A 144,179-nucleotide genomic window follows, 5' to 3' on the forward strand; every position below is an offset into this window, starting at 1 on the left:
AGTTTGAAACTTAGAATGGCAAATGTTGTTATATGTTAAACACAAACAAATTTTCTGTGCAAAGACTTTTTTATTACCGGGCAATGCCAGGTAGTACAGCTATAAATATATATTTGTAGCCTTTGGTAGATTATCATTATATAACTTATAAATCTACAAATTTATAGCAAATTTATACTATTTGATAGCATCATTGAGGTAATCTGATCATACAATTGATCGGCGCTTGTAACTCCTATTCTATTGAACATAAAAAGCTAGTTTTGGCTGCAAACTATAGCAAACATTTCAATAAATGCAATGAGTTTTTATGCAACATTGTTAAATATAGATATAAAATAAAAATGTCTTCAAATTTAGAATGAATTAAAAATTGAAAGTGCCAACAAATTGCAAAGAAGGACACAGGCTATAATATCAACTCGGATCAATTGCAAGCAATAGATATCATCAACTGGTAGAGATATTTCTCGGTTTCTTGAAGCATATTTATTAAGAGATCTTTGACAAGTTGGAGGTAAGTTAGCAGATTTATTGCATTCAAAAGGTTTAATATTGCTCCGCTGGAAAAAGAGAGCAAAATATAGGCAACATTCGCTTTGCGTGTTATAGGTCTAATATTAATTTCCAAAAATTCTGACAAGCCATTTGAAAAATACACAGCCTATATTTGAACGCCACCTCCAATTGAGCACCACTATAGAGCAAGGGTTGAAAAATAGAGCGCCATGGCGTTCAATTAGAGGTTTTATGGTATATGTTGTTGAATGCATTCAATGGTTTATTAACTGTACACTGTGTAGGCAATTTCTGTAGCCTTTCATCTCTCAAAATTTTTTCGTCTGCACTGCTTCAGGATTTTAGATTTTATTCCCACGAGTTTTTACACTTTACTAACAATCATAAAATACAGAGAATTTAAACAGCCGAATGAACTTTGTAATAGTAATAAAATTAATCATAACGAGCAACAAGAAGCAATGCAGGCAGCAACCTTCCTATGTACAGGCATCAACAACAATTGATTTATAGAGACAATGGGCCAACTACGGAAGCAAGCATAAATAATTATTAAACACATCCTAAAATAAAATAAAAATTTGCAGTTATATTTGTGAACATAGACATAGTCTTAGACATAGATGCATTGCAACATAAGAGCTGTATGAGCGCAGCACGCATGGCAACCAATATGCCATAATGACGACTCAATAAGCCGTAATAAGTCTGATCTTACATGTATAACGCTTCCGTTACACAAAGATTCCACGGAAAATCACTTTTACAATATTAAAGATTATAGTGAAACATTGCAATGTGGCCGAGTAGTCAAGTGGTAGAGTGTCAGTCTAGGAGACCAAAGGTTACAAGTTGCAGTTTCGTATCTAGTGACCTTTAAGCGACCTTTCATGAAGCACTTTAATTATTACCTATATTTGTTCTTCAGTACGTTCATACCTCCATACACAAGGTTAATGTGTTCATGAACTGAGCTCGTATGTCAATGTGCTCGTAGCTACAAGCAATATTCTATATATAAAATAATTAAATACAAATTAATTAATTCCCATCGTCTGAAAAACCACCTAAAATCAGGATATTTTGAGGAAAAAATGTGTTTTAATTTTTCTAACTCGCTACCTGTCTCACAAAGTAAAAATACCTACATGTATCTAGTAGTTACGATTTGCAATAAAATCTAACATTATTATGTACAGCGCTGCATAGAGTTCTTACCTTCGAGACAGACCGAAGTGGCGACCGGCGGTGTGAGAGAAACTTCACAGCAACACATTCAGAATGCTAGTTTTGTGATGCCACGTAACGTAAACTTTGAATTTAACTCCAGTGAATTTAGCTTACTAAACACACACTTAATAATAAGTGTTAAACTGTCACTAATCCTAATTCTAATTTTGTTTTCGTTTTCACTTTGTTATTATCTTCTTCCGGCACTCTTTTTGCCTCACTTTCACTTTCACTTTCACTTTCACTATCTCTTTTTGCCTCACTTTCACTTTCACTTTCACTTTCTCTTTCTGCCTCACTTTCACTTTCACTTTCTCTTTCTGCCTCACTTTCACTATCTCTTTCTGCCTCACTTTCACTATCTCTTTCTGCCTCACTTTCACTATCTCTTTCTGCCTCACTTTCACTATCTCTTTCTGCCTCACTTTCACTATCTCTTTCTGCCTCACTTTCACTATCTCTTTCTGCCTCACTTTCACTATCTCTTTCTGCCTCACTTTCACTATCTCTTTCTGCCTCACTTTCACTATCTCTTTCTGCCTCACTTTCACTATCTCTTTCTGCCTCACTTTCACTATCTCTTTCTGCCTCACTTTCACTATCTCTTTCTGCCTCACTTTCACTATCTCTTTCTGCCTCACTTTCACTATCTCTTTCTGCCTCACTTTCACTATCTCTTTCTGCCTCACTTTCACTATCTCTTTCTGCCTCACTTTCACTATCTCTTTCTGCCTCACTTTCACTATCTCTTTCTGCCTCACTTTCACTATCTCTTTCAGCCTCACTTTCACTATCTCTTTCTGCCTCACTTTCACTATCTCTTTCAGCCTCACTTTCACTATCTCTTTCTGCCTCACTTTCACTATCTCTTTCTGCCTCACTTTCACTATCTCTTTCTGCCTCACTTTCACTATCTCTTTTTGCCTCACTTTCACTATCTCTTTCAGCCAGCCTTTTCAAACCGATTCAATGAGAACGACCGAGCAATGCTGTTCTTGAAAGCAGTTTTTCGCATTCTGATTCACCCCTGGCAGCTGTGTCGAAAACTGTTTCATATGCTCATATTTTAAATTTGTCTCATATCACAAGGCAGAAACTTGGTCTAAATTTCACTCACTACTCAAATTTCTCTATGTTAGGGCACTCATAGCTATACTTAATGTCAAGTTACAATTTTATGTTAGATTTAACAATTATGTATAAATATTTATTGCATTTGTTCATGTTTGCTCGAATTTGCAGCAAAAACGGGTTTTTTATTTTATATTCGATAGAAATTGAGTTGTGAGCTGTTATTCATTGCAAGCCCAGTTTGTTGCAAACAGTATGTTACAAATCTGCACTGAACAATAACAATCTATTAAATATTTAAAATAATGTGCAAAAGCAAGAGACATACAGTCAGTATTCATGATAGCAGAAACTAAAATAAAAACATTTTAATAAATTTATTTAGCAATTTAGCAATTTTCAGTTTTACTGTTGGTTTCACCCACTTCACCTTCTTTTGGGTTTCCTAGTTCATTCTTACTGTCTTTTAACCTAAAATCATTTTTATTGCTGAACCAGTTGGTATCAGCATAAAAATTAAATTTTTAGCAAATGTAGTATTTATTTTATTTCCCCATCTCGAATAGTTTCATGTGAGACAAGCTGCTATAAATAAGCATTGCTTGCACATGTGAGCTAAGCACAATGAATAGCTTTATAATAGTAATACAAATTATATCATATTGTAACAAGCTGAATATTGGTTTCTATAATACAAACTTGTAAAACTATTTAAAGAACTTTAATAAGGTCCATATTATCTAAAATTCTTTAGGGATTTGTCTCAAATGCATGGAAGGACAACCCTAAATTTTTACCCCAGCCTCAAACTTTCCTCCCTTAGATCACAACTCCTAGAGAAAACCCTAGTAGCAAATTAATTCTGTGTTTTTCATAGACTTTTTATGTTTTGGCCTCACCTGCTTCACATCTGCCTATAGGTTAGTTATATCTATTGTTCATGACTGATACTGTTCCTGTGTTTTTTTATTTTGGACTATCACAACAGCAACAAGAGGACTGTGCAAATATGTTAGACTCTATGCACTGCTTAACGTATAAGTAAGCAGTGCAATGAAATTAAGGTATGAATCAATGGGGAACAAATTTTCTATCAAAAGAAAACACAACTCTAAAATAAAGTTAGTGTATTTTTGTAAAACCAGTTATTGTTTATTCCCCAAGAGAATATCTGCCAAATATTTACGTATAAAACTGATGCAGTTGCAAAGGTAAGTATATCTATATTTTTGAACTATAATAAAACTACAGTATTATAGATGCATGTGTGTATGCGTACATGTACCTATACGCACATGTGTGTACACATACACATAAACATATATGCACGCATATACATACACTCATAAGTATAGGTTCAACAAGTTTTATCTACTGTGATATACGATGCTACATATTACTTGTAAATAATACTTATATTTTGTAACAGTCTAGAACAGCTTCGATTAATGGAACAGTCTTCATGTTTTCGCCAGATTAAGCTGATATCTGTCAACTACTTGAAACTAGAATGATGCACACATAAGTATTAGATGTATGGTTTGAAATAAAGTTGCACGAAATGTTATGAAATCTTCAGGTTTTACCATAGAAAAGGTTTAGGTTGTTAATAAAAACATTAATAGCCAAGAATGTTTTGTAAATTCTATACTTTAAGTTGTCTTCTCATGAACATGAGAATCCAACTCCATGTCAATATCCTTTTTATCAGAGATTGCTTTTCACTACTTTTTTGCTGAGCACAATTGATTAGTTTTATAACTACCATACTATGTATGATGCTAAGGCTATAGCCATAAATTCAGCAAACAATACTGGCACTCTTACAAAGCTAAAATTATCAATCGTGATGCAATGGGCACTCTTATGTAGGGCTATGATCAGATGGATTTTGCTATTTACTTTACATGTATATTGATAGAACTTGAAGGGGCATATACCGGTAAGTTTATGCTAATATTCGATTACTTAGAATTATTGAATACAATAATGGTGTGAGGAAGTGACAGTGTCTAGACTCTAGAGCAACAGTAAACGGATGTTGGAAAGTGGACAAACCGCATCCTCACAATCAAATCTTCGAGAATGCGCCAAGCCCGATTTTTTTATTTATAAAACATAAATGATATTTGAAAGTAATACTTGGAAAAATGTTGCGATATTTACTTTATTTTAATTTACTAACCCTTGCAATAAAAAATACTTTGAATTAAAAAAGGTATTCATTACATTCTGTGGCGGAAGCCAACAAGAGGGGGTTGAGCGACTTAGGACAAAACTACAATAGATAAATGCTCCTACAACATAAATAACCGCTTCCGAGAAAGTTTACGTTATAGTGATTTCACATTATACGACGGTAAAACATGTAAATTGCTTAATCCGTACCAAGATCATCTCAAATTCGTTTCCTTAGACCGCCTAAAAGGAAAAAGCTATGCTTAACTTTATAATTTAAAGACTGTACAGTAACGGTGGTACATGTATTGTTAGTTTTTATCAACAATTTTTCTCTCTTCCTTACATCACTTTCACTTAGTATAGGGTCCATGATTACAGTAACTTCCAGTTAACTCAAGGAGAGCGCACACATTCGATGTCAATTCAAATGAATTTATCCCTTTTTCTACACAGCATGGTCTATGCTGCTAAGAGAAAAACATTGTATGCGTATAAATGAAGGAAAACGACAATGTATCTTTGCTATAACAGCAGTGCCTTTCCGTCTGTCCACCCATTTTGCAAAGCCTGTAAAAGTGGTAGACACTCTCTAACACCTATTCCAATCGTCTGCCTTTAGGTATTTCTGAATAATTGTGTGACTACTTATTATCTGCACTTTATCAGCTCACCTGACCATCTGTCACTGCACACTTGACTACCAGGGTACAAGGATATATTATAAATACTCCGCTATGTCGTTTTCTTTTTCAAGAGCAGTGAAAGAGAAACAATATTTTCAATACTAACTGCAAGGTTCTATTACACGGCTCTATTTATTCGCATCAAATTTAAGAACTTGCACCGACTTGACGATTTACTTTATATAGAGTTTTTTATAGAATAGGAAGTAAAAATTTTACATAAATTCTGTTCGTGAAATGAAATTTAGGTGAGAAGTTTACATTATAAAAGCATTAACTGTATTGAAATATACTGCTTAACAGTATTCCTAGGTTAAAATGAAGTAAAATTTTCAATAATGTTTTTGTCATGGCACACCTTGCTTTAACGCTTTCTACTTATATTGTTATAACAACAAATATAGGATGAAAAGACTCTTACATGACCTCCTAACTAATCTCATACCTGTACAACGCTGCTGAAGTTGCAGTATCAATATTTTACCCTATTATTACAAGCTCTGGGCTTTTAATTTGAAAGATTTAAACAGAGAATAACTGTTATAATGTATGCAATAGCTTTTTTAGCATTATGTTGGTTTATGATTGCTTCATTGATAGCATGCTGTGAGCTATCTACATATGTGATGTCATGTCATTGACCAGCCTTATTACACTATGTTATCAGTTAATACAGATGCAATAATCAGTTCATACAGGTGCCATAATCAGTTCATACAGGTGCCATAATCAGTTTATACAGATGCCATAATCAGTTCATACAGATGCCATAATCAGTTTATACAGATGCCATAATCAGTTCATACAGATGCCATAATCATTGTATGTTGTCATGTGTAACAGGTTGTCAAGAGTAGGGCATTTCTACTGTGCCGAACTGGACTAGATATGGCTTTATGAAACTTTTATCATTAAATTCATCGCACATAGTTTATTGGTTCTTTCTAATTAAGTTTTTTTTAAAATACAGGCTAAAAGATGAACAATGTGAACCTCAACACCTTGCATACCTTTAGTGAGTTTTTACGGACTGTATAAACCACACCCAGTGCAAAGTTCAAGCCAAAATACTAAGGAGTAATCTGATAAATCAGCATTATCCAGTAATGGCAAAAGCTCTATATCATACATCCTCAAACTTGCTACACCACTGCTCCATATCATACATCCTCAAACTTGCTACACCACTGCTCCATATCATACATCCTCAAACTTGCTACACCACTGCTCCATATCATACATCCTCAAACTTGCTACATCACTGCTCTATATCATACATCCTCAAACATGCTACACTACTGCTCCATATCATACATCCTCAAACTTGCTACACAACTGCTCCATATCATACATCCTCAAACATGCTCCGAGAAAAAAACCGGAGAAAAAAGATTTACCGATTAAAGTAAAATTAGATGTTGCAAAAACTTTAGCACCGGTCAGTAGGGCACAGGGTCAGTAGGGCACAGGGTCAGTAGGGCACAGGGTCAGTAGGGCACAGGGTCAGTAGGGCACAGGGTCAGTAGGGCACAGGGTCAGTAGGGCACAGGGTCAGTAGGGCACAGGGTCAGTAGGGCACAGGGTCAGTAGGGCACAGGGTCAGTAGGGCACAGGGTCAGTAGGGCACAGTGGTGTTCCTTATAAGGTCAGCAATGCTGGACCTATGTTTGCTTTTAAATGCTATACACCGACTGGGGTACCACGATAATGCTTCTTTGTCCTCTCTTTTCAAGCCATATCCTAATCCCTCTTTAGCCTCCTGTGTCTGCGGTCTTCCTTCCCATCTTCCTCCCTCCATTTCCTCCCTTTTGTATTTCCTCCTTCCTTTCCCGCATCCCTTCCGGTTTTACCCATTCTTTGCCCCACCTTCGCTCTCCACCTCTTCTCTCCCCACCCTCCTTCCTACTTTTCCATTGTCGCTTATTCCTATTTCCCTTCCCCTTTCCGGAAAACTCTCAACAAAGTCTTCATACAAGGTTACGAGTCATTTAAAAATTTACGTAAATAGAGTAAGATTAACTGTAGAAGTGATAAGATTTTTTGTAGACGTAAAAATCGGGTTGAAAGGACTCAAAGAGCATAAGTAGCAGCTAGATGATAGTAGAGAGAGTAAAGAGCTCTATGGTATACTGATCAGTTTGTAACACTGATCTCTACAATAGACTGATCAGTTTGTAACACTGATCTCTACATTGGGCTAATCAGCTTGTAACACTGATCTCTACAATAGACTGATCAGTTTGTAAGACTGATCTCTACGATAGACTGATCAGCTTGTAACACTGATCTCTACATTGGACTGATCAGCTTGTAACACTGATCTCTACAAAAGTGTAACCCTGGTCTGTATACTAAATTCAATAGCTTGAAGGTTTTTACTTTCCTCAGCCTATTAAACAAGCTCTATGTTTATAACTGCCATTGACTATGAAAATTCAATTTCATAAAAGTAGCCAACGACCTTTTCAATCTTTTAAAAATTAAAACAAATAATATAATTAAATTTCAGTATGTTTCCTATGGCCAGAGTACAAGAAATAAATTCATCCTTCAGACTCGCTAGCTGCTATAGGTAGCTCTTTCATGACACACTGATTAGTACTCAATCACATTGAGGCTGATCATTTGAAAGGCAACAGAGGTGTTTGTTAGTTGTTGTATACATGCTACAACTTGTCTAAATCGCTGATCTCATGATATATAGTTGTTGTATATGTGCTGCAACTCGTCTAGACTGCTGATCTCATGATATATAGTTGTTGTATATGTGCTGCAACTTGTCTAGACTGCTGATCTCATGACATATAGTTGTTGTATATGTGCTGCAACTCGTCTGAACTGCTGATCTTATGATATATAGTTGTTGTATACGTGCTGCAACTCGTCTAGACTGCTGATCTCATGATATATAGTTGTTGTATATGTGCTGCAACTCGTTTAAACTGCTGATCTCATGATATATAGTTGTTGTATTGTGCTGCAAATTTGTCTAAACTGCTGATCTCATAATATATAGTTGCTGTATATGTGCTGCAACTAGTCTAGACTGCTGATCTCATGATATATAGTTGCTGTATATGTGCTGCAACTCGTCTGAACTGCTGATCTCATGATATATAGTTGTTGTATATGTGGTGCAACTCGTCTAGACTGCTGATCTCATGATATATAGTTGTTGTATATGTGCTGCAACTCGTCTAAACTGCTGATCTCATGATATGTAGTTGTTGTATTGTGCTGCAAACTCGTCTAAACTGCTGATCTCATGATATATAGTTGTTGTATATGTGCTGCAACTCGTCTAAACTGCTGATCTCATGATATGTAGTTGTTGTATTGTGCTGCAAACTCGTCTAAACTGCTGATCTCATGATATATAGTTGCTGTATATGCGCTGCAACTAGTCTAAACTGCTGATCTCATGATATATAGTTGTTGTATATGTGCTGCAACTCGTCTAAACTGCTGATCTCATGATATATAGTTGCTGTATATGTGCTGCAACTCGTCTGAACTGCTGATCTTATGATATATAGTTGTTGTATATGTGCTGCAACTCGTCTAGACTGCTGATCTCATGATATATAGTTGTTGTATATGTGCTGCAACTCGTCTAAACTGCTGATCTCATGATATATAGTTGTTGTATATGTGCTGCAACTTGTCTAGACTGCTGATCTCATGATATATAGTTGTTGTATATGTGCTGCAACTCGTCTAGACTGCTGATCTCATGATATATAGTTGTTGTATATGTGCTGCAACTTGTCTAGACTGCTGATCTCATGACATATAGTTGTTGTATATGTGCTGCAACTCGTCTGAACTGCTGATCTTATGATATATAGTTGTTGTATACGTGCTGCAACTCGTCTAGACTGCTGATCTCATGATATATAGTTGTTGTATATGTGCTGCAACTCGTTTAAACTGCTGATCTCATGATATATAGTTGTTGTATTGTGCTGCAAATTTGTCTAAACTGCTGATCTCATAATATATAGTTGCTGTATATGTGCTGCAACTAGTCTAGACTGCTGATCTCATGATATATAGTTGCTGTATATGTGCTGCAACTCGTCTGAACTGCTGATCTCATGATATATAGTTGTTGTATATGTGCTGCAACTCGTCTAGACTGCTGATCTCATGATATATAGTTGTTGTATATGTGCTGCAACTCGTCTAAACTGCTGATCTCATGATATGTAGTTGTTGTATTGTGCTGCAAACTCGTCTAAACTGCTGATCTCATGATATATAGTTGTTGTATATGTGCTGCAACTCGTCTAAACTGCTGATCTCATGATATGTAGTTGTTGTATTGTGCTGCAAACTCGTCTAAACTGCTGATCTCATGATATATAGTTGCTGTATATGCGCTGCAACTAGTCTAAACTGCTGATCTCATGATATATAGTTGTTGTATATGTGCTGCAACTCGTCTAAACTGCTGATCTCATGATATATAGTTGCTGTATATGTGCTGCAACTCGTCTGAACTGCTGATCTTATGATATATAGTTGTTGTATATGTGCTGCAACTCGTCTAGACTGCTGATCTCATGATATATAGTTGTTGTATATGTGCTGCAACTCGTCTAAACTGCTGATCTCATGATATATAGTTGCTGTATATGCGCTGCAACTAGTCTAGACTGCTGATCTCATGATATATAGTTGCTGTATATGTGCTGCAACTCGTCTGAACTGCTGATCTCATGATATATAGTTGTTGTATATGTGCTGCAACTCGTCTAGACTGCTGATCTCATGATATATAGTTGTTGTATATGTGCTGCAACTCGTCTAAACTGCTGATCTCATGATATGTAGTTGTTGTATTGTGCTGCAAACTCGTCTAAACTGCTGATCTCATGATATATAGTTGTTGTATATGTGCTGCAACTCGTCTAAACTGCTGATCTCATGATATGTAGTTGTTGTATTGTGCTGCAAACTCGTCTAAACTGCTGATCTCATGATATATAGTTGCTGTATATGCGCTGCAACTAGTCTAGACTGCTGATCTCATGATATATAGTTGTTGTATACGTGCTGCAACTCGTCTAAACTGCTGATCTCATGATATATAGTTGTTGTATATGTGCTGCAACTAGTCTAGACTGCTGATCTCATGATATATAGTTGTTGTATATGTGCTGCAACTCGTCTAGACTGCTGATCTCATGATATATAGTTGTTGTATATGTGCTGCAACTAGTCTAGACTGCTGATCTTATGATATATAGTTGTTGTATTGTGCTGCAAACTCGTCTAAACTGCTGATCTTATGATATATAGTTGTTGTATATGTGCTGCAACTCGTCTAAACTGCTGATCTCATGATATATAGTTGTTGTATACGTGCTGCAAACTCGTCTAAACTGCTGATCTTATGATATATAGTTGCTGTATATGCGCTGCAACTAGTCTAAACTGCTGATCTCATGATATATAGTTGTTGTATTGTGCTGCAAACTCGTCTAAACTGCTGATCTCATGATATATAGTTGTTGTATATGTGCTGCAACTCGTCTAAACTGCTGATCTCATGATATATAGTTGTTGTATACGTGCTGCAACTCGTCTAAACTGCTGATCTCATGATATATAGTTGTTGTATATGTGCTGCAACTAGTCTAGACTGCTGATCTTATGATATATAGTTGTTGTATTGTGCTGCAAACTCGTCTAAACTGCTGATCTTATGATATATAGTTGTTGTATATGTGCTGCAACTAGTCTAGACTGCTGATCTCATGATATATAGTTGTTGTATATGTGCTGCAACTCGTCTAGACTGCTGATCTCATGATATATAGTTGCTGTATATGTGCTGCAAACTCGTCTAAACTGCTGATCTCATGATATATAGTTGCTGTATATGCGCTGCAACTAGTCTAAACTGCTGATCTCATGATATATAGTTGTTGTATATGTGCTGCAACTCGTCTAAACTGCTGATCTCATGATATATAGTTGTTGTATTGTGCTGCAAACTCGTCTAAACTGCTGATCTTATGATATATAGTTGTTGTATATGTGCTGCAACTAGTCTAGACTGCTGATCTCATGATATATAGTTGTTGTATTGTGCTGCAAATTTGTCTAAACTGCTGATCTCATAATATATAGTTGCTGTATACGCGCTGCAACTCGTCTAAACTGCTGATCTCATGATACATCCTGCTAAACTCACTGAGCAAAGTAACAAAACTATGTTAATAGTTTTTCTTTCAAATCCAAAAGAGCCAGACACTGGATAGCCAACTGCTGCTGGTAAGAATGGATAGCAGTAGTGCATAGTTAGGTAGAATATAGCAATCAGTCACATTACCTTCCCCCATTGTATTCATACGATAAATTTATCTGCATAACCTATAGGCAGGGATAGAAGAAATTCTCTTTTACGAAGGACCAATCAATGAGCATTGATTGGGAAATCCATTGCCCGCTGCAGTTTCATTTGGGAAAATTGGCATAAGAGACAACACGTTATGGCTGTGGTAGGTAGTCGTACACAGGTTGCAGTGAAAGAGTTTGGACGGGATGTTGATGTACCATATGATGACACAGCACAGCTCATGTACTACCTCCACTGTAAGTAGTGCAAATAATTAGTGTACTGAGCATTACAATTCCTTGCATTTCTGTTATCTACTTTAATAGCCTGAATCGATACATTAATAAGTATCTGAAACATCAGAGAACTAATGTGGCGGGAAACTGCAAACTTGCGAACTAGATACAGTGCGCCCATGGGTTACGATGACTCTGTCTTACAATTTTTTGGCCCTACCATGTAGAACACAATGATTTTTTACCTTCTCCATATGCAATATTTTCCACAATACGATATCAACCAAATTTTCTCTTGAAATTCAAATTTGGCAGTTGGTGTGCTAATTACGGGAGAACAACAAATATACCGATGTGCTATTTACCAAAATCCCTCTAACAACGAATGAAAGTGATACAATGCTCGATGTCGATCAGTTCGGCGTTGTTCTTTATTAGTTACTGGGAAAATGAAACTGGAAACAGATATGTAGGGGATAAAATTTTAGCAATTAAAAAGTTGAATTTCAGTAAAATAGTTAAAAACACATACTAAAAGTTAGCTTCAAGTATGTGTTTAGTAAGCTAAATTCATTTAAGTTAAATGTTATACATCCGCCTCAAAGGTAAGAGCTCCCTACGGTACATACTGCACATAGCACATTGTAATGTTACATTTTATTACAGATCATAACCACTAAATACACTGAAGTTACTGTAGATAATCATAGTTACTAAGGTTAACATATTGTTCTGTTACTAATTTTAATATGTATACAGTATGTATATCAAACTTTGATGGTTTAGGGGGTGTTTGCATTAGATATTTGCTATGGGTTTCTACATGTATACGAAATTTTTGCTTTACGATGCCAACGCACACTAAAACGAATTAAAGTCGTATAGCGAGGATTCACTGTACCATACTCTGTATTTCCATAACAAAGGGAGAAATAATAAGAGAATCATCAGTATGGTGATAGAGCTGACTACGGCTAGAATGAGAAAATAGAGGCACGAGAAAATAGTAATGGGCACAGGCATGACCATCGTAACAACAAACAAATGCTAGATGGCAGAAATTGATGGGCTCAGGAAGTGGAGCACAACAGCATTTTGTTCGACTCATTTTGAGGATATCGCAGCATTTTTAGTCGACTCAACTTCTCACCACCCCATGTTATTATGTTCACTGCCTCAATTAGCAATGTTACACTTTTTATTGTAGATTTATCGAGGCTTATTCATCAAGCCAAAGTAGCGTCACTTAAACATTTACAAATGGACACAGACATGAGTAAAAAAATTAGAATTCTATTCTAATAATCAGACTCAAAAATTCGCTGAAAAATTAGCAAAGATCTGGAATGGATCACACTTTCCAATTTGACCATGGCTGCCGCAGCACATGATTTAATAGAGAGCTGCTGTCAACATGGTAAAGCAGTCTCTAATTGTCGCAAACATCTATTAGAAGCGTCCTGAATGACGATGCAGTGTTCTGTGATTCTCTCATACTCACAGTACTATATAAGTATACTAGTTTCTCTGAATAGCTTACTTTCCTCCTTGTTAGTTTGTTATCATCCACAGGCTAGTTCCTAATCATTTACTGATAAGTTTATATGATCCTTTCGCTACCAAGATAGTGATCAACACTGACTACAGTGTCACCAACATTAAAAAACTGCTACATCGCTGTTTTCTGTCAAAGAATTGATATGCATTATTCCTTAGGAAATTTCCTAGCAAGCCGGCATATTTATGTACGGTAAGCACTTCTATTCAAAAAGTTTGTCCTAATACTCTCTTTTTATTGTAGAGGTCAATGCGGTGCTGTTTTCCTTTGCGCTTTTAAACGGATTGTATGTTAGGAATTCTAAATGTGGTAGTCAATGCTTAAATATGACTGAGCCTTTGTGTAAATAAGATCGTATCTGTATGACAATCTATGCAAGTATGCCCAATTCAATGACAATAAATTTGCTGTTGACTGGACCATAGTCTAAGGTTCTAACTAGATGATATCAAGATGAGTAGAGGAACTTTTCAGTAGGGGAGCAAAGGTGACTCAACCCGACACATCTAATAAATAAATACATACATACTCGCATGAGGCCAGCCAAAGATTCAATTAACTTGGTATTGTTTGGTAACGATAGACAATATTTTTTCTCATGGTTGAGTCGATGCTCAAATAAATATATTCGCACACTTGTCTAACTTAAACAAGAGTCAAAAACTGTTTATATAAACCGAGCTATAGACACACTGAAGGATTTGCCCTCTATACATATATGCATTTGTTTAATCTAGTATTTAAAAAGTTGGGTAAATGTTTATTTAGAAATCTTTCAAGTAACTACTTATTCCTTTACTCTGTACCTTACTTTTACTGTGAATGCTTTTTAAGGTCTAAAAGCTTTAGACTTTGGCTTTGATACACTTGAATACAATTCTCGATAAAGATTGTGATATGTATCTATAAGGCTGCCTTTGTAAGCTACATGTGCCATATAGTTGCTCTCACGTGATTTCTACACTAACAGAAAATATTAGCTTTCAAGAGTTGACTTAGTAAAGCACTCCTTGACAGGCATGTGTGTAGTGCTGGATCTTAGCAGGGAGCAGGGATTAAGTAGGCTGAGAGACTACAAGAACTATCAGAGGCTTACTGAAGGAGAGAAGGGAGCCCTCTTACTTCTTTGTTTAGCCCTCAATCCAGTTGAGCTGAATGGCAAGTATACTTCATAACTACCCAGAATGTTAAGTGGTTTGCAAGTGAGAAGTTAGTGTCCTCCAATTGATTTTTGACCATGTGAAAAGCTGCCTAGGTGGTATCTTTGTTATAGAGCAGCAACGATTGGCGTTAGCAAAATAAGTGTAGTCTATGTAAGTACATGTATGTACATGTAAGTACTAGGGAAGAAAAGAAGGCGTATACAGCATGTCCAATCAGCCTGAGTCCACACTTGAAAAGGCTTATTGTAAGCAGGAATACATTATTTCATTTTATTAAACATTGTAAAATCTGTGATGCCTTTGCAAAAGGGGAAAGGTGTGACTGACGTCACAGCCTGAACAAGTGTGACATATATGTTAGATATGAAGATATGTTATGATATGTTAGACTGGACCTAACTAGTTATAGTATGACAGGTTGGGCAGGCATACCAAGCAATTATTTTACTTGATGCTCTATCACAACATACTTAAATACAACAGGAAAGTGCATCTTCCCTGTCCGAGAAATACGCAGAGGCTTTCCTAACCAATTCCTACAGTTGAATGCCACGCAGACTAGGTTTGTAGCAAGCCGAAATGTGCTGGTGGGAGGGCAGAGCCGTAAAGTGACAAGTATCATGCTCTATACCAATGAGTGGATCCATCAGTGTTACCTCAACCCCTTGGAGAATATCACAAGTAAATATGCACAGTAATGATACCGTAATATGATTTGGTAACCTCTTTAGCTGTTAGGCTTTTTAGTCCAACCATGGCTAGCACAGCGATGTAGACGCAAGCAAAGTACTGTGAGATGGAGTTACAAACACTGCTTGTGAGCGCCTAACAGAACAATTTAGTTGCTGCTTAAGAAAGTTATAAGAGTTTTACACAAAATTATTGAAGTCGTTTGCCATAAACTTTATAAAAAAACTGAAAACTTTCTAGTAAAATGCTGATCGGTTAGTAATGATAATTGTAATTATCAGTAAAATCAAAGATTCTGCTCTGAATCAAGGCACATACAATAAGTTATAACTAATGTTACAACAGCTCCTTCTTTTTAGATGTTTACAGAAGCATTACATTTGTTTACTGAAGTTGTGCTCTCTTTTACAGAGAGTTGTTTTTTAATAGTTGGGGTAGTAAATTAGCTTTTTTATGCCAGTGCATGATGCACAGGAAGAACTCAAATTTAGGCGTAATGTAATATGTTCAGATTTGAGGTAATTGACTTGAGGTGATTGATTTGAAATCCTTAGGTTTTCACCGCAATTTTTTAAGAGCCACATTCAAATGGTTATGAGATTTTTACTCATCAAGTGAATACACAAACTCCATTTGAGGTGATTTTTAAGTATATATGCTAAATATGTAAATTTTAAATATGCTATATAGCATAGTTTTTTATAAGTGAGAAAAATTCATCACCAATTTTTTTTCACTTATCAAAAAATAATAAAAATGACTAACAGCGTTAGACTAACAGCGTTTAGACCAGGCGTAACAACACACTTCAAATCTAAATAAAGGCTTTATTAAGCGAGGTCCGAGGTATTGTCGTGAAAAGATATACTGTTTTATGTTCATAGGTGCAAGAAACACTCAACGAGAAGAAGAGAGACGAGCTGCGGCAAGGCGAGCTGCAGCAGAGAGACAAGCTGCACAAAGAAGGGAAGAGGAGGAAGGCAGAAGTAGATGCACAGTTCAGTAAATTCCTGAAAAAACTTCTGGCAAAGTTTGAATGGGGTTGTTGCGGAAAAATTGATTTCATCACCTGTAATTCTATTAAGATATGTCTAGCTGGAGTTGTGAGCCCATGCTAAACCATGCACAGACAATTATTAAGTATTTACTCACTCCCCTTAATGTTTGAGTTTTGATCTATTTCTGTAGTTATTCATTGTAATATGAAGTTGTTTAGATACATTTTTAAAATGATATCTAAAATACATAAACTAAAAAACTATAGACTATTGTGTAGTATATTTGATATGCATTGAACATTCACCCTCTCGTTATGTTATGTGGGTGAATGTAGAGTTATCATTCCATGACATTTAATTTATTGTTTTATCAGCCTTTACATTGCTGGGTGCCAGCGTTAAGGATTTCTACTCAATGATAGCATTATGAAACACTGAATGGCGGAGTGACTTTTTACAGAAGAGCATAACTCCAAGTACAGCATTGCGATATATAGACACCATCTTTACTCCCCTTGTTTATTGCAAAACAATGGAGATATTTTGATTGGAGGGTTTTTTTTCCTCAAACCTCTCCCTATGGCAGGATGCGTTAATCAAAGAATAAAATAAATCATGTTCTGATTCGTCTGCTCAGAACTTCATCAAAACACAAAGTTTCATTCTACAAGCAGTCCTACAGTCATCAACTAGACAATATGGCTGTGGTAGGAAGTCGTACAGAGCTTGGAGTGGAAGAGTCTGGACAGGACGTTGATATACCATATTATGATGAAACAGCACAGCTCATGTACTACTTCCACTATAAGTAGTGCAAGTAATGATATTGCTGTTACCTTGGCATACACATGTGGTATACTCACAGTCATGTAATACCTTCATACTCACATAAACGTAAAGTATTAAAAATTGTATGCAGTGTCCGCTGTTACATCTGTAAATATCCATACAGCATATTTACTCATTTTTGATATACAGAAGATGCTACTATTATGTAATCCTTCTGTAACACAAGTTCCACTTAATGTAAATAATTTATGTAGTTTTTTCTTTGTATTACATAAGAAATTCTAAATAACGTAAAGTGTCAAGCCTGTGCAAGTTCTAAATTTCGATTTGATTAAAGATAGTCCCATAGTTAGCTTTAAAATAGCGTTTTCTCTCTTGCCACACTTGGGAAAAAATGACATATACGGGTATGGCTATTATATATACATGTACTAGCATTCTGGTAGCTTAGTATGTGGTGAGAGATTGTCATGTCTGCCTATAAAGCAAAGAGACTATGTAGCTGCATAATTATTCAGAAATCCTGGAAGGCGATTGATTGATGCAGGTGTAAGAGAATAGGCCAACCAGTATATAAATATCACAAGTTGGAGTCTCGTTAAAATCAGACATTTATCCTGACCTCTAACCCTGACCTCTAGCCCTGACCTCTAGCCCTAGTTTATCCTAACCTCTGACCTTGGCTTCGGAAAAACGGAAAGAAAGATAGACACGACTCTTATAATAGTTCATAAATCTTTTTTTTATACTTTTTTTAGATTTACATAGGTAACATTTTTTGTTTTTCTCTTTCCACCTTAGACCTTGCTGTTAAGTCTTTTAATTTAAAGGGCCAAAGTTGTGAGTTTGGGGCGATATTGGAATGGAGGCAATTTACATGTATTTTACTGCTTGTGTGATGAAAATCCCTACAATTTAAATGCTCTAGGAACGGATTATTTACATTGTTGGAGCGTCTACTGTAAAAGCATTAAGCTCATCGATGTCCTGGTTTATTTTATTCCAATGAAGTAGCCCGCAGGGGGTGTTTAAGAGCTGGTGGTAAGGAACAAGATGGAGTTTTCAAACCAAATATCTTTTGTGACCTTGCAGAAGGCAGGGAGCATGTGCATGTAAAGCTTTTTTAAAATACATACCATTCACTCAGACTAACACACACGCAGGCATGCACACACATACATGCACACACATACATGCATACATACAATGAAAAAGTGGACTATATTAATATAATGTAGATAACATATATCTTATCTGCAGCCACAATTATAATCAAGTACATCGACTGGCACAGGTGCATTATTCCCCTTCTGTCACATTCAGGCCTAATCCTATTTACTTGACAACTATGTATGCACGTTTTATATAATATTGACATCCATACATGTGTATTGTATTTACGACTATGTGTACGTAATATACCTACTCATACATAAACAGTATATAGTTAATGTCAGTTGCTCCTAGTTTTGCTGTTAGTTGTGTTCTCCTGCTCAAATTCTATCAAATACATTAAAACTTGTCAGGCATGTGTGAGCTGCTGGATCTGACGAGTGAACTAGGTTTAAATAGACTGAGAGACTATTAGAATTATCAGAGACTTACTGAAAGAGAGAAGGGAGCACTAGTACTGCTGTGTATAGCCTTAAACCCAAAAGAACTTAATGGCGAGTAGTCTATATCACTCATAGACACAATATCTAATTGGAAAAGCGAAGTGGCTGTGCCAATGTGCAAGACTTCTTAAGCACTCTCTGCAGCCCTTCACGAGTTGATGTGAAACCATAAGGTTGGGATATGCACTGTATGCATAGCAAGAGACCAAGAACAGCCTAAAAATCCTTCCCAGGCTGACATAATGTATGTGTAAAATATATAAAATTGCTATTTGTTATAATTTAAAATTAGGTTTAGCACTCCGATGCACACACTCAGGCACAGACTGTAGGCATGTCAGATGTGACAGGCTTGACAGGTAAAAAAATAGTGCTTGAGACATACTGTGCGACTGTTTACTAAATATTCCAGGAAGCCTATTTTTCCCGTACGGCAGACTCGAGGAGATATTTTTCCTAATCAATTCCTACAGTTGAAAATGCTACGGAGGCAAGATTTATAGCAAGCAGAAATGTGCTGGTGGGAGGGCAGAGCGGTAAAGTGGCAAGTATCATACTCTATACCAATGAGTGGATCTACCAGTGTTACATCAATCCCTTGGAAAACATTGCGGGTAAGACCACACAATGCTTCAGCAAGCTACATGTATTTTAGCTGATTGTCAGATGAATGGAGTCTCTTATTTCTGAAACTAGTATGTACTATGTACAGATGAACTAATAAGGATGTCCTTTGCTTGGGGAGCCAACAGACAACCTCAACAAAAATTGGTTTTTCAAGCAAATACTAAACCTGCGACACCCAAATGCATGTCAGAGTGAAACTTTTATTTTGCTTTTATCATAAAGAATGACAGTCATAAAATGTTTTCCATAATCTATTGAGTAGAGGGAACTTACAGTAGCTGGCCAAGCCTCGTATTTCTAACAGTTAATATATAAATTGCTAATTATGTTATATTATATAAAACATGCTATTTTCGTAGCATATTAGAGTAGCAGTAAAATTAAAATTAATGTATACTCTGTTTATAGAACTCTTTTGCCTTTCTCATAACTTTCCCAAATTTAGAGAAAGAAATTAGATGCCTCGAATGCAGATGCTTCCAAGGAAGTCAAAGAAACTACAAACTGGAAGGTCTTTTGAACATCTGTGTAATTTGTGTTTATGAGTATTTGTTTTGTTATTGCTCTTGTCTAGAAATAACTTACCTGAGATATCCAGAACTGTTTCTAGGTCTTCATCATCATCAGGAGGCGGACCTTTTAGTACCAGTCTTGACCTTCTACTAAGGGTTGAGTTAGCGCTCTGTAAATAGTAAGCAGGTATAAGAGTGCAACATTAGATCAGGATAAAAACTCACGGATGGTTTCGTGCAGCTTTCACAGCCAAACCTGTCGTAAAAAATTAGCAACAGTGAGTGGTCCACAGGATAAATGCTCCGATTTGTTGTGAGCCAGCCAATTTAAACACCAATCCAGATCTTTTGTGTTACATAGAAGTGTTTATTTTATTACAGAAAATATAAATAAAAATGTACCTATTGTTTTTATTTACTTGTTTATGAAAGAAAGAAATAAATATATTCAAATACTCAACAGTACTAATAAATTTAGACAAAACCGGTCAAGGCTTCCTTTAAATCATCATCAATGATTTTTAAATTTTTCCAAATTTTCCTCTTCAAACACTCTTCCATTTATGATGTAGCTATAATTATGCAAAAGTTGAAAAATTGGAATTTGGAAATATAACAAGGAAAATATAAAAGAATTATTGAATGAATAACTGGCACCAGCAAAATCTGGTTTACTAAGTGTAGGCCTACATGTTACAGTAAAAAAGCGCAATAATAATTGAATTAGTACTATCAGTAATACAGTTAGGTTTTACTGGATATTGAAAAATGAGTAAAACACACTCGTTCATATTATTTTAGCGTTTTTCAAGTAAACCTTCCAATATAGTTTACATAAAACTATTTCATATAAACTATTTTATATAAACTTTAAATTTTAATGTATAAATGTATTATTAAAAAGAAACAAATTTGCTTCGCAAAATAACCAAAAGAAAGGGAGCAAGATCCGTATTGTCATGCGAGAACCTAGCTTTATGGATCGTCTGTTCAAAGTATTTTTGTAACGCAAGTACATTAAATAGAAATACTGCACCGCATTTCTACTTTCTTGCTCATGATTGGCTGTAATAAATTTTATCGCTGCAAATGGGAAATATAATACTTATTATTTACATCCTGGCTAAAATGAGCGAATACGTCAGATATGTTGGTGTTGGTCAGGCCATGTAAATGAAATAAATAATGTGGTAGTCACCTAGTTCATTAAGTGAGTGATAAAAACATGCATTTTGTGGTTTTTATTAGAGTGCCAGACTTAAATGTTAGAAACAATTAAACAAGTAAAAATCGATTATTTTCAATAGTTGATCTGTAGGAAGTATCGGAAGTATTTGTTAAAATACTTGCAATACTTGATGTCAAAATATCAGCAACTCTATTCTACATGTTCAAGTTTTCGATTGTGTGTTCAACTACTGAACAACAACAACTACTACTGAACAACAACTAGGCCTACTACTAACAACAACTAGGCCTACTACTAACAACAACTAGGCCTACTACTAACAACAACTAGGCCTACTACTAACAACAACTAGGCCTACTACTAACAACAACTAGGCCTACTACTAACAACAACTAGGCCTACTACTAACAACAACTAGGCCTACTACTAACAACAACTAGGCCTACTACTAACAACAACTAGGCCTACTACTAACAACAACTAGGCCTACTACTAACAACAACTAGGCCTACTACTAACAACAACTAGGCCTACTACTGTTGGGTGAATGCAAAACTAAGAGTTCAAGTTGAAGTAAAATTAGGTATCTAGAGCATCACAAGTGCAAAGAGTATACAATTCTTGAAATCGTTGATTTTAAGAACGCTAGCGATTTCGGTACAAAATTACTTCATAATAAAAATATTTCACCTAATGGAAATAGTTACAGGCCTTTGCCCATGTTTGTGGACACTTGTCTTTACAACATGCCAATAAAATCCTGCAACTCTAATAATAAATAGTCGTTTGAGTTTAAAACAGTGTGTAAAATTTAACTCTCCGCAGTTGTCTACGTTCTTTCCCCGTGCAATAGGAGAAATGCAATATTGGCCAATATTAGAAGTAAAATGCACTGATATTATTAGAATAACCAATATTATTGATATAGTAATAATAGAAAACCAATGCACAATTTTGTTTACATTTCAAAACGTCATAGCTAACAATATCAAGAAGTTGTAATATTTATATAGATTTTTAGAAAATCTATTTAACAAAACTATTCAGAAAAAATAATAACAGTAACACATTGCCCATCATCGATGTTGTTAGTGTGACTATAAGACTTCAATAGTCATCCAACCTTATAATTAAATATTGTAATAATTTCATAAGAATCGGTAGAAAAAGAATATCATTGTCATTTCTGTTACTTTCACTGCTTTGGACATCAGTTAGAATACCAAAGTACTCAAAAGTTTCCAAAACGTCAGTTACTTTGAAATCGGCAAAAAAGAAACGATTTCAGTACTTCTACGTTAATTACAGAAACCTTCGGCAATTCGCAAATGCCATAGACTAGTGAAATGTGCACGTTATTCTTTTGTGAAATGCGCACGACTTAATGGTTCTATTCTCTGTCACTCGGCGGTTCATTTGCCAGTCTTAATTTTGATAAAGGCAAGGCTCGGCAAGTTTTAATAACAATTTTTGGCCAAATTAATCTGTCTATTTGTGTATAATCCGTTCAGATGGGTAAGGTTTAGGAAGATGTCGACAATTTTTAAAGACTTGGTAACATATATGAATACGCTTTTATGTGTTTTGTATTGTTATTATACTTAAATGACTCTACACAAAAATGGTTAAATTTGTTGATGAGATTTCGATAGAAGGGTTTGCGACGTTGTTGATGAATAATTTTCGTGAGTTGTGTGCACATGCATTTATCATAAAAATCTCAAACATTCGCTTCGCTCGTTTGGTCGTGGGAAAATCTAGAAGAATACCACTTAAAAACCAAAATAAAAAAATTTACTCTTTAGGAACAAATGAGTGTTCTTGTCAACTGTCTTTGAAAAATCTAAAATTTTGGTCTGTACACATCCACCTGTATCAACTTCTTTCATTATGGGCTAAGCAATGATAAGTGTTGGTTGGTACAAAACAGTCTTTTTGTAGCACTATGTTGTCACTACTATTCTGAAATCAGCCCAAATTGGCCACTGCTATTCTAATGTCAGCCCAGATTGGCCACTGTTATTCTGAAGTTAGTCCAGATTGACCACTGCTATTCTGAAGTCAGCCCAGATTGGCCACTACTATTCTAAAGTCAGCCCAGATTGGCCACTACTATTCTAAAGTCAGCCCAGATTGGCCACTACTATTCTAAAGTCAGCCCAGATTGGCCACTTCTATTCTTAAGTCATCACAGATTGGTCACTGCTATTCTTAAGTCAGCCCAGATTGGCCGCTGCTATTCTGAAGTCAGCCCAGATTGGTCACTGCTATTCTGAAGTCAACCCAAATTGGCCACTTCTATTCTTAAGTCAGCCCAGATTGGCCACTGCTATTCTGAAGTCATCCCAGATTGGTCACTGCAATTCTTAAGTCAGCCCAGATTGGCTACCGCTATTTTGAAGTCAGCCCAGATTGGTCACTGCTATTCTGCATGAAGTCAGCCCAGATTGGCCACTGCTATTCTTAAGTCAGCCCAGATTGGTCACTACTATTCTAAAGTCAACCTAGATTGGTCACTGCAATTCTTAAGTCAGCCCATATTGGCCACCGCTATTCTGAAGTCAGCCCAGATTGGCCACCGCTATTCTAAAGTCAGCCCAGATTGGCCACTACTATTTTAAAGTCAGCCCAGATTGGCCACTGCTATTCTTAAGTGAGCCCAGATTGGCCACTGCTATTCTTAAGTCAGCCCAGATTGGTCACTACTATTCAAAAGTCAGCCCAGACTGGTCACTACTGTTCTTAAGTCAGCTCAGATTGGCCACTGTTATTCTTAAGTCAGCCCAGATTGGCCACCGCTATTCTGAAGTCATCCCAGGTTGCCCACTGTTATTTAAAGACTTCATGTCATTAGATGTACCAAATTTAGCGTTCAACAACTCGTGCAAATGCTTGTTGTCTCCTTTAGCCATGTTACTAAGAGGTCAATTTTTGAGGTAAGCATGATGTAATCTTGTGCCTTTTTCTATTTTTTATCTAACATTCATACTGCTGAAGATTGAATTTTTGCGCTAATTAGTTGTACATTTGCCTCTTGTTGATTGATAATTTTTCTTGTATCTTTATTATTGAACCAATAAGGTCTCCATTTCTCCCAGGTCTGGCTGTTGGCTGTATGAATCCATTCCAAACACTGTCAATACCCTTTACATTATTAATCAAGTTTCTCATCCATTTTAGATATTCCTAATGCCCATGCAATCTCAACTATAGTATATCCGCTTTGTTATACAATTTGATGGGTTGTATTACTTTGTTGTTATCTACAGATTTGAACTGGAAATTAAGACCTATCTCAATCATGAAGCATCTTGGCTGAGAGTCGTTAGATGTTTATCATTAGGTAGCCTACAGTGCAGCTCTAGTCATACTCATATACAAATGTAATTTGTTTGTAGGCGTCTATTACATATACAACAGCGTAAGTTGAGCAGAGCTAACAGAATTACTTATATGAGGAATGAATATTAATTAACAGAAGACAGATTTGGTTACTCTCAACGATCTGCTTACCTGCCATGTGTAAACAATGTGCATGTGACTGATGTTAGTCCCTCTTTAAAAATCTAGTGTGAGATCTTTATACTTATTTTAATGCTCATAGGCTACAATAACAGGATTCTTTTTTATAACAAATGTTTTTAGGCAATACTTAGAGAATGCTACTCAACCTGTTATACTGTGAATTTTCCTACCAACTTCTATACAACAAGAACATGTTATGGTAGAGATTATTAGTCTATTTAGGTATTTGTCATGTTAAAGTATGTCAGATGTCATCAGAGTGACATGTAGGCTGCTGGTTATAGTGCAATAAGTAGAGGTGCGCTCTGCATTGTGTTTTCAATACACTTTATAAAAAGCTATGAGCTTATGTATGACTCTGCTGCCTATGCAAGCCATCTATCTCATGTTTTAGTTCGATACTGCATTGAATGCATAGCCAACCCAGCAAATGGTTGAAATAGATCGCACACCTTGACAAGCATTCTAGAGAATCTACTGGATCACTGACATTTGGAGAATGTATTAGATCTATCAAGGTCTTGCCTAGCTTATCAAAGATTGACTCAGGCGAATGTATGTATTGCTAAGTCCCTGATATATATCTCAATTTTGTACCAAGCGCAGACCAACATCTATTGTACATCCAAACAATGGTGTAAGCTAAAAAACCAACTAAAAGCAACAGCGTAATATATTTCAAAGACCTCACTGTTATTCAACTAACTCTTGCAAATATTTTGAAGCGAGTGGATGTCACGACATGCTGCTGTATTCGTGTCGTAGAGCATGAAAAACTGACAACTCATGACCTACGTGTAAGTCACTCACCAACTTAGGCGTTGTAGTTTTTCCTGTAAAAATTCTTGACCGACGTCCTTCAGTTACAGAATTAGTGTCGTCAAAAGCCATTATTTTACTTTGAGAGTGTTAACCTATGTTTTGAACAATATAAGCAAAGAACTTTGTCCAAGCTGCATCCTTGGGCATGAGCAATTGAGCAAAAAGAGTAATTCAGAGGTGACACCCTTATAACAATAGGATTATTGTTGCATTGTATTGGTGAATACAATCAATAGAAAACATTGTATCCAAGCAGACATTTGTTTACATGCTCTCAATCAGATTTGCTTTTGCAGTTAGGATTGATTTATATTTATTTTAGGTCAACTGTGGCATCATTGTAAATGTGATAATGATTTTAAAGGTCAGCGATATCAAAGGCCGCTGCAACCAATCTAATCAAAACAATTGATTCAACTTTTGTGGCGTGGTGAAGGGAGACAATTGTTTTAAGGAAAGACAACTCTGTAATGCAACCATAATCATTGTTGTTGGTAAAGACAAGGTTTTAGTTGTTGTTGCCTCCAGTTGTGACAAATGCTGTATCTCGAGACTCTCCTGTCATAATAAATTTAAAACTACACAGTACCTAACTTTTATAAACAAATAGCGAGCTGATGGCCTTATGGTATGAAGGCACTGCGCCAGGTTCTGCGTGAGCACATAGGTTTTCACCTATCACAAATTATAATATTATAATGTAGCAGACAACTCAATTGTAAGATCTTGCACTGAAGCAGAATGTAGGTCTAGTGTGACTCTCAATGTTTTTCTCCAACTCCATACCAATGTACTTACTGACCAAGAACTACTCTACGTGTCTAAACGGTTTAATGTTCATCGTAGGTTTCATCTTTATGACAAAATTCTTTTCACGCAGTCAAACAGTCTGCTACCAAAAGTTTACCCACAATAATATAAAAAGGATTTTTGTGCTTTGCCTGACTCCATGGTGCCTTCAGCCAAATAGTATGTAAGAAAATTTAAACAATTTGGTATAAGAAACAAAATTTAACCATGCAATAACCACAGTAAAGAGTAATATAATGAACAACCACAATAAATTAATATTTATACAAGGTGGCTGACTTCTTGTTTGCCGAAGCGCTTGGTATACCGAACTACCTATACTTTTAGGTGATGGTCTTCTCAAATGTACTTGCTCATAGAAATCTTTCAGATAAAGTTACAGTCTAAAATTAGTCTAACGTGTAATTTCATACAGTTCTATACTTTTTAACATTCCAAAGATATCCAAATGCTCAGGCCTCAGCAAAGGATCTGTAGAATATGAGCGTGATAAAATAAGGCCTAATAGCAGCTCCCCTAACTTAATGATCTAAATCTTGACAGAATGATAACTTACACTCAATCTGCTTGTCGCCTTTTCTCTTGCTTCATCCAATGACATCTTGCGAGACAAAACACTTCCTTCTTCATCCGCATTGCTGTCTCTCACCGATCCTGCTGTGATAGAATCGCTGTCCATATCAGATGCTAAAATTAATAGGCCTCACAACATTCAAAAACCTAAGAACAGAAAACTATTGTACAAAATAATCTCTAATTGTTTGTTTAATCCCAACTCTCAGCAAGTCATTTCTTCTACAAAAAACAGCAAATGAATAATGTGCGACAAATATGTGAAATCAATGTTTTAGTGAGTATCATCTATCCAGCAGTAGGTTTTTACTAGAATGTTTAAATTTTACTAGTTAGTATCCATAAGTAAACACAGCAGGACACAGATGAACAGATGAACAGATGAACAGATGAACAGATGAACAGATGAACAGATGAACAGATGAACAGATGAACAGATGAACAGATGAACAGATGAACAGATGAACAGATGAACAGATGAACAGATGAACAGATGAACAGATGAACAGATGAACAGATGAACAGATGAACAGATGAACAGATGAACAGACGAACTTGTGCCTATTAGACTAACCGTATTTAAGCTGCTAGTTGATTAGTACGTTTATATCCTTGTCGTCTTTTTTTTGTCGTCTTTCTCTGCGTAGAGTTAATTAACTCACACTACTTCTAGGCTGACCCGCTCCATAGTAACCTCTGTAATTGTCAATTTCGTCTCTTGAATGAACCCGCTTGTAGCCTGTGCAGTAACCTCATTCAAGTCTTTTGTGCCGCGCTGTATCAACTTAATTCATTCAGCGCAGCGAAATAATTTAGAAGGACAAAGACTCAACTGTACACATGAGGTTGTAACACTGACGAGATTTCTATTGCTTGTCGAGACGCAGAGCTGTCGCGAGATAAATACACGGGCAGGGAGCCTTTGCAAAAGAAATTAAGGAATCAGTCCTGCGAAGAGACTGGCAACTTTTGATAGTTATCCACTCTTGACTAGCCATGGGACAGACGTTCGAGTAGCTTCCCTCACTGCTCGGTTTTATGGCCTAATTAGAGTGTTTCACCCAAATTTAATAGTAAATTTTTAATATGGATTGAATCTAGAACATTGCTTCAAAAAGGATAGTTTTATTGAGTCAGGCCTAATCCGAGTGTTTTACCCAAACTGAGTTATAATTTTTGTCATTAATATATTAAGCATAATTAAGTGAAAGCTAAATTTTTTAAAGTTGTAAAATAAACAAAATAATTCTGGTAGAAAAGCGCTGTAATCACAATGGCTCCTGTCTCACAATAAAGTTTTGTTGATGTGATAGTGTTTGCTGTAGCATAGCTCCATGTTCTTTATGGAGTTTAATGGTGCTTACAGAGTAGGTGAACATAAAAGTGCCGAAGGAGTGCTTAGAGCTGCTGTAGAATGCTTACCAGTGCCTCTTCTTGCTGTGAAGGGCCTCTGGTGAGGGACGAGGTTGCGAGCCAGCGCAGAGTAGAGTGAATGAAGAGTGAGAACTGGGTTCATTGTATTTATGGCAGTACTTGGGGTCATTTAGTCTGTGTATCATTATAATAAGGCAGATGTGAGAAATGACTACTGGCTATTAGGTAACGACTATACCAAAAGTAAGAAAGTCCATTTAAAAAAGTAGCAGAGAGAATAAAAACACATCTACTGCCAAACGGACAAAACCTAACGGTTGGTAGACAGTGAATAATAATCAAACCAAATTGAAACAGACTATATTAAACACCATGACTGAAACAGAGCATAAATTAAAGGATACCCTGGTACGTGACTTGCATTAGCTTTCTTAAAGTAACATGGGTGTTGATAAGGATTCGTTTGAAAGATTGTTAACATTCTTTGTGTTAAGAGATCGTCAACATTTTAGTTTATGCTGGGCTGTGTCAACCCAGCCAACAACTCGTAAACCAGCCAAAAACTTGGGAACCAGCCAAAAATTTAGAAACTTGCCAAAAAAAATCAGGGAAGTTACGGGGAGTAAAACGACCGCTTATCTATCATAAATAAGAAGTCTTCTCTGTGCCAAAGCTGTCTGCTTTCACCTCTGAACAACATCAAATGAGCGAGTCTCTAAAGATCATTGCTAAACATTGGTTTCTTTCTAGCAAAAAATAATTTGCTATACACTAACCACGCCTTGCATATAAAGCAGGAGAAATCTCGAATATCTCAGCACTCCTCGAGCTATTACTGCATAAGCATATATCCTTGTGTTACGTTACGACCACCAAGCATATCGAATATGACACTACTGACACCTGCTCTTCCACGCTGAAACATACGTTGCTCCAGTGTAATATAACTAAGATCACACAATGTTTGCAAGAACTCTACTTGACAATATCGGGAGTTCTCTTCACCTACACTTTTCACCTACACTCTCACCAACACTTTCATCTGTATGAAGCCTGTAAGCTATCTTATATATTGGCGTACTCTTAGATTCTTCATAACTTCTCTTGCATAATAATTGTAACGAAGATCATATTCTTTTACATTGTTCCTCCGTTGTTGCTCTGTTACTCCTCGGTTGTTCCTACATGTATGTTGTTACTACGTTCGTCCTATGTTGTTACTATGTTGTTCCTCTATGGTTACTATGTTGTTTCTCTGTTGTTCCTCTGTTGTTCCTCGGTTTTCCTATGTTATTAATATGTTGTTTCTATGTTGTTTCTATGTTGTTAGCATTCAACTCAAGTCCAGTTTGTGCCTCTTGTCCGAAGAACGTCAATTTTAAAAAGCAATGATAGTTCACCTACGACAGTGTGAACGCACGCACGCACACGCGCACGTACGCACACACTGTTCTGTTACCTAATGAAACAAAGAGAGATGATCTACAGTTTTACACAGTAAGGCATGTCTATGAGCATTGACAATTTTCAAAAGGTTGGTCGAGGATATGTATTCCTATACATTTCTCTTGAATATGTACTATTATACAATTGTCACAAACATGTATCACTTCACTGCTCCACTGCTCACATGGATATGTACTGCTGTACTTCTGTACTGCTTTAGGTGTGTGAGGTAGGTTGGGTGGGTGAAGTGGTTGGCTGAGGGAGCTGGTTAGTGTGGGTGAGATAGGTTGGGTATGAGCGTGCACACAAAGTAGCCTTTAGAACTTAGTTTAAGGCCACAGGTGGTGCGCCCTACCCACCTAGCCTACTTCACCCACCCAACCTATCTTAATCACCTAATCTGCTCCCTACCTAACCCGCCATTCTTCTGTTACAGCTGCTCTATAGCCATTCCACCTAGAGAAGGTTTCCCAACCTTGACCATTATATATTGATAAATACTAGGAGAGTGTGTTCTACGCTGCCAACAGCTGCTTATGATCATGCAATGAGAATGATACAGTGCTTGCAGATGGCATACATACACAAGTGTATCCGTGAGTTCCCTTTGTGATGACAGCAATGAACGACCACTCCAATTCTTCACTTCATCACTGGCAGCATGACATCAACTCTAACCTTTTCTTCAGCAGACAAGACAAGAATACAGTACTTAGCCTACAGGTTGTCATTACTCTCACTAAACCAGATAATCTCGAATCAAAGGAGCTGTTATTCACAAACATATGGACTTTCACAGACAGCTTCTTCAGCGTTTAGGTCTAGCTATCCTAGCCTTTAGGTGGCGTGTTTGTCAGACAAGCTAGATTATCAAATGTTGTGTATATCAAAACTACGCAGTAAAATTCTGTGATTTTTCACCTTTCAATATCTACCGAGGCATAAAACTAGCAAGTTCAAAACACATGTTTCATTCGTTATTCTAAAACTATTACAAAAGTTTAATTACAATATAAATGTGTATAGCAGAGATGGATAATCTTTAACAGGGGTTCCCAACCAGGGAAGAATTCAACCCTTGGAGGGAATTTTGAATACGCACGGGGAACAGAGAGGTGTCTGATTTGTTAAATTGTTAATTTATGTCCTGCAGTGCCGTGTGAGTTTGGGTTTCATCATTTAACATTTTGGTTTCATCTATAACACTAGTTGCTAATAATGAGCTACTAGTCAGAACCCAGATATATATGAACACATTCATCCAAATTTTGATTGGATAGTAAGTTAACCTAGTCATAAACCAATTCACCGCCATGCCGAAGGCCATGTATGGTTGTGTGTTGTATGCGTGCTGTATACAAATTAATAATATGTTGCTATATGTTTAGATGTGTACAATAAAATGGGGTTACAATTTGTATCTGTTTTTTTCAGTCATGTGAGTTAAAAGTGCATTGGAATCAAATTTATGAAAAGGCACAAGGGGCGAACTGAATGAAAAAGGTTGGGAACCCTGAGTTTAGCGGATCTCAACATTGCTTTCTGAGATTGAGTGAGCTATTTGTTACCATGCAAGTAGCCTGAGGCCCACAACAGCCAGCAAAAGGAATCCAACGACTATTTATAAGGTAGCTTAGTTGTTAAAAAACCTTAATTGAAAAATGTCAATGTCTTACATGTTAACAGTGGTGGTTGATAACGTTTTTTACGTTAGACCGCTCTCACTGCTGATTGGTTCAACTAATGCAGTGATGACTAAAACAGTTTGTGATTGGTTGGTTAAAATACCGGTATTAGTAGAGGATTCTAGAATTGGTTGCACTTCTTCTCTCAGCACTTATAACTTTTTAAGGTCTTTAAACCATGCAAGTAAACAAACTTTTAGCCTATATACCAGGATTTCTGTATATATTACAAATAGAACTGTTAATTCTCAAAGGAACCTCAATTTAGACCCAACGGGCCATGCCTGAGCTACGAATCTGGTAAGAGCAGTTGAATTTGATCATCGCAGATTACTTAATATGTCAGTAATCAGCATTCCACACTTTTATTCACAAACATTGAATATTTCAATGCAAAAGAATACTTCAAGAAAGGTTAATCACTGTTGATCATGCAAGCTGTGGTTACAGCTGGCCAATTTGAGATCATTTCCTCGTTCATTCAACATGAATGAACAACTTTAAGGTACAAATGTTTAGCATTGCCTATGAATAGGCAGCTACGGATACTCTTATGTGTATCATAGTTGACCTGAGTTGAGCATCTGGGACACTACCTTGACAATATCGGTCCATGAACAGACAATCAAATCTCAACATACAAAGATAATCTATTGCAGTGTTTTAGTCGTCTGTCAAACCTGAGGCATGTTAAAACAAATGTTCATATGATAATACACTGTATACCATTTAATTGGTTTCACAACTTTAAAGATTTAACAAGGAATATTTCATGTAATTGTTTTTTTTATCTACTAACAGTTGTGTCTTGCAGCCATGTGGCCTATTATGCATTGCCAATTTGCCAGAGAATGCTGTTAAAGTCTGATATCCTTCCTGCCACCACTGCTGATCTTTATGGGAATTGATTCCCCACCCGTTGTTTAGTGGACAGCTGCTTCGTATGATCAAGCAATGGCTGCTATTTCCAGTAATCGCATATATAATATAAAACAGTATAAAACAACTAATTTATACATACAAAGTAATATGAATAAAAATAGATTTTTGGTCCAATTGCTTTTATGTTGAAGACAAAAGTGCAAGAGTAGCTTTGGACATGCAGAAGGTGATGGAGATCTGGAGCTAATCTAATTTAAACTATATTAACTCTAAATTAGCAGAAGTCATTCATAATTTTTGTTTTTATATATTATATTTGTTAAGGTTCATCATGAAGTACAGCACCCAGTTTCTCCATTTTCACTGGTTTCTCACTTTTTTTAGTTGCATTGCTTTCGCTTTTTTCTCATAATAACTACTAGACGGTTTGAGATTTTTAAAAAACTTGATGAAGATATTTGCTCCCTTTTTCTATAATTTTGAGCTTGGGTTCTAAAAAGGCATTACTTTTTTTCTTACCTTACTGCTTGCACTAATTTTCTTCAAATTCACAATTATAAAAATAATTATAAATAGATGTTATGAAGCATTGTTTACCATTAATTAAATATTGTAAAAGCAAGCTATGAAGGGAAAATTATGTGCAGAAGTACTGATTTCTAAAACAACGTTGCAAAAAGATTTCGACACCGTATAATGGAAACGCCTTTGAATGTAAAGCAAAGTATATTTGATAAACTTTACATTGTATGTCAATAATTTTACATGTATATGTTTAGATTACGTAAATTCGTCCGTATATTGTACAGTTATCTTTTCTATGATGGACAACTTATTATGCATCTGTTACGTCAGTGCGCTGTGACCAGGGCTGTAGCTATAGGCCTCTTAGTCACCACGGTCATAGGGCCGAGACTTCAAGATACCGAGAGAGGCCCGATCACTGTTAGGGCACTCGGGCTACCAAGAAGAAACCGAGAAGACCATGAAAGAGAAACTGAGTGTAGAACAAAGGAAAAGGGGCAAAGCCTAAAACAAAAGTAAAGTATAAACGGAAGAAGATTCGATCATTTTGGCAGAGCGGTATGCTCACCCTCGCTGTATGCTTTAAATGTGGTTTATTGCCTGTCATGCATGTAAACTTATACATTTATTTTGTAAACATATTTTTTATTGGCACTTGACAGTCGGTGTTGTTGTTTGACTGCCTTGTGGAGAGTAAAGGGAATTAGCAGTTTCCTTTACACATTGTAGAATTGCCTCCTCAATGATGGAATGCGGCTCAGAATTATCTACTTTCAAAAAAACTATTGCAATAGGTATATAAGTTCTGTTAAATAAGGAATACAACTCCCTATACAACTACCTCCTTTCTGGTCTGTTGAACAGGCTGTCTAAGCAATTGGTTAGCACAATTGATGAATCAAGTAAATTCATCAACAGTAAAATACTCACAGAGCAGACAACTCTAAATTACAGTGACTAATTAAAATAACTACTATTATAATTATTAGAAATTCCATTGTCATACAGCCCACGACCAAAGTGATATTGGAAAAAATAAAGGGTACTGATGGTTGAGAAATGCAATATTAGCAGTCAAATAGGATAACTGCAATGGTAGCTGTAATGTACTGGGTGTTATTATATACAACAAATAGCAATAATGAAAGGAAAAGATTATATGTTTATATCTCTCCTCCTGCAAAAAGAAATGCAATATTGGCCAATATTAGAAGTAAAATGCACTGATATTATTAGAATAACCAATATTATTTATATAGTAATAATAAAAAACCAATGCACATATTTGTTTACATTTCAAAACGGCATAGCTAACAATATCACGAAGTTGTGATATTTATATAGATTTTTAGAAAGTCTGTTCTACGTAGTCATTGTTCTGTAGTCATCCAAACTTATAATTAATTATTTTAATAATCTCATAAGAAACGTTAAAAAATATCATCGTCATTTGCTTTACTTATACTGCGTTGGACATCAGTTAGAATGGGAAAGTATTCAAAAGTGTCGGCAAATGAAAATGAAAAAATTGAAATCGGCAAAAATGAAACGATTTCTGTACTCCTATGTTAATTGCCAAAACCTTCGGCAATTCGACAATGCTATAGACTGGTGAAAAGTGCACGTTATTTTTTCGTGAAATGCGCAAGACTTCATCGTTCTATTATCTGTCCCTCGGCGTTTCAATTTTCGGTCTTAACTTTTATTAAACCAAGCTTTTCAAGTGTTTTGTGGCGATTTTCGTTGAAATTAATCTGTCTATTTGTGTATAATCCGATCAGATGGGTAAGTTTTAAGATAATACCGACGGTTTACAAAGACTTGGTAACATATTTAAATAGGTTTAAATGTGTTTTGTATCGTTATTATACTTTAACGACTTTACATAACGATGCTTAAATTTGTTGATGAAATTTCTTGACGAGGGTTCGTCTCATTGTTGATGAATAGTTTTCGTAAGTTGTGTGCACATGCATTTATCATAAAAACTCCCCCACTTCGCTCCGTTCGTTTGGTCGTGGGATTATTATACTTTAACAACTTTACATAACGATGCTTAAATTTGTTGATGAAATTTCTTGACGAGGGTTCGTCTCATTGTTGATGAATAATTTTCGTAAGTTGTGTGCACATGCATTTATCATAAAAACTCCCCCACTTCGCTCCGCTCGTTTGGTCGTGGGATAAGTTGTGTGCACATGCATTTATCATAAAAACTCCCCCACTTCGCTCCGCTCGTTTGGTCGTGGGATCAGCAGCTAGAGAGTAACTATATGAGAAATGGAAAAGGACATGAATGTTCTGTTGTAAGTTGAACCGAATAAAACTCAAGTAGTTCCGCTCTCCCTCTTTCTATATTTCCAGTCAGAGTTGGAGGTGATGCACAGTGCAAAGCATTTTCAGTTTGAGGAAACCAAGATTTCACAGACGACCACACAAGATAATAACAAAACTACAAAAGAGATCTTAACTGACTTCCCTTCAACTGAAGAACTGGGTCAAGTTGAACTAAGTTCACCTTAAACATCTTTCCAGATCATTAAGTATTCTTTTACACTACATTTGCATCAAAGATGTACCAGTCTTCATAAAACCGGATAATACTGAAAAACTATTGTTAAATCTCAGATCAACTATCCGCTTTTTGCCAAATGTAAACAGTCTCTTGGTATCTTTATCTTCTGACAATTTTGCTCTAGCCCTATCATTTACAAGTATTTGACTAACCACATAGACTTCTTTGTTTACATAGACTTCTTTGTTTACATAGACCTCTTTGTTTAGCTGCTGGAACCTTGAACTTCTTCTGTTACAAATAAGCAATCTTTGTACAACCAAATCTCTCAAACCTGATTTTCAGTATTTGCTGATCAATTGTCGTGGCCAACCCAGCTCGAGTCAATGTATTTGCTGGATGACTTGCCTGACAGGCAAACAGGTTGAAGTCAAATCATAAAGGTTGGATTTTTTTGAAATGTTAGACAGACCTCAGTGGTTGGAACAGGCACTTATGAACAAGTAAGCCAATCAAAGCATAGTCTATACGCTTGTAAATTGAAAGTTTTCCTATTATTTGAACATTCTGTTGCAAGAGTGCGTAACACTGCTCAATGTTTAGAACTATTTCAGCCAATTTAATTATTTTTATGTTAAAATGGCTGCTTGCAAAATAAAATTGACGAACTCTACAATCTATTATTCTTGATTGTACACTTTTCTAAAACTAAAACTAACAATTTTGTTTAATTAATTTTGCTTATGGCTGTAATATTGCTATTATTTTTCTATTTAGCTAGAAACATCAAAAGGCTTTTGATGCCTCTCATTCACGAGCAAAAAAATTAGACATTTACTAATATGCTAACATATTTTAGGGAATTAGTACAAAGCCATCTTGAGTCAAATTATCTCAAGTCATAAGTATCACAAAGTCTCAGGAAGTTTGTTTGGAATAGTACAAAGATTCATGACCTGTTTTACCAAGGGATTAGAATGTTGGTTCAAACAGGAACTTTTATAAGTTTGACAAACTACATGTACAATGAAATATTTCATATTGAGTTGTCTGCTCTTTTTCTGGCAAAAATCAGTGATAGAATACATTATCTATTTTTTTTTCTCTGGTAGTGTTGAATTGTTCTTTATCTTATATTCATGATCCATGGAATATCTCAGACAATTCAGAGCAATGTGAGGAAGGCTTTGGTACCACTCGCAGTAACACATATCTATGATATTACATCATGCACAAGACACTCTCTACACAAGTTTAAACAGTTGTGGCAGGATTACTACACAAGTAAGCTACTTGCAGGTTCAACAAAACAAGTCTGAGAGTAGCTTACTCTCAGGCCTGTTTTGTTGAACCTGCGAGTAGCTTACTCTCAGGCTCAAAAGTAAGCTACTCTCAGGCATAAGCTGATGTCTTTGATAAGAGTATGCTTTGCTGTAACGAAATTGTAATGTAAAATGAAAATGTAATGTAAGCTCTTACGAGTAGTTGGTATGAAGGTAATATTGGTTAAGGTCTATACACATTTTAACTGATGCTGCCCAAAGGTGATTTCTAAATATTACCGCTATATCCATGGCTAAATAAATTTAATGTAATTTGTACATTGTAATATCTAAATTGCTTGCAATATCAAAACTCGTCTCCAAACACAGCCCTTCTATCTCAAGGCACTATCTGCCTTCCTAATAAGCTATATCAATAGCTAAATGCTTATCCCTCAAAAACTTCATCAGCTATTGTAAGCATCCTAAGATGGCTAAGTAACTGAACTCAGTTTGTGCCCGACATGCAGAGCTGTTAACAGGCCTGATCATGCGCAGTTATTGTATGCACACGCACCATGACCATGCACCAAAGCTTGCCATGCACAGATACGCATCTCTGCAAGATAAAATGTAGCTAGAAGATAAAGCAACTGCAATGAATAACATGGAAACTTATAAAACCAGTTTCTCTTTAGTTATCATTTTTGTTGAAGCAGTGATCAGAGGTATATTTCACTATAGCGAGAGCAGGCGTCGAGGCAACTTTGTTGAAGCAGTGATCAGAGGTATATTTCACTACAGCGAGAGCAGGCGTCGAGGCAACTTTGTTGAAGCAGTGATCAGAGGTATATTTCACTACAGCGAGAGCAGGCGTTGAGGCAACTTTGTTGAAGCAGTGATCAGAGGTATATTTCACTACAGCGAGAGCAGGCGTTGAGGCAACTTTGTTGAAGCAGTGATCAGAGGTATATTTCACTATAGCGAGAGCAGGCGTTGAGGCAACTTTGTTGAAGCAGTGATCAGAGGTATATTTCACTACAGTGAGAGCAGGCGTCGAGGCAACTTTGTTGAAGCAGTGATTAGAGGTATATTTCACTACAGCGAGAGCAGGCGTCGAGGCAACGTATTAAAAATGGCGATGATGGGGCAAAAAACCGCGATTGGGATAAAGGCTACAGGAAGTAGAGCTAACGTTCCCAACAATGATCGAGCGAGGCTGATGTACTACGTGAGCTGTAAGTCAGTGCTTTCATACTGAGATGCTCATACTTACATACGAGTAATAACATTTGTAAAGTCACTGACTCAAACCTCGCGAATGATTAAAGCATCTCTTGCTAGGCAGTAAAACATAGACCTTGACCTAATATCAGTAAGGAGGCTTTTCCTGAGCTCCAAAAAAGCATTACTGGGGATAAAATTAAAAGGCAAAACACATTTGGTGAATAAGTATACTCCGGTATAACACCAGTCAGTATTCAAAAGTATATTAATATAATATACAAATGGTAAGCTAATGAATAGAAGAAAGGCATGTTGTTTAGGTGAGCTCATTGCTGAGTACGTGTAGTGCTTCCACACATGAGACTGCAGTTACTCTACACTGCATACCTGTCTCTCCTTTGACAGGCCTGGCTTCCGTTTTGGATTTAAGCTCTGAGGCGGGTCTCAGGAGGCTCACTAATTATGAGAGTTATTACCTCCTGGATGATGATGACGAAACTGCGCTACTCGCTTTGTGCGTAGCACTGAATCCAATTGAATTAGACGGTAAGGGGGAATGCTCACAGCGCAATAGGTATGCCACGCCATTGAAGTATAAACAATTCAGATTTTGATTTAGAAATTAATTTTCTCCTAGTAAAATGCTAGAGTATCACTGTGCAGCATAATTCTGAAACTGAATGAACGAACTTTGGTGTGTGACCAGAACTGCGTGTCTTTAGGGCAAGGTTGTAGGCATAGAAGTATGATTTATCGTCTGCAAGAATTAGCCATTCAAGGTTTATCTTCACACCCTAATATATGGGTGCAAAGTGTAGAGTTTTGACTTGTTCGTTGCATTCTAAAACTCCTACAACAGTACTTCAAGAATTCGTAGTATTTTTAGGAAACAAGTCTGTTTAATGGAGATTTTATCCATTTTCAACTTGCTACTTGTATTGCAGGAAAGTGCATTCGTCAGGTGGATGAGAACACCATAAGTGATGCGAATGAGTTTTTTGAGCTGACTACAACCAAGACTTCTTTCCTTGCTAGCGAAAGCGTTATGATTGGAGGGACTGAGAGACGGGTTGCGAAGATAATGGTTTTTAAAAGGAGATGGATTCAAAATAACTACCTTGGGCCTCTCGAGAGAATTGTAGGTAAGCTTTTATTGAACTACATCTAACTCATTAAACTCTTGGGCAGAGCAGACGAATCCAGCTTACAAAACCAAACATGATAAGCTTTTTTCTGGCACCTTCAATCTATTTGGGTGTCGGTAAAGCTTTACTGTTTTGGGTGAAAAATACAAGTGGGCAAGATGCCAATTTTAGATTGTAATAATGCTTAGTGACTGATACCCTTAGGACCCACTATTTGATGAGTGTTAGCAGGTGCTTGCATCACCAGAAACTGCAGTTGCATTTAGCTGAACCTTCAGCGCTTATACCCTTGATTACAGTGGTATCAAGCACTCTTTGCTCTTGATTACAGTGGTATCAAGCACTCTGCCCTTTGATTAAAATAGATTTATGAGCCACTGTCCATGACAACAATTTGATCAGCAAAAGATCCATACATTTGGAGATCGGTCACAACTGCCATGGACCGACAAAATGATAGAACTGGACCAATACAGCCGATGCAATACAATACCAAGGAATTACTCGGTAATGGAAATATTGCTAATAAAAATTCGGCCCTGAATGATCCGTCAATTGTTGCCAAAAAGTAAACTAAATATGACAGGCAATCTGCAGAGGGCCAAGAAAACGATAAACTATAAAACTAAAATAAAATAAATCTGTCATGTCCTCGATTTTGGAATAGTGTTTGGTCGTCAACAGTATTTAGCGCTCTAAGGCTCATAACGCCTAGGACGAGATAACATGGACTCGATTGAATAAGGGTTAACTTTCCGAATCACTTGTGCTAGAGCATGCAAATTACTAATGTCATATAATAGAGCGTACGAGTCGCATACCTATATCATGTACCAAAGCCCGCAAATCCCATATGTCATGTATCAGAGCACACAAATTGCATACTCGTATGTCATGTACCAAAAACACAAAGTGCATACCTATGTCATGTACAGGAGCACACAAATCCATGTCATGTACAGGAGCACACAAATCCATGTCATGTACTAGAGCACATGATTGCGTATGTCATACCAGAAAGCGTAAATTGAATATGTCATGTGGTGAAGAGCAGAAGCTCCTGAGTTTGCTCATTATAAGATGAGGCAGTTTTTCTGATGCTGGCTGGTCAATTTTAGTGACCAATCATGACTGAAAGCGTAAGAGATAGAAACAGATAACTTAAAATGATAGTCAAACTATGGAGTAGGTTAAGTACGGTTGTACCAAAGCCAGTCTAGCCATAGAAACATTGCAAGCTCTCACAAGCATAACTATTCTTAATTTCCATGGAGCATGATGAACTCTGTCAATTGTAGATCGCAGAGGGGAGGAGAGAAGACAAGCTGAGATGTCACGAAGAAGACGGTCAAGCAGCTGTGCGATTCTCTAAATGCCAGGAAGAAGGTACAATGGACATACCTAGACACATTTGCACACCTGGCCACTTGCCAGAACGTTTGATTTACATTACAATATTATACGGCTGCCTTATTGGGTCAAGTACTTACCATAATCCAGATTGATCTTTTTAATATAATTGGCTGCACGAAAATTATCTTAAAGGTAGTGTGACAGCGTCAGTCCCATATGATCTGTGATTTGATTACTAAACAGATAACTTTCTATTAATTTTAAGTAATACACACATTCTTTAAACATCGAGTGGCCAAGGTTGACATACATGTACATGACTGTTATTATACGTATAGGCCTGCAATACTAGTATGTGCCTGTGTAATAGCAGTCATACACATGTACAATAACAGTCATTTACATATACATCAAGTCATGTACATATACAATAACAGTCATGTACATGTATAATAACAGTCATGTACATGTATAACAACAGCCATGTACATGTATAATAACAGTCATGTAAATGTATTTTGGCTATGATCACTAATCAAGTTGTGAACACTTCACTAGAGATCTAAAATTAAATAGGTAAGAGCTCATTACACCTTTTGATTGAATGTACTGAATCTATTGAATGTGATGTAATTAGGTGACAGCATGTGCAGGTATCAGTTATTAAATGTGGTGTAGTGAGATGACAGCATGTGCAGGTACCAGTTATTAAATGTGGTGTAGTGGGATGATGGCATGTGCAGGTTTCAGTTATTCAACATGGTGTAGTGAGATGACAGCATTTGAAGGTACCAGTTATTAAATGTGGTGTAGTTAGATGACAGCATATGCAGGTACCAGTTATTAAATGTGGTGTAGTTAGATGACAGCATGTGCAGGTATCAGTTATTAAATGTGGTGTAGTTAGATGACAGCATGTGCAGGTATCAGTTATTGAATGTGGTGTAGTTAGATGACAGCAAATGGAAATTTATTTACAACATAATTCGGAAGATTCTAGAATCATGCATGCTAAAACTTGCAGCAAGCTTCTGTCGCATCTCCTTGAATAGGGCAGGAGCATTAGAGGTGAATGAAATAATCACAGCTTGTTTTTATCATATATTGTGTCATTGGCCAGGCCGTGATTATAAAATATAACAGCGAGCTTTTATCTCTTAATAAATGCAGAGTTCAATGTCATTAGAATAAATAAATAGAGGGACCTTCAACTGCAAGCAATCTGTCACCTTCTGAGTCAGTTTCCAGTTTTCGTCTGCAACAGTAACGCGTTTCATCAGCACCCACTTTGCAATTATTTAACCACACAATTCAACTAATAACTTGTTCAAAGGCCTCATCACAGCTTTAACCTTTTATAAAAGCCGCAGTATCCAGTACAGTTAAACCTCTACTTATGATCACCTCTACATACAGTCAAACCTCTACTTATGATCACCTCTACATACAGTCAAACCTCTACTTATGATCACCTCTACATACAGTCAAACCTCAACTTATGATCACCTCTACATACAGTCAAACCTCTACTTATGATCACCTCTATATACAGTCAAACCTCTACTTATGATCACCTCTACTTACAGTCAAACCTCTACTTATGATCACCTCTACATACAGTCAAACCTCTACTTATGATCACCTCTACATACAGTCAAACCTCTACTTATGATCACCTCTATATACAGTCAAACCTCTACTTATGATCACCTCAACATACAGTCAAACCTCTACTTATGATCACCTCTATATACAGTCAAACCTCTACTTATGATCACCTCAACATACAGTCAAACCTCTACTTATGATCACCTCTATATACAGTAAAACTTCTACTTATGATCACCTCTACATACAAATCTTCTAACACGGAACGTAATGTTAGAGGAAATATCTGACTCAACATTTTAAGTAATTTCCAACATACTATGCCAACAATTACTTGAAACATTGATCTTGCAAACAAAAATAAAAAAGCAGAAAGAAATGAAAAATAAAAGGTAAAAACAATTAAAAGAATATATGTAGATTGTTAAGTTAAACTAAATCAAAGCTGAGTTGAAATAAGATCTGCCACTTATTTCTATAGTTCACTCTAGCACCAAAACTATGCATCGCTAAGTCTGTACTTACATTCTTATGTTTCTATGGAAAAGTAATGATGGAAACCTTTTTAGTAATATTTAATATACTAATATACTTTAATATCTAAGTTTGGGTTTGCATTCAGAAGTTTTACATAGGTTCCTACTAGGCATTCGTTTCAAGGTTGTATGTAATGTTTTCAAGCCGTGAAATCAGTTAAACAAAAAAAACATATTCTGATTAGAATATTTGTTCTAACATATGACAGTTCTAAGATACACATGTATGACGTGTATCGAGATGGATTTACTTTGCGTGTCAAGGTTCGACTGAATGTGTATAGAATGTGTAATTTGAAGTCATGTAAGGTATTCACTATCATGCTGACTATTAATACATGGATTGCTCCGACTATCCCTTTCTCCCTACATCCCCCTCTCTCCCTACATTCCTCTCTCTCTCCGTACATCCCTCTCTCTCCCTACATCTCTTTCCCTACATCTCTCTCTTCCTACATCTCTCTCTCCCTACATCTCTCTCTCTTTCCCTACATCTCTTTCCCTGCATCTCTCTCCCTACATCTCTCTCCCCCTACATCCCTCTCTCTCCCTACATCTCTTTCCCTACATCTCTCTCTCCTTGCATCTCTCTCCCTACATCTCTCTCCCTACACCTTTTTTCCTACATCTCTCTCTCTCTCCGTACATCCCTCTCTCTCCCTACATCTCTCTCTCCCTACATCTCTCTCCCTACACCTTTTTTCCTACATCTCTCTCTCTCTCTCTCCGTACATCTCTCTCTCTCTCTCTCTCTCTCTCTCTCTCTCTCTCTCTGTACATCCCTCTCTCTCTCCCTACATCTCTCTCTCCCTACATCTCTCTCTCCGTACATCTCTCTCCCCCTACACATTTCTCTTTCTACATGTACATCTTTCTCTCCCTACATCTCTCTCTTAATACATCTCTCCTACATCTTTTGTGAATAACAAAGAGCTGGCCACAGCAAATGAATAGCAATCTATAGAATGATTATCAGCTGATATGAGTTAATAGCGATTCTAGGAAACAGTTCTCCGAGGAGCTAACTCTCCGAGGAGCTAACTGCAAAGGCTTAAAACTGCTCCACCCCTTTCGGAAACAGTTCTCCGAGGAGCTAACTCTCCGAGGAGCTAACTGCAAAGGCTTAAAACTGCTCCACCCCTTTCGGTGTAGACTAAAACCTAACTGCATGTCATGTTGTGCTGATCAGAACTTCGCATCTACTCTATAACTAGCAGATTTGATAGTTGATAAAGTTTACTGCAACATATTTTGACTGTAAACAGTGACGCTGAGATATTCTCCGATACTTATATTGAGTTTATGTGAGCCTACATACCATAATAAAGTTTATCTCGGTAAGTTGTCTAAAATGGATGCACAAACAACCCCAGGCCGCTGCAATCCAGGCTTCACAATAGCAGCCAAAATTAAGTGTTTGCTTGAAAAAGATCTTGGCTATTTGTCTATGCAAAGACTATCTATGGGAATATGAAATGCTCTGAAAGAGACTAATGCACTTGTTAGATTTCAGAATAAGTTCTGTGACCCACTTAGTTAATAGATAATAAATAGTGTACATCCAGCAACTGTACGGCAACCTGAGGGGTCATAGCTATTCATTACCTGCTATTGTATGTCCAATAATTCTAGCATCTAAATCATGATGACATTGCATACCAGCCAAATGGCTTCTAGCATTTGCATTCATTTTTCAGTGCTGGCGTTAGCATTGGTAAAAATGTGACACAAACCGTTCAAAAATTTTAGCAAGGAAATACTTCGTCTTTTGATTTGAGCTGAAATTAATTTGCAATTTATCTTTCTCAATTCGCTGATCCATACACAAGATGCTAGCTAAACATTTCATTTTCGCTTACATACCAGAGCTAACAGTAGGGTATTGCACACATGTAATAACTGATTAAAAGTTCTGCAAAGAACTGCAAAGTATTATGAAACTGCAATTAACTCGTAGGAACATTAGGTCAGTCTCTTACACAGTTTTAACAACTTAAAGACTAAACTCTTGCTTGCTCGCATTACTTATGCTCTACAAAACCCTTTTAAACCCTTTAAATCCACGCCAGACAAACAGAAATGCTTGAAGAGTTGTCTTATCCAGCCTTACTAGTCATAAGACAATGAAGAACACCTCGCAGCAGTAGTTAGCAAGAGCAAGAGTTACAAGGCAAGAGCTTTCTCAGTAAGGCTACAGGCGTTTGTTACAAAGATAATAATAACATGCCTATGTAACTGTAAATAAAAACTAAATAGCTTTAACTAAATTAGCTAAATCAAAACATGCCAGAATACTCTGCACTTGCCCTCCTGCTGGAGATCGGAGGTCGAGCAAAGCGAAAAGAAGGAAGACAGCGAACCTGAGTGACTGTAGGTGATGGGTTGGCAGCACTATATAGTAAACTAGTACCGGTAGGCAAGGACGCTGCCGACTGCGAGACATTATATAGCTGTGCTGTTGGCAGCGACCCCACGGGCACAAGAACGGGTGTTGATGATATGGGAGGAGCGAGTGGTGGGCATATCTAAAAAAATAGAGAGAATGCAAAAAGAAGACTAGGTGATGGTGCTTTCAATACAAAATTACAAAAACTATAATCTGATTAAAAATACGTATTTTGACGAATTATTAGTTTGTACAAAAATGAAAAGCTTTATTATTTTGATAACATGGGTGCATTAAATCACAGGTATGAGGATACAATAGCGTTACTAATCAGTGAACAAATTAGATGCTCCAAAAGATGCTGATAATCAGTTGTAACAAGCATGCTTGAGAAGAGAGTGCCACTTTAAACTGGGCTCACTTGTATGTGCCCCGGCGGAACCAGACTGTGCACCAAAGAAGGACTGACTGATCTATGGCTCGCATCTTCGGGGCTGACTGGTCGGTTAATTGGTAGAATCGGAGGAGAGATAGGCCTAGACTCAGCACTCTCATCTTTTACAGGACCGGAAGGTGGCTTTGGTGAACTTATCGTGCCGGGCACTAGTTCATTCGGTAACGGTGAACCTGCTTAAGGAAACAATGTCATAAGACTTTTACATAGTGCTGACAACTTCTACAGCTGACAACTTATGCTTATAGAATCTTATCACATGCAAAGAGCCCGTGAATATTCATAACATAATATAGGACCATGCTAGGAACATAAATAACATGTACAATAATTATAGCTAGGAGAAATAAAAGAGTCAGATATATTGCTAATGATCAAAACTAAATGTCGCAGCTGACATCACTAAAGATTAGGTTCATTCACAGGTGCATACCTGGTTTCTGAACTGGCACTGAATCCTGCGACATGGTCGCTTGGTCCTGCAATACCTCCACTTCTACAGAACGAAACACGAACCATCAGAGAGCAAGGATAGGTTTAGAGATGCTGCCAACCTTACAACAGAGAGCCTCTTTAGTAAGCAGCAGTTGCATGAAAAGGTACTATAGTTGAGCCTAGACTAGAACGTAGGTACTCAATGCTATTTTGGTTATCCGTTGCTATGAACTCAGTGGTAGTCCTACATAGCAGCCCCAAGATGAACGTGGCTATAAGCTAAGGGCTTACCGACAGGAAATAGCTCATGTCTCAGCGCGGGTAGAAACGTGTTAAGCTTGTCACAAGTGAGCCTACACAGTGTTGTTGGTACCTTGGGTTCCTCTGATCCATAAAAGATATCTACACCTCCCATAACTAGCAGCATGTTCTTCAACAGCTCTGGAATACCTTCCATCTAGAAAAGACAATGATTGTATAGGAGTGCTGCCATAGGCTATCTTGGAGGCAAATCAGAAAAAAACCACCTTTAGCAGTGACACATGTGGATGTTAGGAAAACATGAAGTACTACCTATATATACCAGGCATTATACTGGTAGTACTACCTATATATACCAGGTATACTAGTAGTACTACCTATATATACCAGGTATTATACTGGTAGTACTACCTATATATACCAGGTATTATACTGGTAGTACTACCTATATATACCAGGTATTATACTGGTAGTACTACCTATATATACCAGGTATACTGGTAGGACTACCTGTATATACCAGGTATACTAGTAGTACTACCTATATATACCCGGTATACTGGCAGGACTAGATTAGGAGCTAATGAATGAACTTAAGGTTCACATGTAGAAAAAGCTTACCAACTGGTCACTCTGATCAGAGTGCATGTACTTATCCATGAAGTCGAGAATAGTCAGCCAGAGGGCTGTAAATGTGGAGAGACCGAGGAGAGCCTGCAGATGGGTGAGGTATACCTATAATAGAGCTCATATTATCATATTTCAACTTAAAGATGCACATCCAGATACATACAAAAACATTTGAATTTTTGAAGTTTATATGAGTTATCAAATAAAGTACCACGAGTCACTAGTAACAGTGCAATGAGTTACTAGTACCAGTAGCATGAGTCAATAGTACCAGTAGCATGAGTTACTAGTAATAGTAATATGAGACTCTTGTTACTCTTAATCATTTTGCCAACTCCGCTACTGGTAGGCACCACTCATCACTCTTCTTATACCATGCCATTGTCAGGTAACAGTAGAATTTTATAACCTGCTGACCTTGCTAAGTAGGGTGGATGCTCTAAATCGCGTCTCCTCGATGCCTGGGAGGTTGGAGATAGCATGGTTTTCTAGAAGGGTAGAGAGCAGAGGAAAAAGCACCTTGTTAAAGCATGCCTCCCATTCTAATGCGGCAAGCTGATTAAGATCTTGGACTAAGAGAGCTCTTTGTAGGTAGGTTAAGGCTTGACTCCGAACACTTGACCTAAGATCTGTGCAAAGCCTTGCGATTCCTTCCCATAGAAAAGAAAACTTACAGTACATGTGATGAAGAGTGAGCCAATTCAAGTGAGATAAGCAGAGCGCAGGTACAGTCACTGACCATGAGGTACAGTCACCGACCAAGGGGAGGTACAGTCACTGAACAAAAGGAGGTGTAACTACTGAACATGAGAAGGTACAACCACTGAACATGAGGAGGTACAGTCACTGAACATGAGGAGGTACAGTCACTGAACAAGAGGATGTACAACCACTGTAGAAGAGACAGAGTATTGAGAAATGATAAAACTAGACTGTCTGTTATACTGTAATTTTCTTCCCCTCATTGTCAATCAGTTAATGCACTTTTTAAAGCAAATATATTGAAACTAACCTATGACAAATTAATCATCTATCCGCTTACAAACTGGCTTATAAATTTTAAAACATATTTTTCAACATGTTTTAATCACTTTAGTAAGACTTGCGCTTTATAAAATCTGGCAATATCCACCTAATCTAGGGTTGAGTTTGTAAAACTAGTAAGTGCTAATAAACCATTGAACACTAGCACCTAGAGCAGTGGCAGCATTACATAAAGCATCCACTATTTCAGCTTACATGATATACAACACAATTCGGTGAGGCTGACAACAGGGAACAGACCTTGAAGTAACGGACACCAACAGCGTCTCCATAGCGATGATGTCTCAGCATCGCAAAACTCTTCCCTCCCTTCGTCTTTATCCTCCGCCTGTTGCTCTTCAGCCCACGAGTTGAATATAGAGGAAGCACGGGTGTGCAGTGTGTGAATGAGTTCTAATAACTGGCAAATTGCAAGCAAGCTCATGAAAGGAAGTACGCATAAAATAAAACTAGCAGCAAACAGCTTTCAAGCTAAGCAAAACTTATGCAAAAATGAAGCCTGAGATCACAAGTAAAACTGAGCGAGCTGAGTTACCAAACGAGCATATCGTAACGTAAATATGAGCATCAACAGAAAAGTCTGGTAGTAGAGAGGAAGGTTAAGGAAGGGCCATGGAAAATAACTGACCTGAAGTGACAGCTGATGATACTGGGTGACAGTTTTGTCGACATCGTCTGCTGAACCTGCATGGAGAAATACAATCTTAGCTTATTAACACAAACACAGCTCGGTCTCTGTGTGAATGAAAAGATTGCCATGAACTGCAGTGTTCATCATGCTTCTTAATGGCCATCAAATCTTACAGTACATTAGAAGTTGGTGACAAATTGTGCTGTGTCAGGCATTAGCAATGCCATATATCATAGCTGCCAGAGGCTGCAAGAGCCATACGGTGCAGTTATCAGAGACTACGAGGGTCACATGATAGAGGCTGCAAGGGTCATATGGTGTAGCTGTCAGAGGCTGCAAGGGTCATAGGGTGTAGCTTTCAGAGGCTGCAAGGGTCATAGGATGTAGCTGTCAGTGACTGCAAGGGTCATAGGATGTAGCTGTCAGTGACTGCAAGGGTCATATGGTGTAACTGTCAGTGACTGCAAGGGTCATATAGTGTGACTCTTGCAGTCACTGACAGTTACACTGTATGACCCTTGCAATCACTGACAGTTACACTATATGACCCTTGCAGGTATATGACCCTGGTAATCACAGGTCGCAGATAATCACAATCGCAGGTAATCACAAAAGCTATATTTCCATTCGCTTATCTTTAACGCAGATATAAAGTGAAAACTCAAATCCTTCTACTGATTATCACCTTACCCATCCAGTTTCCCACACATAGTTAGACCATTACGCTTAGTCTTTTAAACAATTTTATATAATGCATTTGTTTTAATGCACACTTTTTGAAATATTAACTGCTAAGTTTTGGGTTGTCAAATCACATTAAATATAAGGTATTCTTATAGGAATATTTGCTCCACCATATAATGGTTTTAACATAAGAAATAGATATATATTTTGAGGTTTGGCTATATTTAAAAGAGATATAAAAATGTGCCATACAAAAATTTACATTTTCATTAAAAATATCGTTGAGTAAAAGCACTATTGAAGAAAGCCACATAGACCATGTAATTAGCTATAAGAATGACAAATGAACATTAGTTATTAACTGGACAAAGTCAATCTCCCTTACAACACAAAGTGTCTAGCGACTAGCTATATACATACGATACCTAAAACAGACTTATTCATCAATTCCCCAAAAAAATTGAAAAAACTTTTGTATCGATCAAAATGAGTGATATTTGGAATCGTCATCACCTGTAAGCAATGTTAAAGGCTTTATACGAAGATTGAACACAGATATTCACTTTTCCAAACAAGCACACTACCATCTGCACCACTCAACCAGCTTGCTACAATGCGGAATAATTTTGCACATAAGTATTACACATGATGATTTCTCACAGCACACAGGACTGCCAGGATATTAATGAACGATAATTAGCAAACTCAATTTCAAACTGATCATATAGACATGTCACTAGCACTTATAGGAGTGTTCAGAGTCACCGGTAGCTGCAGTCACACTCATTCAAGCAGTTGCTGCCCTTTCAGCCCAGTCAGCCACAGTTGCATTCATGCTTTTTATACAAAGCCCTGCTAGTAAGATATATACATGTACGTATGTAGTTGCAGTCAATTTCAATTTGACACTTCTTGTAGCAGTCAGGTATCGCTGCAGCTCGACCCAATAAGTCACTATGGATGTCAGATAATCGATTGGATGCTTGCAGAGAAACACATACGTCTACCACATACTGGCCCCTATTTGTCAAGAAAAGTACATCAACTGCTCAGAAATATCACCTATAAGGATGGGTAATGCACTAGCTCTGTTTATGAATGCTTATCTATAAATTCCTCCTCTCCAACTTTATGACAACAGTAATATTTATTGACATCATTTGGGAAATACAAGGACAAAAACTAGTTATTAGATGTGTGATGCCACTTGCTGATGTGACTCGCACAAAATATAGCGGAAAATATATTAAAATATAATAGAATATCATTGGTGCAACTTCCACTTGATTGCCAGAAGGGGGTCCTCCTTGCATCTTGTCTACCTTACTCGCAAGGGTCACTGGCCTTGAAAAGGAAGAACTGGCTACAGCTATTTACTGCTGTCCAGTAGCTATGAATATTACTGTTGAAACTGTGACTGATTTGTGAGACTGTATTTGTTGTGTGACAGCAGAAGCACTAGTACTGGCGCCTTCACTCCCAGGGTTTGCTAGAGCTATTGTACATAGAGATGTCACAACTAATCTACATATATAACACAATAGTAAAGTTCTTATCTGCATAAATTATGTTTCATGACACCCGAGCAGTGTTAAGCAGGTCAGCTGCATAGATTGTTTCATGACATCCAAGCAGTGTTGAGCAGGTCAGCTGACTCCCTAAAAGCTGATGAGAATAAAGGATTCGAGCTGTATCTAGAGCTCGAGTAAAAAGCATTTCAACTCACCGACGTTTTCACCAGGCCTCGCAGCAACTGATGACGCTGTTTTGCTGCTGCCAGAATGACCGCGCTTTACCTTTCCCTTTTTTTCCCTGTGTTTAACTGGCGATGGTTTCTTCTTAGCAACTAGTAAGACAACAGACGGTCACACAAATGCTTTTTGTAAATGGTGACAAGTTAACAGCCTAGTTACTACCTGCAGGTACAGTGCGCCCTCGCCATACGATTTTAATCCGTTCCAGTGTTGGAGTTGTATAGCAAAATGCCATATAGAGGGGTATCGAAACTCATAGTAATTCTATAATGCAAACATCCCCTGGTAAAATCATCAAAATTTTACATAAGTACTGTACATATGAAAAGTAAGTAACAAAATATTATGTTAACCTTAGTAACTATAGCTACCTAACGTTACTTTAGTGTACTTAATGTATTTAGTGGTCATGATCTGCAATAAAATGTAACATTACAATGTACAACGTTTACGAGCAGTAGCAGCAGTACATACTGTAGGGCGTTCTTACCTTCATGACAGACGTATAACATAAACGTTGAATCTAACTTAAATGAATTTAGCTTACTAAACACAAACTTAAACTAAGTTTTAATATGTATTTTTAATGTTTTACTGAACTTCAACTTTGTCATCGCTAAAATTTTATCACCTACCGACTTCTGGCTTCGTTTTCACTTTTACTTTTAGCCAACCTTATTAAAACCTTTTTCCATTTAATGGCCATCTAAAGGAAAAATGACATTTTATTACCGTACCTTTAAAGTGATGTGACTTGAGCTGGTACATGTAGTGGGTATAGCAGAACAGAGGCAAAATACGTATCAATGCTAATTATGTTATTGTACACTTAATAAATTTTGTTAGCAATAATTTTGTAATTTTTGTTAGCAGGCTAAAGAAAGTTGTCTGACCCCTGACCCTCTATTCAAAGAGATCACAACTCCAACTTTGCTATTGGTTGTATTGGGAAAAGATTATTTGTCACTCGAGGAATGCTGAACTGAGAGAAATCAATCATTGTACTTCTTTCAGGGGTTGTGAGAAGGTTTTCGATGAACAGCATATCGGCATCTATGTTATTTTAACTTAATAATTTGACTGCCAAATTTGAATTTTAACTGACATTTTTGTTGAATTCGGACGGCGAAATAGAATTTGTATGGTGAGAATGAAAAACTATCGTATTTTAGTTCAAAAGGCAAAAAGATCATACGACAGGGGCATCAAAACCCAAGGGCGTACTGTATATATATATTGTGTTAATCCTACTTACTGGTTGGGTTGTTCATGCTAGCTTCGACAAACACACGCAGTGTATGCACGCTGCTGTCGAAGTTGAAGGGTGTAATGTGAGCTGCATCTCTAACGAGAAGACAGAGCACCTCAGCGCACTTCATCAGAGCCTCGGCATCATGTGGATGCAACTCCTCGTCTAACAGAATGCTGAACTGATTGGGTTGTGTTTTGCTTGGCTCTTTGTTGGTGACAAGTTCGGCAGCAGGCACGCGCTTGTCCACCTGTAGTGATCACCTGCTTTTAGTATCACACACTCAGCAAATTCGCTAATTATAAGTTTAAGTGTAGTTTATTGGTCAACCTACCATAATCCAACTATGTTCACTTGAGAGGTCATTGATAGATGAGCTAGTTACTATTTTACTACTAGGAGGGTGATCATAGAGTTCACTGTCAGACGTATAACCTCTCTCTGAATCCAGGTCTGTTTTTGCTGTAATCTCCCCATCGCTTTGAGCGCCTGCAATGAGCACCTCCCAATGTACACGCAGTGTATGCATAAATATACTGGCTTTACTTTGAGTCATTGTGTACGTGTCAACTGTACATGTAATGTATGAATATACTGATACTGCCTCTACTTATAGTCATTGTGTAAGTGTCAACTGTACATGTAGTGTATGAATATACTGATACTGCCTCTACTTATAGTCATTGTGTAAGTGTCAACTGTATATGTAGTGTAGGAATACATGAATGCTGTTTGCTTTAGCTACTAGAGTAACAGAAGACAAAGTAACTTAGTAAAAGAAGCTGCCAGCTGACAATCTTAGGCAGCTGAAGATAGAAGGAACAAACTATCGTATGGCTGTCCCACAAACAATCAATACACAAAACACTTTCGAGTTCAAAACGACTGCGAGCAAAATGACTCTGAGTTACCTGCATCTGCATCAAGATCTTTAGTTCCACGCGAACTAGTAGGAACATTACCGCCTGCTCCCACCACTTCGAGTAAAGTGAACAAGCAATACCAGTCCTGAGTAGAGTGTATGTTCGCTGCATTGGTCTCCAAGAGAAGGTGAAGACCAAATGCCAGTTGACGAGACATCGATCTCAGCACTGTGGGTTTCATGAGCAGCAAAACCCTGAGAGAGGGCAGCACCTAACAGATCAAAGAATAGCCTTATACTCAAGAGGTGTACATCTGCTAAGAACACAGTTGAGCATAAGTTGGTGGTCCATCCATGGTGCTATCTCGAGCCCTAAACTAAAAACAGAATGTGAGAGTGCACGTGGTAGTCCACAAGAGATGATGATCTGTTGTGACCTCTGACCTACAAACATCTCAGTTTATATCATCAGATGCACTACAACATTCCTATGTACCGGACCACTTTCTGTGCGTTATTCATAAACTACTGTCTAACACTGCCAAAGGTAAGTTTAAGGAAATGTTAGGCTAAAGAGAACCAGTGCTAAACACACCAGGAAGTTAAAAACAATAAATCCTAAAAATTACAAGCGGATGAGACACTGAAAGGAGGTAAGACTTTGGCAAAGACTACACATTTTGGACAGACAAGTTGATTTCCGTCAGTAGTAATTTCCTTGTGACAATGTCTATAACCGTTCGACACACTTGGGCGCAAGCATTAGTGCAGGGCGATGAGAACTGCGAAGCATTGTCGTTATTGACACAAGGCTGACTATTGGCTCAGCTAATTATAAAACTTACTATTATCACAGTATTTTTTGTCATTTGAGACTTTCATAGAACTTGGTTTAGTATGTCCTAATATTCGTTATAGAAGCAAACCTCACAATCAATATGATTATGGATGTATTGCTATCACACCTAATCTCTTCAATCAATATGATTATGGATGTATTGTTATCACACCTAATCTCTTCAATCAATATGATTATGGATGTATTGCTATCACACCTAATCTTTTCAATCAATATGATTATGGATGTATTGCTATCACACCTAATCTCTTCAATCAATATGATTATGGATGTATTGCTATCACACCTAATCTCTTCAATCAATATGATTATGGATGTATTGCTATCACACCTAATCTCTTCAATCAATATGGTTATGGATGTATTGCTATCACACCTAATCTCTTCAATCAATATGATTATGGATGTATTGCTATCACACCTAATCTCTTCAATCAATATGATTATGGATGTATTGCTATCACACCTAATCTCTTCAATCAATATGATTATGGATGTATTGCTATCACACCTAATCTCTTCAATCAATATGGTTATGGATGTATTGCTATCACACCTAATCTCTTCAATCAATATGATTATGGATGTATTGCTATCACACCTGATCTCTTCAATCAATATGATTATGGATGTATTGCTATCACACCTAATCTCTTCAATCAATATGATTATGGATGTATTGCTATCACACCTAATCTCTTCAATCAATATGATTATGGATGTATTGCTATCACACCTAATCTCTTCAATCAATATGATTATGGATGTATTGCTATCACACCTAATCTTTTCAATCAATATGATTATGGATGTATTGCTATCACACCTAATCTCTTCAATCAATATGATTATGGATGTATTGTTATCACACCTAATCTCTTCAATCAATATGATTATAGATGTATTGCTATCACACCTAATCTCTTCAATCAATATGATTATGGATGTATTGTTATCACACCTAATCTCTTCAATCAATATGATTATGGATGTATTGCTATCACACCTAATCTTTTCAATCAATATGATTATGGATGTATTGCTATCACACCTAATCTCTTCAATCAATATGATTATGGATGTATTGTTATCACACCTAATCTCTTCAATCAATATGATTATAGATGTATTGCTATCACACCTAATCTCTTCAATCAATATGATTATGGATGTATTGCTATCACACCTAATCTCTTCAATCAATATGATTATGGATGTATTGCTATCACACCTAATCTCTTCAATCAATATGATTATGGATGTATTGTTATCACACCTAATCTCTTCAATCAATATGATTATGGATGTATTGCTATCACACCTAATCTCTTCAATCAATATGATTATGGATGTATTGCTATCACACCTAATCTCTTCAATCAATATGATTATGGATGTATTGCTATCACACTTAATCTCTTCAATCAATATGATTATGGATGTATTGCTATCACACCTAATCTCTTCAATCAATATGATTATGGATGTATTGTTATCACACCTAATCTCTTCAATCAATATGATTATGGATGTATTGCTATCACACCTAATCTCTTCAATCAATATGATTATGGATGTATTGCTATCACACCTAATCTTTTCAATCAATATGATTATGGATGTATTGCTATCACACCTAATCTCTTCAATCAATATGATTATGGATGTATTGCTATCACACCTAATCTCTTCAATCAATATGATTATAGATGTATTGCTATCACACCTAATCTCTTCAATCAATATGATTATGGATGTATTGTTATCACACCTAATCTCTTCAATCAATATGATTATGGATGTATTGCTATCACACCTAATCTCTTCAATCAATATGATTATGGATGTATTGCTATCACACCTAATCTCTTCAATCAATATGGTTATGGATGTATTGCTATCACACCTAATCTCTTCAATCAATATGATTATGGATGTATTGCTATCACACCTAATCTCTTCAATCAATATGATTATAGATGTATTGCTATCACACCTAATCTCTTCAATCAATATGATTATGGATGTATTGCTATCACACCTAATCTCTTCAATCAATATGATTATGGATGTATTGTTATCACACCTAATCTCTTCAATCAATATGATTATGGATGTATTGTTATCACACCTAATCTCTTCAATCAATATGATTATGGATGTATTGCTATCACACCTAATCTCTTCAATCAATATGATTATGGATGTATTGTTATCACACCTAATCTCTTCAATCAATATGATTATGGATGTATTGTTATCACACCTAATCTCTTCAATCAATATGATTATGGATGTATTGCTATCACACCTAATCTCTTCAATCAATATGATTATGGATGTATTGCTATCACACCTAATCTCTTCAATCAATATGATTATAGATGTATTGTTATCACACCTAATCTCTTCAATCAATATGATTATGGATGTATTGCTATCACACCTAATCTCTTCAATCAATATGATTATGGATGTATTGCTATCACACCTAATCTCTTCAATCAATATGATTATGGATGTATTGCTATCACACCTAATCTCTTCAATCAATATGATTATGGATGTATTGCTATCACACCTAATCTCTTCAATCAATATGATTATGGATGTATTGCTATCACACCTAATCTCTTCAATCAATATGATTATGGATGTATTGCTATCACACCTAATCTCTTCAATCAATATGATTATGGATGTATTGTTATCACACCTAATCTCTTCAATCAATATGATTATGGATGTATTGTTATCACACCTAATCTCTTCAATCAATATGATTATGGATGTATTGTTATCACACCTAATCTCTTCAATCAATATGATTATGGATGTATTGTTATCACACCTAATCTCTTCAATCAATATGATTATGGATGTATTGTTATCACACCTAATCTCTTCAATCAATATGATTATGGATGTATTGTTATCACACCTAATCTCTTCAATCAATATGATTATGGATGTATTGTTATCACACCTAATCTCTTCAATCAATATGATTATGGATGTATTGTTATCACACCTAATCTCTTCAATCAATATGATTATAGATGTATTGTTATCACACCTAATCTCTTCAATCAATATGATTATAGATGTATTGCTATCACACCTAATCTCTTCAATCAATATGATTATGGATGTATTGTTATCACACCTAATCTCTTCAATCAATATGATTATAGATGTATTGTTATCACACCTAATCTCTTCAATCAATATGATTATAGATGTATTGCTATCACACCTAATCTCTTCAATCAATATGATTATGGATGTATTGTTATCACACCTAATCTCTTCAATCAATATGATTATGGATGTATTGTTATCACACCTAATCTCTTCAATCAATATGATTATGGATGTATTGTTATCACACCTAATCTCTTCAATCAATATGATTATGGATGTATTGCTATCACACCTAATCTCTTCAATCAATATGATTATGGATGTATTGCTATCACACCTAATCTCTTCAATCAATATGATTATGGATGTATTGTTATCACACCTAATCTCTTCAATCAATATGATTATGGATGTATTGCTATCACACCTAATCTCTTCAATCAATATGATTATGGATGTATTGTTATCACACCTAATCTCTTCAGTCAATATGATTATGGATGTATTGCTATCACACCTAATCTCTTCAATCAATATGATTATGGATGTATTGCTATCACACCTAATCTCTTCAATCAATATGATTATGGATGTATTGCTATCACACCTAATCTCTTCAATCAATATGATTATGGATGTATTGCTATCACACCTAATCTCTTCAATCAATATGATTATGGATGTATTGTTATCACACCTAATCTCTTCAATCAATATGATTATGGATGTATTGCTATCACACCTAATCTCTTCAATCAATATGATTATGGATGTATTGCTATCACACCTAATCTCTTCAATCAATATGATTATGGATGTATTGCTATCACACCTAATCTCTTCAATCAATATGATTATGGATGTATTGCTATCACACCTAATCTCTTCAATCAATATGGTTATGGATGTATTGCTATCACACCTAATCTCTTCAATCAATATGATTATGGATGTATTGCTATCACACCTAATCTCTTCAATCAATATGATTATAGATGTATTGCTATCACACCTAATCTCTTCAATCAATATGATTATGGATGTATTGTTATCACACCTAATCTCTTCAATCAATATGATTATGGATGTATTGTTATCACACCTAATCTCTTCAGTCAATATGATTATGGATGTATTGCTATCACACTTAATCTCTTCAATCAATATGATTATGGATGTATTGTTATCACACCTAATCTCTTCAATCAATATGATTATGGATGTGTTGTTATCACACCTAATCTCTTCAATCAATATGATTATGGATGTATTGTTATCACACCTAATCTCTTCAATCAATATGATTATGGATGTATTGTTATCACACCTAATCTCTTCAATCAATATGATTATGGATGTATTGCTATCACACCTAACCTCTTCAATCAATATGATTATGGATGTATTGTTATCACACCTAATCTCTTCAATCAATATGATTATGGATGTATTGTTATCACACCTAATCTCTTTAATCAATATGATTATGGATGTATTGTTATCACACCTAATCTCTTCAATCAATATGATTATGGATGTATTGTTATCACACCTAATCTCTTCAGTCAATATGATTATGGATGTATTGCTATCACACCTAATCTCTTCAATCAATATGATTATGGATGTATTGCTATCACACCTAATCTCTTCAATCAATATGATTATGGATGTATTGTTATCACACCTAATCTCTTCAATCAATATGATTATGGATGTATTGCTATCACACCTAATCTCTTCAATCAATATGATTATGGATGTATTGTTATCACACCTAATCTCTTCAATCAATATGATTATGGATGTATTGCTATCACACCTAATCTCTTCAATCAATATGATTATGGATGTATTGCTATCACACCTAATCTCTTCAATCAATATGATTATGGATGTATTGCTATCACACCTAATCTCTTCAATCAATATGATTATGGATGTATTGCTATCACACCTAATCTCTTCAATCAATATGATTATGGATGTATTGCTATCACACCTAATCTCTTCAATCAATATGATTATGGATGTATTGCTATCACACCTAATCTCTTCAATCAATATGATTATGGATGTATTGCTATCACACCTAATCTCTTCAATCAATATGATTATGGATGTATTGTTATCACACCTAATCTCTTCAATCAATATGATTATGGATGTATTGCTATCACACCTAATCTCTTCAATCTGCTTTGCTAAAGAGTCTACATCCATTGTGTGGCACTGTCTAGTAATACCCACCATATTAGTTCCCCATCAAAGTGTAAAGCTGAGCAGTCCAATATTATTTGAATTTTTCATTTTGTTTCTATTGAACTTGTATAAATACTGCAAAATCATCCAATTTTAGCTGCACTGCAAATATGAAAATAATTTCCTTTTTTACTATTTATGCTCTAGATATTGTGTTGGCATCAGCAAAAATCCATAGTCGGCAGCATTTGAATGCACCAAACCAAGGAAGGCAAATCTAAAATTGGTTTTGACAAATCCTAATGTGAAAAAGAAATTACTGCATGAAGTTTGTAAAATTCTCATGCCACACTCCATCACACATGTGAAACAATGCAAGACTGTAGATGTTTTTATCAAGTTGTAGTCAAACTTGAATGTACATTGTACAATACCAATACTCAGTGTATAGCCATATGACCTGACTGAACAGGTGAAACACAGCAAAAAGATACGGTAATACCTCTAAGGACAGTTTGAAGGCTAATGAGTCTCCCACCTGACAAGCAACCTCCTCCCTGCAGAGCAGGCGAATAGCCATCCTAAGGAGGCCGGTCACTGCCCTCTCAGCCAGGAATGTGTGATCAGTCGATCTCATGATAATGGAAGAGATGTGGTCTCGAACATTCTGCCATATTGATCCTGCTCGGTCTCTATGAGAGAAATACAGAGGTGACAACTCCTGTTCCTTACTTTATTACTGTACTTTACAGCTGATAAGTGAACAGAAAAAACCAAAATTTATCAAGTTTGTATCCAATCAAAGAATGCTTCAAGCTACTTTTAAAAGAGCCTGCTGTGAACTTCATGGTAACAGTATTAGCTTTTGAGCTGATAAGTTGTGAACTTCAATTTGTACGAAACTGTAGCTGTAAGGAGAACTCAGAACTGTAAGTTGTGAGGAGACTGAGTGACTCACATGTTTAAGAAACAAGATGGATAGAGAGGAGACTGAGTGACTCACCTGTTCTGGAGACAAGATGGAGTGATAGAGGAAAGACTGAATGACTCACCTGTTCTGGAGAACGACTCTGATGAGCAGCTCAAGAAAGAAAACCACAGTCTCCTCATCCTGACTGCCCTCCCCATCTAGCTCGCTGATTTGACATAGTGATATGAGGGCCTTTATTAACTCCTGTAATGCGTTAGAGGCAGAAGCTGTGTCAATCAGTACATGCCATGTGGGAACGACTCCAACAGAACTGAAGTCTAATTCATTTTCAGAGCAACACGAGTGAACAAGTCTCAACATATTCTCAGCACAAAACTTGGCAAGTCTAAAAGATCTTTAGTAAAACAGGAGTGAAGGATACATAATGATGGATATCAAAACAAGAGTGGACAAGTCCGATATATGCATGAAATAAGAACCGTAATGAAAGGGACAGACAAGACAAAAGGAGAATAGAAACTGAAGACTGAGTTATTGGAGAAGGATGAAAAGTTAAGGAGTAGCTCACCTGAAGAGAGCTGGTCCTGAGGAACTTTGTATCATCAATAACACAGTCAAGATCACAATCAGCAATCACTTGCCTGCTAGTCTCCTTTAACTGCTCTTCCTCTATTGACTGGCCTTTCTGGTTAGCTGAGTCCGTCGCAAAGTATGTCAGGAAGGCATTGAACACTCCTGACTCATTTCTGAGGATAAAATTAAAGACGTTCAAATTCTGACTATGCTAACAAGACTTAGTAATAACCTGCGACAGCAGGCTGATCTGTTCACATAAGCTATCAAGTCAAAATCGTTGCTCACCAGCAAGCTGATATGACTGACAGTACCTGGATTCACAAGTGCATATAATTCATAGCGGGAGACAATGAAGGTCTCACTCAAACTGTATGTACAAAATGAATAGGTAATGTTAGAGCCTTTGGTCTACCTCGTATCAGATGCTTTGTCTTCCCTTATTAACTTAATCTTGCCATCAGGATGCAAAAAGTCTTCAACCTCTGTGAATGTGTCCGGCAGCAATCGTGCCCTGTACAGCGTCATCATACAGTCTAAAATGTTTTTCCAGCCTTCCCTCAGCATGTCGCCATGCCTGTGGGCGAGGCTGAACACTGTCTTTGCTGCTAACTGGGCCTTCTGATTAGCAGCAAACGAAATTGGTATCTGCTCAGAACTCTGTAAACACACAGAAATCTGACCTACACTCCTAGCCTATCAGTACATAATGCATTGCATTTTAAGCCAATCAGTACACAGGCAATGGTATCTCTAGCCAACTAGTGCACATATACTGAGACTCTAGTCAGGTTTTGCATATAACAAACAAATTCTGATACAGTCCAAAACATGCTAGTCTATGCTAGTCCTAACTAATTAGCCATGCTACTCCAGACTTCCAATAGTCCACAACTAACAAATCATCCCATATCATTCTGTACTCTTATCCAATAAATACATGCCATTCTGTATTCTTATCCAACCAGCCCATGCCACACTCAACATTCACCCAATAAACCATAATATCACCATAGACATATCACCATAGACATACCTAATTCTACCTAGAAATGTCTACCTAATTCAATAAGATCAATAAAATGTCTCGGTAAATATAAGGTGGAACTGAGGCACCATCTCCAGTCTGGAGAGTGAGTGTTACGGTCTGGTTTTTGTGCTGCTGACTCGGGCTCGCGTACCACTGGCTTTGCCATTTCGCAATGGGCCCCATCATCATTTCTTACTTATTGTTATTTTTCACGCATTGGTTAATTATATTTTGTCTCGAGTATTAATTCAATTGTGTAATCTTTAAAGGTGAAATAAAACACACACACACACACACACACACACACACACACACATATCACCATAGACATATCACCATAGACGTATACATTTTTAGAACGGTGACGGGTTGTAAATATGCTAACCTCTGGACTGTTGAGGAATGTGGTGAACTTGCACAATGATATGACAAGATTATCAAAGACCTCGCTGAGTCCATAATGAGCAGAAATCATTGCACATTTCCTACAAAAAACGAAGAGACATGCACTTGAGCAAATTGGCAAGAAACGCAAGTTGGCAAGAAACGCAAGTTGGCAGGTAGTATTAGTGGTGTGGTTCCGACATCATCTACAGTACTCATAACTATCATCATACAGTACTCATAACTATCATCATACAGTACTCCTCACTATCATCATACAGTACTCATCACTATCATCATACAGTACTCCTCACTATCATCATACAGTACTCATCACTATCATCATACAGTACTCCTCACTATCATCATACAGTACTCATAACTATCATCATACAGTACTCATCACTATCACCATACAGTACTCCTCACTATCATCATATATTACTCATCACTATCATCATAAAGTACTTGCGATATTACCTGAAGCCTGTTATAGACTTTTGTACTATGGCCGGTTCTTGACTTTTATCAAAGACAAAGGAGAGCGCTGCTATTGTAGGACCCCATATCATGGAGAAGAGCTCATTGTCATAGCTACCGGTTGGTGCATGTATGAAAGTGCTCTCTGAGCCCGCTGCCTTAGCCAGCAGCACCTACATCCATGTACAGTGATATGAAAGTGGGCAGACAGAGGAAAATAGCATATTGCAGTGCTTGGAGAGTGAGATACACTGGCTAAAATTTTTGTCTGCAGCATTTGTGGCAAGAAGTCAGGAAATGGTGTGAAATATGCAGGATGGCATCATGCAGTAAAAAATGTTTAGCATGGTATTATGGGATTACATGAAACACAGTATGTTTTCATGAGACGAAATGATAAACACATCATAGACTCTTCGTGATTACAAGCCTTTCCAACTTATATGGGCGAGCCCTACCAATTGATCACATTATTGTTCTGCCTGGGATTGGAGATCAGGACCAGACATTGAATGCACACATAACTGTGTAACACACAGGCTTTGTTTGTCCAATCTAATCGTGTTACCGTGCTCCGCTTGATAGCAAGTATAAATCAACTAACTTAGAAGTGAGACTTGGTCGTGATGTTATATACCTTCCAAGTGTAGATCTCCTTGACCAACCCAGTTCGCTCCTCTGGTAGTACTATCTCTTCTTTCTGAATGGCAGTGAATATCTCCTCAAGCATTGATTGGTCAAAGTCTTCACCTCCATTTACATATTTTAAGTTCTTTTGAAATTGCTACAACATCGGTTATTAGGTGAGGGATACCAGACTAGTTAGAGACAGGTGTGAACTGATTTGTCTTGAAGGAGGTTGGTGAGAGTAAAGAGGGACACAACACTTATTACAAAAGCTGGTGACCAAATTAGTGCAAAGTTGAAATTGTTTGTTCTTGATAAGAACTTGTTTTGTAGGTCAAACAAGCTTGAAATGATGAAGCAGGTTGTTATACACCTGTCTTGCAAAGGGTGCTACCAAGTCATTAGCTGACACCAAGTCCGGAAGTATGCCAGAAAACTACATGAAATAAATAGAGATGTTAAACATGTAATCCTGAACATAACTCAAAGAGTTGATTAACACGCCACATGTCAGCATAATGTAGTCGGTATAATGTCAGCTACATGCTGCACTGCATGAGGTCTATGTTATTATTATCAACCAGTCTCTGCACTGCGGCCTCTATGCTAGTCCTTTGCATGACCAAAATCTATTGTGAAAATTGTTTTTATTATATAACACTTTTAATGATGAACTTACACAAATTTTTAATGGATTCTATAAGAAAGTCTCGGGTATTTTTCTATCACTTGCAGTTGTAGTTGATATTTGAGGTGATCTGATTACCAGGATGCTTCAAGATTAAAATCGACAAAACTTCATCAAAGAAGAAAAATACGCGCGAAATGAGGCCACTAGTTGCTATAGTTGCTATAATTGATACTATAGTTGATACTAGTTATTGTGTTCGAGTTGGAGCGCTACGGGTCTCTATTCTGTCAGTTTCTTTGCAGTTATAAACATCATAATCACACTTTCGCTTGATCTGAGCATTCATTTTAACCGCAAGCAAGTTTTGCCAATTATAATCTTGAAACATCCTGACAGTCAGACCATCCCAAACGTCAAAACAATCGCAAATGATAGAAAAATACCGATAATTTCCGATAAAATATACTAAAGTGTCGCATAAGTTGATTTTTAAAAAGGCACTATAATTTCCACTAAGGAATAGAGAGATCTGTGTTTGCACTGCGTGTATACAAGAATAACAAACGGTGCTCTGCAGGTTGCTGGCTACTACTGGCACAGCACACTGTATACAGAAACTAATTACATGGTGACTAAGAATTTAATGCTATGTTTGTGTCGCTGACCGCATGAGCTGCCATATTTAAAGATTGGTAAAAAGCAATGACATGACAGTATCTCTAGATGCCATGCCACAGAACATAATACGGCTTAAAATATGGATGTTGAACAACAAGTAGGAAATAAACTGATTGATCCTCCCATAGATATAGTTTACTATATCTATGGGAGGACCCATAGATATAGTTTAGTATATTTATGGATCCTCCTCCCCCCACCGCTCCCCCAACTCCCCCAACAACTTGATGTTCATCATGTACTAGTTGAATGCCTGGCGACGCTTGGGGAATAAAAGTTTTTGAATTGGTCATATGAAAACAACTGTTATATTTACAAATATTAGAAAAAAGTGGCATGAATCTGAACTATCGCCAAGCATTAAACTTTTCAATGGTTCAGGGGGTTCAGCAGCAGGGTCCAATTTGAGTGCTTGAAAATGCTGACAAATTTTATCCATTTTTTCTAATCAAACAAAAATAATCGCTCTCATAGGTAACAGGACAGTCTTAAAAAATGCTGCATTGAAATTTTCTTGCCAATGAGTAGATCTTCTTGCTGTAATCCTCTCTCGATCACACGCTTGCCTTTGTGCACGTCGTTCATTAGTCTTTAGGTATCTTTTTGCTGCAATCCTCTGCGCAAAGTTTTGTTGCTATGCAATGATTGTGGCACACAACCTAAGAGCAAAGCGTGCTAGTATTTTTTGCAAATGCCGCATAGGTTTTTGCCCAAATAATTCGCGGCACTGCAAGGTCAGAGTAGCATACTGGTTAACTCTCCTGCCTGCAGTCCTGGAGGTTCTAAGATTGCATTTTCTGCAAAGTGGATTTTTCATTACTATAACTTTATCGCTATAGCTGGACACACGGACACTCACATCTATATATACATATAAATCTCAGTGTTTGTCTTTTTGATTTTTTGATAAGCCCTGTGTCCAGTTATAGCAATTACAATCCAGCAATGTAAAATCCACACAGCATTGAATTTGATCTCAGGACCTCCAAATCTAAAGCCAGAGAACTTAACCATTAAGCTACATGAAATACAATAGATTCCCTGGGCAAATAGTCATTACACTAGTTAAGAAACTCATGCTTAAAGCCGTTGCTTGGGAGTAATAACTAGTACTGTTGACTGTTATGCTTAATGATTGTTAAGCTTGCCCAAAACTCGGGTAATGTTTTAGTAAAGATTTTAGTACAGATCTAGCTTTCCAGATAGGTTACTCAAATTTATTAGGTAATTATTCTATTACACGTGTAACACTGGGCATTTGGCTAGTACATATATATCGATGATATGAATGCTCCTTCGAACAATTTCTTTGTTTGAAACTTGAATGATTACCCTGCTGGTGTGAGGGCAAACCAATTTACACCTTAGAATCCCAATTTAAGAATTTAGAACTCGGGTATTGTGTTCATACATGAGTCAACACTATGTATGAACACAATATCTCAACGTGTGAATACAACCAGCAATAGAGTTTTCAACGAAAACCTATATATCTCGTCGCACAGCTCATTCAATCGCAGATCGGCATACTAGCCACAAGTACACAGTCATCTTCATGACTAAAAGGCAAGTCCCTGTTCCTAATATCTCTTTTAGTTAGCTGAAAAAAGAACTACGATTTATGTCTTTTTGGCAGTCTGGTTATGCGCAGGTTTAGTGGCAACAAATCTTCATCTCTATTTATTCTATGAAAATCTCTATAACATTGAATAATTGCAGATAATAGAAGGAACAAAATTCCAGTACTGCTAGATAGCTGTTATATAATAGGTAATGGTGCATCTTAGGTCGGTACAACACGCGTACAACACATACGCAACAGACATGCAAGGCACTTGCAACGAAGAAACATTGTGGATACAACGCGCATACACTATAATCACAACGCACATACAATGGTCAATAAAAAATAAATAAAATGCTTCGTGTAATGTTTTAGACCTGTTTTATTAACAGACTATAAACATAAATAGAATATTGAATAATAATATAATATTATTACTACTATTATTATTAATAATATTAATGTGTTAACAGTGTCACGTTGTGGCGCATGCGTTGTTAATTACTTGTGTCGGCGTTGTATCCACAATGTTTGTGCGTTGCAAGTGCTTTGTATGTCCGTTGCGCATGCGTTGTATGCGCGTTGTAACGATCTAAGATGCACCGTTGCCATATAATTCGTATTTCAGACCACGAAATTAAAAATTTAAGATAGTATTACTAGACACGTGTAGTTGACGATATATCCCAGAATGTTCTGCATTTTCGCATTTTTCTCTATTTATGATTAGAGAGCATGACGCTCGCGCGGTAAATACTGACTTTTGTTTTTACAACAGAGGATTTGCCTTTTGAACGATTTGGGCAGCCTAATGTTCTTAACCTGCTTCATGACCACTATTGTTGCTTGCCCTTTTTGTTCAGAACATTTGCCTCCTGAATGATTTAGCCTGCGTAACAATTTTCATTGTGATCGTATTACTTGTGATTATAGTAGTCCTTTTTTGAGAAACAGCACCCTGAGAGACACTGACACCCCTGTGAGACACCAACAGCTAGACCACCTATTTGGGCACTAGCAAGACAAGGTTACCGCCTCTTCCTGTTAACAACTAAAAACCAACTGAGTTCAGAGCTAGTAAGGATCTCTGCTGCATGCTTATACCTTGGCAAACTTTGAATGTCTCCTTGTCTATGTCCTGCCTTACATACCTTCCGGGCAAAAACCAATTCTATCAAGTGGTAGTTGAAATAAGCCAATGAAAATCTAATCCCATAAACATAGGTAATTGTGGCAATTTTCGAATTTAGCTTTCTAAATTCTCTGACTGTCTTTATTATTCAATCTCACTCAAATCGCCGCAGATTTTTTTGGAAAGAGTGTCCCCTAGAGCAGGAGGAAAACTCAGCAAGCCCTAAACCCTAATATTTCTAATTTACAAAGAAAATGAACTTGCATATAGTTAAGCTGCAACATCAAGATGCCAACATTCCATTGCAACAATGCAAAATGGCCCACAACGTTTGCACTGGCTTGAGAAGGTGACTGTCTCTAAGCGCTATGCCTAATATATTACACAATGAGAGTAACACTAGCCATAGACGCATCCTCAGTCCTCCAGATCCGTGGTAAATAAACCCAAAACAAAAATTAGCAAAAACATTGAAGACTTGTCTAGCAGTAGAAGGACTCACATCATGAAGTTCAACTTCTTGGTGAGCTTAGAGCTAGTCAATCAGTCAAACCTTTACCAGCAAAGCATGAGACTTCATCAGTTCCACTCTAACATGAACACATACTGAATGTAATTTAGCAACAGGTCAACTGAGAGTATTTGCTAACGCCCATCAGAAACATAAAGCTAGAGAGGGTAAGCGATCAATAGATTATGCCATAGAAGTTTTCTTTCCGAGTGACATGCTAGTTATTCATGAGGCCACATAGATGATGGCGAGTTGAGATGAGAGAAAGCATAGAGGCATGGCAGGCTTCAGTTACATCTGATGAAGATTTTGGGAAACTGAAAGAAAAGAAGAAAGCAGCCTGCCACAGGCACCTAAAAATCTGAAGATACCAGCAGCTATCACGAGGATCTCACTTCCCACCAATATTCACCATCCAATTACGATTAAGGCACAGCCACAGACAGACTGGATGTCAAGGAAGGTGCACAAAAATGGTAGGAAGCAATCAGGCGGTGAAATAACTAATAATGAAATATTGAACAACACAATCACATTTTATGTTTCTGGTGAAAAGTTTGTAACAACTCGTGAAACACTCGCTCGCTTTCCAACAACGAGAATTGGAAAACTGGCACAATCTCACAAATGCGAGTACTTTTTTGACACCAATGAGCAGGTTTTCAGAGAAGTACTAGAATACCACAGAACTGGAACACTTCATGCTCCCAAAAACATCTGCTCAAAAAGACTCATAGAGCAGCTAGAATATTGGGGTGTCAATTATAGAGAGCTAAAAGAATGCTGTCAAAGCCATGACATAAATGAAACAAAACTGGAAAAACAGTTTTGCTGGTTTGAAAACAAGCTAGAACTAGAGACGACTCCCAGTGGTAAGACAAAAGTATGGTACTTCTTGACAGATCCCCTCGGGCCATACACCGCCCACAGAAATGCTGCTGTAGCGTGGATCATATTTTATTGCCTGGTTATCATTGCTCAGACAGCAAACGCTGCCGCCTATACAATTCCACCTACTCAAGTCAACGCAACAAACACTGCTGACAGGCGGATAGATGAATGCAACGCTGTAAAAAGACATTTTGGAAAGACAACGTATGACATCATATGGACATTGGAAGAAGCATTTTTCACATTTTTTCTTCTGGAGATAACAGTGCGGTTTATCTGTAGCCCAAATAAACGACAGTTTCTGTGCTCAATGAACATGGTTGATGTGCTGATTGTCGGGGTTGAACTGTTGCCGATAACAGTAATCAGAATCTTTCGGCTGACCGAAAAAAGTATATTGGGAAGTGAAATGTGTCTGGTCATAAACTTGCTGGTAGGAACAATGACGGTCGCTGTGCAGATGAGGTGCTTCCGGCTCATGATGCTTGCCACACGAAACACGTGAGTTAGCTTTTTTCCACAAATTTATCAACACACTTGAAAATATTAAAATTTTTAGTTTTATACTGCATTAAAAGATTTCAAATATTTAGAGCTTAAACATCAGTTTCATTTGACAGGCAGCTGCGAGTGCTTCTGCTGACAATATACAACAGCAAGACAGAGATAGGGTTACTGATAACGGTTGTTGTAATGTCAAGCCTAATCTTTGGCCCAGCTATGTATGTCATGGAATTCATGGGTAAACATGTCAGCAACAGCACACCAAACCTTGACAGCATTCCAGCATGTATGTATGCCTTTAGTTTTGTGCTGACAACATGTAAGTATGCCTGATCAATGTTTACAATCAGTCATTCCAAATGTGTTTAGCTGATTAATTATCCCTTGGTTTGGTATAAATCCGCTTGTTACATTTTGAATATCAACATACAGTAGGAACACTAGCATTTGAAAAAAATGGCTCCAAATCTCATTTTTCAATTAAACAAGGTTAATATAATTATAAAGATTATAATTATAATCCTTATAATGAAAATAGTGTACCTATGGCCTTGTGCATTATGGACATCTAAGCCCGTTTAAAAATGCAAGAAGGCAAGCTTTCAATCCATTTTTTATATTTTTTGAGCATTCTACAAAGAGTTTGTTGACATATCCAACACCTGAAATCAGCTACAGTAAGTAGCTGGGTATTTTTATAAACCATATTTAGTTGATAGTAGTAACTTATCACCTTGCAACCTTGCAGTTTGAATCAGACTTCAATTATGGTCCTTTTGTTGGGCAATGTCAAATAAAAGCTGAAGAGACGCTTGCCTAGAAAGCAATTTTTATAAGATTTTTACTAATTTTTGGATAATATGGAGTGTAACTTGGTGAATGAAAATAAACGTGAAATATCCTAAAAACCGTGATTTGGAGCAAATGATAATCTATTTGAATAGGGTAACAGTTAGTAATGAAACTGGGCTGTTTGATGTGACTGAACTGCGCAGCCCAATTCTAGAGCTTATTTGGTTAACAGATGTTGCAGCCTTCCACAGCTGTTGGCTAGAATCGCATATACGCTGCCTCTGTGGCAGCCACTAGCTGATTAGCATGTACGACTATCTGTTACAGCATACTGGTGGGTGATTGTAACCATGTCCTCAGTAGGCTACGGAGACTTCTACCCTACCAACATATTTGGATACCTGCTGGCAATCGTGGTCATCATGTTTGGGCTCATCGTAACGGCACTGCCTGTCGCCATCATTGGAGCTAACTTCACCATTATTTACAAGTACAATAAGAAGAGGAGCCAGCAAACGAATAACCGCTGCATAGATGAGAGAGAGAGAGGGGGTAGCCAACAGAGGTAGCTCCCAGAACTTGTCACCAGAATGCACCCTCTAACTATATTAACTCAAGTTGAAGCTTTCGCCAAAAGTTTACAAATGAATGCCACACAACAGCCTTATGGTTTTGGGGAGCTAATCTCGATGAGACCCTCGACTGCTCCAATCATCTGGACGATCTATCACCAACTCCTTGCGTGTCCACGACTATCGAATACATTATACCTTTTTATTGTCAAGCTTTGAATGATGGTCATGGCGCAAGTACACAAGTACATCAACTGCCTAGTAGAGACGGCAAACGTATCATAATATCGTCACGTTTTCCAGCAGAGAAAGTGCGTACAAGTGTGAACAGTCATGAATTGAAGAGCATCAAAAGCAATTTCTCATATCGGTACAATATAAGCAGCAGACATGCTGCATCCTGTACTAGTTGATACCCCGATAGTCAGTTGATACTAGTTGATACACCGATAGTCAGCTGATACTAGTTGATATACCGATAGTCAGTTGATACTAGTTGATATACCGATAGTCAGTTGATACTAGTTGATATACCGATAGTCAGTTGATACTAGTTGATATACCGATAGTTAGTTGATACTAGTTGATACACCGATAGTCAGTTGATACTAGTTGATATACCGATAGTCAGTTGATACTAGTTGATATACCGATAGTCAGTTGATACTAGTTGATACACCGATAGTCAGTTGATACTAGTTGATATACCGATAGTCAGTTGATACTAGTTGATATACCGATAGTCAGTTGATACTAGTTGATATACCGATAGTCAGTTGATACTAGTTGATACACCGATAGTCAGTTGATACTAGTTGATATACCGATAGTCAGTTGATACTAGTTGATATACCGATAGTCAGTTGATACTAGTTGATATACCGATAGTCAGTTGATACTAGTTGATATACCGATAGTCAGTTGATACTAGTTGATATACCGATAGTCAGTTGATACTAGTTGATATACCGATAGTCAGTTGATACTAGTTGATATACCGATAGTCAGTTGATACTAGTTGATATACCGATAGTCAGTTGATACTAGTTGATATACCGATAGTCAGTTGATACTAGTTGATATACCGATAGTCAGTTGATACTAGTTGATATACCGATAGTCAGTTGATACTAGTTGATATACCGGTAGTCAGTTGATACTAGTTGATATACCGATAGTCAGTTGATACTAGTTGATATACCGATAGTCAGTTGATACTAGTTGATATACCGATAGTCAGTTGATACTAGTTGATATACCGATAGTCAGTTGATACTAGTTGATATACCGATAGTCAGTTGATACTAGTTGATATACCGATAGTCAGTTGATACTAGTTGATATACCGATAGTCAGTTGATACTAGTTGATATACCGATAGTCAGTTGATACTAGTTGATATACCGATAGTCAGTTGATACTAGTTGATATACCGATAGTCAGTTGATACTAGTTGATATACCGATAGTCAGTTGATACTAGTTGATACACCGATAGTCAGTTGATACTAGTTGATACACCGATAGTCAGTTGATACTAGTTGATATACCGATAGTCAGTTGATACTAGTTGATATACCGATAGTCAGTTGATACTAGTTGATATACCGATAGTCAGTTGATACTAGTTGATACACCGATAGTCAGTTGATACTAGTTGATACACCGATAGTCAGTTGATACTAGTTGATACACCGATAGTCAGTTGATACTAGTTGATACACCGATAGTCAGTTGATACTAGTTGATATACCGATAGTCAGTTGATACTAGTTGATACACCGATAGTCAGTTGATACTAGTTGATATACCGATAGTCAGTTGATACTAGTTGATATACCGATAGTCAGTTGACACTAGTTGATATACCGATAGTCAGTTGATACTAGTTGATATACCGATAGTCAGTTGATACTAGTTGATATACCGATAGTCAGTTGATACTAGTTGATATACCGATAGTCAGTTGATACTAGTTGATATACCGATAGTCAGTTGATACTAGTTGATATACCGATAGTCAGTTGATACTAGTTGATATACCGATAGTCAGTTGATACTAGTTGATATACCGATAGTCAGTTGATACTAGTTGATATACCGATAGTCAGTTGATACTAGTTGATATACCGATAGCCAGTTGATACTAGTTGATATACCGATAGTCAGTTGATACTAGTTGATATACCGATAGTCAGTTGATACTAGTTGATATACCGATAGTCAGTTGATACTAGTTGATATACCGATAGTCAGTTGATACTAGTTGATATACCGATAGTCAGTTGATACTAGTTGATATACCGATAGTCAGTTGATACTAGTTGATACACCGATAGTCAGTTGATACTAGTTGATATACCGATAGTCAGTTGATACTAGTTGATATACCGATAGTCAGTTGATACTAGTTGATATACCGATAGTCAGTTGATACTAGTTGATATACCGATAGTCAGTTGATACTAGTTGATACACCGATAGTCAGTTGATACTAGTTGATACACCGATAGTCAGTTGATACTAGTTGATACACCGATAGTCAGTTGATACTAGTTGATACACCGATAGTCAGTTGATACTAGTTGTTATACCGATAGTCAGTTGATGCTAGTTGATACACCGATAGTCAGTTGATACTAGTTGATATACCGATAGTCAGTTGATACTAGTTGATATACCGATAGTCAGTTGACACTAGTTGATATACCGATAGTCAGTTGATACTAGTTGATATACCGATAGTCAGTTGATACTAGTTGATATACCGATAGTCAGTTGACACTAGTTGATATACCGATAGTCAGTTGATACTAGTTGATATACCGATAGTCAGTTGATACTAGTTGATACACCGATAGTCAGTTGATACTAGTTGATATACCGATAGTCAGTTGATACTAGTTGATATACCGATAGCCAGTTGATACTAGTTGATATACCGATAGTCAGTTGATACTAGTTGATATACCGATAGTCAGTTGATACTAGTTGATATACCGATAGTCAGTTGATACTAGTTGATATACCGATAGTCAGTTGATACTAGTTGATATACCGATAGTCAGTTGATACTAGTTGATATACCGATAGTCAGTTGATACTAGTTGATATACCGATAGTCAGTTGATACTAGTTGATATACCGATAGTCAGTTGATACTAGTTGATATACCGATAGTCAGTTGATACTAGTTGATATACCGATAGTCAGTTGATACTAGTTGATACACCGATAGTCAGTTGATACTAGTTGATACACCGATAGTCAGTTGATACTAGTTGATACACCGATAGTCAGTTGATACTAGTTGATACACCGATAGTCAGTTGATACTAGTTGATATACCAATAGTCAGTTGATACTAGTTGATACACCGATAGTCAGTTGATACTAGTTGATATACCGATAGTCAGTTGATACTAGTTGATATACCGATAGTCAGTTGACACTAGTTGATATACCGATAGTCAGTTGATACTAGTTGATATACCGATAGTCAGTTGATACTAGTTGATATACCGATAGTCAGTTGATACTAGTTGATATACCGATAGTCAGTTGATACTAGTTGATATACCGATAGTCAGTTGATACTAGTTGATATACCGATAGTCAGTTGATACTAGTTGATACACCGATAGTCAGTTGATACTAGTTGATATACCGATAGTCAGTTGATACTAGTTGATATACCGATAGTCAGTTGATACTAGTTGATATACCGATAGTCAGTTGATACTAGTTGATATACCGATAGTCAGTTGATACTAGTTGATATACCGATAGTCAGTTGATACTAGTTGATATACCGATAGTCAGTTGATACTAGTTGATATACCGATAGTCAGTTGATACTAGTTGATACACCGATAGTCAGTTGATACTAGTTGATATACCGATAGTCAGTTGATACTAGTTGATATACCGATAGTCAGTTGATACTAGTTGATATACCGATAGTCAGTTGATACTAGTTGATATACCGATAGTCAGTTGATACTAGTTGATACACCGATAGTCAGTTGATACTAGTTGATATACCGATAGTCAGTTGATACTAGTTGATATACCGATAGTCAGTTGATACTAGTTGATATACCGATAGTCAGTTGATACTAGTTGATATACCGATAGTCAGTTGATACTAGTTGATATACCGATAGTCAGTTGATACTAGTTGATATACCGATAGTCAGTTGATACTAGTTGATATACCGATAGTCAGCTGATACTAGTTGATACACCGATAGTCAGTTGATACTAGTTGATACACCGATAGTCAGTTGATACTAGTTGATACACCGATAGTCAGTTGATACTAGTTGATATACCGATAGTCAGTTGATACTAGTTGATATACCGATAGTCAGTTGATACTAGTTGATATACCGATAGTCAGTTGATACTAGTTGATATACCGATAGTCAGTTGATACTAGTTGATATACCGATAGTCAGTTGACACTAGTTGATATACCGGTAGTCAGTTGATACTAGTTGATATACCGATAGTCAGTTGATACTAGTTGATATACCGATAGCCACCTTCTTTTGCAGTATAAGAGCAAAAGGAGGTGCCTATCGGTATATTTCAACTATATGACACAAAGAAAGAGGAAGCAAATCCAAGTATCCATCAAGGCTTCTCACTGAGTTTTTATTGCTTTATTGACAAAAATTCTCTGTTAAGGGTCAAGGACAAACTGTCAAACTTATTGAACTTGTATAATCACTTATTACACTTTCTTCCTTTGCTAATATAAGAACAAGAAAGTTTCAATGTTAATTTTTATCAAGAGTACGATATGACTTGTACACTTGAATATAGGTAAGAACACGTATGTACCACTATTAATCACAGCCAAAACATCCTCTACCATAGCCCATCCATCTCTACAGTGATGGAGGGGCTCCTCTACCATAGCCCCTCCATCTCTACAGTTATGGAGGGGCTCCTCTACCATAGTCCCTCCATCTCTACAGTGATGGAGGGGCTCCTCTACCATAGCCCATCCATCTCTACAGTGATATGGAGGGGCTCCTCTACCATAGCCCCTCCATCTCTACAGTGATGGAGCTATGAAAGTCAGACTGTGGCTAAAGCTAAAGGTGATAGTCTGATAAAACAAGATTACTGAATGTGACAGTCAATGCTCTCCTGTGTAGCAGTGCTCCGTAAGCCCGAGGTCTAAAGCCAAGTATACATTATAGAGACTAATATTGATTTTAAACAGATGATGGTTTGTGTCCAGCCAGTCATTCAATTTACAAGCGCAAATTTGGCTTCTAAATAGCCCCTTTGTACGGCCGCATACAAAATAACAATATAAATATTTATTATAACTTAAAAGTGCTCTCTACTATCTCCTCTGACTGAATAACAGAATATCAATAGTGACACATGCCATAGTAGATTGCTGAGTTGGGAGCCATGCCTTACATAGGATATATAGCAGCAGCAGGGATATAGGAGTGAGGTTGTCATCTGACACTGAACTAGCTATCAACGTTTCTGGTGTTAAGTTAGCTATTCCTTATGAACAGCAACAGCATGGGTTCAAATTAGTGAAAAGGTCTAACCTTTGGAATTGCTTCACCTTCAAAAAGATGCATCCAAATTAATAATTTGAAAAGTTTTACATAACATCAAGGTGAACTTAAAAATGGCAATTATTCCACAATTTGTTACAATTGCAGCTAACTATCACTACCTTCCCAATAAATGAAACAGCTGAAAAAAAATTTGTTTCATTTTAAAACGCTGTGTCCTGCTCTGCACAATACAAGCGCATCCAGCATTATTACGACTTGAAGCAAAAACTTTTGCTACCTAAAATGACAGTCATTTTTCTACCCGTCTCACATATTACTAAAGTATTGCAGCACTAAAGTATTGCAGCACTAAAGTATTGCAGCACTAAAGTATTGCAGCACTAAAGTATTGCAGCACTAAAGTATTGCAGCACTAAAATATTGCAGCACTAAAGTATTGCAGAACTAAAGTATTGCAGCACTAAAGTATTGCAGCACCATTGTTTTTGTATATTGTTTATTTTAGCTCCTATTTTAATCTTCCAAACACTCATTTTGTCTACAAGTCTGTTTTATTTGTCTGTTTTATTCAAAGTAATTTTACGAGATATTATTTATTAGATAGCGATGAAGGCATGAAGTGGTGGCACAAGATATTTCTTTAGATTAGAAGCCAAGTTCCTTGTAGCGTTGACCCGGCAGTGACAGTTGAGATAAAGCAAAACCAGACATGAATAGTGAAAATAGAATAGAGATCGATGAAAAGACCTTTTAGAACTTATGCTACTGTATGATGAGATCGTCAAGCTAGTCTCGTGTGATTAGTGAACGCGGACAATGGCACTGGTACTTGCATATTAGCTGATATGGCACATGCAAACAAGTACTAAGAAACAAAGAAACCAACACCGCAAGGTGATTAAGAACTGAACTAGACCGCTGACTTTGCCTTAGCTAAGGTTTAGGAGTATTCTACCCCTGTAGGCTTTGTACTTGTGAAGCCTAATATACATTATTTAGAATTACGAATTACAAATACACATGGATGAGAAAAGAGATAATGTGTAGGTACGTAAAGGGAGGTGTAGCAGCACCAGAATTATACAATTGCTACATGCATCTTAATTGATGAGTACTTAACCACACTTATGACCCCCAATGACATAAAGAACAATAGACGTGTCAATTCATTCAGATAGATGGGAGCATATAATAGACTTTACGTTCCATACCCAGTGTAAGATCAACTGCTTAAGCAGCAGAGACAGATCAATAAAGAGGTTCCCTTTCAATTTACACAATTGGTCGGGCAACGTCAAAGCATGATAAAATTAAGGAGACAACAACTATACATCTATACTTATCTCCTGACTTCACATTACACTGTTCTGTAAGGTACCAACCTGCAGTGTCATAGGAATATTCTGTTTTTTGGCTGTTTGACTGTGTTGGTCGACATTGAGCATGATGATGGCATAGGTGAGGGTGAAGGCTGCATCAGAATTGGCGAAGGGTGCATCATTCGTTTCGAACCAATAGCCTGAGAAATGTTCCATGAGAAACTCTATGACAGGTGACTCCCCTGGTAGTCTGAAAGTCTCCAGCAACATGCGCAGCGCTTCATCCAATCGCTTTCCCATAACATCAAATGACCTGAATATGAAAGAGAATTCGCAGAGTATATGAATACAGTTACAGAGTATATGAATACAGTTACAGAGTATATGAATACGGTTACAGAGTATATGAATACGGTTACAGAGTATATGAATACGGTTACAGAGTATATGAATACGGTTACAGAGTATATGAATACGGTTACAGAGTATATGAATACGGTTACAGAGTATATGAATACGGTTACAGAGTATATGAATACGGTTACAGAGTATATGAATACGGTTACAGAGTATATGAATACGGTTACAGAGTATATGAATACGGTTACAGAGTATATGAATACGGTTACAGAGTATATGAATACGGTTACAGAGTATATGAATACGGTTACAGAGTATATGAATACGGTTACAGAGTATATGAATACAGTTACAGAGTATATGAAACCATGTAGTAGGCATCATGTAGTCAAAAGCTCACACATTCTGGTCTTAGCCATGCTAACTAGCAACGCCTAAATAAAATCGTGTGAAAATCTTTAACGCAAACAGTCCTTCAAATAAATTACAGAAAGCAAAATTTAAAAAAACTAAGATAGTACAATTAAAAGAACCTTTGTTTTACAAATACTCCAGCCCTCAAACTGGGAAGGATAAACTACAAACAAAGAATTTCCAATTTATACTTTACATTTTTGCGAACATCAACAGCAAAGCATATAAAAAGGTTCTAAAAAACTTCAGGTAAAGCATCCTGCATAACTTTTGACGTCTGTGATATGCTGTAGAGTAACAGGACCAGGGTGTTATAAGCTGAACTCCAATCTTTGTCCCAACCAGCTGTCAAGCAATCAATAGTCGGACAGGAAAACATTTAAACTCAAGCCATAGAGCAGTGTTTGGTTAAAACTGCCTTCATTTGTTAGTGTATACTGTTTACCTCATGTAGGCATCTGTCAGCTCAGGGTTGTCTTTCCTGCTTATGTATTCCCCTATGAGCATTTTGTTCAAGCGAGGCGTCTCTTTGAGAAATGCCACAATGGAATCATTAGACTTATCAAGATAGCCTTGCTCCTGCAGGTATGCAATGCCCAGCTTGGGCTTCTGGTTGAACTGCTCAACTGCTTGACTGTAAACCTGCAGAAGTAAATGATAGCCTCAAGACCAGCCTGAGAAGCTTCTGGAAAAAACAAATGTTAGTGAGAGAATTGAGCAGGTGAGAGTGAGAGAATTGAGCAGGTGAGAGTGAGAGAGTTGAGTAGGTGAGAGAGTTGAGCAGGTGAGAGTGAGAGAGTTGAGTAGGTGAGAGTGAGAGAGTTGAGTAGGTGAGAGTGAGAGAGTTGAGGAGGTGAGAGTGAGAGAGTTGAGCAGGTGAGAGTGAGAGAGTTGAGCAGGTGAGAGTGAGAGAGTTGAGCAGGTGAGAGTGAGAGAGTTGAGTAGGTGAGAGTGAGAGAGTTGAGCAGGTGAGAGAGAGAGAGTTGAGGAGGTGGAAGTGAGAGAGTTGATCAGGTGAGAGTGAGAGAGTTGAGTAGGTGAAAGTGAGAGAGTTGATCAGGTGAGAGAGAGTTGAGGAGGTGAGAGTGAGAGAGTTGAGTAGGTGAGAGTGAGAGAGTTGAGCAGGTGAGAGTGAGAGAGTTGAGTAGGTGGAAGTGAGAGAGTTGATCAGGTGAGAGTGAGACAGTTGAGTAGGTGAGAGAAAGAGAGTTGATGAGGTGAGAGTGAGAGAGTTGAGTAGGTGAGCGTGAGAGAGTTGAGCAGGTGAGAGTGAGAGAGTTGAGTAGGTGAAAGTGAGAGAGTTGATCAGGTGAGAGTGAGAGAGTTGAGCAGGGGTGAGAGAGAGAGTTGAGGAGGTGAGAGTGAGAGAGTTGAGTAGGTGAGAGTGAGAGAGTTGAGCAGGTGAGAGTGAGAGAGTTGAGCAGGTGAGAGTGAGAGAGTTGAGCAGGTGAGAGTGAGAGAGTTGAGTAGGTGAAAGTGAGAGAGTTGATCAGGTGAGAGAGAGAGAGTTGAGGAGGTGAGAGTGAGAGAGTTGAGTAGGTGAGAGTGAGAGAGTTGAGCAGGTGAGAGTGAGAGAGTTGAGTAGGTGAAAGTGAGAGAGTTGATCAGGTGAGAGTGAGAGAGTTGAGTAGGTGAGAGAAAGAGAGTTGAGGAGGTGAGAGTGAGAGAATTGAGCAGGTGAGAGGGAGGGAGTTGAGCAGGTGAGAGTGAGAGAGTTGATCAGGTGAGAGAGAGAGAGTTGAGGAGGTGAGAGAATTGAGCAGGTGAGAGGGAGGGAGTTGAGCAGGTGAGAGTGAGAGAGTTGAGCAGGTGAGAGTGAGAGAGTTGAGTAGGTGAGAGAGTTGAGTAGGTGAGAGTGAGAGAGTTGAGCAGGGGAGAGTGAGAGAGTTGAGTAGGTGAAAGTGAGAGAGTTGATCAGGTGAGAGTGAGAAAGTTGAGTAGGTGAGAGTGAGAGAGTTGAGCAGGCGAGAGTGAGATAGTTGAGTAGGTGAGAGTGAGAGAGTTGAGCAAGTGAGAGTGAGAGAGAGTTGAGGTGTCAGCGATAGTCAGCGATTACATCAGGTGTGTCATAGATTGACTAAGGTTGACTGCTAGCCCCATGTTCAAACAGATCTGAAGGATGAAGTCAAGCTAGTTCGGGCATGATTTGAAACTGGCCATAAAAGAATGCATGTAGAATTAACTGCTACATTCGGTTAATTACCTGTTTTTGTTGTTTCCTGCCGTGCAGGATCTCAAGAGGAGGGATGTCACTCGCTGAATGATCAACCATTCTATTTGGTTTAATCTTAGGCTTTCTCCATTGACCAATCACGATGCCAGGTTTCTTATCAGCATCCTCGGCTAGATATGTTATGTATATAGCTCTTGATTAGCAGAACACAACCAGACTGGAAAAAACTTTTCACTAACATTACCAACAGTGCAGAAGAGTTCAAAAGCTTCACAATTCAAAGAGTTACAGTCCTTGACCACCTACAAGTGTTTTATGAATCTCACAACATACAAGATCATAAGGAACAACAGTGATATCACTTACCGGTCTTAGCAGCCATTATCCTCGAGTGACAGTGGTCTTCGACTGACTCAAGAACTGTCAAAAGGGCATCAAGTGAGAGAACATGTGTGCTGAACAAACCCGTAACTGGGAAAGCATTCTGCAATACAGAAGATCTTCAATCAGCCCTCAAAATATACCTCTCTAGACAGCTGAGCAGAGAGTCGAGAGGGGGGGGGGATTACTTACAGGCCTTAAGAGTTGTAACTGATAGCACACAAGAGACACAAGAAAATGTGCTATAAAAACCGATATGTTAACAGATTTTGTTCAATAGGAATGCAAATAATAATGCGAATGGAATAATAAGCGAAGAATCAGCATTAGACATAAAAAATATTATAATATTGAAAGAGAAAAAATCACTTTAAATCATATCGTTCAATAGACAATCCTGGAATACACCAGCCAATCATAGAACTGTAGACTGTAGATTTCAACTATATACAGTATATCAGCAAACCTTAGAAAGAAGTTTGGTTATGTCTTCAAAGAGGTTGGTGCAGTGCACATCACAGTCATAGTTGAGGTAGAGCTCGGTGACTAGCCCTGGAATCCTCCAGAGCTGAACAATACCTTGTAGGGCGATCTCCTTGACATCATAAGTCACCCTCTGGTTGTCTGATACTATTAGCTCCATCAGCCGACTCAGGTACATCTGCACAGACACAAGAAGGGAAGTTCTTTCATTTCTAGCACATGCCCCACATATATACGCCTCAGTTACAACACCTTCAGACAGCCTCGCTGCCTGTGGGCTCATTTATTAGTAGCAGACATAAATAACTGACCTCCAGTTGAAACTTTAGATGACATCGAAGAGATTCAAATAACAGGAAGCAAGCCCTCATTGCTGCAGAAAACACAGACACTTTGTCTGTTTCCAGTCTCTGTAACATAAAATGACATTCAAAAGTGCAGTGGTAAGCTATATTTGAGTAATTGCAACAATGGTTTAAACTGCCATGGTCTAGTTATTGTCATGATTTATGTCCCCCTACTCTAAATACAGGGAGTGAAGACAACTACAAAATATCAACTAGCATGTACATGTATACGCAACTAGCCGAACACCTGGCGTTGCACAGATAGTAAAAATCAGCTTATAAACAGTGACAGGTAATGTAGTTGCATGCTACTTGCCATTAGCCTGGCACATTGCCAATGACTAATTTGAGTACGCTACTATCCGTACTGCTAAACTTACTAACAAGAGCCGTGAGAGCAAGATTTAGCGCGTATTTTAAACGAAATAACGACTTATAAGGTTTAATGAATAGCGTAGCTTAATTGGTGAGATAATTGCCTGAGGAACAGGAGGTTCTGAGATCAAATCCAGCGCTAAGTGAATATTTCATTCCTAAATTTTAATGGCTATAACCGGACAGACCAAACAACGGACATTGAGATTTATATATAGTAGATAGATTAGTAGTAGAATGTCCTTTCCTTACAAGCTGAGTAATATTAATGTTAAAACTTGTTAGTTCGATTTATCTTTGCAATTTCCTTGGCAGCACCCTGGCACACGGGAGCACGCATAGGCAGCCGAGAGTAAGAGAAATAAGCAACCACTGAGTGGAAGTACTAACCCTGAATAGATTGAAACAGAGATCATCCTTGACTAGTGCCATAAGTGAGGCATATTTGGGCAGGTGATCAACAGAAGTCTCAAGGGCAATTGTCAGCAAATATATCCCCATCTGGGACATCTCATCACTATTCTGTCTATCGCTCGGGTTCATTATAGATATGAGAAACCTGAAGAGCTCCCGTATGGCGGGCAGTCCATATGGCACAACAGGTCCTGCAGGGGAAACATAAATCAACATTAGACGTGATAGGGAGAATTAGAGGGAGGTGTGGCAACCTGTGATTTAAGAACAATAATCACTGTGTCTCTATGACGCGGTTACTCAGCAAGTTTGCGTTAATCCAAAGATCATCCACAAGATGAGAACGACAAAATCCGCAAGTTACGCGAGTTTTGTGACTCACAAATCTTTGTCAAATATTTCATGATTGCGAATGATGGAAAGGCACTTGCGAATGATGTGTAAAAAATACCAGCAGGCTATTCCAGTTTAACATTTTTCACATTTCAGTCATTCTTATTTCGATTTGACCAGTTCTAAATGTGCCACAAGCGACCTCTGGCGTAGAAATCATTCCTTTTAACAAAGCAACCCCGTAATCCACATCAAGCAAGAGTCCATTAAAACACCACACGGTAACTCAATGTGTGCACAACTCCAAATCCACCTAATCTGCATTGCGGAAACAGTGTATAAGCGCGCAAAAGTTACAATTTAGCAACCACTAAAATTAACACTGCGATTGTGGATATTTCTGACTGACTTTCATCTAAGTCTTGCAAATCACTAGCACCATATGGTAAACCTAAGGCTCTGGATACACACACCAATGAAATATGGCATTTGAGTAGCATACGCATTGCCTACCTATCTTCGATAGCTGTACAACGTGACATGTGTAAGCAAATATGTTGGTCTACACTGGTAGAAAAAAAAAACTGATACATATGTGACTGATCGAAAGAGTGGATTACACATAAACATAGTCCGACTCCATTTTATACATTTTAGCACATACTATTTTATTTGTCATCCACTTTCAAGGCTGATAGATCATCCACTATCAAATATTAGTGGATGATCAGAGAAGTTCTTATGATCTGTAAGAAATATGTCAAGGCCATTCGCGTCAATTAAAAGCACCAAAATTGTTCTAACAATCCTTTTGCTGATTAAGTTTGCGTAACCAAAGGTTTTTTTGGTTTATATCATATCATGATCCCTAATTCTTCTTTTTGTAGTTAGTTGAACATCATCGTCAACGTGTAATGTTTTCCTTGAGCTGCACAAACAATATCATTGTCACAAGTTGTGTATTGATTAACCGTAACAGATAATCAATCACTCGACTGTCCACAAAAACTACTCAAAAAACTGGCCATGCCAATTCTGATGCAGCCTTCACTCACACCTATGTCATCATCATGTTCAATCTCGATCAACACAGTTAAACAGTCAAAAAACAGAATATTCCCATGACGCTGCATGTTGGTATCTTACATGACAGTGTAATGTGATGTCAGATGTAGGTCTGATTTTCTCTTCCATTGAATCAAAAGATAAGTATCAATGTTTAGTTAGTGTCTCCTTAGTTTTATCAAGCGCTGCGCTGGCACCACCATTTGTGTAAATTGAAATGAAACCTCTTTATTGAGCTGTGCACTAATCCCTTGAGGAAATTAATTATTCAGCTGTCGCGTGTCAGATGTTTTGGTGAAAGATTCAGGTGTCACGACACACTAATTAAAAATTCTCATAAGTTAGTCTATTTGTCAATGAACCAGGTCATTTAGTGCCGTGTATGTCTAGCCACAACAGATGTCTATGCAATGCTTCAGCTATGTTGTCCATGTGTCTAGCGTGTTAAACCGATCGCTCGTAACCATGGCTACCGCCTTTCGTCAGATGAACTCACCTTCCTTTTTAGGTATGAATCTGACACCCTTTGGGTTGATAAAATCTAAGGTTTCTTCATCATCACCCTGGTAAGAGAAACTAAACACAGAATAATACACATCAATCATATTAAATTGAGTTTCAATTCATCTATATACGTAAGATATACTGAGCAGCTATGAACCAGGGATTGCGTCACACCTAATTTTGATCTGGTGAGCTGAGACAAAAAGCCAGATATTTTTGGAATTCAGTACCAAGTGTCACACCTACTACCAAGTGTAACATCCAGTACCTAGTGTAACATCTTGTACCTAGTGTCACATCCAGTACCTAGTGTCACATCCAGTATCTAGTGTCACATCCAGTATCTAGTGTCACATCCAGTATCTAGTGTTACATCTAGTATCTAGTGTCACATCCAGTATCTAGTGTCACATCCAGCATCTAGTGTCACATCCAGTATCTAGTGTCATGTCTAGTACCTAGTGTCACGTCTGGTACCTAGTGTTACGTCTAGTACCTAGTGTCACGTCCATTGCTTAGTGTCACATCCAGTACCTAGTGTCACATCCATCTCCTAGTGTCACATCCAGTACCTAGTGTAACATGCAGTACTTAGTGTCTCGTCCAGTACCTAGTGTCACGTGCAGTACCTAGTGACACCAAAAGAACATACATTTTAAATAGCTCATAGTACATCCTCAACACCAGACGAATAACTAGGTGTGCTATATGACCTTGCAGAATGTTTAAAAGGAAGAACCGATCTTTAATACTATTTGCCGTCCATGTAGATTTTACTTCAATGCTTGATTGCAATCAGATTGACAGGAGCAGGTCAAACCCCTTTTAAATGCATGTTAAGCGTGTCAATGATGCTGACCAACAGAAAGATGAGCTCAAAATTACTGACAAAACATTCAAAATGTGAATAGTACTGTTAGTTTCTTTATCTATCACCACAATTTAATTGTACAATATTATTATAGGTGTTATTAGCATTAACTTTGTAAATTTTCATAGTGTCTCAAATTTGCTAAAGTGATATTTTTAAATGAGTTCAAAGACACATGAATATGGAGGGCAAATATCCTGCATGGTCACCATCCTAGATCTACATATATATAACCATTTTACGGTTTTTGCAACTGAGTACAGACCGTTGTACTTAGCGATGATGTCTCTACATCTTCAGCATTCAGATCAACCTGACTGTTGTGTCTCACTTCCTACAAAGAGATCTACAAGTAAATGTGAGTGTCTCATTTCCTACAAAGAGATCTACAAGTAAATGTAAGTGTCTCACTTCCTACAAAGAGATCTACAAGTAAATGTGAGTGTCTCATTTCCTACAAAGAGATCTACAAGTAAATGTAAGTGTCTCACTTCCTACAAAGAGATCTACAAGTAAATGTAAGTGTCTCACTTCCTACAAAGAGATCTACCAGTAAATATTTGACGCACTACCCACAGTTATCCATCGCCAACTTGGACATAAAAGACATTTTCAACAATAACAAATGTGTGCTACATAAAACATTAGTAGATGTAGATGACACCCTATGGAGAATACAGGGGGCACTTCAACAAGCTGGTGGCTTCTCCCGAGCGTTGCATTTTTAATAACATTGTTGTGAACCAGTTGATCTTGAGTGCTTCTATGTTGCTAAAGGGGTAATGAGGACAGGGAAGATCGAATAGAAGGCAAATTGAGAAGAGAATAAACAAAAAAGGGGGAAAAAAGAGGAAGAAAAAAAGAAGTAGAAGAGAGAAAAGGAAGGAAAAAAGGAAGAGTAAGTAAATTGAGTGAGAGGTATGAGTACTTACAGGTAGACCTTCATGTATGTCAACCATGTGAGGACTGATGGACTCTTCCACGCCAGTCCCTCCCTCTTCAAGCCTCTCAGACTTGGAACTATCTTGTGGGTCTGGTGAGCCGCTAGATGTCTCTTGTGTAGTCTCACTCGCCATTGTAGACCCTACATTATCCACCAAATTAGGAGAATTTGAAGTCAGTTGTAACATGTAGATGTCACAAGAAAATAACCTGTAACTAGCTGCAAAGAGGAGTCGTGCTGCTATAAACAACCTACATGTAACAAAATTACAGACCAATGTTGAAAATTCCTGCAAGCCATATTCATTTAGTACAGTGCACCCTCAAGATATGATTACCCTGATATACGATTTTTTTCACCTTACGAAGTGAAACATGATAATTATTTCACTTTGACATACTAATCTTATTTCAACATAGGAATTCAACAAAATTTTCGCCCGAGTCCAAATTTGGCAGTCGGTGTGCTTATTACGGGCGTCAAAATAACAAAGACGCCGAAATGTTGTTCGCCGAAAACATTTTTATGACGTTTGAAAGAAACATGATGACCGATTTTTCGCAGTTCAGCATTTCCTGTGTAAAAGACGGTAATATTTTCCCTTTAAAACCAGTAGAAACATTGAAGCTGCAAACCCTTCAAACAGAAAATCAGAGGTCAAACAATTTCTCTTAGCCTGCCAACAAAAATTCATTACGTATAAAACAGAACATTTTCAAGAACAGCATCACTCGGGCTTTTTTGGCGAATCAGGTTGAAACAGGTTTTAATCAGTGCGGCTAAAAATTATAGTGAAAACGAAGACAGAGACTTGAAGACAGAGACTGGTACGTAATAAAATCTTCGTGATAATAAGTTGAAATTCAATGATATTGTTAAAAAATACATACTAAAACTTAGCTTTAAGTGTGTGTGTTTAGTAAGCTAAACTTATTTAAAGTTAATTCAAAGTTTATGTTATACGTACATCTGTCTCGAAGGTAAGAAATTTTTACGGTACGTAGTACAGCACATAGCACATTGCAACGTTACATTTTAATGCAGATCATAACCAATAAATTCACTAAATATACTAAAGTTACTGTAGGTAACTATAGTTACTAGGGTTAACATACTATATTGTTACTAATTTTTAATATGTACAGTAGTCGTATAAAATGTTGATTATTTTTACCAGGGGATGTTTGCATTATATAATTACTATAGTTTCTATACCCTTCCATACAATTTTTTTACCATACGATGCCAACTCTGGAATAAATTAAAATCGTATCTTGAGGGTCCACTGTACAATTAATACAAAAGAGCAGTTATATCATCAACAAGCTCCATCAACTATGTACATTATGTACATAGATACATAACCAACCCTCATCATCAGAAGGTTTTGGTGCAGCTACCAGTCGGTCTTCTGAAGAAGTCTCTGAAGACGGACAAAGTGGTACCTCTGCACCGTCATTCGGTGCCGGTTCTTGGGTCACATGACTAGTTTCAGGTGTCTTAAACTCGAATGGTCGCATCTTTTTTCTCGATTTCTCCATGCCACCAGCTCGCATTTTCAACTAAAATAATTTTTAGTTGAAAATAGTTTAAAGTTTCAGTCAAACTTCCAATCTTAGTTTGGAAGAGCGATGACTTGAGAGCTCAAGTAGGATGGTTAGGAATGGAATTTCCACAGCACGTGCCTAAATAAAGCAAAGCTGCTACAGATGATCATTCTGCAGAACTCTACCGACTCGCTAACATGTGGCACAAAGACGCACAGGTCAAGGTAGAGTGTCGCGAGCAGTAAGCATGTAAAAAACAAAACAGCTGACCAAAAAAGAAACAGATAAAAAGGTTGGAGTAGGGAACAGCGTGCACCTAAAATACACCTAGTTAAAAAATAGGAACCTGAATTATGAGAACTGTGTTGTGTTTTAATACTAGATAACAGTAATGAAGTTTGACAAAATACAATACTATCCTTATCACAACTAACCATAATGTGATACACGAGAGGAACAATGGTTAATAAAATTTGGAGTTATGCTTTCTTACAAATTTAACGGTCATAAAAGTTTGTGACTACCGCTGAACTGTCTTTATGTGACAATATATCAAATACTATTGTAGAAAAATGTTAGAAACATCTAGTTTGAATGCGCTGTGAACTTTGTTTTAAACATTCAGACTGGCTGTGTTTAATCGATGGACCATGCTCATTAACTAAAGAGTAAGTGACAGCTAAATCATAAGTTTTTAATGTGAATTCATAGAGCTTCCTATCAAGTACAAATAAGCTATGTACCTAAATGGTTTTAACTGTACTGATGTGACTGTATAATAAACTGAGAAACTCTCTGGACCTAAAAGTATATACGTATGTACGTATATATGTATATATATATATATGTACATATGTATGTATTTATGTACATATGTATGTATGTATATACATGTATATACATATGTATATGTATATATATACAGAAACAAAAGTTTAAAACTTTTGGTTAAAACACTTTTATTACTAATAGTTTCATGCTCTGAGGGAGCAATCATCAGATAAAATATGTCAATCAACTACAGGTGTTTATATAATAGAGGTGAAGTGGCTAACAGATTGAAATTTGTAACTACATAGGGTCCATGGTCTTACTACAGATTATGTCTTGTGGTTGCATAACAAGAATTTGTCTACATGTCTGCATGTAGATGTCAGTTCATTTCGCCTGTTCAATGTAGCCAACTCAGGCATTCGAATGATGTAAAACTCTTCCCACTAGCACAAGTTACATGTCTTAGTTGAACAGTTAAATGACATATATATATATATGTATATATGTATGTATTTATGTACATATGTATGTATATATGTACATATGTATGTATACATGTACATATATATATATGTACATATGTACATACGCACGTATATGTGTACATATATGTGTACATATGTATGTATATATGTACATATGTATGTATATATGGTGCTGATACTGTAAGTTTCAAGTGTGTGTTTTGTTTAGTTTAGGGACGAATCAATAAGAAATAAAAACCAAAGCAATTTCTGCAGCATCAATACGTTGTGCCTACCACACAATACTAATTAAGCTGAATGCACATTAGTCTAGGTTCTACAGTTTAGAAGTTGACTATCTCATAGATGTGCACACCAAATATCATTGTTGAGCAGCAGGATTAAGCAGCTTACTACAGCGGATCAAAGTTTCGGAAAAAAGTTTTCAATCAAATAAAACGTTAATGTATCATGAATGTATATGTTTTGATTCTCGCATGAGCTTCAAATGCGGTACTTGTAATGAGACAACTCGCATAGGGCCGCCCAGTCAGCCTTGTGGACTGTATCGTTCAGGTAACATACCTTCTTCATATTTTTGGCCCACTTTGAGTCCTCAGCAAATTCAGGCAGACGGGTAAAAAGCAGCTGCACCATCTCTACGAGAATGTGGTCAGCTGTCCTTCTCAGCAGCTCTGCAATTGACCAATAGGATGCTTTGTAACATACGACAAACACGTATAACTTCATTGAACTTACAGATTTACCAGATTACTATTTGGCTCTTTAAATTAAAATAGTATTTACACAGTAAATTTCATGAAGAGTAATCACCAAGCAAAAATTAGTCACAAAGAAACGATGCTTTCACAGCTTAAACTTCCAAAGGAAAGGACTTGAAATCGCCGGACATGTTAACATATTTAAAATACGACTAGTGAGTTTGTTAGTCCAATAAGAACTAGCAGCTCAGGAGATCAGCAGATAATAAGGAAAGCTTTTAAGGGAAGCACTCACTAGAGAGCCTCGTCTCAAAGCAGATACGAAAGCAGGACTGCATGATTTCACATACGGACTCGTTGGAGAGACTCTCACCGGGACGCGACAATAGAAGCGTGCGCAGCACCTGCAAGGTATGAAACGACTATCTGAGAAAGAAGATAACTTTGTTGCGGTTATTATACGAACTGAATAATTGCAACAAAAAGAGCAGGATTGGTTGAAACGCAAATGAAATCAAAAACAACTTACATAAAGTATCTTCATAAGGACCACCTCATCAGACTCTGGATCTGTTCCCACAAATCTAGCATGAGTGACCGCATCAGCAATGCTGTCAACTGCAGCTGCTCCAGACGGCTTTTTCCGGTCTAATAGAAGTAGCACAAGCGACATGTGATGGCAAGTGTGTTCAGTTTATAAATGAGATGCTCGTCATAAACTGTACATAGAATGAAGTAGACAAAACCCAATATGGGAACTCATATATCAACCATGTCTAAGATCATCTGACCAAGTTAATGTCAGGCCACACTAAATATCAATCGGTTGGGTGTCTACGCAATTTGTAATATATTATCACAAGTTGGTATTGCTGTACACACAATCTAATATACCATCACAAGTTGGTATTGTTGTACACAACCTAATATACCATCACACGTTGGTATTGCTGTACAAACAACCTAATATACCATCACGAGTTGGTATTGTTGTACACACAACCTAATATACCATCACACGTTGGTATTGTTGTACACACAACCTAATATACCATCACACGTTGGTATTGCTGTACAAACAACCTAATATACCATCACAAGTTGGTATTGCTGTACAAACAACCTAATATACCATCACAAGTTGGTATTGTTGTACAAACAACCTAATATACCATCACACGTTGGTATTGTTGTACACACAACCTAATATACAATCACGAGTTGGTATTGTTGTACACACAACCTAATATACAATCACGAGTTGGTATTGTTGTACACACAACCTAATATACCATCACACGTTGGTATTGCTGTACAAACAACCTAATATACCATCACAAGTTGGTATTGCTGTACACACAACCTAATATACCATCACACGTTGGTATTGCTGTACAAGCAACCTAATATACCAGCACAAGTTGGTATTGTTGTACACACAACCTAATATACCATCACAAGTTGGTATTACTGTACACACAACCTAATATACCATCACACGTTGGTATTGCTGTACAAACAACCTAATATACCATCACGAGTTGGTATTGCTGTACAAACAACCTAATATACTATCACAAGTTGGTATTGCTGTACAAACAACCTAATATACCATCACGAGTTGGTATTGCTGTACAAACAACCTAATATACTATCACAAGTTGGTATTGCTGTACAAACAACCTAATATACCATCACACGTTGGTATTGTTGTACACACAACCTAATATACAATCACGAGTTGGTATTGTTGTACACACAACCTAATATACAATCACGAGTTGGTATTGTTGTACACACAACCTAATATACCATCACAAGTTGGTATTGCTGTACACAGAATCTAATATACCATCACAAGTTGGTATTGCTGTACACAGAATCTAATATACCATCACACGTTGGTATTGCTGTACAAACAACCTAATATACCATCACGAATTGGTATTGCTGTACAAACAACCTAATATACTATCACAAGTTGGTATTGCTGTACAAACAACCTAATATACCATCACGAGTTGGTATTGCTGTACAAACAACCTAATATACTATCACAAGTTGGTATTGCTGTACAAACAACCTAATATACCATCACAAGTTGGTATTGTTGTACAAACAACCTAATATACCATCACGAGTTGGTATTGCTGTACAAACAACCTAATATACCATCACAAGTTGGTATTGCTGTACAAACAACCTAATATACCATCACAAGTTGGTATTGCTGTACACACAACCTAATATACCATCACACGTTGGTATTGCTGTACAAACAACCTAATATACTATCACAAGTTGGTATTGCTGTACAAACAACCTAATATACCATCACACGTTGATATTGTTGTACACACAACCTAATATACCATCACAAGTTGGTATTGTTGTACACACAACCTAATATACCATCACACGTTGGTATTGCTGTACAAACAACCTAATATACTATCACAAGTTGGTATTGCTGTACAAACAACCTAATATACCATCACACGTTGGTATTGCTGTACAAACAACCTAATATACCATCACAAGTTGGTATTGCTGTACACACAACCTAATATACCATCACACGTTGGTATTGCTGTACAAACAACCTAATATACCATCACGAGTTGGTATTGCTGTACAAACAACCTAATATACCATCACACGTTGGTATTGTTGTACACACAACCTAATATACCATCACACATTGGTATTGCTGTACAAACAACCTAATATACCATCACGAGTTGGTATTGCTGTACAAACAACCTAATATACCATCACAAGTTGGTATTGCTGTACACACAACCTAATATACCATCACACGTTGGTATTGCTGTACACACAACCTAATATACCATCACACGTTGGTATTGCTGTACACACAACCTAATATACCATCACAAGTTGGTATTGCTGTACAAACAACCTAATATACCATCACACGTTGGTATTGTTGTACACACAACCTAATATACCATCACACATTGGTATTGCTGTACAAACAACCTAATATACCATCACGAGTTGGTATTGCTGTACAAACAACCTAATATACCATCACAAGTTGGTATTGCTGTACACACAACCTAATATACCATCACACGTTGGTATTGCTGTACACACAACCTAATATACCATCACACGTTGGTATTGCTGTACACACAACCTAATATACCATCACAAGTTGGTATTGTTGTACACACAACCTAATATACCATCACGAGTTGGTATTGCTGTACAAACAACCTAATATACCATCACACGTTGGTATTGCTGTACAAACAACCTAAACACTCCAAGTTAATTCATTTACAAGATCTGCTTTGTAGGTCAAAACTATTGCATTCCATCAAACAAAAACCATACAATAAATACTTCCATTACACACAGCATTAAAGCGACTGCATCATATATAAAACTATATTAAAACCTAGATGCTATATTCTATGTATAAAAATTAAACTAATCAAGCGGTAATAATAAATAGTTTTTATAGTTACTTTACCACAGAAATACAAAAACAGAACCCTAAGCTAGGCATAGGCTATTGATAGAGGAGTTAATCAAGCTACATGGCATAACTTACTCTAAGTATCTAACATATACAAAAATCTAATATCGTATATAGTTCTACCATCATGATTATTTCCATATTGTTTAAGTTTTGATTTTAATTTTCAACAGCCTCTTCCACTTCGCTTACAAACCTGCAATTTTTTTGAAAAACTTTGAATTTCGTCTATTGAAAATTACTTCGGCCGTAGAGCCAAATACTTGCTATACGTTGTCGTCAGGTATGTTGGAAAAATTGTACACTGAGGTGATCCGGTGGGTAGATGTTTAATAGTAGAGTCAGAGTTAATGCTGAGGTGATTTGGTGGGTAGGTGTTTGATTGTAGAGTCAGAGTTAATGCTGAGGTGATCTGGAGGGTAGATGTTTGATTGTAGAGTCAGAGTTAATGCTGAGGTGATCAGGTGGGTAGATGTTTAATAGTAGAGTCAGAGTTAATGCTGAGGTGATCTGGAGGGTAGATGTTTGATTGTAGAGTCAGAGTTAATGCTGAGGTGATCAGGTGGGTAGATGTTTAATAGTAGAGTCAGAGTTAATGCTGAGGTGATCTGGAGGGTAGATGTTTAATAGTAGAGTCAGAGTTAATGCTGAGGTGATCAGGTGGGTAGATGTTTAATAGTAGAGTCAGAGTTAATGCTGAGGTGATCAGGTGGGTAGATGTTTGATAGTAGAGTCAGAGTTAATGCTGAAGTGATCTGGTGGGTACATGTTTGATTGTAGAGTCAGAGTTAATGCTGAGGTGATCTGATGGATAGATGTTTGATTGTAGAGTCAGAGTTAATGCTGAGGTGATCTGGTGGGTAGATGTTTAATAGTAGAGTCAGAGTTAACGCTGAGGTGATCTGATGGGTAGATGTTTAATAGTAGAGTCAGAGTTAACGCTGAGGTGATCTGGTGGGTAGATGTTTAATAGTAGAGTCAGAGTTAACGCTGAGGTGATCTGATGGGTAGATGTTTAATAGTAGAGTCAGAGTTAACGCTGAGGTGATCTGGTGGGTAGATGTTTAATAGTAGAGTCAGAGTTAACGCTGAGGTGATCTGATGGGTAGATGTTTAATAGTAGAGTCAGAGTTAATGCTGAGGTGATCTGATGGGTAGGTGTTTGATTGTAGAGTCAGAGTTAACGCTGAGGTGATCTGGTGGGTAGATGTTTAATAGTATAGTCAGAGTTAACGCTGAGGTGATCTGATGGGTAGATGTTTAATAGTAGAGTCAAAGTTAATGCTGAGGTGATCTGATGGGTAGATGTTTGATTGTAGAGTCAGAGTTAATACTGAGGTGATCTGGTGAGTAGATGTTTGATTGTAGAGTCAGAGTTAATGCTGAGGTGATCTGGTGGGTAGATGTCTGATTGTAGAGTCAGAGTTAATGCTGAGGTGATCTGGTGGGTAGATGTTTGATTGTAGAGTCAGAGTTAATGCTGAGGTGATCTGATGGGTAGATGCTTGATTGTAGAGTCAAGAGTTAATGCTGAGGTGATCTGGTGGGTAGATGTTTGATTGTAGAGTCAGAGTTGAGAAAGTAGATTGAGCCCTCTTGGCTACAATACACCTTCATGCTATTTTTCAAATAACAGTTTGAAGTGTACAGTCAGTCATTTTATAATAAATTTTAAACAAAGGTACTAGTCATTTCAATAAATTGCATGCTTTGACCGCTCCTCATTGGAACACACATTAAAATACGGTACAACTGACAGAATTAGCTCCTCAATGAGAAAACATCACAAGAAAGAAACAACATCAATACTACCAACTTTTAAAACACTTCTGTTTAACTCATTCAATATTTCCTGATTTCTGTCTTCTCCATCATTTTTTGACACGCAACGAAGAACACTAGTTTGTGAATTACTAACACCAATAAAAAGGTATACATGCGCTATCCTTGCTGAGTCAGTATTCAAGGTCAGAATATTCAACGGGTAGTACACTTTGGCAGGTTTAAACGAGCAACCAGATACCAATTCATAAGTAGTAATAAAGATATGAGCTCAGATTGTGGTGAAGTTTAAATGACTCACCTATGAAGCCATAGGCTATGAATTTATTGAGTGATGTCAAGGCCAGCCCAGTGATGCGCCCGCTTGTCTCCTCCGACCTGATCAGTTCAAGAAAAGGACCAAGAAACACAGAGGGCTCCAGATCTGAGAGAACTAAACAACATGTCAGAACTTGAATAACTCATAGGACAGATACTACATTAAAATGCACTATTATGTTAGGTTTGAGATTGCATACTATGCAATTTTGCAAATTAGTTCAGTGTCTCTAAACATTTGCCATTCTACCAAGCAAAACACTCTACAGGAGTTGTCCCATCACCATTTTGAGTTCACCACATATTCTTGAACAATGTCACTCCGAATTGTATTTTTAGTTGTGATTGTGTAACAGTTCCTAGCAAACCAATGGATTTCAATATTCTCAATTACCATAACATAAAAATGCAGAATTCAACTAGATGTTGTTCAACAAATTGTTGGGCCAAATCTAAAGCTAGCATTTTAATCTCTCTAAGTCTGGGAGAGTCTCCTGTTTAGAAGTTCACGGCTTTTCTATGCAGTTGTCTTACTCGGTTTGTCACTACGTATGGTCAATGTTTAAGGGCACTAACATCCTCTGCCACTCCTCATAACACTCTGTTAGGTAAAATTGTTAGAATTACCAAGTTAACACAGGATTTAGTTACAAGTTTTGTAGCTGTTATTACAGGCAGAAATCCCCCTTAAAGAACACCATTCATAATCTCACAAGGTACGAGTTATATTGAATAATTTGGTGCAATGAATTATTTAATAAATATTTGTCTATGAACACCCAAAAACAACTGCATATAGTGGTTACAAAAAATTGTTAACGGAAGTTTTTATTATTGAAGTGCGTGCAATATGAGTTTAGCTGCAATGAAGACAGAAACGTTTTGAAGAGAATATGACAACGATTATTAAATGAGGTCGATCACAATTGCTAGTCAATAACTAGAACAAACCTGTTGTGGAGTGTAAAGTCTCCCGCAGTTCTGTAAAGCTGTTGATAAGAGGTGTGTCACCCTGACGCTGAAACAGGTAAAATCGATTTGTGATCAAATGCTATAAAATACAATAATATCAAATAAAATAATAAATATCCTCTCAACAGTAAGAATGGAATTCTGCACATTATTTAGGTTTGCTGCATCCACAGACAGTCTAATATAATAGCTTCTACATTTTTTCTTGTTATTATGAGCTAACCACTGCACAATGAATGTAATGTTAATACTTACTGGAAGTAATTGCTTGCACTATTTGAGATTAAAAGTAAGTAAAAAAACTTTTTAATTTACAGTATTAAAATTTAATAAAAATTTCATCAGCTAGCATTGAGCCTATGAGAATTTTTGGTTGGCAACGTAGTACATCGTAGACACTTATGGTTTTTAAAACAAATTTTAACAGATCCAAAATATGCAACAACAAAAATGTTTAGTCAAAAAAATTAGATGGCAATAAATGTCTTGCATAAATATAAATTATGCAATAGACCTATCTTCTTTCACACTTACTATCGTTCATACTTACTATTGTTGTATTAATGATAAAAAATGATGTTGTACAACATGCTACACATTCACAGCCCATTCACTCTTTTTTTTCAGAAATAGACATATTTACAGTAGTTCAAATAAAAATGGTGATAAAATTATAATTCTATCAAAATAATAGTAATAAAATTAATTCTGTAAAAATAAAATTATTTTTACAGAAATAAAAAAACAAACACTTACAATGGCCTGATTTGAATAGCGCATGCATCTTTTCATTTCAGTCACTATATAGTTAATCTCTCCTTGTACAATGTACAAGGCATTTGTAGGCCTGCATCCGTCGGCAACCTCCTCCATTCTTCTTTCACAGCAGACTAGGCAGTATGATGAGACATAGCCAAAGGTCTACATTAAACCCATTCCTAGTATGGTTTATATTTCAAAATTTAGTTTTTAGAAGTTCTGGTTAGTTAAGTTCAGAAACTCAGTGTACATATATGAACGATCAAATTAGATGTGAACACTTAATATATATATTGGTTGACAGATTGAAAGCATTACTCCGCTAAAGGGTACATCCTCCTATTCTAGTTTTGATAAAGCAAGACATAGGCTGTGCTACGAATTTCGGTCAAAAGAGATTTTTTCGAAACACGTCGTTCAAAACACCAACTAATATGCCTAACACCCGAACCAAAACTAACGAGCTTCATGAAACTATATTACGCACAAATAATCATAATAAAATATTACTAATATAAATGACCAATAATATTTCTAGTTGGTGTTACGCCAGTAGAAGTTTGAGACAGGTGGATAGAGTTTTTATCCGCAATCGATGGTAAAACGCTGTCGTTATACTTTTAGAGCACCCCAAATTGCAATAATTATTTAAAGTGTTCAAAGCGGTGACGTGCTTTCACTACGAGAGAGCTCCGCCGTGTACATAATTGACGCTTATAAACAGTTAAGGTAAGCGAAACCTGCCAACTTTTATCTTCCAAAAACGATTACGAAGTATCGTGCTAATAGCCACCGTTCTGGGAGCACACGGCTGCGGGTACACCGTGAAAGTTTAGGCTATCCTTGTTCTATTTTGGATATTGCTTCTATTGGTTCAGATAATCGCAATTATTTTATCATTGGCTAATAATTTGCACACAAACATTAGATTGGATGATAAAATTCACGCGAATGAAATCATCATCTCATCAGATATCGCCTCATAGTTACCGTACTCATAAAATGGCTTGATCGGGCGTTTAGGTTTCCGCGTATCTTAATGTCGCAAGGCGCTCGACATGATTGAAGAAGACGGGCATTTAGTAGTGTCTGCTCCTGGTAAAGTGATCTTACACGGGGAACATGCTGTTGTTCATGGAAAGGTGGTAATTGACAACTTACAACATTTTGAATCGTCAAGTGACTATATTTTGCATAAAAAATTACATGTACTAAGTTGTTTAATGACATGAACATGTTAAAATTATATCAAAGTAGCAAAATTTAGAAGTGAACTGTTTAAGGTGAGCATGCTACTACATCGCAGAAGGTATGCTAGGAGAGTAGACGCAAAAGTGAAGAGTAGTTAGACGCTTATTAAAATCTGGGGATAGTAAAAGCAATGAAATACAGCCCCCCCCCCTCCCCTTTTACCAATGATATACAGAGGGCTGTATATCATTGGTAAAAGCTTTGAGAATCATTCGTGGTACTTTGTTTGCGAAAGCTATAAAATTTTATCGTTACATAGATCTCTAAGTATTTAAAATTAGAAAACATTAAGTCCTCGTTTTTAGCATATCACTTACAGCATGGGTGCAGTGCACTGAAGCATGAATTACTGACATGGTGTTATTATTAGTGATGGTTTATCTTCATAATGTGTCAATACAATGTTAAACGAACGAGATAAAAGTCGCTTACGCAGATCGTCTTTATTGTACCCATCACTGACTATGACATGGTAAAATATTGGATAAAACCATCTTGTTATCTTGTATTAGCGCAAGCTTTCCGACTTCAAAATTTTAACTGGCATACTTACTCAAGTAATGGTAGAAGTATGCCAGTAGTATCTACCTAGGTTACTACACATTTGGTTGTTTTACTCCCTTTTAGAAAGGCGTTTGTCAGAGATGGGTACTCGAGTTAACATGCTTGCTTGCTTGAGCACGCTTTAAGTGTTTACTTGCAACAAAATTTACATTACAGTTATTTGGTATCAAAAGGTTTACCATGTCATACTCTGCTGTGTTGCAGGTGCAAAATATGTGGAAATGTGATTACAAGCTCTTGAAGGCTCAAAAACGAACAGACACTCGCAGCCAATACGAAAAAGCTGTAGTTTGGAATCCATTTATTTCAATGACGTACTCAAACATTGTGGTTATCGTTTTTACATGTGCTATTATCACGGAAAGTGAAAGGCTAATAAAAGGCTTAATATAAAATGTCTCGTAGCACTAGTTCATGACAAACAATTCAGGTTTTACTGAAAAGCCCTTATCAAATATAGATGCTTGCTACTTTACTGTTTCGTTTCAGCTTGGTCTAATCATCTAACTAGTTCTAATCTGATCATGTGACCCATATTTCCTGCCAAATAGCGAGAACAATTTCTACAGCATTTTTTGACCATCACAGGGGACCAACAGGCTCGTCGTGTTTATCAGAAGATGATATGCACTCCTTCGAGCTAAGGTTAAAAAATTAAACGATTTTTTACGGCAGGTTATGAGATATCACTGCTCAAAGTGACAGCCTTACAATGATGATGAAATAGACGCCCAAGGACAATACACATGGTTTTATTGAATACGTGAAGTATATTTGTGAAAATATTTCGACGAATGAGGTTGCATGAAAACCTAAACAGAAGCAATCGTGTTCAACTACGTCCCATTTGAACCATTTTGGAAAGGGATTCCGACCTGCGACATTTTCTTAATGGCTGCGATTAACTATTCGTTTTTGAGCTTTTAAGAGCTTGTGATCACATTTCCACATATTTTGCACCTACAACACAGCAGAGTAAGACATGGTGTATCTTTTGATACCAAATAACTGTAATGTGAATTTTGATGCAAGTCAACCTTTAAGGCCCACCTCACAAATGAATTAAAAAGAATCGGTTCTCTGGTATTTTTTACTTACTGTGGAAATGTATTGACTCGGAGCATCTTACAAGTAAAAATTGAATCGAATCATTACTGTCACCATAGAGGAATTGACTCAATTCTCTATTTTCATTAAGCAAAACGACTCGAGTCAAAATGCACCAATCTTTCCCTTTATTATTACTGCGTTAACGGAAATATATCACAGACAGTGATGTCCTAAGTAACACAGTCTGTTATGTGTGCCAAAACAAAGATGTCAATGCAGTCCGATGTTGCTACCTGCACACGTTGTTAAAAGATTTCGATATCAAGGCGAATATTTTATTTTCCTATAATCTGCACTATGCACCAGCTTTATGGTTTGCCTCCGGGCTGACAATAAGCTTATTTATAATCTTTATAGCTGCTCGCAAATATTGTGCATTCCACCAAAAAGCCTTCATAACGACTCACCGTTGTACCTATACAAAAATAACGATAATGGATTGCAGTGTTATCAGATCCACCCAAAACTTTGCCGCAACAATCTCAAAAAGTTAGGTTATCATTGTGCAGTTTTTTTACTCACGAAATCAGCATAAAATTCACTCTTCTTAAATCTCCGTTTAGGTTGAATAAAAAAAATGTTGTAAACAGTCACCTGAACATATTTCTGCTAGTGAAATTCGCCAACACTGATCCAATGACATTTTTGGTGGCTACATTTTTATATTAGTTAATGTGTGTCTGCGTTTTGGTCAAACTGCAAAAACGATAGCGTGTTTCTTTTGCAGCCGGTTTCAATAAACTAAAAAAATATTAAACGTTCCCTTAACTTTTTAGATGCATTCATTCTTGTGCAGAATTTTTGACTGACGCTAGAAGACTTTCAATTGAAATTATAAGACAGAAACTCTGCTTTTACAGCAAAAATACCGAGTGTATGCCAGCAAAAAATGTTAGGCATGACTTAATTTCACCTGAAACAGCAATGAAATCCCGTAGTGAAAACTGTGAAATAATTTATATTTGCTATACAAACAGTCAATAAATAGACCGAGCTAATGTGTGTTGCTAAATTAGTGGTTGTGGGTTATTGTTGTTTTGATTTATTATCATAAGTTAATTTTTGTGAGAATTGACAGAGGATTGATTTTGTTTATTTGGCAGAATTGAATTGAATCGATTCATTGAAACTAGGGTAGCTAAAGAATTGAAAACTGAATTGTGATGTTATTGCAATGAATTGTGATGTTGTTGCAATGAATTGTGATGTTGTTGCAATGAATTGTGAGTTGAATCGATTCTTACATGACGTGATGCAAAATAATTTGGAATTGAATTGTTAATTTTCTGATGAGAATTGATATGAATCGAGTCATTTTTCAAAGCCTTATAAACATCTTTGGCGTTTGTTCTGAAACTTTTGCTTATTTGTCTGCTGATGATTGAAGTCTTTGTTTAGGCCTACCAACATCTTTGTGTTCAGGCAGCCATGACTTCCCATTTCAATATTGCTAGAAGAGCAACAGTTTGTGTGCTTCTATCAAAGTACTACAACCTGTTAAGCATTTAGTTAAAATTAGTTTTAGGTATTTGATCGCGGGTGTGTGTAGTATATGTGCTTTCAGCCATGGATTAACTTGAATTCTCACACATATTCTCATGTTTAAAACAGACTTGTTTGGATTCATAAACCGGCTCTTACTGACCTGATTCATAGCTGAATTAGGCTGTAAGTCTTAGAACATTCCTTTAGGTGGGTAGTTATAAAACATTGGCCACTTCTGCTGGCTGGTCTTAGTTCAACTATCGGCGGGCAATGTCCAACTCACAATCTTAATAGTTAATTTTAAAGTGATCATATTGCTTGCTAGGAGTTCAGGCTGCTAATTTTGCTCTATGTACAATTTCTTTTTGTAGCGATTTCAAAATCTTCTGACGCTTGCATGGCTAGTATGTTGCCCTATGCTATGGTCCACTTACTGTGTAATTCAAGGTTGTCTGCTCCCGTCCTTGTTATGTCTGCTGGTTTTATTCGTATTATTTTAGGGTTTTATTTTATCATTAACCATTTCTCTGAAGAATTCTAATCACAAATATCACAAATACCGAAGGCCCCGCTAGTAAGGAATTTCACTTTTATATCATTTAGAGCCTGGAGGGTTTCATAGCACAAGTATTTACAATTATCCATTAGCAAAATATGGCAGTAGGAAATGAAACAGGTATGAGCTAAGGCCCCATAAACAGTTTTTCCATCACATTTCAAGGATGTAAATTCTGTTAAGTGAACGACCATCTCTTTGCATCTCTTGCCAAATAAAGCAGCTGATCAGTCCATGACACAATGTTTATGTTAATAGCTGTGGGATACTGATAAATAGCTTAGGTTCCATAAGATTAGGATAACAATCGTGGTAGTTTTAGCGTCTCCCATTGCAGTTTGAGATAGAATTGATGCAGTGTGTTGATCGTTGTCAGATTATCTCAAGTTAATCATGTTTTTTCCTCTATATGCCACTTTATGTTTCTTATGATTAACTCAAATTAACCCTGTATGGGCTTCTCTTCTTCTTTATGTCCTCATCCTTGTTCCTTGCAAAGATGCCAATTTATTACACTATTTACCTTGAGCTCTTGCCTACCGCCCTCTGCTGATTCTCTTTTCCCAGCGCTGTCATTTATAGGATATCGTGTGTGGTAACATCAGTTACAAACATTTACCTTGAGTGCAAACTGACAGCTCTTAAGCCTAAAAGGTATACTTAACCATAATTTTCTTTGTTCTCGTGTTCAAGGGGTAAATTATTGTGTTCGTGCCGCTCAATCGTAATGTAAAGGCTCAGACCACCACAGTCAAACCGAGGACTTTATTTCATGTCCTTAGGTCTACATGACTATAGACATGCATCTACAAGTGTATGTTTAATTTTTAGCTGAAAATACCTTTAACCTATTTAAGGTTGGTAACTATAACAACCCTCTCCTGTTGTAAATTGTAATTGAATGCTGCACATAATATTCAGATATGAATGTGTTTGTTAACTTGGAGTTGTCTGCCAATGAACCAACTCAGTTCATGTTGCATAAATGCATCCTTTTAGCTACTTTGCCTCCTCTTTCGTTCAGAGACTTGAGTTTACTTTTCCTCTTAAAACTAGCATTACAGTACTCATAAGCAAAATAGAAGATTTTTTGTTGACTGGATGTATTGGACATAGCAAACATAGAATATATAGTTGTTCTGTTTGTCCTCTGTTGATCACTCTATTAAACTGTTCTCTCAAATGCCCTAGGCTATCAATCAATTAGCGAGTTGGCTCTATATCCCCTACATCGTTTCCTCGCACGATGTTTAGGCTCGGTCATTGCCAGGGTTCTCTCAACTAGATCATCCTTTATTTTAGCGGGCACTCGCTTGCAGCCTTGACCTTAGGACATACCTCCATGTGACTAGATCTCTGGATGGGATGGTGCGGATTTCTCTGCCTGACATAAACATCTACAGAGAGTGGCAAGTTCAGGACTTGAAGCTCAACTTTTTCATTAACAACAATTACAGTAAGTCAGATGTACTCCGCATTTCTTCAAGGTCTACTACATAAAGTATTGTGGTTTATAACAACTAGTTGGGTTCAATGTTGTGATAGGCTAGAAGGCATCTCAGAAGAGTATTTAAGCGCTTCCTAGCCAAATTTTTAATCAGCTGCTGATGCTCTTCAATCCTGCGCAGTGGTTAGCCATGATTCACTATATTATATCCAACTAGGCGCCACATGAACCAGCAAGTTGATCTGGTGACTACACGGAGCATTATGTTATATACTCATTTAGGTCAACTAGCTCAGTTTTTACCCCAGAAGTAGACGTAAAATGAGATGGTTGTTTTATTGCAAGTGTTGAAGAACATTGTAAAATGTACACTTCAACTGACCAATTGATTAAACTTTAACCCTAAATTAGATTCTAAATGCATATGTGAATATAATGAACAATATCTTCCGATATACTAAGTGTATACGATTAAAGTAAATGTAGTGTAATGATGCATGGCAGTTTATCTTTAAAGAAGTAAATCATCACACGTCGATTCTATACGCAGATATTCTACTCGTCACATGACAATGCATTTCCTCTAACCTTTCACACGTGTTTATGTCTCTGATGGCTCATTGGCAATGCGTGTATTCATTGATGTTTGCAGAGGCAGAAAACCTGAAAAACTGTTCCCTTCCTTCAGATGAAGAGTTTCAAAGTCTCTGTAGATACTGTCAAATAGATCCAGACACTACGAATACTATAGAGTTGGCTGTTATCGCCTTTCTCTATATCTTGCTCACCATATTGGGATCTGACAAGTCAGTACTACCATTCCAGTCTTTGAATTTACCCTTGTTATTCCAGGTGTTTGCTATAACCATCTTTTTAATGGATTCATTGGCGTAGGAACGTGTATATAAATAACATAGCCGTTGTGAGGTTAAAACAACCATATACAGGATGCGCTAACTTCTGGCAGTCAGAGAAATTGAGGTCCTACTTTGCGCTCTTCATCTACCACATTTTGTTGCAGATTGGAAGGCCTAGACTTCATGGTTAGCTCAAACCTTCCCACCAGTGCGGGACTGGGCTCCTCTGCCGCATTTGCTGTGACCCTAGTTTCTAGCTTGCTAAAACTATCTGGGCGTATAGGAGATCCGGGTGCAAAGTCATTTAATGCATGGACAGATGAGGACCTGGATACAATTAATCAATGGGCATTTGTTGCCGAAAAGATTATACATGGCAATCCATCAGGGGTGGACAACTCTGTGAGCACCTACGGTGGGTATACTCTGTGTGGAATGGTAACTGCAGTCATCATTGGTTCAGCCCATAGTAGTTAGTGTATACTCACCTGGAAAGAGAATTTGTCTATCTCTGTTTGGCTTCCGCATTATCTTGTTCTGTTTTCATAGGTTAGATGTTTAGCAGCGATAACACTTTTTTTGGTATGTCTTCCATTGAGCTGTTCTATATGAATATTAAATGCACTAATAACAAATCTTGCCCTTTTCAGGTGGTCTTCTCAAGTATCAGAACAAGCAACTACACAGGCTGGACTGGTGAGTCAACAGACCTTAGTGGTCTCACAGATCTACCTACAATATGCTCATTGTTGCCTCTTTGGTCGTCTGTTGAAATACCGCATTCTGTTTTTCCCAATATCTAAGCTGCTATGTTTTCATATATCTATGTTGCCTTCTGTCCACGTTTCCTTATATTCAAAGTGCCTTTTAACTATGTTTTCTTGTATCTACGCTGTCTTGTAACTCTTTGGCTGTCGCGTTATTCGTTGTGCCAAGTGCTACGGTGCCACATTTTTTTCAAAACACAGAATTTTGTTTTAGCTATTGTTCTGGTATTACATGGTCTGTCAAGCCTAAATTAACATTACATCATTAGAGCCCTTTCAACGACAGAATATGACCAATAATAGTACTTGTCTTGGGTGATCTTGTAGCAAACCAGATGACGCTGAATACAAAAAGCCTGTTTTTTGAAATAAAAATACAACTGTCTGGGCTCTAGTTCATATTTTATAAATGCTAGCCATTTTATTTTATCTATAAGTGCGAAAATGGTACCCAAAAGGTTAATTATGTTTCCTTTTATCTATATGTACTACGTTGAATCTATGCTTTTGTGTATGTTTTTTATACATGTTTCACTGTTCTTTGCAGTAAGCACACGCTGTCGGTTGTCATCACCAACACGAAGGTACCCCGCAGCACGAAGAAGATGGTGGCTGGCGTCGGGAACAGATTGAAGCAGGTACTACTTAGATCTAAGCTGGTTCTTTCCATGAGGTTCAATTTTTGTCATTCCTGTGCTGTTGTTCAATGGCTTTTCATGGCGACACGAATGATAATTACATGTAGGTCATATATGAACTAGTAAAAGTTGTTCAAAGGTGATACGTTATGTTGCTATTTCATGAAAAGTCTGTTTAAAAACATAACTCTATTACTTTATTAATTTTTGTTTTCTGTGATCAGGAGGAAATTAAGATTTATATTTGTACAAATAGCTCTATCAAAAAAACACAATTGTGATGATGGCGAGATACTAAGATATCATTAGGCGACAAGACCGAGGCAGCAAGCAAGCTCTCATTTATTTTTCGATAGATATGATTAACATTTATTAATAAATTTACATAAATCTTTCTAAAATTACTATTAATAGCTGTTAATTTTTATGCACCAAGCTGTAGACTGATTGGTATAAATGATTGTTATAGTGTAGTAGGTGAAGTAGTCGAGTAGAAGTCGAGTAGTAGTTCAGTAGTGGTTGAGTAGTAGTCGAGTAGAAGTCGAGTAGTAGGCGAGTAGTAGGTGAGTAGCAGGTGAGTAGTAGTCGAGTAGTAGTCGAGTAGTAGGTGAGTAGTAGTCGAGTAGTAGTCGAGTAGTAGTTCAGTAGTGGTTGAGTAGTAGGTGAGTAGCAGGTGAGTAGTAGTCGAGTAGCAGGTGAGTAGCAGGTGAGTAGTAGTCGAGTAGTAGTCGAGTAGTAGGTGAGTAGTAGTCGAGTAGTAGTCGAGTAGTAGGTCGAGTAGTAGTTCAGTAGTGGTTGAGTAGTAGGTGAGTAGCAGGTGAGTAGTAGTCGAGTAGTAGGTGAGTAGCAGGTGAGTAGTAGTCGAGTAGCAGGTGAGTAGCAGGGGAGTAGTAGTCGAGTAGTAGGCGAGTAGTAGGTGAGTAGTAGGCGAGTAGTAGGCGAGTAGTAGTCGAGTAGTAGGCGAGTAGTAGGTGAGTAGTAGTCGAGTAGTAGTTCAGTAGTGGTTGAGTAGTAGGTGAGTAGTGGTAACTAGTAGTAACTATTAACATTTCATTTGTATTATAGTACCCTGACATCATCAATTCAGTTATGGATGCTATGGAGGCAGTGTCTACACGGTGTCAGGCAGAAATCACCTCCGATGAGCCAATGAATGAGCAGGTGGTCAAGGTAGGTACTGTGTGTATATATACATTGCGTGTGTGTATATATACATGTATATAAGTATAGTTCGCCCTCAGGTTACAATGACCCTGTTATAGGATTTTGTTGCCTTACGATGTAGAACACGATTTTGTTTTGTCCTTTTCATACAGAATATTTTTCCATTCAATATCAACAAAAGTTTCTTTCGAAATTCTAATGTAGTAGTCGGTGTGCTGAATACGTCAGAATAACGAATATTCTGATATGCTATTCACCGGAATCTCCCCTCAACGCATGAAAGATATACGATGCTTAATCTCTCTCAGCTCAGCGTTATTAGTTATAGTGAAAGCGAAACCTGAAACAGATAGAGGATAAATTTTAGCTGATGAAAAAGTTGAAGTTCTACAACATACATACTGTACATACTGTACATGCTAAAGATACCTACTAAAACTTAGCTTTAAGTACGTATGTGGTTAGTATGGTAAATTCATTCAAGTTAAATTCAACGTTCATGCTATACATCTGTCTCCAAAGTAAGTACTCCCACGATATGTACTGCACATAGTACATCGTAATGTTACATTTTATTTCAAATCATAACCACTAAATATACCAGACTTACTGTAGGTAACTATAGTTACTAAGGTTAACATACTATTTTGTTACTAATTTTTGATGTGTACATAAATTGGTACAAAATCTCATGTACACAATGTGTATATAAAATTGTGATGATTTTCACCAAGGGGTGTTCGCATTAGATATTTACTATGGGTTTCCATACCACTCTATACCAAATTTTCTCCTCACGGTGCCAACACCAAAATGAATTAAAATCGTATGACGAGGGACCTCTGTAGTTTTGAAGAATGGTTTGTACTTACCTTTTTGCTACAGTCAGTTTCAAGGATGCAGTTTATCTTCCCATCAGGCTTTTGTTGAAGTCAGCCTGATAGCGCATCTCTATTTAACAGGAAATGATATCGATGAACCAGTCGCTCCTGTCTGTCCTCGGCGTCAGTCATCTGGCTTTAGAAAAAGTATGTTCAATTACTCACCAGCATGGTTTGGTTTCCAAACTTACAGGAGCTGGTGGAGGCGGGTGTACATTTACATTCTTACCTTCAGGTGAGCCATTGAGCTTTCCTTTTAGTTGGCTACAGTGCTCTAATTTTTGTTTTACGATGAAGTTGTATTCTTTTGTTTTTAAGAGTTATCTGCTCAGTCAACCGCCTCTGCTGCCAAGCTTTTCATGGTGAAAAAAAGAATGCCGCCTGCAGATCTTTGTCAAAAAAATTGGCAATGCGAGTTTGGAACATTTGACTTTTTTATACATGTATGTTGAAGTTTTAAGGTATGTCAAGCGAGTGTGCTGTACGATAATGATTATACTTGTAGATGTATCAGAGGAGCAGGTAGAGACAGTCATAGGGGAGGTCAAGCAGCAAGGCTTTGACTGTTGGAAGACAGTCATTGGTGGTCCTGGAGTTGGACTTCATTTTGGCGAGCCAAATTCTGACTTCACCATCCCCCTTGCATTGCAATCTCGAGCCAAGATGTGTAACATTCTGTAAGACTGCTTACCCAGTCGTTCTCTCAACTCGGTGGTCTCAGTGAATATCAACAGGTTATTTTAACAGAATAAGAGAGCTAATAATAATCATAATATTGACATGGCATCTTACTCGTATTGGACACTTGTCCTGACTATTTATAGCTCGTATCCTTATTCTCAGCAATGGCTATTCTCACTAGAGCTTTATTATATTGCGTTTAGTTATGCAGACTGTTACCTCTGCAGGCGTTGTATTAAATGGCACAGCATTTTTCATATATATAGTATAACCTTTCACTGTATGACATGGCATTTCCTGTGTCATTTGTGTCCTACAGCGTATCGACATAACATTCATCAAGATCTTTAGTTAATCGCGTAGCGCAATGATCTCTAATTTACACCCAAATTCAGTCATCACTTTTATGTATGTCACTCACTCGGTGCCTTGCACAGTGTATCAAACAATTTCATGAATCTTTGTATCATTGTTTGATTGTCGTGTAGTGAATATCTCTGAGTAACCACATTGATTCCCATCGTCTTTCAGCCTTCACTAATTTATAATCAGTTAAAAATACAAGTTTACAGACACTCACTATCTTGATCTATTACGATGTAAGATGCATGCTTTGACTTTTGACCTCAGTCCTTTTAATGGTGTTGGTCTGTCTCTACAGAAGTCTGTCTGTACTACATGGCTATCATGAAAATATACTTTCATACCGTCAATTCGGTGACTCTTCTGTGAGTGGTTAAAGTTATACTTTCTAGTAGGCTAATGATCAAATCTGTCTAAGTAGAATCAATATTGCAAATCTGCATTCATTCTATCTGGTCTGTTCATGGGTAGTAACACTGTAGTTGCCTGTCTTTCTGACCTGTAGACTGAGAGAGTGTTCAACTTCTAGCCTATGTCAGACTGTAGTTGCCTGTCTTTCTGGTCTGAGAGAGTGTTCAACTTTTAGCCTATGTCAGACTGTAGTTGCCTGTCTTTCTGGTCCTAGAGAGTGTTCAACTTCTAGCCTATGTCAGACTGTAGTTGCCTGTCTTTCTGGTCTGAGAGAGTGTTCAACTTTTAGCCTGTGTCAGAGCAGTTTGAATCCAAACTTAATTATAATATATCAAGTGTGCAGCATTAAAGCTTTACAAACAACGCATCAACAGTCGCTGGCTGTATGAATCTTATGCACTGACTTTGCATTATTGCTAGATATCATAGCAGTAATCTGGTAATATATCTACCGAAAAACTAGTATTTGAACACGACTTTTATTTGAGCGTCACCTCTATTTGACCACTACTATAGAAGGGTTTAAAAATTGAGCTCTACCCTTTAATTGAAGGCCACATCTACTTGACTGCCACTGACATTCTTTGATCTTGACAAACCCATAATAGCAAGTGATCAGTAGAAAAGTCTCCACAAAATCGTACTGAAAATGACTCGGTTACATCAAAAACAATTAATTCTTTCGTTGTTTCTGTTTGTATTGACACTGCTATTTAACTCAAAAGTTTTACGGTTTGCTTCGTTAAAACTTTGAAAGTACCACCATAAAAATATTTTACAACTATCAAGCTAATAATAGTTTCTTGTTTAATGTGGTTTTGATACTTCGATGTATGTAAAATACTATTTAGCAATTACAAAAGAATCTGTACGACTATTTTGAGACAAACTCGTGCTTAGCTCGCATCCGTCTAAAAGTTTCTCATTATTTGCACAAAAAGTTAACTAATTAGCACCGCGTAAAAGATATACATTGCTAAAAAATTGTTTGGATGCTAATATCAACTAGTTCAGTGCAAAAGCAGAGTTGAGGTCAGCAGACACTGCGAAAGAGATTAAACAGCCAGAAGAAGATAAAATGGTTTCAAACTGAAGTAACAATCAGAATGCAGCTGGTCGAGCAAACGATGCAAATACTGCTGTTTCAAAAGTGTTAATTTTTGTTACTGAATGTATTATAGATATAGTTTGTTGTATTGTTCAGTAACGTAACTGTGTATAATACAATTATTCATGTTTATACTTTTATGTTGGAGTTATTTTCTCATGTTGAGGTAAATAAGGTTTGACAGAGCAGTGTTATCGTCTGCACTTTCATGAAGAATTATTAGGTAAATCTGTTGTTGATTAAACTTAAACCTTGAGCTATATATAAGGATGAGCATGGAGGCTGAAGTAGTGAGCCTCCCTCATTTTAATCATACATTAGCGAGTGCTCAGACAAGTACTTACGGACAAATGATGCAAGTGTCAGTGCAGCCACACCCTCCATTTTTTATGCATCCTGGAGAACTAAATATACTGTACGAAATGAGGAGAAAATTGTATGACAATTTTGAGTTACTTTTGGATTTTTTTAGCTGGACAATGCCATCAGCAGAGCTCATTTATTGCCAGTTTAAGCAGTTAAGGTCTGAGGACAACTACCACCTCCAAGATGGTAGTCATCAGACAGTCGAGGGGAGACTAAAACAGTCGAGGAGTCTGGTGATGCAGCCTATCAACGTATTATCTATAGGGAGTAAAACAGGCAATAAAATAATCACTCTGTGTAAAATAACGAGCAACGGACATACCAGCAAATCTTTTAATGCCGCCGTTTGTATATGTGTGTTTAGGGGTTTCTCTGACAGGATGGTTGAAGCACCTCACAGGTTGCTCAATTATTCTCGTGAACTCATTCTTGTTGCTTGTTACACTTTAGATGTGCAAGTTGAAGGTACTACAAGCAGTATACTAGCGCATTGTACTATCGCATTCTACTATGTTGTCGAGAGGGTTTGTGCGATTTAAGGTACAGATGTTATAAAAACTACTGGATTTAGACTGTGTGAACCTGTATGTAAGGTTATTGACAAGACTGGGTTAAATTATAAAAAAGTTAATAAAAAAAGTTCCAAAAGCTTTGAAGCCTGATGCTAAGCCAGTAAAGCAGAAATATCGAGCACCTACATGAACTGTTCGTGAGAAGGTACATTCCGAGTTGGATCCACTACAGTCGGAAGGTTGTATTGAGCCTATCGATTCAACAGAGTGAGTTTTGCCTTTCGTGGTGGTGGGCAAGACATCTACTGATGTCTGTAATTGTAGAGACATCATATTTTATCAGCTTTAAATCAGAATATATACCGGTGGATTGTTTCCCTCTGCCGCATATAGAAGAAACAGTGCATGATGCGAAAGGCAAAGTGTTTAGCGCGGTGGATTTGAAAGCTGCATATAATCAGGTGCCTCTGACTGATAATTCTAGGGATATGACAGCATTCACTACTGCTCAAGGTTTGTCCAGGTAGACTAAGATTCCATTTGGCCTTCTGTACCTCGTCTCTTTAGTAAGCTTATGGATATAGTACTGGATGACTGTCGTAAGGTTTGTGTCTTGTATTTAGATAATATTTGAAGTTTGGTAGAGACACAATTTCTCATGACGGTAATCTCAAGTCTGGTATTGAGCAGCTAGCAGCTAGGCCGGTCTCATGCTAAACTACTCCTAAATTTAGACTCAGAAAATGTAGTGTTAAACTTCTTGGATGTCATATCAGTAGTGAGGGTATTGCGCCTCTGCAGGACGAAATAGCTGTGATGTCAATAGAGTGTAAGACTAGAAAAGACTTAGACAAGGTTTGTTGAGATTATTTAATATTACGATAGGTTTGTTCCAGGTTATCGTCAATGACAGGTGGTCTAAGAAAAATGATTACAGCGTGTGCCTCAGATAGTGAGTCACTTTAGTATAATGATAAAATTTTAACTGAGTTTAATACTGCCAAACAATCTATGCTATGTAGTGAACAGCTAGCAGCAGCCCACTTACTTCTCTATAATTATGGTGCCACACTGTATAAATGTGCTGGACACAGAGTAGCCAGATGGCGCTCTCAACTCAACGTATATAATTTTGACATGAAACATGTCAAAGGGGTTGATAATGTACTAGCAGACACTATGTCAAGAACTGTTAGTCAAGAACAGGCCACTTGTAACAGATGATGGCATTGAAGTAGTGGCTATAGTAAATGCTGCCTTAAACTTGAATGAGTTCACAACAGCTTGTCGATCAGATGTTGTGATTCGGGAACTGATCTGAGTTAACAGATTCGATTAGAAGATTCAGTCAAATGCGCTAGATTTTTTTTATTACAAATTAAAAGATGAGTTCGCTTTGCATGGCAAATTGGAGATGAAAGATGGGCGTATTGAGAGATGGGCGTATTGAGAGATGAGCGTATTGAGAGATGGGCGTATTGTAGTCCCTGAATCTGTGGAAAGTCGAGTTCTTGGTGTACAGCCTGAGGCTCATCAAGGTACATATAACCAAATCTAAGAGATACATTTGGTCTACTGGTTCAAAGGCATGTATAATTTGATTGAGAGTGCAGTTTGTGATCTAGCCTGTCTTGACAAATTGTTGTTTTTGCGGAGTTGTCCCCCGTTGAGCGGGCGAGCAACACAACAGCTTGTCACAAGACGTACTGCACCTGATGCATCAGCTGCACTTATAGGGAGTTGTTCTCTTCCGTCTATGCGGCTTGGTTGCGATGTTATGGCGGTCGCTCCATTGGTAATCATAACGAATTTCGTGCAAAAATGTATGTAGAAAAAAAATAAGATTACAACTGAGAACCAGCGACCAGTCTCTGTTGTAAACTTTAGTAGAACTTATCCAAGCATACCCAAGAAGCTGTTAGAAAACATTAACTTGGCACTGGCGTCAATCTCAACTGGATCGATCAGTGAGACTAATGCCCTAATCTACAGTATGGCAACCTTTGTCTTGGAGGAGATGGGTATTAAGTATAGCTGCACAATGATCGCGTTAATTAAATGATTAACGCAATCAATACAAATGCACGATTAACTGAGTTGAGCCAATTAATCTTCAAACAAAATGCAACCGAGGTGATGATCATGATGTGGTTTTTTGCAATGTTTAATACATTGTACATGATTTTGCCAGTCTTAACTCAGGCACGATTTAGGTTGTAAGAAATGTTGCATAAATTGTAAGAGAAGTGAGTATAGTTTTTCATTTGTTTTTTCCTCGAAGGAATTTTCATTAGTCGTGGAACTGCGACTACTCTATTTTTCTAGCGAGAGCACTCCCTATATAGATATACATATATTTTTCCCGGACCGTATAATGCAGTGTCGTATAGGGAGTGTTACGCCAACTGGAGTTACGTCATTTTCGATAGTTCCAAACAAACTCGCTTTGCTATATAAAGTTCTGTTGAAAATTAAGGTATCGAATCAGAAATACGACTTATACACAGTCAAAATCACCATTTTCTTAACCTTTTTTTATACCACAAATATCGTCAGAATTTTCTGTTTTTTTTTTCATGTATAACACGAGCATCTTATCTGTGGTTAGTTAGATTTACACCAGGCTAAAATCAAAATTCCGTTCATCTGACAGCATGGAGTTATTTCGATCTTTGCGTCAACACATTTCCCCTTTATTTTTTGAAATTTTAAATTTAATTGTGATTTAAGCAGCATCTTCATCACAATGGTTAATTGTCGGGCTGTGGGATGCTCAGGCAGATCGGAGTTAGGCCTACAGGTTTTTCAATTCCCAAAAGATCCTGAAAGAAGGAATGCATGGATTGTTAAAGTGGGCAGGTAAGATTCACGTTGTTTTTAGTGTTTGCAATTGTATAGATTTAGATATTACTATAAGTTTAATATTGAACTGATTAGTAGGAAAGTTAAGGATAGTTGTAGACTATTATTCACAGCCATGTCAGGCCTATATGAACGGAGTCATTTTTTATTATTTTATTTATTTAAATAGTGTCAATGTGAAAATTACAGGCTGGATTCTGGAAGTAGCAAAAGGAATCCAAAACTTTTGCAGCCAACTGCTTCTTCTAAACTTTGTGAGGTTAGTCAAAATATTATTTAGAATTATCTTGTTATACGTATATACGTACATGTATATCGGTTTTTAAATCATATTGGTATTCTTATTGTCATTGTAATTATTGCTGCTAGTTGTTAGAATACATTTTACAATTATAATAAATGCTATTTATAAGTTTAGTTGTTTGTATAGTACCACTATTGCTTTTGTCATGTTTTATTATTATTACCAAAGTTTTCTTATCTGTTGTATTGCTTTGCATTTGTGTTATTATTGAAGTTGATAAAAATAGCATATAGTATGTTGCATTCATTAAGAGATAACTGGTTAAAAGTATTGGAAAAAGTTGTATAGGCATCTAAGAATAAGTTGAACAGTAATAGTAGTACCCCTATTAGTAGGCCTAATAGTAATAGTCGTATTCATATTACTGTTTCCCTCGCTTACCTCTCCTCTTTTTTGTTTACTTATAGAGACATTTTGAAGGAAAGTGTTTTACACTGACTAAAACGGAAAGACGTCGACTGACAAGTGATGCCATTCCTACTGTTTGCTCACAGGCCACCACCTGTCTCTGAAAGAAAAACTGCTTTAAAAAATACTATAATCACAAACTGCAGCTCTTCTGCATTCCCCAGAACAAGCCAAAATATGGGTGAGGAAATTTTTGTCATTAATTTTTATACAATTCAATTTCTCGTTTATTGCTTATGATATATCAAACTGCAACAGATTTTTTCAAAAGTAATTTTATATTACAATCAGTTTCAGTTATTAATTTAAATGTATCTTTTAACAGGTGACTACAAAGAGGTATGGGAACAAAATTGCTGTGTGATTAACAATTGTATTCTTTATATATGTAGCTTTCTTACACACTCTAACTTTCTTAACTGACACTCACTTCTATAACATTTTTCCTATTAGCGGTACAGCAATTATCTTATCAGTTGTTGTGGCCAGTAGAACTTAGGGGCTCAGGTATAAGTTATATGTATGATTTAAATATCTGTCTAACATACACGCATTTACTAATGAATTCAATCCCTCATCGTGAATGATAATAAATTGCTTGCTGCACAATTTCAATTCACTCAGGCAAGCATTTCTCACATTCTATTCATATTGATTTGCAAGTTTATGCGCTGTCCAGAGAGTAACAGTGCTCCCCATTTGCTGATGCTTAAATCTTAAAAGTGACTATAATTGTCATTATTTTAATATGGTATATTTGGATCTTTAGAAATTGATTCACCGAATGTCTTGGAATCAGAACTAGCGACAAGTAAGCCTACAAATTTGATCACATCCGAAATCAAGAGCATAGAACGAATGTTACGGAAGAAGCTTAAAAAAGTATGTTATTAGTGAAAAATATCGAAAACTATCATTTGATATAGATTATTTTTAAAAATATAAGCTGATTTACGCTATTATGCATTGAGGTAAAAGCAGTTCAAACTCATAGTGGTATAGAACAGTTTTATACGAGTAATTTTGAGGAAATTTAAGTTCACTGAAACCCTAACATGTATTATGCATGTATATGCTTGTTGAGAATTGTGATCGATTTCACTTTGATAACATGCAGATCTATAATATCGCTATTGATTATTTTAATACCAACTTGCGTAGTCGATTACTCGTAAGGGTCAGTAGTGGTAATCAAGAATATTTTTAACAATGTAGCCACTTGTTTATTTTTACAGGTCCAACAAGAATATAGGGCTACCTTAGAAAAACTCCAAACCCATGAAATGGCTCTCAAAAAGTTGTTTAATAGGGATCAACTTGTTGCTCTTCAGAGACATTCCACGAGACTAGAGGATTGCAATGGCAACTAGATACAATAAAGAAAGGGCTGAACTTGCGGTTTACTTGTGGGTCCACAGGTTACAATCATTTTCTGGATTCAGGAATGCCTCTTCCGTCTGTCAGGACATTGCAAAGACGGCTTCAAACTACCTGCTTTGAGCCAGGAGTTCTCACGACTGTTTTTCAATACATGAAGAAAAAGGTGAGCTTGTGCAATTAAGAGTTTTCTTATGTTTATTTTCAATTTTATGTTTCTCATTTGTTTTGCTAATCGCTCTTTTTATATTCTGATGTCTTTGCGGATTATACTGCATTTACAAGCTTCTTTGATTTAGGCTGCGAGTATGGATGAGAGGGGTCGACAGTGTTGCCTTGTGTTGGATGAGATGGAGATTACTGAAGCCCTCGAGTATGAGGCTAGCAAAAGCTCCGTAATAGGAGAAGTGACGTTACCTGGCCATAGTGGCCTTGCTAGTCATGGTTTAGTGGTTATGCTTGGAGGTTGGTGACGTTAATTTCTTGTTTATTTCATTTATTACTTTCCTCTTTGTGTCTGCAGTTTTACCACTAATATTACATGTACTTCGAATCCAAGTGTTGCTGTATCTTTGCAGGAATTACTGAAAGATGGAAACAAGTTGTCGCATTCCATCTCACTGGTAAATCTATTTCCGGGGACAGTCTAGCTTCTCTTATTATTGATGTCATAACACATGCAAGCGGTATTGGTCTGAAAGTTGTTGCTGTTACTTCAGACATGGGGTCAAGCAACCAAGCGATGTGGAAGACGTTTGGTATTGAAAGCAAAAGGGACTCACTAGTGAGCTGTATTCCACATCCTGTGTCTGGTGATAATGTACTTCATTTCTTAGCTGACGTTCCTCACGTTATTAAAAATTTAAGAAATGCGTTTGCCACTCATAAAGTTTTTATGATAGCTGACGATATTTGTAGAAAACATAATCTTCATTCTAACTGCATTAAACTCGCCCATGTTTTGGATCTTCTTCTTGAATTCTAGTCTGGTAAAGACTAAAAATTAGCACCCAATCTGGCTGATAAAACTGTCTCGTCTACAGGACACTTCAGCAAGATGAATGTGGCGAATGCCATGCATCTCTTTAGTAAGTCTGTTAGTGCTGCTCTGAGGTACCTCGTTAGTAAGGAAGGTAGATCTGAGGAGTATTTGACACCGTCTTGGTTTATTGACACAGTCGATCATTGGTTTGATTTGATGTCTTTTCGACATTCGGTAATGGCTTTATCTAAACACAAACTTGACGCTTATGCTGATGCTCGTTCATTTCTTGATGATTTTATACAAATAGTTCAGTCAATGCTGATAGGATTCAGGTATGCATGGAAGCCAGTCCAAGCTGGTATTCACCTATCTACACTATCCGTACTCAACATTTGTGATGACATGCTTGACAACATGGAGTTCTTACTCACCTCCAGGTTGACACAAGACTGTATCGAGAACCTTTTCAGCTCGGTAAGATGTAGGAGTCCTGTGCCAACAGCTAGATAATTTAAATATGCTCTAAAACTGATCACTGTGGCACAGTATCTCAAACCGACCAAAGCCTCTAACTATGTAGAAGATGAACGAGAGTACTTCGGAGATTTATTGCCATCTACCATAGAAGTACCAACTGCCGAGCCTTTGCTCATAGATGTACCTCTGGCTTCACGTGAGGAAATCAGCGCAGCAGAAGAAGGTTCATTATACTATCTTGCTGGCTATTGTCTACAGAGTTTGCTAAAGTTGAAGCAAGTATGTGAAGGTTGTTGCACCAGCCTATCTAACACATCTGGTGTTCCGCACTGTAGGTCTGGTTTTCTGCAATTTAAAAACTTTAAAGAGGGTGCTTTGTGTAAAGTTTCTGGTGACACATTTGCTCTGTTCAAAAAGTGGGAGTCTGTCGTGAGAAGCTTTGAACCTCATCTTAAGAACAACCATATAGGTACTTTGATAGCTTCTAAATGCATGGAGAATATTGATACGCCATGTGAGCTGCCCACTTGTCATCCTATATTGCAGAAACTAGTGAGAAAGTTTGTGAATGTTAGATTGCATATTTCATGTTAAAAACATACCTCCACCTCACAGTCAGTGCAGTTTGGTAGCAAAAGCATGGCCATGCGAACACTAGCTCAGAATATTCATCATTAAGTGTAGTTGAAATTTGATGCTTTCTCCATTTTTACTGTACTCATTCTTGTTGACTAGTATTATATTTATATATGTTCTAAACATGTGTAAGTCAGCCATTGTACACAAAATACTACGTTGGCGTACCTTACTATAGTACTAGTACAGCTTAGCTTCTTTGACTTGTTTATTCGAAGTTAATAATTTTTATTGTAACATTGCTACGAAAGATTGTCTATGTAGTATAATATGCCCTTTTAGTATTCAGTTTTTATTATGGAAAGTTGTTCAATTTTTATGTTGCACCTCATACTTCTTGCACGTTTAGTTGAAATCATTGTCCGTAATAAATTTGTGGTTGTCCATTAATTTGCATAAAACAAGCCTGTTTATAAGTTTTATGAACAAAAAAATTGGCAAGTGATGGTATATAAATATAATTTTCATTGTGAATACATTTAATTGTTTGCTTGGTCACCCAAAGTTGTAAAATTGCAAGTAAACACAATTTAGCTAAGACATTCTAGTGCAGATAATAGGAGGTATTTACTATGAAGTAGCAGAAAACCTGTAAATATGGAGTTTTCACTTTTACAACTGCTATGTGAGTTAGAGCAAAACCTGAGCTTTTTTGTGGTATACTTGATAGTGCTGTAAGGTTACCCAAAGTAGTTTTATTAACTGATAAACAAAGACAGGTAAGAGCAGTCCATTGTAACTCTATATAAAAGTAGGCGTGGCCGATGTTTGTTTGGAACTTTTGATGCGTTTGTATATGCTCCGTTGGTGGTGTAACTCTCCCTATACGACACTGTATAATGGAACCGGGTAGGAAACCGTATAAGAATAAATTATTAATAGAGTCGCTAACACGTTGGCTTAATTACGGCCAAACTAACCAAGCGAAAAGACACATAATAAAGGCAAACCCAATATGTAAAAGATATATAAGAGTAATTATATGCGAGTAAAACATATAATAAAGACAGAAGCAAAATGAAAAAAATACATGAGTAATTATATGCGAGTATATAAAACATTAAAAATAAATTCGTGGCTCGGCGTCCGCCATAATATAACATTAACATGGCAGGTTACTACAATTTAATTTACTAACAACTATACATCATGACGAGCAACACTCTCTTACTAATTAAATACAAGCACAAGTATTTTGCACTCAACTATGAAAACACTAAATGAGTCACTAACGTAAAACTTGTTTATACGACGACAAAAGTGCTGCGACGATCTAGTTGAAGCAGCCTGGCGGTTCATCGTTTGAACATGTTTCTAGGTAATACCAACAAAAGTGGTTTCAGTATTATTTAATATTTTACAGTTAATTTTTTGCTTATATTTAAAAAAAATTTTAATTAAAATATATGTGTATTTCAATGTAAAAATCAAATCACAATCATATTTGAGCTTTAGAATAATAGTAATATAAGATTGACACTTTATTGGAACATGAAAGCAGACAAATGTCCTCCAGACTAGCTAACGCATTTTCATACGTTGTCGGAAGCAAAAACAAGTAAGTGAAGTGCAAAATATGCCAGAAAGAATTTGCCTGCCACCACAGCACATCATCATTAAGATATTATTTAACTAATTTTTATCATATCGCTCAGAATTTATCACCAGCTGTCGCAGACAATAACTACTACTGCTGACTACCACCACTACTGTCCCCGGTGAACGGGCTATTCTCTAAAGCTGGCAATATTGTATGTAGAAAGAGGGCATCTCTTCATTCAGTAAATGTGAGTAAACGGTGCTGCCTCAACTTTTGACTGGCTTAATTATAGACTTTCATGGACTATTTTCATACTCATAATAGCTAATACTTTGTAACTTATGTACATTGTAGGCTACATAACATGTACTCCTGTTAACAATTATTGTCTCAAATATAATTAATTTATATGTAGCTGTATTATTTGTTTTTGAATGAGCGGGTTTTTGCTAAATTAATTCTAAGATTAATCGAAGATTAACTGGTTCAGACCAGTTATTAATCGCGATTAATTTTTTTAATTGTTGTGCAGCTCTAGTATTAAGCCACATTCAACAAGGCTTCAAGCCATTTCAACTTGTCAGCTGAGGCTACAAAATAAGATCAAGGACTTGCGCAAGAAAGTTAGTAGGCTCAGTGAGAAATCTAACCACAGTTTGGAGCGTCCAAAAAAGGAAGCCACAATAGAAGCTCTAGAATCTGCCAAACAGCAGCTAGTAGCACTCTCGACACGACTGAAGCGGTACACTAAAGAGCGGGATAACAAGAGAATGAACAAACTGTTCATCAATAATCCATATAAAGTGTATTTCCAGTTCAAAGGTGAACTGCGAAGGCCAATGTCAGATCCTCCCCAATCCAGCACCTCAAAGTTCTGGAAGAAAGAGACTATTCATAACATCACTGCAAATTGGGTAAAGAGGCTTAAAGAGAGCCACCAACACACTGTGGCTCAGCAAGGACTCACCATCAGCAAAGTGGACATCAAGTGCAGAGTGCAGCGTATGAAGAACTGGGCAGCACCTGGCCATGACATGATTCAAGCTTTCTGGTTGAAAAAATTGACATCACTTCACACTAGAATGGCTAAGCAGATGGGATGCCTAATAGAAGAAGGCGACCATCCGGAATGGCTGGCCAAAGGACGAACTGTACTTCTGATGAAAGACCCAATGCAGTGGCCGATTCCAAAGAACTATCGACCAATAATGTGCTTGCCCACCACCTGGAAACTGCTCTCAGGAATAGTTGCAGACAAACTGGAAGAGCATATAAGTCACTATATGACCAGTGCTCAAAAAGGAATTCAGCGCAACACCCGAGGAGCCAAACATCAGTTACTGGCGGATCGGATGGTCTGTCAAGACAGCAGGAGAAGGCATACTAATCTTGCCATGGCTTGGATTGACTATAAAAAGGCCTATGACTCAATTTCCCATAGTTGGATACTTGAGTGCCTCAGTATGTACAATTTTTACCCTGCTCTTGTGGCATTCATCAAGATGTCAATGACGAAATGGAAGACGGAACTGGAGGCTAATGGCAAAAAGCTGGTGGGTGTAAAATTTAAAGGAGGCATCTATCAAGGTGACTCCTTATCACCGCTGCTCTTCTGCATATGCCTAAACCCTCTAAGCAATATGCTGGAGAAGACTCAATATGGGTACCAGTTTAAGAGTGGCACCAAGATAAACCAGCTTTTCTACATGGATAACATCAAGCTGTACGCTAACAAAGAAAGGGACATTGATTCGCTAATACACCTTACTCAGGTATACAGCAAGGACATCGGAATGACCTTCGGTATTTAGAAATGTGGAAGGCTAATTCTTAAGAAAGACCATTCTATGCTCACAGATGGCCTAAGAATGCCAAATGGTTCCATCAAAAATATAGAAGGAGGGTACAAGTACTTGGAGATTATGCAAAGCAACATCAACCGCAAAGCTGAGGTGCGTCACAAAGCCATTACCGAATACAAGAAACGCCTTCGGCAGGTCCTATGGAGCCAGCTCAATGCCAGGAATCAAGTCATGACAATAAATACTTACGCACTGCCAGTACTGAAATATCCAGCAGGCATAATAAAGTGAACTGAGAAAGCCATCAAGGAAACAGATATAGCAACTTGTAAACTGCTGACCATGCATGGAGCACTCCACCCAAATCTGATATTACTAGATTGTATCTCGATAGGAAAGATGGCGGGAGGGGACTCAAAAGTGTACAGCAGACAGTGAAAGAGGAAGAACAAAGCATCAAAGCCTATGCAGCCTCCATGGCCACTTTAGATAACTTGCTAGCTAAATTTCAATTGGCTGCTCTGACAATGGAGCTTCGCCCTGATGATGAGGAAATTGACTGGCACATGAAACCTCTTCATGGTGCTTACCACCAACAAATATCTAAGGTTGGCGATCCTCATCAGACATATATGTGGCTGAACAAAGGAAACCTAATGGCCAATACGGAGTCGCTACTCATGGCAGCCCAAGAGCAAGTGCTCCCAACAAGGCAACTCCAAACAAAGATCTATCACACTAGAGACGATCCTAGATGCAGACTGCAAAGATGCGCCTGAGACCATCCAACACATCATCAGTGGATGCAAGTAGCTAGCAGAAAACGCCTACACTGAGCGGCATAATCATGTTGCAGGTGTTGTGTATAGAAGTCTATGTGATGAGTATGGCTTTAATAAACCACAACAGTGGTGGGAAACTCTTGGTAAGGTTACTGAAAATGACCGCGCTAAGATCCTCTGGGACTTCTACATCCACACTGACAAGCATGTCCTAGCAAACCAACCAGATATAGTGGTGGTAGACAAGGAGAACAAGAGGGCTACTATAATAGATATAGCAGTACCCAATGACTACAATATAGCCAGCAAAGAATAAGAAAAGGTAGCGAAATATCTCCCTCTTGGAGAAGAGATTGAAAAATGCTGGAATGTAAGAACAACTGTAATTCCAGTAGTCATTGGGGCACTGGGCGCAATAACACCGGCGCATAAAATGTGACTTGCCCAGATACCGACAGCAATCAACTCAAATAAGTTGCAGAAAAGTGCGCTATTGGGAACAGCTAAGATCTTGAGGCGAGTGCTCAAACTCCCAGGTCTCTGGTAGGAGACCCGTGTTAGAGAAGAAATTACCACCCATATGGATTAACCGGGGTGAAGAAACAATTTTTTTATATATATTTATATAAAATAGATAAGTAGTCAAAACTATTGCTAATAGCACTCTACGCTCGGAAAAGTGCGAAGTGTTATAAATAACTAGAGTGCTGTATTAGGTTAAGGTTACTTATTTTAAAATCCAGGTTGTTGTTTCTCTGGGGTCACAGCAGGTCTGTTTTGTACTGGTGCACTCTTCAGGTGACTTGCGTTAAATCTCATCATTTAAATTTCTTCATGTTAAATCTCATCATCAATCTCATCATTTAACGCAAGTCACCTGAAGAGTGCACCAGCACGAAACAGACCTGTCGTGACCCCATAGTAAAACATCAATCTGGAAAAAAAATAAGTAACATTAACTTATTCCAACACTCTAGCTCTATATATATATATATATATATATATACAGTCAAACATGGATAACTCACCCACGGATAGCTCGAACACATGGTTAATTCGAACGGTTTCTTTGGTCCGTTCCCACGTAATGATAAATTGCTATATATAACTCGAACTCAACACTGTTAATTCGAACTGTTTTTTTGCCCAACGGCTACCGAAACGGTTGTTATCGCTTTAGAAAATCACTTTATTCAAAGCCATAGAGCTAAACCTCATCTTTTCGTAATTCATAATCGTCGTTATTACCTCCATCGGCAAAATATTTTTGTCAACGACTTTTCTAAAGGTTTGGTGAAATTTGATTTATACTGCTATACGGAATAGCACGGGCTAGCCAGGTCACGCGTGCAAGGATTTTCGCCACGCACATACAAAACAAAAATCTCATGTTGTTTTTGTTTTGTATGTGCGTGGCGAAAATCCTTGACTGCGTGGCGTAACCCAGCTAGCCCGTGATGAATAGTTTTCCGACGTTGATTCCATGTTGAATCAACGTTGGAATATTGAATGTTTAAAACGTTTTAAAAATTGTTGTAATTAAACGTATACGTTGTCTTAGCTACAAAACACTATTCATCGTTTGACCTAAACACAGAATACGTGTGTACATTCAATAAGTATCTTTTAAAAAAGCGTGAGTGATATAGAATGTACGTAAAACCTCGTAACACTTCTAATTGAAATGCCTCGGAGTGTTGCTCTTAACGAATCCCAGGTAAAGTAAGGTAATCTTTGCATAAACTTCAAGAAAAAACGGCAAAATTGATCGTGGGTAAACCCCCAAAAAAAAATGTCTTTTCTTTTGAGCATTTCAACAACGATCAAGTTTTGCCAATGTCAAACTAAAAAACGTCTTGGCAATAACATCACCTCAAACAATGAACCAATCTCAAGTGATAGAAAAACCTCTATACTTTTTGATAAAAACGTTTTAAACTTTACATTAGAAGCATTTAATTCGAAACAAGCCATTTGTGCTTTTGATTTATATTATAGTTTGTATATGTACATGTATCTACTAATAAATAAGTAAATACATGGACTTGTGACAGTGCTCTGATAACTTGAACGCTCTGATAATTCGCACACTTTTGCTCGGTCCCGTGAAGTTCGAGTTATCCATGTTTGACTGTATATATATGTATATATATATATATATACTTATATATTATTATTAGAGCAGAAATTATCACCCATATGGATTAATCGGGGTGAGGGCACAATTTTATATATATATATATAAATATATATAGATATATAAATATATAATATATATTGCAATATATATACTGACTCACATACCAGGGTTTGTGATAAACATTATGTACATTAAAGTTGACTAAACAATATAGACAAAGGACTTGATAGACCAAGTGCTTCCTGGTAGCTTCAATGTTTGCATTTTCCATTCACCATAACAACTCTAATGCCCACCTTAAACTTTGTCTGGAAAATTCTATAATTATAGTGACTCTGCACCGCGCTCTGCTTACTGCTAAAAGATGCTATAGCCTTTCCAGTAAAAAGAAATTTTCAGTTGCTCAGCATAAATTTGGCTGCTGGAACTAATTACTTCAATTTACAGTACTCGAGTACTACAGCACCTCAGCAATACAATATTTAAGTCGTACAGCACCTCAGCAATACAGCACCTCAGTCGGTCGTACAGAGCCTGAAAGCCGCTAGGTATAGACATTTTACTTCAAGTAGCCTGTGCGCCAAGCACATTAGTAAGGGTCATACGAAGAATACACGAATATCCAAGATGCGCCAATTTAGCAAATCGATAACAATGTAATAAGGCATCTCATTCATGTGATGTGTGTTGTTTCCAATCCCGCATACCGTGTTGCCACCAGATGACAAAAGTTAAGATTTTTATGTCCATTCCCATAACGAATGCTGACAATCATTCTTCGGGTGGAGCTGCTAGCAGCGGCTCTTGTCTAGCGTTATTCTCTGGTCAGTTTACTAACGGTTATGGTGCTCAAAGTTGGCAGTCAGTAAAGTGGATCAAAAAGATCACTTTGTCATAGTATGCTCTGGTGTCAGTTAGTCCATGTAAACAATATCATTTCTACATGTTTAGCTGATTTCATCCAAACTTTACACGAATAGGCTCCGTACCTTCCATCAGAGCTCTAAAAATATTTGGTCTCAAATTCTATCTGGTTTCTGATAACCAGCTCCTTAAACATCCACTTGCCGGCTATTTGACTGAAAATGTAAGAAATAAGCTCGTTGCAATCATGCAGGGATATGCCAGGCTTATTGCTAGCAGATTCATACTAGAAGAGGAAGGTCGCTGATCTTCTCACTCGTTTTTAACAGACAGTTATTAAATAGCACACTGTTTGCTTTCAGTTACTGTAGGACGAAGGTTGTAATTGCAGCTAATGCTTGTAGAACGCTGATTGGTTATCAGATTTTTCTTTATTAGTAAAAGCGCTGGCAGACGTAAAGCAAGTGTTGCTTTAAGTCTGTCAAATTGTTTCATTGTGATAATCTCAGGCAACTCCACGCTCATTGTAAGTAGATAATAAGAAACTATTGATCCAAATTAAAAATGAATGTAATTGTTGGTTTCAATGTAATAATGCATGGCTGTAATTGGGGCTAATGTTTGTAAAGTGCCGACTGGTTATCGGATTGTCCTTTGTTAGTAAAAGTGCTGGCGACAAGCAAGTGTCGCTTCAAGTCTGTCAAACTTTTTGATTGTGATAATCCGAGGCAACTTCACGCTTACTGTAAGTAGATAATAGAAATTTAACCATCCAAACTATAATAAAATGTAATTGTTGGTTTCAATGTAATAATGCATGGCTGTAATTGGGGCAAATGTCTGTACAAGTACTGATTGGTTACTGGATTTTCCTTTAGCAGTAAAATGCTGACGATGATCAAGTCTATGAAGCCGGTTTGTTTGATCGGGGCTGTTACAGTAGTGATCACTTTCGTTCTGTTTGCTTCATTCACCTTTAGAACTGAGACAGATATTCACAATAAAGGTAAGAACATAAGACATAAAGTGGTACTAGGCGTAGTAAATACCCTAGCTAAAAATATAATCATAAATTTGTTATAAATAGAGGCTAACTAAAAAGCAAAGTTACAGGTATAGGTAAGGCTGTTAGGAACATAGATGATGTCATCAAGTCTACTGACTCTCATTACATCACCGTGACAGCAACTAACAAACTGCTAACGTGATATATTAAAAGCTTGTATTCGTACCCTTAAGAACTGTGCTCTATCTTTAGAGTCATGTGATCCTTTTAGTATAACTCTCCGCAAGATAGCAAACCCAACCATAAAATTATGTGTGTTCAAAGGCCTACTTAATGTTATAAAATATATTGCAGTCACAAAGTAACTAGGGTATATATGGTATTCAGGATATATTTTCATTGTTGGAATCTAAACATACAGTACATAAAACTTTGTTTAACTACGAAACAATATGCAATTATATTTTATTCATAGTACGTTTCTGCTTTGGATTAAAATACAAATACAATAAAGCTTTACTGTATGACTTGCATTTATTTACTTTTCTACATTGCGGATTCATCATATTCACGCTGTATACTTCTGTAAAACTTTGAAACACTTGGTGTCAATTTTAACTATAGTGAACTACATTGTTAAAATTGTTGTGCCAGTACATGTAAATAGGCCAAGGTCAGAGTGAAGGTTGAGCTTGTTTCTGTGAATATAATAAAAACAAATGCTAGCTACCAATAATAAAAAGGTTTACAATAAATTATTAAGTTATACGGATTAGAATAGACAAAAACCTATATTTCCAATGGTTTTAGGCAATCCCTGGCAGGTCGTCACTTGACCCCGAATGAAGTCGCTGCTCACAAATTAAGAACCCTGCTTTAGATGAAGAAATCATTTTTGTAATCGGTTGTACTGCATCTAGAATAGTGTTTACTGTTTGCTAGGCAATCACTATTGCTTTATCATTTTGAAGTTATTGACAGGACTTGAAAGTTCGGTTCCTTTTTTCACTTCAATGATAGGTTTGAAATTGCTTTTGTAGGCTGCCCTGTTGTTAGGGAAATGATATATTATTCGCTACCTGATCAGCTCATAAAATTCTATATAACGTAAGGTGTCAAGTCAGTGCAGGTTCCTAAACTCATTTTGAAGGCTAACTCAAGTTAGCCTTCAAAATATTGTTTTCTCTTTTTTTGAACTTAGAAGATAAAACCTCAAATAGAGGCATCTCTATTATATATCCTAGCATACCTGTAGTCTAGTACGCTATGAGAGATCGTCAGGTACGCTGATAATACAATATAATCGCTAATATCAAGTAGCTAAAGATAACAAACTCAAAACTGCGATTTCACACAATAAGGACAATTGTCCTCAATGAACACATTCAGGGATTATTGTTATGAAATCAGTGTAGTAATTTGTGTTAGAAAGTCTAAAGAATACTGTGGGCTATCTGTTTGAAAATAAAAATACCGGCCTTACTGTTAGAATTTAATCTATACATATATGTATACATGCTTATAGATAATTTTAAGATAGCATTTTGCAGATATCTGCATGTAATGAAGATTAATGAATAATCTTTAAAAAACTTACACCGAAAATTACCGTAATACGATTTCTTATGGCACTTACATGACATGCATGGTGATTACTATGTGTAACTTTATCAAAATTTGTAAGACAGAATCTTTGGTAAAATAGCGTATATTGAAACACTGAAAGCATTAAAAAGGCTCTGGAACCTATGACCATTATTTAGCAAGGAAAGAGTGCATCACCATCCATATCATTTGACCAACTGAGATCCCGAGGCAACGAAAAAAGACATGTATTATTTTTCACCTGTGAGAGTAAGACTTAGGAAGGCTTATTGTGTTCAGCATTTGCAGGCTTTACTCTATCATGAGCGTTAGCTGGTTAGCAGTCTATAAAACGAACAAATATGGTCGTGAGTTTTGGTATTAATAAGGACTTCTATGGTTAGAGTCTTACTAGCTAGTTAGCTAACATACACGCTCTGTTAACAGCAGTCTTGTGTGCTTTTTTGCATTTCTTTGTATCTTTACAATTCTTTAGCTAAAGAAAACAAGCTTAAGACTGCGTTCATACATCAAGACAATAGACCTCAATGAGCGTATTCATAGATTGTTGTCATGAAAACAGTTTTGGGGTAAAATATTATAAAATAAAATATTAAATAAAATATCTCATAAATATGAAGATTCAATATCTTATAAAATAAGATATTGAAACTTGAGCAGTGTTGTACAGGTATGAGAGACTTTGCATTCTAGGTTTGTCATATTATAACAATAATAGTAGAAAGTCTTGAAGCGTGGTACCATCACGATGAAAACTTTATTCAAAATACTACATTGGTATAACCTAAAAATAGTGATAAACAGTCAGAGATAATCAGTTGTGCCGATAAAGTGTGGAGAATATGCAGCTGCATAATTATTCAGAAATACCTGAAAGCAATCGATCAGGAGAGGCAGGTGTTAAAGTGTCGGTCTAATGAGTTGGAGTCTCGCTGGAAACAATTTTTTATCTCAACCTCTAGCCCTAGTTTTGGACGGACAGGGGGACAGACAGACACTACTCTTACCATAGTAAAGATACATTTTGTTTTACTTCCATTTTGTTTTACTACATTTTATTTTAGACATACACAATTGTTTTTTGCAGCTTAGATTTTAAAAAATTATTAAAAATTGATTTAAATTGACATTGAATGCGTGTGCTCCCGTAATCCCGCTTACCATAATCATGAACCCAAAACCAAGTGAAAGTGAAAAGAAAAAAAACAAAAGTTGTTAATACAAACTAACAATAGCACAGCTACTGTACGTACAGTCATTAAATTAGAAAGTTATGCAACGCCTCTCCTATAGTTGTAATATACCGCAGTGAAGGTTCTAATCGATGTAAAGATGTTAAAGTGAATTACGGTAATTTTATTTATTGGCTGATAGTTTATGTCATAGTAAACCTTGTGTTAACTACACCATGAAACTACAAAACCCAAAAAAGGCATAAGTATATAGTAATGCAAAATCAGGAACTATATTGATTAACAAAATAATACAATGTTTCGTAGTAACAAAATGGTAACAACTTTAGTTTATAACAAACATTAACAAAACAAATTATATTAACCATTTTCTAAAACACATCTTTGTCAACTCTCCAGGAGTGTTAATAATAATGTTTTTATCTATGTTAGACAGAGTAAAATGCTACAGATGTAAAGAGTAAGACCAGCAGCTTGAAAAGTGTAACCTCCCTGTGAGAGGACTTAAATGTAAATTATACTGAACCATTGTCTAGCTTTCTAAATGGTTTGATCACTAAGTAGTGATCCAACCAAAACCAGGGTCATCTAAGTGTGCGTAGGCATCAAGCTGCAACAGTGCTGACACACAGAAATAATTTGATGATTATCGATAGACGTAGCTACGAGATAAGTTTAATCATTTTTCTTTGTGAAGGACCAAAACGGTGTGCTTGAGAAAATCTTGGAATGAATTAGGCAACTCTGATGTATTTACTGTTTGTATAACACAAAATCCGTATAACATCAACGTTCTATGAACAGTTTATGTTATGAAAGCGTCGTTGTATATATGTTTGTATATGTTATGTTTGTATATGCTGTTTGTATATGTATATGTTGTATATAAGTCAACAGTCCAGAAAGACAGTTACAGTCCAGAAAGACTGTAACAGCTGGTTATGGCTCCACTCTGCAGAAGGAGCAGATGTACGATGAACCGAGCACACAGTATGCACACCGTTATTCACATTCTAGCTGTCAACAGTTCCATCTCATGACAATGTATTTCAACAGTGAGTCTTGTACCTTCTATGATCTCTTCATATCCACAGATGATTTCTACGCTAACAAGATATGTATATTACCATAGATTGGCTCTTGTAGTTGAGGTGTTTGTGGTTTTATTGATAGTGAGGAGGCAGAAGCAATACATAAAGTTTTCAGAAAAACAACTTGAAGAGCGAAACCGAGAGCTCTTGGAGGTGTTGCAGTCCAACCTAAACCATCCCTGCGTGAGGAAGGTTCATTTATTTTATATCAACAAGGAAGATTTACAGGTACCCTTGCTAGCTAATTCTAACTATTGGTACTACGTTGGCCTTTTTCCATTAATATTTACATTGAGCAGTGTTCAACCTAATCAATAATATATTTTGTTGTTTCTATGAACTTCTATAGAAGAAAAGGAGTTACTACTTTTATCAGATATGCTTATAGTCATGCCTTAATCTATTTCTCAAAAATATTGTCAAGTATTTGCGCAAACTCAAATTACAGCATTTTAAGGTCAACATTTTCTATACACATAAATTTCACTTACATTACTATTCAGTATTGGCAACAAGCAGAGTACTTTGAAAAGTTTCGAATAATCTCTGCTTGGCAATCTAATGGAAATTTTGTTTTTTGTATTAAAATTTATGAACTCAAAGATTGGAGTTACAAATAAGTCTTCAAACGATTATCATATATGCGCAAAACTTTGGAACAAAAGTTACTACAAAGAATAAATGGTGAAATTGTGATCCAATGCCGCTACATTAGCTGAAGAATATACATGTAACTCCAAGATGTACGACTTTTCAAAACTGTATAGGAAGTGCTACTAGTGTGAGAAATCCTATAGAGGGTGACCTTGACATTGGCTGCCTCGGCTAACAAGTCGGTGTAAAGGGCACACTGAAGAATTAATAGATTAGTTAAACATGTTAAAAAGGGAATAAATTATTCTGCTTCTTTGCAAAGACCTGCTGAAGTTGTTTGATTGTGACAAGCTTATGTGGAGTTGTCGGTTTCTAGAGCTTTTGTTTCTTTAGACTGTGATGACAGCAAACCTGACAAACAGCGAGAAACTTCATCCAGTACAACAAGAGAGTCTGATAAGGATGGCAGATTACTTAATCTATGCGTCCAAAACTTTGATAAACAAACCCGCAATTGCCTTAAACGGAGATATAGGTACTTCATAGGGCACGTTAACTACTATGTTGGCTTGGCAAATACAAAGAGAATTTGGAGGTTATTTTGGGTTAAACTATTTTCTTGCTACTTAGTTATATCTAGCTTAAATGAGGATAGCCTAAGATAGAAGCAGTTAGCCTAAAGCAAGTGATGTTGTGAGTATAGATAACTTTCTTGTTGGGTTCACATGAACAAAACTAAGGCTAGCCAAGGTTTATCCCACACAATCACACTCTTACAGGTGAACTAGCTGGATGCTCGGCGTTGCTCGGATAATGAAAAAGTCTGCACGAAAAGTTTATTTTTATTTAACATAATATGTTAAGTTATATATAACAACCGTTACCATTCTACCTTTCAAACTTCATACCATGAGAAAAGTGTTTTGTGTAGCTCAAATAAATTAAGGAAAAAATAAAACAACCGTAAAGGTTTTTAAACTTTTTCAAACAACTATAACTTGTAAATTTCATATAGAGAAAAAAGTGTTTCGTTGAAATATATTAAAAGAAAAAATAAAACAGCTCTGAAGGTTTTTAAAGGCAGCTGTGAAACAATTAGCGAGTAATGGCTAAATAAAGACAGTTTTGCTACTGCTACAATGAAAAATTATTTGGTATGAAATTGCATGCTTTTTATTCGTTTCAGTCTTGTAGCAAAAATATTGTATAGAGTAGTATAGAAACCCATAGTAATTATCTAATGCAAACACTCTTGGTAAAAATCATAAAATATTTATACACAGTACATACTGTACATATTAAAAATTAGTAACAGAACAATATGTTCTATTGCTAATTAGTAACTATAGTTACCTGCAGTAACTTTACTGCATTTAGTGGTTATGATCAGCAAGAAAATGTAACATTACGGTGTACTACACGCAGTACATACCGTGGGAGTACTTACCTTCGAGACAGATGTATAGCATAAACATTAAGTTTAACTTAAATAGATTTAGCTTACTAAACAGATACTTGAAGGTAAGTATTAGTATTTAGTTTTAGTGTAGCTAAAACTTAAAGGTGTTGTTTTAGTTTTTGTACGTATTTTAGGAAACTAAACTTTAACTCAGTATTGCACGGATATTAAAAAACAGCTTATAAACAGTGGCAGGTAATGTAGTTGCCATTGGCTAATTTGAGTGAGCCAGGATCCGTTTTGCTAAATTTACTAACAAGAACCGTGAAAGCAAGCTTTAGTGACGTTGCGCGTAATGCGGAGTCAGTATGTGTATCTTAACCCTGATAATGACTCATATCACCCAATAACTCCATTGCATGGTCCATTGCCATGTCATTGCCATGTCCATGGTTTATCGCCATAGCTGGACAAACACCGAACGACGACAGACGGCGACAAAGCATGAAGTTTATATACATAAACTACTCAAGCTAAAGCTTTTTCAGCCAATTTGCAAACGCTTGTACAGCGGTTCATCAATCAAACATTAGTAGAAACGGGTGAAAGAGGTCAAGAAAGTCCAAGCAATCACTAAACACTCTTGATTATCCGTTGCACAACAGAAACTATGACTGTAGTTTTAGGAGAAGGATTGGACCTTATTGACACCAGGAAGATGTTAGAAGAGAAACTTGTTTATAGCCTGACTAGATATGAAGGAAACCTGAGCTGCTCGGTGAGACGACACATGTGCATCAATAACTACCCTGGTAAGAGAGCGTGGTATTATAGTCAGTTACCTACTGGTGTTACTGCTACCTGGTCATATGAGCTAACGATGCTGGCCAACAAAAGCTAACAATACTTTGGCTATCTACTCTCACTAGCTAACGGTGTCAGGATCACCTCCTCTTGTTAATTAACCGTGCCAGAATCGTCTCTTCTTGTTTGTCTAACAGTGCCAGAGTTACCTCACCTTGTTAACTAACAGTGCCAGAATTACCTCCTTTTATTAAGTAACAGTAATCAGATATTAAGTTTTATTTACATATGTAGCATGTTTGTTGATGATTTACCAAAACCTATACTGATGTTTAAAGGTTATTTGACGGCATTTCATAATTAAAATTAACTGAAATAATACATAGCACTCTTTCATTTTTGAGCAGTAAAATTGATATTAATAAAAGCACCAATTTTAAAAACATAAAAAACTTCTGAGAAAAACTCCAGCTCTGACGTAATGAAGACATTTTTAGTACAACATAGACGAATGAGCTACAAAAACTCTCTAAGTCAATGTTGGCTAGCCAATGTACAGTTGTGAGACAATTAGCCTATGATGGCCGTTGTATTTAATGCTCTCTACATTCAGTGCTGCACTGGTTGTATGCTTTCACCACTTGACATTGCACAAAATCACAAACAATTTTTATAGAGACTTATCAAAGAAAGTCCCTAGTTTGGGTTTCTTATTTTCCAAAACTTGGCTTCTTAATTACAATCGTTCCGCATTTGTCTTAGAGCGATGGTTACAAAATTATAACAATTGGTTTAAACCTCTTATTATATGGAGTGCCATAATATAATTCACTATTTACACAAACTTAAAATCAAGAAAACTTGTAAAAATTGGCAATTGTCGAAAGTGATCTTTTAAAACCTATCATATCTGCATGCTTTGATTGTAAAGTGAAGGCGTTTGATCAAGCAATCTTTAGATGCCTATTCTAGCTAATAATCCAAGTAATTTTGGCTTTTTCTATTTGATATTTCAAAAGAATGTTGAAGTTGAAACTGTCCAAAAGTGTAATTAAAACCTGAATTTTTCATGTCAGCTGCTATTAATAGTGACCTTATTCTCTCAGCTGGTCAGCTAGCATCAACTCTTTCAGGTTCCCACGATACTCACATATTTGTCCTCAAGGAGGCTCTCAACGAGTCTTTTATCAAGGAAAAGCTCAATTATCCAATCAACATGAACCAAGCAGAAAATGGTAAGGTTCTGCTCAGAGGCTCTCCTCACTTACCGGAGAAGTCACTAATCATGCATTGAATAGTTTACACAACTAGTTAAATTTCTAGCTGTTTGATTTGTCAGTCAACAATTGTTTTTAGTTAACAGAACACATATCTATCATTTACTAAAAGGTTCACTTTCATGAGTAACATATGAAAATATCGCTAACATTATATAATTCTTTTTAAATATAAATAAGTAAAGTTGATCTCATCTGTCAGAACACAAGAATGAACACTGTGTTGATCACCAATTCTGAAATACAATTTTAGCAAAGTATGCCAGTGAATTCAATCGTTTCTTTAAATTACAGCACATCTTTTGATATGTGTACACGTACCGTGTTCATCGTAGCTTGACAAGCTGCGCAAGAGCGAATAACTTCTTATCTGATATAAATAAAGTGATCACCAAATATTTACTGTTTTGGTATAAAGTTGAACTTCAGTTGTTAGCTTGTAGGGTTTTCGTCAAACTCAAAAACCTCTTATAAAAGAATTCCGTGTGAGGATTGATTTCACTGATTTTGTTCTTTATTTCTTAAAACCGTGAAACCTGTTTTCTGATAATCCCATTTAGATTTTGATTCCGTGTATCCGTATCTTGTATGCTATCTGTTTGTTTGGCTTGCTAAGCTCAACTGTTTGCCATAAAAATACCACCATAGTTGCTTGTTACCCAAACCCATCGTAATTGGCCGGGCAGACGTCAGGCCTCAGTGCAGCACACCTAATTTCCAGGCGGTGCGGTGACCACCAATGATCACTACCAGGCAGTGACCTCAGACCCAAGGAAAAACCACAGAGGGCCAGTAGAACAACAACAAAACAATTGGTTCTAGCAAACCTTGCTCAATCTAAACATAGCTTTTTCCTAAATATTGCTCTTTCATCTGTCCAGTAACTTTAACGTGTGCTCAAGTATTGTCATGTTTGACACCCCAGATACAATTGCTGTCGATATTTGGGTACTTGAGTGTGCGGTTGTATTCAACTGAAAACTCTTTATATATTGTTTACAGTCAATAGCACTCGATCAAAAACACTCATACATAGCTCTGCTCTTCAGCCTAGTTAGTGCGGGTTGAGCATTGTTGGCAGCTCAATCTTTTTGTCGTCAAAAGATACATAGCGACAAAATCATATTTTATTGATGCCATCAATCTGTTGCTGACTGAGAACTGTCAATATGAGATTTCAAGCTAAAACTTCTGAGAAAAATAAAATGTATACATTTTTACTAATATCCCCTAAAATAGTACATTTATTTTTGAAATTTAGAGTAAGTAAAGTGGGCTTACATTATGATTACAAGTTGTAGTTAATAGCAAACATATTAAATAAGCTTATTATTATATTCCTATGTTTGTCTGAGTCCTGTTGTAAATGGACCTTTAATCTCGCTATAGCGATAAAAACTGTGGTACAATTGATCAATTTATTTACTATATTATTTATGATATTGTTATGTATCTAGTCGGCTAGAAATATGTTATACAGCTGCACATGTGGCTGTCATACGCTAAGAGTCTTATAGCTTATACATATATAAGACATGTTGTTAACACTTTTAGGTTTGATATACACCATGCGTTATCTTCTTGGCTTTAATGTAACAAATCCGTGCAAGTCAGTCTACACTTACCATCATCACTGTTCAAAAGTGCATGGAGGAAGGGAAAACACTTATACTATTTATAATCTCGGATGGAAGGGTAATCAAATACACCGAGGAGAGGCTAAACCAGGAAACCTATAGTCTCTTGGTGATTATACTTTATGTATTGTGTGGCAGACTGTATCGTGTTTATTAACAAAGGTAAATATCATCACTACAATTCCATTACTCGGTTGATCCGCAAGTTTGTCATCCGCAAAACAGAAGCAGCAAAAATCCGCAAGTCAAGCGAGTTTTGCTGCTCGCAAAATTTAACCTCATTTCTTATGCTTGTGAAAGATGGAAATGATATTTGCCAATGTGTAAGAAAATACCCGCAAGCTATTCCATTTTAAACATTTTTTACCCTTCAGCCATTCTTATTTCGACTCGAGCAGTTCCGGATGCACAGCGATTACCTCTGTCATAAAATCGTTCTTTATTAACAGAGTGCTCAAGTTAATTCGCAACATGCAAATGTTCAATGCAACACTTATTGCACGGCATTTCAATGTGCGCACAACTCCAAATCTGTATCATCCGCGTCACGAAAACATAGTGAATCTCAGGGGCAGATTCATCATCTACATGTATCTAGTAACAGGCCTAATTTAGCCACTTAACCAATCACCATATTATACATGTAAGTCCAAAAACAAACATTTCAATTATAATACTATAAGCATATTTATTTAAAGCGAAGATAATGAAATTGGAAAACAGAAAGTCTACTACATAGAATTATCTGTACTTACAAAAACTAATAGATAAGTCAAGTGGTGGAGATACACTTTGAACAACTTTATAAGTAAAAACCACTATGAGTGCAAAAGTTTAAATTATTTCACCATAAATAATGCAATAATAGCTCTAATGATTACTCAAAGGAACTCAAGGCTGACTGGGGGTCACATGTTCATAGGACATGGCATCGCTCACATAAAAGCTCCTATTACTTTGAAAAAGATGATTGTGGCTAGTTAAGAGCTCAACTGATTAAACAAGGTCATTGACTAAACTAAACTCTTTATATTGTTTGTAAATGTAAGGAACATTAGGCGTGTGTTTACTCTAGCTAATAGTTACTACGAAAAGTAATAGAACATCCATTTTATTAATTAATTTATAACAATCAATTAAATACTGTGGCTAAAAATGTACCCAGCAAGCCAGAAACCTTTTTGTGACTGTCCCCACTTCTCAATTTATAGTGTTTTCTCTGGTTTATATGTTTTACTAGTTAGCTAATTATTGAGGTTAGTATTACCACAGGAAGTGTGTTCCTATACATGTAGATGCGTAAGTTAAAAGCTAACATTTCTCTATTTCTGAATTCAGCTGAGATTACAGGCACATGTAACTCCGGCAGCATAGCTATAATCCGTAAAGCCAGGTTGCCAATTACAGCGGACACCGTGCCTTTCATTTGTCTCAGCAAGTGTAAATAAGCTGGTGTGCTTGCTATAGTATGAGCAAGGACATGAGTTGGTAGCCTTCTGTCTGACAAGGGTGAATAACTCCTAAAGAAGCTCTTGCTAAACGATCTTTTTGTATTGTAGTGCATACTAAGATATCCTCTACTTATGGAGAAACTGATTTGCTCCTGCGACAGCGAGCAAGTTGCGATGCTGACCGAATAATCATGAAAAAATGGTTATATGAATATAATGCTTTGCCTGGCTATGCCAAGAAACTAGATATAATACAATGTTGCCTATTAACACAATTCTTATAAAGCTGTTGAACAGCTAGTATAACCATTTGCTCTGTTAATATGAGATGCTGTCTTGTAATACAAACAACTTTTAGATATATTTGTTGTTAATTTACTTTCTTAAATCTTATCAATAAACAACTAAGAAAAGAACAAGGAGATCATGTGATCTGAAAATAATCCAATTACAGCTTATAAATAGAAAATGATGATAATGAGCCCTGAAAATAAAAGAGTGCTCCAAGTTAGTATGCATTACAGTTCCTATATATGAGTCCAACTACGAGTGCCACAAATAGAGCACCTGCAATCCTTGTCACTACCTAGTTTTATCATTCGCTTCACTATTAAATTTTGGCAAGTGAACATGCATCAGGAGAATAATTGAATGTTTGCATAGGACTCTGCCACAGTAACAGAATCAACATGAATTAAGTAGCACTGAGTAAGATTAAGAAACCAGTAGATAATGTACAGAGTAGTAAACACACTTGTTGACATTATAAAATGGCTAGACTGTTTATAGGGTATACTAGTGTCTCTGTTTTCATACCACCTCAAATCTCTATTAAATTCAGTCTATGACAAGTTTATGATTATTATAACATTCTTTCAATACATATTTTAGCCTTTGGTTCAAATAAACATACAAGACGTATTGTAGAATGCAGTACAATGTCTAAGATATACAGTACAAAGGCTTGAAATATGTAGTATAACAAAAGTAAGCGCGGTAGTAAACAAAGCAAATAAAAAATATTTAGCTTTTCAAATAGATGTTTGGAAGTGATAATAGAGCTATTAGTATGAGTTCTATGAGAATTGACTCCTTACTATAGCTACTCTGTATGCTTACATCTACATCTATGTGAAACATGCACTTACACAAGCTATTATTCCCTGGATAGCAAATAGTAAGGAAGTAGGAAAATAACTACAGTATATGTAAATTGATTGAGATTATCTCCCCTCGTTCTTCTTATTCACAACTTGTTGTTCTGATAGCATCTGCAAATCTTTCTTTTTGATGAACGGAATTTCCAAAAGAGAAAAACCCATGCAGCTGAGGATGAGCAGTGCTCCTGCCATATAAAAGCCAGGGTCATAGCTTTCTGTCTCGTCATACAAATACCCTACAAAGAAGACAACTACATACAACTACATGTATAATTAGAAAGGCTGTTCATTAGGTAACGTGAAAATAACTCCTAGATTAAAGATAATAATTTTTAGCCTTTTTAGCATAAGGAAATTGATCGGCATAAATTTTGCTGGTGGAAAAGTATTACTCTGCCTTACTTGAGTACTACAGCACCTCAGCAATACAACACTTATGTATACAGCATTTCTGTCGTATAGCACCTCACTGGTACAATACCTCAGTCATACAGCGCCTCAGTCGTACAGTACCTCAGTCGTACAGTACCTCAGTCATACAGTACCTCACTCGTACAGTACCTCAGTCATATAGTACCTCAGTCAAACGGTAGGTATCTCAGCTGTACAGCACCTCAATCATACAGCACTCTGTTGTACGGTACCTCAGTCATACAGTACCTCAGTCATACAGTATCTCAGTCATACAGTACCTCAGTCGAACAGTAGGTACCTCAGCTGTACAGCACCTCAGTCATACAGCACTCTGTCGTACAGTACCTCAGTCATACAGCGCCTCAGTCATACAGCACCTCAGTCATACAGTACCTCAGTCATACAGTACCTCAGTCATACAGCCCCTCATTCATACAGTACTTTAGTCATACAGTACCTCAGTCATGCAGAGCCTAAAAGCAGTTAGGTATAGAAATTTTACCTCAATTAGCCTGTGCACCAAGCACATCAGTAAGGGTCATACAATGAGTACAAGAGTATCCTAGACTGTCAAAGCAGCAAGGCAATGATAATGTAATGAGGTAGCTCACGCTTGTGATGTGTGTTCTTTCTAATCCTGCACACCTTTCAGCTGTTTGGTAACAAAAATTAGAATTTCTTGAAACAATCCCCTAATGTATGCTGACAACTCCTTATTTGGTAGAGCCAACAACAGCTGTTGTTCACCATTATTCTTTGGTCAGCTTTTTAGGGTATTTCTAAACGCAGTCTCGTCGCTCATAATGTAATGCATACAATAAAAACATTGAAAAGCTCTGACCAATGTTTATGTTGCCCAAAGTTGACAGTCAGAAAAGTGTATTAATAAAGATCACTTTGTCATGGAGAGCACATGTGTCTGTTAGTCCATGTAATTGCTATTATTTCCACATGTTTAGCTGATTTTATCTCAACTTCATACGCATAGACTCTGTACCTTCCACCAGAGCTCTAAAGGGAAGACTCTGTACCTTCCACCAGGGCTCTAAAGGGAAGACTCTGTACCTTCCACCAGGGCTCTAAAGGGAAGACTCTGTACCTTCCACCAGGGCTCTAAAGGGAAGACTCTGTACCTTCCACCAGGGCTCTAAAGGGAAGACTCTGTACCTTTCACCAGGGCTCTAAAGGAAAGACTCTGTACCTTCCACCAGGGCTCTAAAGGGAAGACTCTGTACCTTCCACCAGGGCTCTAAATGGAAGACTCTGTACCTTCCACCAGGGCTCTAAAGGGAAGACTCTGTACCTTCCACCAGGGCTCTAAAGGGAAGACTCTGTACCTTCCACCAGGGCTCTAAAGGGAAGACTCTGTACCTTTCACCAGGGCTCTAGAAATATTTGGTCTCAAATTTTATCTGTTTTCTGATAACCAGCTTCTTTAACATCCACTTGCCGGCTACTTGACTGAAACTGAAAGAAATAAGATTCAAGCTCGTTGCAATCATCCAGGGATATGCCAGGCTTATTGCTAATAGATAGGGTAGTAAGAATTTAATGATCCATACTAATAGAGAATGGCCGCTGATCTTCTTACTCATTTTAAATAGACCATTATCAAATGGACTTCTAGTTCCTTTCAGTCACTGTGGAAGGAAGGTTGTAATTGGAGCTAATGGTTGTACGAGTGCTGATTGGTTATCAGATTTTCCTTTAGTAGTAAAAATGCTAGCAAAGGGCAAGTCTTGCTTTAAATCTGTCAAGCTGTTTCATTGTAATAATCCTGGGGAGCTCCACGCTTACTGCAAGTGGATAATAGACATTTAATCATTCAAATTAGTATAAAATGTAATTTTTGGTTTTAATGTTATAATGGCTGTAATCAGGGCTAATGCTTGTACAAGTACTGATTAATTATTGGTTTTTCCTTTAGCAGTCAAATGCTGACGATGATCAAGTCTGTGAAGTTGTCTTGTTGTATTGGGGCTGTAGTGATGAAAATGAAAACACCGAAAATGAACATAGAAATTATTTCAACGGCGTTTAATGATGCACCAAAATAAATTCCATATATAGAAAATATTGCTAGAGAAAATAAAATGATGAGATGTTCTCAAGCCGAGTTGTTGAACTCGAGTTGCTGTTGAAAGAACTCGGCTTGGGTTTTGATGAAATCGAGTTGTGCAACTCGAGTTGTACAACTCGAGTTATATTTACAAACTCGAGTTGTACAACTCGAGTGGTGCAACTCGAGTTGTACAACTCGAGTTGCAAACTCGGCACAGTATAATTCTAATAATTCGCTATTAGCTCTAGTTTTACAGTACATACCGTTTAATTTCTATTAGCTAACGGGTGCCTATTGATGTACCATTGTTAATATAACTAGATCTACGGTTATGCTACCGTAATACCAATATATTGCACCTTACTTTTGAAAAGTCGTGTTGCGCGTTCACAACTCGAGTTGATCAACTCGAGTTGCGAACACGCAACGCGAGGCACTGTAAGGCGCCATACTCCAGACTAGCTAACGCATTTTCATACATTGTCGGAAGCAAAAACAAGTAAGTGAAGTGCAAAATATGCCAGAAAGAATTTGCCTGCCACCACAGCACATCATCATTAAGATATCATTTAACTAATTCTTATCATACCGCTCAGAATTTATCACCAGCTGTCGCAGACAATAACTACTACTGCTGACTACCACCACTACTGTCCCCGGTGAACGGGCTATTCTCTAAAGCTGGCAATATTGTATGTAGGAAGAGGGCATCTCTTCATTCGGTAAATGTGAATAAACGGTGTTGCCTCAACTTTTGACTGGCTTAATTATAGACTTTCATGGACTATTTTCATACTCATAATAGCTAATACTTTGTAACTTATGTACCTTGTACATAACATGTACTCCTGTTAACAATTATTGTCTCAAATATAATTAATTTATATGTAGCCGTATTATTTGTTTTTGAATAAGCGGGTTTTTGCTAGATTAATTCTAAGATTAATCAAAGATTAACTGGTTCAGACCAGTTATTAATCGCGATTAATTTTTTTAATCGTTGTGCAGCTCTAGTATTAAGCCACTTTCAACAAGGCTTCAAGCCATTCCAACTTGTCAGCTGAGGCTACAAAATAAGATAAAGGACTTGCGCAAGAAAGTTAGTAGGCTCAGTGAGAAATCTAACCACAGTTTGGAGTGTTCAATAAGGGAAGCCACAATAGAAGCTCTAGAATCTGCCAAACAGCAGCTAGTAGCGCTCTCGGCACGACTGAAGCGGTACACTAAAGAGCGGGATAACAAGATAATGAACAAACAGTTCATCAATAATCCATATAAAGTGTATTTCCAGTTCAAAGGTGAACTGCGAAGGCCAATGTCAGATCCTCTCCAATCCAGCACCTCAAAGTTCTGGAAGAAAGAGACTATTCATAACACCACTGCAAATTGGGTAAAGAGGCTTAAAGAGAGCCACCAACACACTGTGGCTCAGCAAGGACTCACCATCAGCAAAGTGGACATCAAGTGCAGAGTGCAGCGTATGAAGAACTGGGCAGCACTTGGCCATGACATGATTCAAGCTTTCTGGTTGAAAAAATTGACATCGCTTTACACTAGATTGGCTAAGCAGATGGGATGCCTAATAGAAGAAGGCGACCATCCGGAATGGCTGGCCAAAGGACGAACTGTACTTCTGATGAAAGACCCAATGCAGTGGCCGATTCCCAAGAACTATCGACCAATAATGTGCTTGCCCACCACCTGGAAACTGCTCTCAGGAATAGTTGCAGACAAACTGGAAGAGCATATAAGTCACTATATGACCAGTGCTCGAAAAGGAATTGGGCGCAACACCCGAGGAGCCAAACATCAGTTACTGGCGGATCGGACGGTCTGTCAAGACAGCAGGAGAAGGCATACTAATCTTGCCATGGCTTGGATTGACTATAAAAAAGCCTATGACTCAATTTCCCATAGTTAGATACTTGAGTGCCTCAGTATGTACAATTTTCACCCTGTTCTTGTGGCATTCATCAAGATGTCAATGACGAAATGGAAGACGGAACTGGAGGCTAATGGCAAAAAGCTGGTGGGTGTAAAATTTAAAGGAGGCATCTATCAAGGTGACTCCTTATCACCGCTGCTCTTCTGCATATGCCTAAACCCTCTAAGCAGTATGCTGGAGAAGACTCAATATGGGTACCAGTTTAAGAGTGGCACCAAGATAAACCAGCTTTTCTACATGGATAACATCAAGCTGTACGCTAACAAAGAAAGGGACATTGATTCGCTAATACACCTTACTCAGGTATACAGCAAGGACATCGGAATGACCTTCGGTATTTAGAAATGTGGAAGGCTAATTCTTAAGAAAGACCATTCTCTGCTCACAGATGGCCGAAGAATGCCAAATGGTTTCATCAAAGATATAGAAGGAGGGTACAAGTACTTGGAGATTATGCAAAGCAACATCAACCGCAAAGCCGAGGTACGTCACAAAGCCATTACCGAATACAAGAAACGCCTTCGGCAGGTCCTACGGAGCCAGCTCAATGCCAGGAATCAAGTCATGACAATAAATACTTACGCACTGCCAGTAATAAGATATCCAGCAGGCGTAATAAAGTGGACTGAGAAAGCCATCAAGGAAACAGATATAGCAACTTGTAAACTGCTGACCATGCATGGAGCACTCCACCCAAAATCTGATATTACTAGATTGTATCTCGATAGGAAAGATGGCGGGAGGGGACTCAAAAGTGTACAGCAGACAGTGAAAGAGGAAGAACAAAGCATCAAAGCCTATGCAGCCTCCATGGCCACTTTAGATAACTTGCTAGCTGAATTTCAATCGGCTGCTCTGACAATGGAGCTTCGCCCTGATGATGAGGAAATTGACTGGCACATGAAACCTCTTCATGGTGCTTACCACCAACAAATATCTAAGGTTGGCGATCTTCATCAGACATATATGTGGCTGAACAAAGGAAACTTAATGGCCAATACAGAGTCGCTACTCATGGCAGCCCAAGAGCAAGTGCTCCCAACAAGGCAACTCCAAACAAAAATCTATCACACTAGAGACGATCCTAGATGCAGACTGCAAAGATGCGCCTGAGACCATCCAACACATCATCAGTGGCTGCAAGTAGCTAGCAGAAAACGCCTACACTGAGCGGCATAATCGTGTTGCAGGTGTTGTGTATAGAAGTCTATGTGATGAGTATGGCCTTAA

The 144,179-nt window shown here is 37.1% G+C and overlaps 5 protein-coding genes across 8 annotated transcripts; 3 read left to right on the top strand and 2 right to left on the bottom strand.

The window, feature by feature from the left end:
* Positions 1-1,887: 1,887 nt before the first annotated feature.
* Positions 1,888-7,482, bottom strand: LOC137393240 (clumping factor B-like). Its single transcript, XM_068079696.1, has 2 exons — positions 7,385-7,482; positions 1,888-2,701 (listed from the first exon to the last, which is right to left on the bottom strand). Exons 1-2 carry the CDS (start codon positions 7,480-7,482, stop codon positions 1,888-1,890), a joined length of 912 nt encoding a protein of 303 aa, XP_067935797.1.
* A 34,109-nt stretch (positions 7,483-41,591) lies between these two features.
* LOC137394706 (Golgi-specific brefeldin A-resistance guanine nucleotide exchange factor 1-like) lies at positions 41,592-98,109 on the bottom strand. Its single transcript, XM_068081475.1, has 38 exons — positions 98,087-98,109; positions 96,971-97,091; positions 96,194-96,260; positions 95,226-95,357; positions 90,164-90,282; positions 89,930-90,038; positions 89,498-89,607; positions 87,497-87,689; positions 86,117-86,268; positions 85,450-85,518; positions 84,306-84,372; positions 82,388-82,602; positions 81,587-81,685; positions 81,259-81,453; positions 80,778-80,895; positions 80,442-80,581; positions 78,684-78,880; positions 77,528-77,777; positions 63,327-63,473; positions 62,690-62,862; positions 62,211-62,310; positions 61,211-61,455; positions 60,791-60,968; positions 60,344-60,465; positions 59,830-59,983; positions 53,136-53,358; positions 52,559-52,713; positions 52,231-52,474; positions 50,948-51,067; positions 48,535-48,590; positions 48,147-48,306; positions 47,280-47,512; positions 46,854-46,967; positions 46,263-46,428; positions 45,970-46,032; positions 45,504-45,712; positions 45,057-45,221; positions 41,592-41,807 (listed from the first exon to the last, which is right to left on the bottom strand). The coding sequence occupies exons 1-38, from the start codon at positions 98,107-98,109 to the stop codon at positions 41,790-41,792; spliced, it is 5,421 nt and encodes a 1,806-aa protein (XP_067937576.1). The 3' UTR covers positions 41,592-41,789.
* Positions 68,284-70,588, top strand: LOC137392914 (potassium voltage-gated channel subfamily B member 2-like). Its single transcript, XM_068079277.1, has 3 exons — positions 68,284-69,224; positions 69,344-69,513; positions 70,347-70,588. The coding sequence occupies exons 1-3, from the start codon at positions 68,284-68,286 to the stop codon at positions 70,586-70,588; spliced, it is 1,353 nt and encodes a 450-aa protein (XP_067935378.1).
* LOC137394707 (mevalonate kinase-like) lies at positions 97,976-111,205 on the top strand. The gene is made up of 10 exons (XM_068081476.1): positions 97,976-98,115; positions 103,242-103,395; positions 104,039-104,192; positions 104,408-104,658; positions 104,894-104,939; positions 105,558-105,648; positions 106,714-106,818; positions 107,775-107,928; positions 108,199-108,370; positions 110,729-111,205. Exons 1-10 carry the CDS (start codon positions 98,032-98,034, stop codon positions 111,159-111,161), a joined length of 1,644 nt encoding a protein of 547 aa, XP_067937577.1. The 5' UTR covers positions 97,976-98,031; the 3' UTR covers positions 111,162-111,205.
* A 14,573-nt stretch (positions 111,206-125,778) lies between these two features.
* LOC137394611 (uncharacterized) lies at positions 125,779-137,774 on the top strand. 4 transcript variants are annotated; one of them, XM_068081352.1, is made up of 9 exons: positions 125,779-125,837; positions 126,193-126,317; positions 130,006-130,170; positions 130,289-130,434; positions 131,194-131,335; positions 132,880-133,011; positions 134,137-134,238; positions 135,835-136,026; positions 137,477-137,774. In XM_068081352.1, the coding sequence occupies exons 2-8, from the start codon at positions 126,197-126,199 to the stop codon at positions 136,017-136,019; spliced, it is 993 nt and encodes a 330-aa protein (XP_067937453.1). In that variant the 5' UTR covers positions 125,779-125,837; positions 126,193-126,196; the 3' UTR covers positions 136,020-136,026; positions 137,477-137,774. The 4 variants fall into 4 exon arrangements, with proteins under 4 accessions (XP_067937453.1, XP_067937452.1, XP_067937450.1 ...); XM_068081351.1 differs by having other exon boundaries at positions 125,783-125,837; positions 126,190-126,317; XM_068081349.1 differs by lacking the exon at positions 125,779-125,837 and adding an exon at positions 125,941-126,056 and having other exon boundaries at positions 126,190-126,317.
* The last annotated feature ends 6,405 nt before the right edge of the window (positions 137,775-144,179 follow it).

This window comes from Watersipora subatra, chromosome 4 (assembly GCF_963576615.1).
Source record: "Watersipora subatra chromosome 4, tzWatSuba1.1, whole genome shotgun sequence".
In the NCBI taxonomy this organism is placed as follows: Eukaryota; Metazoa; Bryozoa; class Gymnolaemata; order Cheilostomatida; family Watersiporidae; genus Watersipora; species Watersipora subatra.

Coding starts and splice junctions, on each gene's coding strand:
- LOC137392914 (XM_068079277.1), top strand. CDS start 68,284: ATGTCAAGGAAGGTGCACAAAAATGGTAGGAAGCAATCAGGCGGTGAA. Junction 69,225..69,343: donor ATGCTTGCCACACGAAACAC/GTGAGTTAGCTT, acceptor TTCATTTGACAG/GCAGCTGCGAGTGCTTCTGC. Junction 69,514..70,346: donor CCTTGACAGCATTCCAGCAT/GTATGTATGCCT, acceptor TATCTGTTACAG/CATACTGGTGGGTGATTGTA.
- LOC137393240 (XM_068079696.1), bottom strand. CDS start 7,482: ATGGAGGGAGGAAGATGGGAAGGAAGACCGCAGACACAGGAGGCTAAA. Junction 2,702..7,384: donor GACAAAGAAGCATTATCGTG/GTACCCCAGTCG, acceptor CGGTTTGAAAAG/GCTGGCTGAAAGAGATAGTG.
- LOC137394611 (XM_068081352.1), top strand. CDS start 126,197: ATGCTGACGATGATCAAGTCTATGAAGCCGGTTTGTTTGATCGGGGCT. Junction 130,435..131,193: donor TCAACAAGGAAGATTTACAG/GTACCCTTGCTA, acceptor TTGTTTCTTTAG/ACTGTGATGACAGCAAACCT. Junction 134,239..135,834: donor CATGAACCAAGCAGAAAATG/GTAAGGTTCTGC, acceptor TAACACTTTTAG/GTTTGATATACACCATGCGT.
- LOC137394706 (XM_068081475.1), bottom strand. CDS start 98,109: ATGAACAACAGCATGTTCCCCGT. Junction 82,603..84,305: donor ATTCATACCTAAAAAGGAAG/GTGAGTTCATCT, acceptor TTTCCCCTGCAG/GACCTGTTGTGCCATATGGA. Junction 47,513..48,146: donor TTGGTGTCCGTTACTTCAAG/GTCTGTTCCCTG, acceptor TTCTATGGGAAG/GAATCGCAAGGCTTTGCACA.
- LOC137394707 (XM_068081476.1), top strand. CDS start 98,032: ATGATTGAAGAAGACGGGCATTTAGTAGTGTCTGCTCCTGGTAAAGTG. Junction 105,649..106,713: donor TCGGGAACAGATTGAAGCAG/GTACTACTTAGA, acceptor TTTGTATTATAG/TACCCTGACATCATCAATTC. Junction 108,371..110,728: donor GCCAAGATGTGTAACATTCT/GTAAGACTGCTT, acceptor GGATTTTTTTAG/CTGGACAATGCCATCAGCAG.